The 144179-nt window shown below is 41.5% G+C and overlaps 1 long non-coding RNA gene and 1 pseudogene across 2 annotated transcripts; both read right to left on the minus strand.

Moving 5' to 3' along the window:
- Window positions 1-19186: 19186 nt before the first annotated feature.
- LOC105486905 (uncharacterized) lies at window positions 19187-92167 on the minus strand. Of its 2 annotated transcripts, XR_011610319.1 has the most exons (6): window positions 91928-92167; window positions 84072-84138; window positions 80952-81016; window positions 34746-34814; window positions 28630-28681; window positions 19187-19304 (listed from the first exon to the last, which is right to left on the minus strand). It is a non-coding gene; the product is annotated as an uncharacterized lncRNA (long non-coding RNA). The 2 variants fall into 2 exon arrangements; XR_011610318.1 differs by lacking the exon at window positions 84072-84138.
- LOC112427594 (5S ribosomal RNA) lies at window positions 35466-35584 on the minus strand (annotated as a pseudogene).
- Window positions 92168-144179: the final 52012 nt, after the last annotated feature.

Consider the following 144179-nt stretch of genomic DNA (forward strand, 5'->3'; position numbering starts at 1 on the left):
AGGATCATAGGTGTGAGACACTGCTTATGACCTGAGCTTCATTGAGTTTAATTTGCCACTCTTGTAACTATTTGAGATTAATTTTTTTTAATTTATTTATTATTATTATACTTTAAGTTCTAGGGTACATGTGTATAACGTGCAGGTTTGTTACATATGTATACTTGTGCCTTCTTGGTGTGCTGCACCCATCAACTTGTCATTTACATCAGGTATAACTCCCAATGCAATCCCTCCCCCCTCCCCCCTCCCCATGATAGGCCCCTGTGTGTGATGTTCCCCTTCCCGAGTCCAAGTGATCTCATTGTTCAGTTCCCACCTATGAGTGAGAACATGCGGTGTTTGGTTTTCTGTTCTTGTGATAGTTTGCTAAGAATGATGGTTTCCAGCTGCATCCATGTCCCTACAAAGGACACAAACTCATCCTTTTTGATGGCTGCATAGTATTCCATGGTGTATATGTGCCACATTTTCTTAATCCAATCTGTCACTGATGGACATTTGGGTTGATTCCAAGTCTTTGCTATTGTGAATAGTGCCGCAATAAACATACGTGTGCATGTGTCTTTATAGCAGCATAATTTACAATCCTTTGGGTATATACCCAGTAATGGGATGGCTGGGTCCTATGGTACATCTAGTTCTAGATCCTTGAGGAATCGCCATACTGTTTTCCATAATGGTTGAACTAGTTTACAATCCCACCAACAGTGTAAAAGTGTTCCTATTTCTCCACATCCTCTCCAGCACCTGTTGTTTCCTGACTTTTTAATGATCGCCATTCTAACTGGTGTGAGATGGTATCTCATTGTGGTTTTGATTTGCATTTCTCTGATGGCCAGTGATGATGAGCATTTTTTCATGTGTCTGTTGGCTGTATGAATGTCTTCTTTTGAGAAATGTCTGTTCATATCCTTTGCCCACTTTTTGATGGGGTTGTTTGTTTTTTTCTTGTAAATTTCTTTGAGTTCTTTGTAGGTTCTGGATATTAGCCCTTTGTCAGATGAGTAGATTGCAAACATTTTCTCCCATTCTGTAGGTTGCCTGTTCACTCTGATGGTAGTTTCTTTTGCTGTGCAGAAGCTCTTTAGTTTAATGAGATCCCATTTGTCAATTTTGGCTTTTGCTGCCGTTGCTTTTGGTGTTTTAGACATGAAGTCTTTGCCCATGCCTATGTCCTGAATGGTACTACCTAGGTTTTCCTGTAGGATTTTTATGGTATTAGGTCTAACATTTAAGTCTCTAATCCATCTTGAATTAATTTTCGTATAAGGAGTAAGGAAAGGATCCAGTTTCAGCTTTCTACTTATGGCTAGCCAATTTTCCCAGCACCATTTATTAAATAGGGAATCCTTTCCCCATTTCTTGTTTCTCTCAGGTTTGTCAAAGATCAGATGGCTGTAGATGTGTGGTATTATTTCTGAGGACTCTGTTCTGTTCCATTGGTCTATATCTCTGTTTTGGTACCAGTACCATGCTGTTTTGGTTACTGTAGCCTTGTAGTAGAGTTTGAAGTCAGGTAGCGTGATGCCTCCAGCTTTGTTCTTTTGACTTAGGATTGTCTTGGAGATGCGGGCTCTTTTTTGGTTCCATATGAACTTTAAAGCAGTTTTTTCCAATTCTGTGAAGAAACTCATTGGTAGCTTGATGGGGATGGCATTGAATCTATAAATTACCTTGGGCAGTATGGCCATTTTCACGATATTGATTCTTCCTATCCATGAGCATGGTATGTTCTTCCATTTGTTTGTGTCCTCTTTTATTTCACTGAGCAGTGGTTTGTAGTTCTCCTTGAAGAGGTCCTTTACATCCCTTGTAAGTTGGATTCCTAGGTATTTTATTCTCTTTGAAGCAATTGTGAATGGAAGTTCATTCCTGATTTGGCTCTCTGTTTGTCTGTTACTGATGTATAAGAATGCTTGTGATTTTTGCACATTAATTTTGTATCCTGAGACTTTGCTGAAGTTGCTTATCAGCTTAAGGAGATTTTGGGCTGAGACAATGGGGTTTTCTAAATATACAATCATGTCATCTGCAAACAGGGATAGTTTGACTTCTTCTTTTCCTAACTGAATACCCTTGATTTCTTTCTCTTGCCTAATTGCCCTAGCCAGAACTTCCAGCACTATGTTGAATAGGAGTGGCGAGAGAGGGCATCCCTGTCTTGTGCCAGTTTTCAAAGGGAATTTTTCCAGTTTTTGCCCATTCAGTATGATATTGGCTGTGGGTTTGTCATAAATAGCTCTTATTATTTTGAGGTACGTTCCATCAATACCGAATTTATTGAGCGCTTTTAGCATGAAGGGCTGTTGAATTTTGTCAAAAGCCTTTTCTGCATCTATTGAGATAATCATGTGGTTCTTGTCTTTGGTTCTGTTTATATGCTGGATTATGTTCATTGATTTGCGAATGTTGAACCAGCCTTGCATCCCAGGGATGAAGCCCACTTGATCATGGTGGATAAGCTTTTTGATGTGTTGCTGAATCCGGTTTGCCAGTATTTTATTGAGGATTTTTGCATCGATGTTCATCAGGGATATTGGTCTAAAATTCTCTTTTTTTGTTGTGTCTCTGCCAGGCTTTGGTATCAGGATGATGTTGGCCTCATAAAATGAGTTAGGGAGGATTCCCTCTTTTTCTATTGATTGGAATAGTTTCAGAAGGAATGGTACCAACTCCTCCTTGTACCTCTGGTAGAATTCAGCTGTGAATCCATCTGGTCCTGGACTTTTTTTGGTTGGTAGGCTATTAATTATTGCCTCAATTTCAGAGCCTGCTATTGGTCTATTCAGGGATTCAACTTCTTCCTGGTTTAGTGTTGGAAGAGTGTAAGTGTCCAGGAAATTATCCATTTCTTCTAGATTTTCCAGTTTATTTGCGTAGAGGTGTTTATAGTATTCTCTGATGGTAGTTTGTATTTCTGTGGGGTCGGTGGTGATATCCCCTTTATCATTTTTAATTGCGTCGATTTGATTCTTCTCTCTTTTCTTCTTTATTAGTCTTGCTAGCGGTCTGTCAATTTTGTTGATCTTTTCAAAAAACCAACTCCTGGATTCATTGATTTTTTGGAGGGTTTTTTGTGTCTCTATCTCCTTCAGTTCTGCTCTGATCTTAGTTATTTCTTGCCTTCTGCTAGCTTTCGAATGTGTTTGCTCTTGCTTCTCTAGTTCTTTTAATTGCGATGTTAGAGTGTCAATTTTAGATCTTTCCTGCTTTCTCTTGTGGGCATTTAGTGCTATAAATTTCCCTCTACACACTGCTTTAAATGTGTCCCAGAGATTCTGGTATGTTGTATCTTTGTTCTCATTGGTTTCAAAGAACATCTTTATTTCTGCCTTCATTTCGTTATGTACCCAGTAGTCATTCAGGAGCAGATTGTTCAGTTTCCATGTAGTTGAGTGGTTTTGATTGAGTTTCTTAGTCCTGAGTTCTAGTTTGATTGCACTGTGGTCTGAGAGACAGTTTGTTATAATTTCTGTTCTTGTACATTTGCTGAGGAGTGCTTTACTTCCAATTACGTGGTCGATTTTGGAGTAAGTACGATGTGGTGCTGAGAAGAATGTATATTCTGTTGATTTGGGGTGGAGAGTTCTATAGATGTCTATTAGGTCTGCTTGCTGCAGAGATGAGTTCAATTCCTGGATATCCTTGTTAACTTTCTGTCTCGTTGATCTGTCTAATGTTGACAGTGGAGTGTTGAAGTCTCCCATTATTATTGTATGGGAGTCTAAGTCTCTTTGTAAGTCTCTAAGGACTTGCTTTATGAATCTGGGTGCTCCTGTATTGAGTGCATATATATTTAGGATAGTTAGCTCTTCCTGTTGAATTGATCCCTTTACCATTATGTAATGGCCTTCTTTGTCTCTTTTGATCTTTGATGGTTTAAAGTCTGTTTTATCAGAGACTAGTATTGCAACCCCCGCTTTTTTTTGTTCTCCATTTGCTTGGTAAATCTTCCTCCATCCCTTTATTTTGAGCCTATGTATGTCTCTGCGTGTGAGATGGGTCTCCTGAATACAGCAGACTGATGGGTCTTGACTCTCTATCCAGTTTGCCAGTCTGTGTCTTTTAATTGGAGCATTTAGTCCATTTACATTTAAGGTTAAGATTGTTATGTGTGAACTTGAGCCTGCCGTTATGATATTAACTGGTTATTTTGCTCGTTAGTTGATGCAGTTTCTTCCTAGCCTCGATGGTCTTTACATTTTGGCATGTTTTTGCAATGGCTGGTACCGGTTGTTCCTTTCCATGTTTAGTGCTTCCTTCAGGGTCTCTTGTAAGGCAGGCCTAGTGGTGACAAAATCTCTAAGCATTTGCTTATCTGTAAAGGATTTTATTTCTCCTTCACTTATGAAACTTAGTTTGGCTGGATATGAAATTCTGGGTTTAAAATTCTTTTCTTTAAGAATGTTGAATATTGGCCCCCACTCTCTTCTGGCTTGTAGAGTTTCTGCCGAGAGATCTGCTGTTAGTCTGATGGGCTTCCCTTTGTGGGTAACCCGACCTTTCTCTCTGGCTGCCCTTAAGATTTTTTCCTTCATTTCAACTTTGGTGAATCTGGCAATTATGTGTCTTGGAGTTGCTCTTCTCGAGGAGTATCTTTGTGGCGTTCTCTGTATTTCCTGGATTTGAATGTTGGCCTGCCCTACTAGGTTGGGGAAGTTCTCCTGGATGATATCCTGAAGAGTGTTTTCCAACTTGGTTCCATTTTCCCCCTCACTTTCAGGCACCCCAATCAGACGTAGATTTGGTCTTTTTACATAATCCCATACTTCTTGCAGGCTTTGTTCATTTCTTTTTCTTCTTTTTTCTTTTGGTTTCTCTTCTCGCTTCATTTCATTCATTTGATCCTCAATCGCAGATACTCTTTCTTCCAGTTGATCGAGTCGGTTACTGAAGCTTGTGCATTTGTCACGTATTTCTCGTGTCATGGTTTTCATCTCTTTCATTTCATTTATGATCGTCTCTGCATTAATTACTCTAGCCATCAATTCTTCCACTTTTTTTTTCAAGATTTTTAGTTTCTTTGTGCTGGGTACGTAATTCCTCCTTTAGCTCTGAGAAATTTGATGGACTGAAGCCTTCTTCTCTCATCTCGTCAAAGTCATTCTCTGTCCAGCTTTGATCCGTTGCTGGCGATGAGCTGCGCTCCTTTGCCGGGGGAGATGCGCTCTTATTTTTGGAATTTCCAGCTTTTCTGCCCTGCTTCTTCCCCATCTTTGTGGTTTTATCTGCCTCTGGTCTTTGATGATGGTGATGTACTGATGGGGTTTTGGTGTAGGTGTCCTTCCTGTTTGATAGTTTTCCTTCTAACAGTCAGGACCCTCAGCTGTAGGTCTGTTGGAGATTGCTTGAGGTCCACTCCAGACCCTGTTTGCCTGGGTATCAGAAGCAGAGGCTGCAGAAGATAGAATATTTCTGAACAGCGAGTGTACCTGTCTGATTCTTGCTTTGGAAGCTTCCTCTCAGGGGTGTACTCCACCCTGTGAGGTGTGGGGTGTCAGACTGCCCCTAGTGGGGGATGTCTCCCAGTTAGGCTACTCAGGGGTCAGGGACCCACTTGAGCAGGGAGTCTGTCCCTTCTCAGATCTCAACCTCCGTGTTGGGAGATCCACTGCTCTCTTCAAAGCTGTCAGACAGAGTCCTTTGCGTCTGCAGAGGTTTCGGCTGTGTTTGTTATTGTCCTGTCCCCAGAGGTGGAGTCTACAGAGACAGGCAGGTTTCCTTGAGCTGCTGTGAGCTCCACCCAGTTCGAGCTTCCCAGCAGCTTTGTTTACCTACTTAAGCCTCAGCAATGGCGGGCGCCCCTCCCCCAGCCTGGCTGCTGCCTTGCCGGTAGATCACAGACTGCTGTGCTAGCAATGAGGGAGGCTCCGTGGGTGTGGGACCCTCCCGGCCAGGTGTGGGATATGATCTCCTGGTGTGCCTGTTTGCTTAAAGCGCAGTATTGGGGTGGGAGTTACCCGATTTTCCAGGTGTTGTGTGTCTCAGTTCCCCTGGCTAGGAAAAGGGATTCCGTTCCCCCTTGCACTTCCCAGGTGAGGCGATGCCTCGCCCTGCTTCAGCTCTCGCTGGTCGGGCTGCAGCAGCTGACCAGCACCGATCGTCCGGCACTCCCCAGTGAGATGAACCCAGTACCTCAGTTGAAAATGCAGAAATCAACGGTCTTCTGTGTCGCTCGCGCTGGGAGTTGGAGACTGGAGCTGTTCCTATTCGGCCATCTTGCTCCGCCCCCCAAGATTAATTTTTAAAATTTATTTAAAAGGGAAGCAGAGCATAAAAGTTTCGAAAATTTGCAGTGTGGCCCTGTGGTAGAGAAAGAATCCAAACAGGATATGGAGCAACCACATGAGAAAGCTTACCATGACTGAAAGAGAGCCAAGTGTTAATATCTGATGGGAAAAAGGTCTCAAACGCATTTCAGAGATCTTTGAGGCAGCCCCTCCCATCACAATCCCAGAGGCCTAGGAGGAAAGAATGCTTTTGTGGTCCAAGTCCAGGGGCCTTGCTACCCTGCACAGCTTCGGGACACTGTTCTCCACATCCTTGATGTTTCAGCTCCAGCCATTGCTCATTGTGGCCAAGGTATAACTTGGGCTGCTGCTCCAAAAAGTGCAAGCCATAAGTCTTGGTGGCTTATATGTGGTGTTAAGCCTGCAGGTGTGGTGAATGTAGCAGTGAAGAAGGCTTGGCAGCTTCCACCTAGATTTCAGACAATATATGGGAAAGACTGCTTCAGGGGTGGAGCCCCTACAGGGATACTCTACCAGGGCAATGCAGAGAAGAAAGGTGGGATTGGAGTCCCTACACAGAGTTCCTACTAGAGCACTACCTACTGGAACTGTGGAAAGGGGGCTGCTGCCCTCCAGATCTGAGAATGGTGTGACCACCAGCAGCTTGCAATCTTAGCATGGAAAAATTACAGGCACTAAACTTCAACCTGTAAAAGCAGCCACAGGCCTTCACCCTGCAAATCCACAGAGGCAAACCTGCCCAAGGCCTTGGGAGCCCACCTCTTGCACCAGTATGCCTAGGATGTGGGACATTGAATCAAAGGACATTATTTTGGAGCTTTAAGATTTAATGATTGCCCCACTGGGTTTCAGACTCGCAGGGGCCCTTTTACCCCTTTGGTTTGGCCTATTTTTTCCTTTTTGAATGGGAATGTTTACCCAATGCCTGTACCACCATTGTATCTGGGAAGTAAACAACTTGTTTTTGACCTTGTATGCTATTAGATGGAAGGAACATGCCTTGAGTTTCAAATGAGACTTTGAAATATTTGAGTTGATGCTTAAATGAGTTGAGACTTTCAGGAACTATTGGGAAGGGATGAGTGTATTTTGCAATATGAGGACATAAGATTTGGGGAGCAGGGATAGAATAATATGGTTTGGATGTTTGTCCCCTCCAAATCCCATGTTGAAATGTGATCTCCAATGTTGGAGGTGGGGGCCTGGTGGGAGTCGTTTTTGTCATGGGGGGTGGATCTCTCATGAAAGTCTTGGTGTCCTCACAGTAGCAAGCGAGCTCTCACTCTGAGTTCACATGTGATCTGGTTGTTTAAAAAAGTGTGGCACCTTCTCCTCTTTCTCCCTTGCTCCCTCTCTTACCATGTGACGTGCCTACTCTTGTTTTGTCTTCCACATGATTGTAAGCTTTCTGAGGCCTCACCAGAAGCTGAATGGATGCTGGTGCCATGCTTTCTTCACAGCTGGGAGCACAGTGAGCCAATTAAACCTCTTTCCTTTGTAAATTACTCAGTCTCAGGCATTCGTTTAAAGCAACACAAATAGACTAACACACCCACTTTAAGAAAGCCAGCTTCCCATCATAGTGTTTATGCTTCCATCCCTAGACCAAGGACCAAAACCTCACATTTGTGTGATTTTTTATTTAACAAACATTGCTTCCAAGTCTATTATGTGCCAGGAGATGTTCTAAATGCTGGGGACTCAACAGTGAACAAAACAAAGTCCCTGCCTTCATAGAACATTCTATAGAGAACACAAACAGACACATTTATAATATAATATCAGCTAGTTACACATGCTACAAAGAAAAATAAATCAGAATAAAGGATACAGAACAATGATTACGTTCTAGCCCTTCACTACAAGACCAGGCCAGTAATGTAAATGAGTGAAGTGAATAAGGAAAAAGACAAAAGGGATTTGTGAGGATGTGGCAAACCGGAAACTGCATGCTCTGTCTAAGGGAAAGAGCTACTATTCAGCACAGCTCCTTATGAGAAAGTGGAGCCAGAAGATGGCCGAATAGGAACAGCTCCAGTCTCCAACTCCCAGCGCGAGCGACACAGAAGACCGTTGATTTCTGCATTTTCAACTGAGGTACTGGGTTCATCTCACTGGGGAGTGCCGGATGATCGGTGCTGGTCAGCTGCTGCAGCCCGACCAGCGAGAGCTGAAGCAGGGCGAGGCATGCCTCACCTGGGAAGCGCAAGGGGGAACGGAATCCCTTTTCCTAGCTAGGGGAACTGAGACACACAACACCTGGAAAATCGGGTAACTCCCACCCCAATACTGCGCTTTAAGCAAACAGGCACACCAGGAGATCATATCCCACACCTGGCCGGGAGGGTCCCACACCCACGGAGCCTCCCTCATTGCTAGCACAGCAGTCTGTGATCTACCGGCAAGGCAGCAGCCAGGCTGGGGGAGGGGCGCCCGCCATTGCTGAGGCTTAAGTAGGTAAACAAAGCTGCTGGGAAGCTCGAACTGGGTGGAGCTCACAGCAGCTCAAGGAAACCTGCCTGTCTCTGTAGACTCCACCTCTGGGGACAGGACAATAACAAACACAGCCGAAACCTCTGCAGATGCAAAGGACTCTGTCTGACAGCTTTGAAGAGAGCAGTGGATCTCCCAACACGGAGGTTGAGATCTGAGAAGGGACAGACTCCCTGCTCAAGTGGGTCCCTGACCCCTGAGTAGCCTAACTGGGAGACATCCCCCACTAGGGGCAGTCTGACACCCCACACCTCACAGGGTAGAGTACACCCCTGAGAGGAAGCTTCCAAAGCAAGAATCAGACAGGTACACTCGCTGTTCAGAAATATTCTATCTTCTGCAGCCTCTGCTTCTGATACCCAGGCAAACAGGGTCTGGAGTGGACCTCAAGCAATCTCCAACAGACCTACAGCTGAGGGTCCTGACTGTTAGAAGGAAAACTATCAAACAGGAAGGACACCTACACCAAAACCCCATCAGTACATCACCATCATCAAAGACCAGAGGCAGATAAAACCACAAAGATGGGGAAGAAGCAGGGCAGAAAAGCTGGAAATTCCAAAAATAAGAGCGCATCTCCCCCGGCAAAGGAGCGCAGCTCATCGCCAGCAACAGATCAAAGCTGGACAGAGAATGACTTTGACGAGATGAGAGAAGAAGGCTTCAGTCCATCAAATTTCTCAGAGCTAAAGGAGGAATTACGTACCCAGCACAAAGAAACTAAAAATCTTGAAAAAAAAAGTGGAAGAATTGATGGCTAGAGTAATTAATGCAGAGACGGTCATAAATGAAATGAAAGAGATGAAAACCATGACACGAGAAATACGTGACAAATGCACAAGCTTCAGTAACCGACTCGATCAACTGGAAGAAAGAGTATCTGCGATTGAGGATCAAATGAATGAAATGAAGCGAGAAGAGAAACCAAAAGAAAAAAGAAGAAAAAGAAATGAACAAAGCCTGCAAGAAGTATGGGATTATGTAAAAAGACCAAATCTACGTCTGATTGGGGTGCCTGAAAGTGAGGGGGAAAATGGAACCAAGTTGGAAAACACTCTTCAGGATATCATCCAGGAGAACTTCCCCAACCTAGTAGGGCAGGCCAACATTCAAATCCAGGAAATACAGAGAACGCCACAAAGATACTCCTCGAGAAGAGCAACTCCAAGACACATAATTGCCAGATTCACCAAAGTTGAAATGAAGGAAAAAATCTTAAGGGCAGCCAGAGAGAAAGGTCGGGTTACCCACAAAGGGAAGCCCATCAGACTAACAGCAGATCTCTCGGCAGAAACTCTACAAGCCAGAAGAGAGTGGGGGCCAATATTCAACATTCTTAAAGAAAAGAATTTTAAACCCAGAATTTCATATCCAGCCAAACTAAGTTTCATAAGTGAAGGAGAAATAAAATCCTTTACAGATAAGCAAATGCTTAGAGATTTTGTCACCACTAGGCCTGCCTTACAAGAGACCCTGAAGGAAGCACTAAACATGGAAAGGAACAACCGGTACCAGCCATTGCAAAAACATGCCAAAATGTAAAGACCATCGAGGCTAGGAAGAAACTGCATCAACTAACGAGCAAAATAACCAGTTAATATCATAACGGCAGGCTCAAGTTCACACATAACAATCTTAACCTTAAATGTAAATGGACTAAATGCTCCAATTAAAAGACACAGACTGGCAAACTGGATAGAGAGTCAAGACCCATCAGTCTGCTGTATTCAGGAGACCCATCTCACACGCAGAGACATACATAGGCTCAAAATAAAGGGATGGAGGAAGATTTACCAAGCAAATGGAGAACAAAAAAAAGCGGGGGTTGCAATACTAGTCTCTGATAAAACAGACTTTAAACCATCAAAGATCAAAAGAGACAAAGAAGGCCATTACATAATGGTAAAGGGATCAATTCAACAGGAAGAGCTAACTATCCTAAATATATATGCACTCAATACAGGAGCACCCAGATTCATAAAGCAAGTCCTTAGAGACTTACAAAGAGACTTAGACTCCCATACAATAATAATGGGAGACTTCAACACTCCACTGTCAACATTAGACAGATCAACGAGACAGAAAGTTAACAAGGATATCCAGGAATTGAACTCATCTCTGCAGCAAGCAGACCTAATAGACATCTATAGAACTCTCCACCCCAAATCAACAGAATATACATTCTTCTCAGCACCACATCGTACTTACTCCAAAATCGACCACGTAATTGGAAGTAAAGCACTCCTCAGCAAATGTACAAGAACAGAAATTATAACAAACTGTCTCTCAGACCACAGTGCAATCAAACTAGAACTCAGGACTAAGAAACTCAATCAAAACCACTCAACTACATGGAAACTGAACAATCTGCTCCTGAATGACTACTGGGTACATAACGAAATGAAGGCAGAAATAAAGATGTTCTTTGAAACCAATGAGAACAAAGATACAACATACCAGAATCTCTGGGACACATTTAAAGCAGTGTGTAGAGGGAAATTTATAGCACTAAATGCCCACAAGAGAAAGCAGGAAAGATCTAAAATTGACACTCTAACATCGCAATTAAAAGAACTAGAGAAGCAAGAGCAAACACATTCGAAAGCTAGCAGAAGGCAAGAAATAACTAAGATCAGAGCAGAACTGAAGGAGATAGAGACACAAAAAACCCTCCAAAAAATCAATGAATCCAGGAGTTGGTTTTTTGAAAAGATCAACAAAATTGACAGACCGCTAGCAAGACTAATAAAGAAGAAAAGAGAGAAGAATCAAATCGACGCAATTAAAAATGATAAAGGGGATATCACCACCGACCCCACAGAAATACAAACTACCATCAGAGAATACTATAAACACCTCTACGCAAATAAACTGGAAAATCTAGAAGAAATGGATAATTTCCTGGACACTTACACTCTTCCAACACTAAACCAGGAAGAAGTTGAATCCCTGAATAGACCAATAGCAGGCTCTGAAATTGAGGCAATAATTAATAGCCTACCAACCAAAAAAAGTCCAGGACCAGATGGATTCACAGCTGAATTCTACCAGAGGTACAAGGAGGAGTTGGTACCATTCCTTCTGAAACTATTCCAATCAATAGAAAAAGAGGGAATCCTCCCTAACTCATTTTATGAGGCCAACATCATCCTGATACCAAAGCCTGGCAGAGACACAACAAAAAAAGAGAATTTTAGACCAATATCCCTGATGAACATCGATGCAAAAATCCTCAATAAAATACTGGCAAACCGGATTCAGCAACACATCAAAAAGCTTATCCACCATGATCAAGTGGGCTTCATCCCTGGGATGCAAGGCTGGTTCAACATTCGCAAATCAATAAACATAATCCAGCATATAAACAGAACCAAAGACAAGAACCACATGATTATCTCAATAGATGCAGAAAAGGCTTTTGACAAAATTCAACAGCCCTTCATGCTAAAAGCGCTCAATAAATTCGGTATTGATGGAACGTACCTCAAAATAATAAGAGCTATTTATGACAAACCCACAGCCAATATCATACTGAATGGGCAAAAACTGGAAAAATTCCCTTTGAAAACTGGCACAAGACAGGGATGCCCTCTCTCGCCACTCCTATTCAACATAGTGCTGGAAGTTCTGGCTAGGGCAATTAGGCAAGAGAAAGAAATCAAGGGTATTCAGTTAGGAAAAGAAGAAGTCAAACTATCCCTGTTTGCAGATGACATGATTGTATATTTAGAAAACCCCATTGTCTCAGCCCAAAATCTCCTTAAGCTGATAAGCAACTTCAGCAAAGTCTCAGGATACAAAATTAATGTGCAAAAATCACAAGCATTCTTATACATCAGTAACAGACAAACAGAGAGCCAAATCAGGAATGAACTTCCATTCACAATTGCTTCAAAGAGAATAAAATACCTAGGAATCCAACTTACAAGGGATGTAAAGGACCTCTTCAAGGAGAACTACAAACCACTGCTCAGTGAAATAAAAGAGGACACAAACAAATGGAAGAACATACCATGCTCATGGATAGGAAGAATCAATATCGTGAAAATGGCCATACTGCCCAAGGTAATTTATAGATTCAATGCCATCCCCATCAAGCTACCAATGAGTTTCTTCACAGAATTGGAAAAAACTGCTTTAAAGTTCATATGGAACCAAAAAAGAGTCCGCATCTCCAAGACAATCCTAAGTCAAAAGAACAAAGCTGGAGGCATCACGCTACCTGACTTCAAACTCTACTACAAGGCTACAGTAACCAAAACAGCATGGTACTGGTACCAAAACAGAGATATAGACCAATGGAACAGAACAGAGTCCTCAGAAATAATACCACACATCTACAGCCATCTGATCTTTGACAAACCTGAGAGAAACAAGAAATGGGGAAAGGATTCCCTATTTAATAAATGGTGCTGGGAAAATTGGCTAGCCATAAGTAGAAAGCTGAAACTGGATCCTTTCCTTACTCCTTATACGAAAATTAATTCAAGATGGATTAGAGACTTAAATGTTAGACCTAATACCATAAAAATCCTACAGGAAAACCTAGGTAGTACCATTCAGGACATAGGCATGGGCAAAGACTTCATGTCTAAAACACCAAAAGCAACGGCAGCAAAAGCCAAAATTGACAAATGGGATCTCATTAAACTAAAGAGCTTCTGCACAGCAAAAGAAACTACCATCAGAGTGAACAGGCAACCTACAGAATGGGAGAAAATGTTTGCAATCTACTCATCTGACAAAGGGCTAATATCCAGAACCTACAAAGAACTCAAAGAAATTTACAAGAAAAAAACAAACAACCCCATCAAAAAGTGGGCAAAGGATATGAACAGACATTTCTCAAAAGAAGACATTCATACAGCCAACAGACACATGAAAAAATGCTCATCATCACTGGCCATCAGAGAAATGCAAATCAAAACCACAATGAGATACCATCTCACACCAGTTAGAATGGCGATCATTAAAAAGTCAGGAAACAACAGGTGCTGGAGAGGATGTGGAGAAATAGGAACACTTTTACACTGTTGGTGGGATTGTAAACTAGTTCAACCATTATGGAAAACAGTATGGCGATTCCTCAAGGATCTAGAACTAGATGTACCATAGGACCCAGCCATCCCATTACTGGGTATATACCCAAAGGATTGTAAATTATGCTGCTATAAAGACACATGCACACGTATGTTTATTGCGGCACTATTCACAATAGCAAAGACTTGGAATCAACCCAAATGTCCATCAGTGACAGATTGGATTAAGAAAATGTGGCACATATACACCATGGAATACTATGCAGCCATCAAAAAGGATGAGTTTGTGTCCTTTGTAGGGACATGGATGCAGCTGGAAACCATCATTCTTAGCAAACTATCACAAGAACAGAAAACCAAACACCGCATGTTCTCACTCATAGGTGGGAACTGAACAATGAGATCACTTGGACTCGGGAAGGGGAACATCACACACAGGGGCCTATCATGGGGAGGGGGGAGGGGGGAGGGGGGAGGGATTGCATTGGGAGTTATACCTGATGTAAATGACGAGTTGATGGGTGCAGCACACCAAGAAGGCACAAGTATACATATGTAACAAACCTGCACGTTATACACATGTACCCTAGAACTTAAAGTATAATAATAATAAATTAAAAAAAAAAAAAAAGAAAGTGGAGCCAATGTTCCCAAAGCTTCTAGTTATAGTATATAAGAGAAACAAGCTATCTAGATTTTATGTAAAACCTTCCAGCTTTTAAATGTTGGAAAATAGTTTAAAATTTTTTTTAACCCTCTGTGGATCTAACATTCCTCTGTCTGAGAAGATATTTGGTCATGGCCATCAGTTTGTAATGTTTCTGGACCAGTGGTTCTCAATCTTGTTTGCACATTAGACTAGCTGGGGAGCCTTTTAAAAATATGAATGCTTGGGCTCCACTCCAGACCAACTAAGTCAGAATATATGGGCATGCGGCCCAAATATTTTTTAAAAATTTAATCTCCCCAGGTTACTTCTGCTTCTGATTATGACTCACCACTTGTATCGGAACTTATTTCCCAAAACAACTTAAGAACTGATTTTTAAAAAAATATCTATTTGAAGAAATCAGAGAGATAAGCTACAAAGGCAGCCAAGATTTTGGAGACTAAAATTTCTAAGTAAAGTGCTGTAAAGTGAGCTTGATATTTCCCACTTGAATAATTTGCTCATTTGGAAGCAGTGAATGATCACAATGCTGAGAAATCTGGGGTAAGGGTCTGAGAAGCTGAGTAGCGCTCTCAGATATCTGAGGATTCTGGAAAGATACACATTAGAGTTCAAAAGAAACCAACCAAAAAAAGAAAGAAAGAATGAATGAAAGCAAGCCTGGAAACACATCAAACATTTAGCTGAGATGCCAGAAGTTACCATAACTCAAGACTTATGGCTAATAGAAAACTGACAAGCCATGCGCCTACTCAAACTTACCTGCCAGAAGTAAAACTTCAATTCTCTCTGAAGAAAGTGAGGGTAATTGGGAGCCTGAAATTATCTCGAAGGCTTTTAATACATAATGTCTACCATTTAATCAGAAAATTTCAGGCATGTTAGAAAAGAATACCAAACTACTTCAAATCAAGAGAAAAATATAGACAACAGAAACAGACCCACAAGTGATATGGACACGTAAATTTTTAGACACAGACTTAAATGATTGTGATTAATAAGTTCAGTGAAATAAATGACAATATGGAGAATTTTACCAGAAAACTGGAATCTATTTTAAAAAATCAAATGAAGATTCGGTGACAGAAAGCTAGTGTAAAATCTCAGTAGATATTTGAATGGCATATTAGACACAACTGAAAGGAGAATACTCAATGGAAACTATCCAGACTGAAGGAAGTATGGGGAGAAGAAAAAGATAGAAAACACAGAAAAGAGCATAACAGACATACAGAACATGGTCAATAAATATAGAATATGTGTAACTGGAGTCCCATAAATGAGGAGATAATATATTAGAAGCAATATTTGAAGAGATATGGCCAAAAATTTTCAAAACACTGATGAAAAATACCAGTCTACAGAAGTATTACCAAAAAAGGTATGTAAAAACTGCTAAAAAAAATTTAAAGTACCCAGACCAATTAAAACATATTACCTTTAGAGAAGCAATGAGATCAACAGCAGACATAAAAAGAAATTATGAGAGCAAAAGAGACAATGAATGCAGTGATTCCTTTAAAGTACAGAAAGAAAATAATTGTCAACTTTTAATTATACACCCAGCAAAACTATTCTCTAAAAAGTATAGGTAAATTAAAACTTTATGGACGAAAAAAAGTTAAAACAGAAAAGAAAGAAATGAAAAACCAATGAAGAATTTATCACCAGCAGACTCACAATAAAAAATGTAAAAGAGAGTTGTTAGGTACATGAAAAACAATCCTCAAAATCTGTAATGCAGAAATAAAGAGCAATATAAAAGATAAATGTTTAATGAAGCTGAATGTATACTACCTAAGTTAAGAATTTCTTATAAAGTTAGAAAATTTGGTAGAATTAAAAATACATAACAATAGCAAAAGAGGATGTGAGAGAGTTAAAAATAAAGAAATATGTGTACCTAATAACATATACAAATAATATTAAGCAAAAATTGATAAAAACTAACTGTAAAACCAGAAAAATCTGTAATCATAATGGGATTGGTACTCAATAATTATTTTAATGAGGAGACAAAAAATATCAGTAAAGATATTGAAAGTTTGAGCAATAAAATGTACAACTTAACATAAGTAGCATCTGACTTAAGTGCAGTGGAATGCTGCATCCAACAACCACAGAATACATGTTTTCTTTTCAAATACACAAGGGGCAGTTATCAAAATTCACCATTTATTGGTCCATAAAGCAAATCTCAACAAATTTCTAAGGATTAAAATAACAGTGTATGTTTTCCAACCACAGTGGAAGTCAGTCAGAAATAAACAACAATAAAAGAAACTAGAAAATAACTCTGAAAAAAAATCCCTAAATGTTTAGAGATACTCTTCCAAATAAATAATTGCTTAAATAAGACATCATAATGAAAATTAGGAAATTTAAATTAGAAATTAAATCTGTTCCAACTTTAGGTCATTGTCTTGCTCCCACATCTCATCATAGGTTGTCGGAAGCAGCCAGGTCACATTTTGAACACTTCGCGGCTTAGAAATTTCTTCCACTAGATACCCGAAGTCATCTTAAGTTCAAACTTCCACAAATCCTTAGGACATGAACACAATGCAGCCAAGTTTTTTGCTATGATGTGACGTGGGCAATATTTACTCCAGCTACCAATAAGTTCCTCATTTCCATCTGAGACCTTGTCAGCCTGGACTTCACTGTCCATATCTCTATCAGCATTTTGGTCACAACCATTTAACCAGTCTCTAAGAAGTTCCAAACTTTCCCACATCTTCCTGTTTTCTTCTAAGCCCTCCAAAGTCTTCTAACCTCTACCTGTTACCCAGTTCCAAAGCTACTCCCACATTTTCAGTTATCTTTATAGTAACACTCTACTCCTCAGTACCAATTTTCTGTGTTGGTCCATTTGTGTTACTATAAAGGAATACCTGAGACTGGGTTACTTATAAAGAAAAGAGGTTTAATTGGTTCATGGTTCTGCAAGCTGTACAGAAAGCATGGTGCCAGCATCTGCTTGGCTTTTGTGAGGCCTTCAGGAGCTTACAATCATGGTGGAAGAAAAAGCAGTAGCAGGCATGTCACATGGCAAGAACAGGAGTGAGAGAGAGAAAGGGGAAGTTTACACTCCTTTAAACAACCAGATCTGTGAGGAAGACAGAACCTTAGGGTTCTCTAGAGGGACAGAACTAATGGAATATAATATGTGGTATATTATATATATAAACTATATATATATGTATGTTTATTAAGTATTAACTCACATTATCACAAGATCCCACAATAGGCAGTCTATAGGCTGAGGAGCAATGAAAGCCAGTTCGAGTCCCCAAACTGAAGAACTTGGAGTCCGACGTTTGAGGGCAGGAAACATCCAGCACAGGAGAAAGATGTAGGCTGGAAGGCTAGGCCAGTCTCTCTTTTCACATTTTTCTGCTTGATTATATTCTAGCTACTCTGGCAGCTGAATAGATTGTGCCTAACCAGATTAAGGGTGGGTCTGCCTTTCCCAGCCCACTGACTCAAATGTTAATCTCCTTTGGCAACACCCTCACAGACACACCCAGGATCAGTACTTTGTATCCTTCAATCCAATCAAGTTGACACTCAGTATTAACCATCACAGACCCTAAACAACCCAACCTATAGCCTTCTATAGGCTAGGTTTGGCTGGGCCTGGAGACTGGGCCAGATTTAAAACCAGAGGTAGAAAAGAAAGAGAGAGATCAGATAGTGGCCTAGACATGGAATTTGCTCTATTGAGGGCCATACTGTCAAAAGGCCTGGCCCATGGGTCCTCAGTGCCTGTTCTTAATCTCCCACCTGTCCCCTACTGCCCACCCTCCTGCTCCCATACTGCTGCCTCCACCCCAGGCCAAGGGAGCTCCAGCAGTGACTTGAAGCTGGAGAATTCCTCCTGTCCCTGCCCAGCAGATGTGTGTGAGTGAAGGGATTGGGGGTGGGGGAGGAGCCTATGACACTAAAGAATCTCCTGGTTCCTCAGGAGACTACATGCTCCTAAGGTCTAGGTTGGAATCTGGAGTGGGTTTTCCCCAGAAATATTTTTACATTTACTTCCATCATCACAACATGATTGTTTAGATAGATGAGTGAAGAATGGCATGAATTTTATGGATTGGCTGGACCTAACATTGTTTCTATGGTGAAATGTTTCAAATGCATAGCAACTAAGTCCCCAAGATGAGAAAATGTCTTCATTTACTAGGTGAAGAAAGACATACTTAACCCACGCCCCTGCTATTTGAACTGACGCCACATGGGAACTTCGGCATTCTTGAATCTTATAGAAGCTGCCCTTGCCCTTCTTTCACGTCCTCCATTTTGAGGAGACCAAACCCACTATCCTTTGGCAGCTAAGGGTGTTTGGAAGCGACTCATGTAGGGAACTCACTGGTTTCCCAGTAGCATGAGCGTATCAGTCAAACGATTAGTCCCCTGCCTCACATGTAGACCAATGACCCTGGAAATTGTTCTGTCACACTCCTCCAGTTCTCTGACAATCTGATAGGTGCTGGGAACACACTGCCTGGAGATGACTTGTTTGCTTGGTTTAAGTGGTTCAGCTGAAGATTTCAACAGAGCTTTGCTGAATTCCTATTGCAATACCAGTAGCCAGTGTTTAAACATTCATACCTCATGAAGCCAGACGATATCCAGAAATGGCACGGCTCTGAGATGCATCTTACCAAGATCACTGAGATGCTGTGGCCTGAATGCCCATTTAACTAGGAAGAATTCTATGCAAGAAAAAAGCACGTTTACAAAGTCTGAAGGCTTCCTTGAGTTAGTATATTTGAAGGGTTGTCTTTTCTTTCATATGTGTTCCGACAAATTTTATGTTTGACTTGATGTCTGTGTGGCTTTCTGAAATGATAATGGGTGTCAATAAATATATGGCTATGTCCACATTTTAAAGTGTCAGAATAGAAGCACATTGGAGCCAATGTGGCATAGAATAAAGACTATATGAGCTTTATCACTGGACAGAGCAGGTTACAATCCAGGAGCTTTGACTTATCAGCTGTGTGTCCTCGACACAGTTACTTAGCTTCCCTGAGCGTGTGTCCTTAGATGTGAAATAGGAATAAGGGCACTTTACTTGCCTCATGGAGCTGCAGTAAGTATTAAACTTGGAACAAACATGTATACATCTACTAGTTACCTGGCATATTGAAGGTGCCCGGTAAATTGTAGACAAAAATATTTAGGATCTCATGTCATCTGAAACATAGAATACATTGGTGGATGCTGGCTGCATTTACTATGAGGAACGATAGAGGGCAGACTTTACAAAGTTATGTATAAAACACATTGTCTTTCATTTTGACTTCCAAGAGGGTAGTAAGAATTGCATAAATGACTTTCTTAAATGTTTTGGCTGAAAGATGCCTCTATCACTACTTTTAATTTCTTCGCAGAAACTGGGGGTTTCCTGTTAGGCAAGAATTCCAGAGAAGGATATTGGGCAATGTTTAATTGACAACTTTCATCACCATGTACATGCCTGGTCCCCCAGATAATGGTGGAGCATTTTTGGCAGGTTTCTGACCACCTCTATACCTGTCATAGATTTTCTGATAGGTAGAGGAAATGAAAGATGCGGAGTTTTCCTGACATCGTTTCAAACTGCATCATTTCAAAACAGTATGAAGTGTGTGACTAGAAGCATTATGGAATACAGAAAATCAACTTGCAGCTAACTGGCAATCAGGTTACCTCTAAATTAGCGGTGGATCGGGCTGAGTGTGAATTCCATTCCACCATGAAAGAATGAATGGACATTTAACAAATATTTGTGGAACTCTGGAAACTTCCTGAAATGTAAACATTTGTTCCAGTTTACACTGCCACCTGCAGTCTTTGGGGGAACTAGCCTCACTGAATCTCCACAGCATTGTTATTTATCACTGCTTGACATTTTCGATAATTTAGAGATAAAAAATGGTCTAAGTTGCTTTACCTAGAATTTTTTGCTTACTGAAGATTACCTATCTGTGGACTTCAACATTTTTCTTTTTTAAATGTATGTATGGTTATATCTTTGGCTCACTTTTCTATTTGAATCCTGACAGTGTTTTTCTTAAGTTCTATAATGGGCTTTTTGAAAATCATTGGTATCATCCTTTGCAAAATGTAAGTGATACAGTTTTGTTAGTCTATGATTTCCTTGGTAGAGACCACAGAACATGGCAAACACTGAAAAATGTGTATTGAATTATGTTCTTTTAAATCATCTTATATTTAAAAATAGTTTTAAAAATATAAAAGAACTATGTACTCATTGTTTTTTAAAAAATAAATATGTAGGCAAAGTAGAAAGATCCCCACTCAAAGGCAATCACTGTAGTTGTTACCAGGTACTTTTAATTTATTTTAATACCTGAGTACTGTTCCTGCAAGTTATATTCTTATTTACCTATTTTCTAGTGCGTTCTCAGTTTTCAATTTTGCCCTATCATATACTGTTGTTACAAGAACAAAACACTAAATTATAAATATTTGTATTTACAATTCTATTGCAGTCTTCAAACCATGTGATCACCTCTCTCCCACAACACATACACACACATGCACACGTACACACTCAACCACCTCCCTCCCACGACACACACACACCCATGCACACACACACTCAACCACCTCCCTCCCACAACACACATGCACACACACAAACCACTTCCCTTGCACAACACACATACACATGCAGACACACACAACCACCTCCCTCCCACAACACACACACACACATGCACACACACAGCCATCTTCCTCCCACAACACACACACACGCACACACACACACACAACCACCTCCCTCCCACAGCACACACACATGCACACACACACTCAACCACCTCCCACTCACAACACACACACACATGCACACACACACAACCACCTCCCTCCCACAGCACACACACATGCACACACAAACTCAACCACCTCCCTCCCACAACACACACACACATGTACACATACACGTATATATACTCTAAAAACAGCAAGTCCAGGGGAAGAGATTTTTGCTCTGCTGACTTCGGGGGAGTAGAAGACGTTATGAATGGCTGAAGATAAAAGGAATAGTTTACTAAGCAGGTAGTTGGGTTTGCCCAGAAGGAACACATATCAGAGGAATAGGTTATGGGATAAAGAAGATGATGGAGTTGCACTTTTGGAAGAGAGATAGAGATGATTAAAGAGGATTTTAATGAAGTCTTGATGTATAAACCACTGCTACACATGTGGGATAATGAATTATTTATCTGTCTGTGATATGCTAAGTGAAAAAATTGTCAGCCAGGCTCAGTGGCTCATGTCTGTAATCCCAGCACTTTGGGAGGCCAAGGCAGGTGGATCACGAGGTCAGGAGTTCAAGACCAGTCTGGCCAATATGGTGAAACTCCATCTCTACTAAAAATACAAAAAATTAGCCAGATGTGGTAGCACCCGCCTGTAGTCCCAGCTACTCAGGAGGCTGAGGCAGAAGAATCGCTTGAACCCAGGAGGCAGAGGTTGCAGTGAGCCAATATCGTGCCACTGCACTCCAGCCTGGGCGACAGAGTGGGACTCCGTCTCAAAAAAAATTGTCAGTCAGCATTTAGAAACTTTTATAGCACTTTGGCATTGCTGCAAACCCAAGTGCATAATGCCCATCCGTGGACTGGTTTTGTAGAACAGGGAATGTGAGAAATCACATGACTAGTGTAATAGGACCACATTAATAACATGTGATATTTTAAGGTCTATCAACTATAACCCAAAAGTTTATAAAAATCTGAGAAAAATGTAAGGTTGTAAAAATAGTTTTATGACTTTTAATTTTTAATCAAGGCTGTTTTAAAACTTAAATTTTTACTTAAATTATGAAGCAAAAGTTGTTCTATTTATTGTTAACTTTAATTCACAGATGACAAAACAAGCTCTATTGGACCATTGCATCATGAAATGATACAACTTTTCTGAATGTGGCAGTAACAAACCAAATGGTAATAGTGAGAGTGGTTCTGAAAAACTGAAGATCAAACACATTCATACTAGTTTTACTCGGAAATATGATACGTCATATGCTGAGTACAGGTTTGTAGCCTGAATTGATGATGAAGTACTTAAAAACATGTTGTTTTCATTTATAGAAATGTACCATGTAATGAAGCAACAAATCCGTCAAAACTTAAGTGGGACTTACATATAAAACAAAAAAAGATTTATTTGAAGGAATACTGAAATTAAAATGTAATGATATAAAAGCTAACAGAAGCAGATGTTCAATATTTCACATATAATCATTACTACTTTACAGGCATCTTTTTTTTCCTTTTATTTATTTATTTATTTATTTTATTATACTTTAAGTTCTAGGGTGCACGGGCACAACGTGCAGGTTTGTTACATACGTATACATGTGCCGTGTTAGTTTGCTTCCCCCTTTAATTCATAATTTATATTAGGCATTTCTCCTAATGCTATCCCTCCCCCATCCCCCCTCCCCATGACAGGCCCTGATGTGTGATGTTCCCCGCCCTGTGTCCATGTGTTCTCATTGTTCGATTCCCACCTATGAGTGAGAACGTGCAGTGTTTGGTTTTCTGTCATTGCGATCATTTGCTCAGAATGACGGTTTCCACCTTCATCCGTGTCCCTACAAAGGACATGAATGCATCCTTTTTTATGGCTGCATAGTATTCCGTGGTGTATATGTGCCACATGTTCTTCATCCAGTCTATCATTGATGGGCATTTGGGTTGGTTCCAAGTCTTTGCTATTGTGAACAGTGCTGCAATAAACATACGTGTGCATGTGTCTTCATAGTAGCATGATTTATAATCCTTTGGGTATATACCCAGTAATGGGATTGCTAGGTCAGATGGTATTTCTAGTTCTAGATCCTTGAGGAATCACCACACTGTCTTCCACATGGTTGAACTAGCTTACACTCCCACCAACAGTGTAAAAGCATTCCTAATTCTCCACATCCTCTCCAGCACCTGTTGTTTCCTGACTTTTTAATGATCGCCATTGTAACTGGTGTGAGATGGTATCTCATTGTGGTTTTGACTTGCATTTCTCTGATGACCAGTGATGATGAGCATTTTTTCATGTGTTTGTTGGCTGCATAAATATCTTCTTTTGAAAAGTGCCTGTTCACATCCTTTGCCCACTTTTTGATGGGGTTTACAGGCATCTTATAAAGTAGCACCTCAAGTTGCTAAGTCTAAGACCCTTACAGTTGCTGAGACATTGCTGGGAGATTCCAGCAATGGAAACTCCATTATGTTGGAGCAATGGAATCTCTATTATAAGCCAAAGATGTTGGCTTATAAATGTTGGGTGAATCTGTGGCAAAATATATGCTTCATATGCTGTTTTAAAATGACACCATTGGTCAGGCATGGCAGCTCATGCCTATAATCCCAGCACTTTGGGAAGCCAAGGTGGGCAGATCACTTGAGGTCAGGTGTTGGAGATCAAACTGGCCAACATGGCAAAGCCCCATCTCTACTAAAAAATACAAAAATTAGCAAAGTGTAGTGCTGCACACCCATAATCCCAGCTGCTTGGGAGGCTGAGGCATGAGAATCGCTTGAACCAACAAGGCGGAGGTTGCGACGAGCCAAGATTGTGCCATTGCACTCCAGCCTCAGCAACAGAGAGAGACTCTGTCTCAAAAAAATAAAAAAATAAAAAAAAATAAGATAAGAAAAGCCAACTCATAGAACACAAAGAACTTGTAATGTTTACTTCACTGAAATTTGACAAATTCACAGACATTACTAACATGGTCAATTTTTTTTAGTATTTATACTGGTGTTTTATTTATTTTATTTGATTAATTTATTTTTTCGAGACAGAGTCTCGCTTTGTTGCCCAGGCTGAAGTGCACTGGCATGATCTCAGTTCACTACCATCTGCCCCTCTCTGGCTCAAGCGATTCTCTGCCTCAGCCTCCCGAGTAGCTGGGATTACAAGTGCCTGCCACCGCGCCCAGCTAATTTTTGTATTTTAGTAGACACAGGGTGTCATCATGTTTGCCAGGCTGGTCTCGAGCTCCTGACTTCAGGTGATCCACTTGCCTCGGCCTCCCAAAGTGCTGGGATTGCAGGTCCGAGCCACTGTGCCTGGCCTATACTGGTGTGTTATGAAGAACATGACCGTGATATGAAGAAATAATTCTTTTTTTTTTTTTCGCTTTCAAATTAGCCCTGAACTTTCTACAGTTACGAAGAATCCCATTATAAACAAATGTGATTTAGAGCTTAAGTTTTGGGTATGTGTATGTTCCCTGTAATGACATTATGGCATAGTTACTCAGATTAAGAAGTTTGTGCCAGAATGTAAATCAATGCCTGGCTTCCTTCATTGACAAAGTTTTGCTGTTAAAAAAGCAAGCTGAACTCGGGAGGCTGAGGCAGGAGAATGGCGTAGACCCGGGAGGCAGAGCTTGCAGTGAGCTGAGATCCGGCCACTGCACTCCAGCCTGGGCGACAGAGCGAGACCCCGTCTCCAAAAAAAAAAAAAAAAAAAAAAAAAAAAAAAAAAAAAGCAAGCTGAATTAAACATTCCATTAAATTATAGAGTAAAGATTGTGAATCATGTAAAAGCTAATATTTTAAATTTATTGTTCTTTTTATTACATAATAATATGGAAGCTGATTATAAATGACTGTTGCTGCATGCAGAGGTCAATGATTTTTGAGAAGAAAAACTCTATCAGGCATATTTGACTATGGAATAAACACTGTGTGTTTCTGCAAGAGAAGAAGCCATTTTGGTCAACTATTAAAAGATGTGAATTGGATAACCAGCCTTGTTTATTTGTCTGATATTTTGATAATTTTAATGATCATAATACTTCATGCAAAGTGGGAATGCAGCATTTTTTCCAATGGCAGATAAGATCTAAGGGGATAAAAAAAGTTAGAAACTTGGAAGAACTGAGTTTCTATAGATTGTTAGGACACGTTCTATAATGTAACAATTATTAATGAAGTGATGATCTTGTTACTGCGTGTCTGTGAAAAGTTATCTCTGAATACTTATCAAATTTGAAAGTATGTTTTGAAATTTTATTTTCCACCGAGTGAAGACCCAATTTAAATAATCCATTTCTTTTATAAAAGATTATTTAGAGCCAAGCATGGTGGCTTGTAATCCCAGAGGCTTGTGAGGCTGAGGCAGGAGGATCCCTTGAGGCAGGAGTTTGAGGCTGGAGTGAGCTGTAATGGTGTCAACTGCACTCCCCTAGGCTACAGTGCTAGACCCTGTCTCTAAAAAAGAAAATATAATTTAAATTTAATAAACTATACAGAATATGTTAAAATTGCAACTGTTGAAGGATTGAAGATGAATTTTGAAATACAGCATCATTTGCTTCATTTTGTGTAAAGGTTAAAAATAAATATCCTGTGCCTCCTGAAATTGCTTTAAATCTCTTCTTCCATCCTGTCAACAGGCCTCTGGGAGACTGATTTCTCTATTATGAATAATAGTAAGTCAAAATGTAGAAATAATTTAGATATGCATTATCCTCTGTGAGTATATTTCATCACTCTAACCTAGATTAAATATGTTAATAAGGAAGCAACAAACTCATTTTTTTGTGTTAAAAATGTCAAATATTTAAACTGTTACATTGTTTATTCAAAGTGTTGGTATAGGAGTTTATTATGGGTAATTGTTATTTTACTCATAAGTGTTTAGTTATAATCACAGAACAACAAAAGTTACAAATGTAATAATGATTTTATTACATATGCACAATGTCAGTGTATACAGTTTCTGCAATTTTTTCTGTTTCTTTTTTAAATTTAATTTTTAAAATTATACTTTAAGTTCTAGGGTACATGTGCACAACGTGCAAGTTTGTTACATATGTATACATGTGCCATGTTGGTGTGCTGCACCCATTAGCTCGTTATTTATATTAGGTATATCTCCTAATGCTATCGCTCCCCCCTCCCCCCACCCCACGACAGGCCCCAGTGTGTGATGTTCCCCTTCCTGTGTCCAAGTGTTCTCATTGTTCAATTCCTACCTGTGAGTGAGAACATGCGGTGTTTGATTTTTTGTCCCTGTGATAGTTTGCTGAGAATGATGGTTTCCAGCTTCATCCATATCCCTACAAAGGACATGAACTCATCCTTTTTATGGCTACATAGTATTCCATGGTATATATGTGCCACATTTTCTTAATCCAGTCTATCATTGATGGACATATGGGTTGGTTCCAAGTCTTCGCTATTGTGAATAGTGCCGCAATAAACACGCGTGTGCATGTGTCTTTATAGCAGCATGATTTATAATCCTTTGAGTTTCTGCAATTTTAAAATCCCCTATGCTACACTAGTTCTGATAATATTTACTGAAATTTAATTTTATATTTGTTGGCTCTAGCCATAAATATTGGACTCGTATTACATATTCATTTAGTTTTTTTTCAAATTATCCACTTTGATTGCATTTTACAAAAGCATCAGTCCGTGATGGATTGGAGATTTCGAAATCCTGCTCCTTCAGCACCAATGGTTTGAGAAGCGCCTGTGAAACCTTTCCTTGGGACCCTTTCAAGAGAACTCAGTAGAGGTTTTCAGTGAGAACCTAAGTACTTAGTCACCAAGGCTTTTGGGAGGCAGAGTTACATTTTATTAATATTTGTGACCCCTTGCTGGAGGAACCTTAGAGCACAAGCAGGTCCAGGTTAGTTGGATTATACATTTTGATGTTCTAACCTTGTGTCACAGTTAGTACTGTTTCTTCAGAATGCATCTGAGAAATGGGAGATTAACATATGAATTCATTTCAAAGCTGGAAATTATAGATTTCACAACATCTGTTTCAAATATTAGAAGCAAGAAATACAGCTTTGAAACGCAAGAATAATCAAGTCTTGGGCCGGAAACAGGAAGACCTGAAGTCTAATTTCAGTTATGGATCTTGTCTGAGCTATCATCCACAAAGACCAACAAGCAGGCTGGGTCTCTCATGTTCCTGCCTCTTCAACAGGCCACCATCTCACATCCCTTTTAGGCCTACCAGTCAGCTGTCTCAGCATTTCTCAAAAACAGAACCCAGCATTTACTGCCTTCCAGGCTCTGTTGGCGAAATCTTCTGTGTAGACAAATGCAGGCTGCTCTCTGCAGCCTTTGGTGTTATTGATTTCTTTCCTCTCTTGCCTTCCATGACTCTATTTTGGTTCTTCTTCCACTTCCCTGACTGCTCATATTTAATCTCTTCTCTTTCTGCTTTTTTTCCCCTCTCCATCCTCTAGGAGGGTTTCACAACGCTCTTCTTTTCTATCTGCTTGGGGATTTCATTCAAACTTAACGTCCCAGTGTTTATCTCTCACATTTGTGTAAGTCACATAGCTGTTGATGAAAGCTTTCCAAAATTCTCATTCTTATTTGACAGCTCAACTTTTGATATTGACAAATAAATAAGTAATTTGTTTTCCTTGAAGTGAAAAGCTCACTTAATTCATTTTTAAGAAAATGCCTGTCAAATACCCAAGTCCGAATGACTGTCAGTCCTTCAAGTAAAAGTCGTTTTCCATGAAGAATGCAGTTAGCTTAGCTCATAAGTTAAGCCATTGCATATGAGCTCTTCCTTGGTTGTGCAGCATCCTACATGCCTTTTCAGCAGTGTCATGGCTGAAAAATAACTTGCTTTCCTTTTACATCTAACATCAACTATTTCTAGTCTTTGGGCCTTAAACTGTAGTGACTTTATTTTCTGGATCTTAGAACACATTGTTTGAACAAGAATTTTTGTGCCATTTAGAGATATAAGAGACAGGCTGAAAGGTACATGCTTCAATGGCTCTGGTAGTTTGTGTGATTGACCAAGAGAACGTTTGAAGTTGGAACTATTTTAGGCATCCCTGACATAGCCACTACAGAAACTGGTGAGTGCCAGGTGCCTCCAAGAAGGTAGTGAGTGAGGAGAGAAGGCATCATGTCAGTGTCCCACTTGGAAATAGGCAAATCTTTGAATGTTAGACCTAGCATGGCCTGATTTAAGCTGACATCCATAATGGGGCTGCTTAGAACTGCCTTGTCAACTCTGTCAACAGACATCAGACACTGAAATACCAAGTCAAAGAACAGTCTGGTAAATTAATGACCACACCTGCCCTACCTGCTTGCATATACAGCTGATGAACATTTATACTAGAAATTCTGGATAGACTGTTTACCTGCTTGATTTTGAAGGTGGATCTGATATGGTCATGGGATCACAGGCACCACCTGTTGAGGAGACGAGGCTCATAATTAATCCATGATTGTTAGACAGGTGAAAAAATAGGGTATTGTTATGGGAGGGAACTGATTATGGTCTTTATGCCTCATCCATCTGGCTGCATAAAACACATGCACATCCTGACATATGGTCACCAGTTAAACAGCGGGGAGAGAATTACAAGGTACAAACGAGGAATGGACACCCCAGCTTCCCTTTGTGGCCAATATGAGATGTTTTGAAATGGGTCTTATGTTTAAATTTCCTTAAAAATAATCATGAACAAAAGGGGCTTTTAACTTCTGTCTCAGTACTGTCTTTGAGACATCTTAGTGCCCTACCAAACATGCTACTTCTCTATTCTCTCAAACGGAAACCTTAAATATTTCTACCCATTTGCCTCATAGCAATGTATGGATATTAACTGATGTTTAATGACAGTTGGAAGACTTACAGAAGACATGCTATGTATTTGTATGAACTATTAATTCTAGATTATTATAGTTCCCATTATGTTACTTATTTGGTGTAAGGGCAATATCTAATGTCAGGTGCAATTTTTTTTTAGCTGTTATTATGTGTTGGTTGCTATTTTAAGCATAATGCATGTATTAACATATTGAAATCTTGTAGAATTCTGTAAGATGGGAACCATTATTTCTATTCTATAGAGGAAGAAACTGAGGCCTAGAGCCATTGATGTACTTACCCAAGGGCAAACAGCTAAGAAATGATGGAACTGAGCCTATCTGAACTCCAAAGCCTGTATTCTTTACCGTTTTGCTTTAACATGTGTGAAATGGAGAGAATCTAAGACAGGGAGAAGACTCCAGTTCTACTGCTAGCCTCATGGTGAAGTAACTGTGTGACTTTGGACAAGTCACATACCTTTTGGTTCTCAGTTTCTTCAGTTACAAAACAAAAATGATAATACCCACCCTACTCACCTCAGGTAGTTAGTGAGAATAAAAAGACTGTGAGCAGCTTGAGAGAAAGAATTAGAGGATTTATAACCGTAATCTGAGCCTAAGCACTATGCTTGATAGATAATTTTTTAATGATTGCCTAAATTTGTTTAAATGACTCATGAATGAATGAATGAGTCAGTGGTTCTGCAAAATGATGAATGTGTAACCTCCTTTAAGACTATAAAGGTCATACAATTATAAGGGCTTATTATTAATTTGTCTATGAAGTCCTAAATGAAAGATATCAAAATTTCATTAAACTTTTAATTTTGAGATTATTATAGATTCACATGTAGTTGTAAGAAACAGTGCAGAAGGATTCCATGTACCCTCTACGCAGTTCCCGCCAGTGGTGACATTTTGAAAACCATAGTATAATGTGACAAGCAGGATATTAATATTCATATTAAAGATATAGAACATTTCCCATCACCACACGGATCTCTCCTGTTGCCTTTTTATAGTCATATCCCCATTCCAATCTGCCCCCATGCCCTCCTTGGCAATCACTAATATGTCCTCTGTCTGTAATTCTGTCACTTCCACAATTTTATGTAAATGGAATTGTACAATATGTCTAGCCTTTTGAGATTGGCTTTTTTTCTCCCAGCATAATTCTCTAGAGATTCATTCAGGTTCTGTGTATTATTGTTTCTTTTTATTGCTGAGTAATCTTCTGTGGTATGGATATACCACAGTTAGTTTAACCTTTTGCCCACTGAAGGACATCTGGACATCCAGTTTTTGGCAATTACAAATAAAGCTGCTATAAATATGTATATGCAGACTTTTGAGTGAATATAGCTTTCTTTCTCTGGGACAAATGTCCAGGAGTGCAATTGGTGAGTCATATGGTAGTTGGATATTTAGTTGTTTTTTAATGAAAGTGGCTGTTTTCCAGAGTGGCTATACCAGTTTACATTCCCAAAAGCAATGTTCTGGTTTCTCTGCATCCTTGCCAACGTTTGCTGTTGTCACTATTTTTTTCCGTTATTCATTCTGATGGGTATGTAGTGATATCTCTTTATGGTTTTAATTTGCATGCCATTAATGACTAATGATGTTGAATATCCTTTCATGTGCTTATTTACCATCTCTATGTCCTCTTCAATGAAATGTCTGTTTATGTCTTTTGCTCATTTTCCAACTGAATTTGTTTTTACTGTTTGATTTTGAAAGTTTAAAAAATACGTTCTAGATATTAGTCTTTTGTCAGGCAAGTAGTTAGCAAATATTTTTTCCTAGTCCATAGCTTGCCTTTTCGTCCTCTCCACAGGATCTTTCACGGAACAAAAGCTCATAATTTTAATGAATTTATCAGTTTTTCCTTTATGGCTTGTGCTTTTGGTGTCAAGTTTGAGAACCCTTTGTCTAGCCTTAGATCCTATAGATTTTCTCTTATTTTTTCTAATAGTTTTGTAATCGTACATTTTACATTTAAGTCCATTATTCATTAGGAGTTAACTTTTGTATAAGATGTGAGATTTTAGTTTTAGTTTCAGTTTTTTTGTATGTATGGGTGTTCAGTTTCTCCACAGCACCATTTGTTGAAAAGCCTGTCTTTTCTCTATTGAATTGCTTTTGCACCTTTGTAAAAATCAATTGGGCATATTTGTGTGAGTCTATTTCTAGATTTTCTGTTCTGTTTCATTTATCTATGTGTCTATCACTTTGCCAATTTTACAGTTTTTATTACTGTGGCTATACAGTAAGTCTTGAAATCTGGTAGACTGAGTTACCTCCTATTTAATTTTTCTTTTTCACATTGATTTGGCTCTTATAGTTTCTTTGTCTTTCCTTATAAATTTTAGAATAATACAGTCTACAAAATATCTTGCTGGGATTTTGACAGGAATTGCATTAAACCTATATATCAATTTGAGGACAATAGATAACTTTACTATGTTGAATCTTCTATTCATGAACGGAGCATGTCTTTCTCTCCATTATTTAGATCTTCTTTGATTTCATGAGTGTTGTGTAGTTTCCTGCATACCAGTCTTGTACATGTTTCTTAGATTTATACCTGCTTTTATAGCAATTATAAATAGTACTGCACTTTTGTGTCCACGTGTTCATTGCAAGTGTACAAAAGTACAATTGATTTGGCCAGGTGTGGTGGCTCACGCCTGTAATCCCAGCACTTTGGGAGGCCAAGGCAGGTGGATCACGAGGTCAAGAGATCGAGATCATCCTGGCTAACATGGTGAAACCCCATCTCTATTGAAAAATGGAAAAAAGTAGCCAGGCATAGTGGCAGGCACCTATAGTCCCAGTTACTCGGGAGGCTGAAGCAGGAGAATGACATGAACCTGGGAGGCGGAGCTTGCAGTGAGCTGAGATCATGCCACTGCACTCCAGACTGGATGACAGAGTGAGACTCTGTCTCAAAAAAAAAAAATACAATTGATTTATGTATTTTTTCTGTATCCTGCATCCTTGCTGAACTCACTTGTTCTAGAATTTTTTTTAACTTTTAAAAATAGATTTCTTGACATTTTCCACATACGCAAATAAAAGCCATTTTATTTCTTACCAATCTCTATGCTTTTTCTTTCTTGCCTTATTGCACTGGCTATAAGTTCCAGTACTATGGTGAATATGAGTAATGAGAAAGATAGCCATTAGTCATGCTTGTTGATATGTTGATAGATGTTGATAGTTCTCAACAAGATTAAGAATATTGTTCCCAATTGTTTGTTGTTGTTGTTGTTTCCTTTTTAGAGACAGGCCCTCACTCTGTCACCCAGGCTAGAACACAGTGGTGTGATCATTGCTTACTGCAGCCTTGAATTCCCAGGCTCAAGCAGTCTTCCCATATCAGCCTCCCAAGTAGCTAGAACTACAGTCATGTACCACCATGCCTGGTTAACTTTTTAAAAAAATTTGTAGAGACAGGAGCTTGCTATGTTGCCCAGGTTGATCTTGAACTCCTGGGCTCAAGTGATCCTTCTGCCCTGGCCTCCCAAAGCATTAGGATTACAGGTGTGAACCACCATACCCAGCCTTTTTTTTGTTTTTGTTTTTTTTTTTTTTTTTTGAGAAGGGGTCTCATTGTGTTGCCTAGGCTGGTCTCAAACTCTTGGGCTCAAGCAATCTTCCCACCTCAGCCTCTTGAGTAGCTGGGACGATAGGAGCTCACTGCTATTCCTGGCTTGTTCCCAGTCTTGGGGGCAAATTATTTTGTCTTTAGTATATTGTTAGCTGCAGATTTTTTATAGATGTTTTTTGTAAGTTGAGGACATTCCCTTCTATTCTTGCTTCTCTGACCATTTTTATCATCAATAGGTCCTAAATTTTGTCATTTTTTTCTTTATCAATTGATATAATCATGTAGTCTTTCTTTTTTAGCCTTTTAATAAGGTATATTACGTGAATTTTTACATACTGCACTAGTATTGTATCCCTGGAATAAATCCACTCACTCATGGTGTATATGTCTTTTTATATGTTGGTGAATTCTCATGAATATTTTGCTAAATATTTTTTTAATCTATAGTTAGGAACAATATTGGCCTGTAGTTTTCTGTCTTTTTGCAGTATCTCTAGCTGGCTTTGGTATTAGGGTAATACTAGCTTCACAAAATGTATTGGAAAGTTTTCTCTCCTTTTCCATTTTCCAGAAGAGACTATGTAGCGTTGGTAGTAATTTTTCTTTAAATGTTTGGTAGAATTCTCCAGGGAAACAATTTGGCCAGTACATTTCTTTTTGGTGAAGATTTTTAAGTTACAAATTCAATATCCTTGATAGTTATAGTGATATTTGAATTATCAATTTTATATTGGGTAAGTTGTGGTAGTTTGTCTTTTTTAAGGATTGGTCCATTTCACCTAAGTTGTCAAAGGTATTTGTTTTGAGTTGTTCATAGTATTCCTATTATCCTTTTGATGTCTGCCTGATATGTGGTTATACTCTCTACTCATTCTTGATGTTAACATGTGTCTTCTATTTTTGTCAGTCTTGCTAGAGATTTATCAATTTTATTAATCTTTTCAAAGAGAAAGCTCTATATATGTTGATTTTCTCTATGTTTTCTGTTTTCAATTTCACTGATTTTTGCTTTTATCTTTATCAAGTCCTCCTTCTATTTGCATTGGGTTTACTTTGCTCTTCTTTTTCTATATTCTTGAGGTATGAGTTTAGATTATTGATTTGAGACTTTTTCTCTTTTCTAATATGTTTATTTAAGGGCTATAATTTTCCTTCCAGTACTGCTGGAAATTTTGTGACACAAATTTGGATTTTGATATGTTTTTCTTATTTATTTACATGTTTTTTTGTATTTCTTTGAGGCTGCCTCTTGACCCATGGATTGTTTAGAAGTATATTGTTTAGCTTCCAAGGGTTTGGAGATTTTCCTATTATCTTTCTGTGCTGAATTTCAAGTTTGGCTCCATGCGGTCAGAGAATACACTCTGTATGATTCAATTTTTTAACAATTTGTTGAGGTTGTTTTATGACCCAGAATATGGTCTATCTTGGTATATGTTTCATGAGTATATACACACAAGAATATACAGGATGTATGTTCTGCTGTTGTTGGGTGGAGTGTTGTATAAATAGCAATTAGATCCTGTTGATTGATGATGCATTGAGTTCTTCTATGTTCTTTTTGGATTTCTGTCTACTATGGATTTGTCTCTTCTTCCACTACTATCAGTTTTTACTTCACATATTTTATAATTCTGTAGTTTGGTACATACACACTTAGGACTGTCTTTTTATTTTATTTTATTTTGGTAGATTGGCTCTTTTACCACTATGTAATATCCCTCTCTGTCTCTGGTAATAATTACTGCTCTGAAGTTTACTTTATCTCATATTAACATAACCACATCTGCTTTTTTAGATTAAAGTTTACATGATATACCTTTGTTGCAGGCAGAATAATGACTCTAAATATGTTCACGTCCTAATTTTCAGAACCTGTGAATGTTCTTATACAGCAAAAGAGACTTTGCAGGTGTGATTAAATTAAGAACTTTGAGATGAGGAGGGTATCCTGGGTTATCCAGGTGGACTCAATGTAATCACAAGATTCTTGAAAGTGGAAAAAGGAGGCAGAAGAGGAGGTCAGAGTGATGTGATCTAACAAGGACTCACCTTCCATTGCTGGCTTTGAAGATGGAGAAAGGGAGTCATGAGCCAAAGAATGTGGATGACGTCTAGAAGCTAGAAAGTTGGGAAAGACAAGAAGACAAATTATCTCCAGAGTTTCCAGAAGTAAATGCAGCCCTGCCAACACCTTGACTCTAGCCTTGTAAGACCTGTATCAGATTTCTGACCTACAAAACTGTAGGATAACACATTTGTGTTCTTTCAAGCCATGAAGTTTGTAGTAATTTGTCATAGTAGCAATAGGAAACGAATACAACCTTTTCCATCCTTTTACTTTCAACCTACCTATGTTATTGTCTTTGGAGTGAGTTTCTTATAGGTAGCACATAGTTGAGTCATGTTTTTTAATCCACTCTTTTAATTTTAATTTAATTTGTTTTTTCAATACACGATTCCAGTCTTGAAAAAACCTACTGACTGGGCATGGTGGCTCACGCTTGTAATTCAAAAGAGGTCAAGGCAGGTGGATAGCTTCAGCCCAGGAGTTTAAGACCAGCTTAGTGAGACCTAGTGTCTACAAAAAAAAAAAAAAAATCAGTCACGTGTGGTGGCAAGTGTCTGTAGTCCCAGCTACTTCTACTTGGAAGGCTGAGGTGGGAGAACTGCTTGAGCCTGGGGGACAGAGGTTGCAGTGAGCTACTGCACACCAGCCTATGTGACGGAGTAACACCCTGTCTAAAAAACAAAACAAATAAAGAAACAAAAAACCTACAGCACCTGGTATTCCCAGGTGGTTTCCCATCCAAGTACTAATCAGGGCTGACCCTGCTTATCTTCGAAGATTGGATGAGATCAGGTGCATTCAGGGTGGTATGGCCATAGACTCTGTGTTTCAGCTGGTGTATTTAGACTATTACATTTAGTGTCATTGATATGTTAGAGCTTAAGTCTACCATTTTATATTTCGTTTTCTGTTTGTTCACTCTTTTTTGTCTTTCTGTTTTCTTTTCCTTGCCCTTCCTGTGAGTTAGTTGGTCATTTCTTAGAATCCCATTTTGATTTACCATATTGTTTTTTAATGTGCCTCTTTGATAGCTCTTTAGTGTTTGGTCTAGGTATTACATTATATCTATGAAACTTATAACAGTCTATTGTTATTACTCACAATTTTTCCTGAAACTTTACACATTTTTTTTCTAGGTCCACTCTATGGCAGCCACTGTACCAGCTGCTAAGTTGTGAGGATGAATAAAGCATATTCACTGCATATAAAGAGCTTATAGTCTCATGGGAGGGTCAGATGCATTAAAAAAGTGTCCTTATAATATACATGCCAAAAGAGGAGTATTCATCTAAATCAGAGGTTGGCAAAGCTTTTTTTGTAAAGGGTCAGATAGTAAATAGTTTAGGCTTTGTGGGCCAAGTGATCTCTGTTACAACTATCCAACTCTGCCACTGTATTGTGAAAGCAGTCATAGACAATATGTAAATGAATGTTGTGACTGTGTTCCAATAAAACTTTATTTTCAAAAACAGGTGGTGGGCCAATTTGGTTCATTGGCTGCAGCTTGTTGACCACTGCTCTAGCTATTTTATTTATTTACTTATTTAGAGACAGAGTCTCACTCTGTTGCCCGGGCTGGAGTGCAGTGGTGCGATCTTGGCTCACCGCAACCTCTGCCTCCCGGATTCAATCAATTCTCCTGCCTCAGCCTCTGGAGTAGCTGGGACTACAGGCACCCGCCACCACACCTGGCTAATTTTTGTATTTTTAGTAGAGACAAGGTTTCACCATGTTGACGAGGCTAGTCTCGAACTCCTGACCCTGTGATTCACCTGCCTCGGCCTCCCGAAGTGCTGGGATTACAGGCATGAGCCACTGCACCCGGCCTCTAGCTATTACTTTTATTTCCTCTTTATGTTTTACTATGTAAAGTACGGTTGTTATGATAATTAAATGAGCTAATATTTGTAACATGCTCAGAACAAGTCCTGGCAGATATTAAGCGCTACATGAGGTTAGTCTTTAGCTGTTCCCTGTCTCGCCCTCTATTCCATACACATAAGATGCCTGAGGCTTGATGTGGGTTATTTGGAGGATATGCTCGAAGGCTAACAGTGGCCACGGTTGATGCGTTTGCTCATTACTTAGGTAGGTCGCTTCAACAGCATCCTTCATAAGTTTACCAAGTTTGTTTTGACCACGAGCTCCCGTGAATCTTTGAGCATCAACCTGCTTCCCTCCTCCCCAGAGAGTAATGAGGTACGGGAAGCTGAATTTCTTCTGGAGTTAGATGATCTGGCCTAATCCCTGCCTCTGCCCATTTAATTTCACCTCTGAACCTATAGTGTCCTCGTATGTAAAATGGGAATGATGCTCTACCCTCACAGGATAAGTGTAGAAATTAAACAAGATGATGCATATGAAAAGTACTTTGCGAACCATAAAGTACTTTGTAACTGCTGGTAATTGTTAACATTATTAGGATATAAGAACTCTAATTCATTCATTCCTGGGTTCTTTTCCTACAGGTTCTCAGCCTCTAGCAGGAAGGGTAGCACTTACACAGGCACTAAAGACCCAATGCCCAGTTATACCCAGGGAGAAAGGAGATTGTTATTTATATAATTAGTAGTTAAAAATCAGATTATTTGTGTATGCCTTTGTTTTACTAAATGATACCTCTGTGGTTTTCCAAACTTTACATGTGCCATGTAGTCAAAGGGGAAACAATTGACCTTTCTCTTGTTGAGGTGTGTTTATACAATTGCCTGCTAAGTAGGAGTTAGCAGTTGAAATAAAGCACATTGCAGTGAGGCTAAAAGGCTACACGTTAGCAGAGCTACTGATTCTTGTAGCCTGGGACCCAGAAAGGAATTCAATTCAATGCAATTTAACCTGATCCAATAAACTGAGGTTTGCTATTTGCTGGACATTGTACCAGGCACAATGGATACAGAAATGACTGTAACACAGTCTCTGCCCTCCTGGAGTGCATACCTCCATGAAGGAGACCGATAGAAACTCCAAGTTATGGTGTAGGAGGAGCTAGGCTGGAAGAAATCCTAAAGGGCAGAAAATAAACGTTTCTTCTTCATGAGCTTGTTCTCACTTCAGGCACAAGGGAGTGAGGTAGACAATGTGATTTCAGATAGAGTTAGGTGCTCTGAGGGGAAAAAAAGAGAATAAGGTAAGAGAATGCCTGGGGATAGAAGGAACGCCCCCATTTCCCTTTCCCTGGAGGGACCACTTTAAACCTGTTTAATTCTTTAGAAATGTACTTATCTCTAAATAACGTTTATAATGTTACTTCCTATTTTTTTGGTTTAGATGTTATATGTTTACTTCCCACTAGGGAAGATAAGGATTTAGCTCTGTTTTTAATTTTAGTTTTTGAGATCTTACTTTTACGTGTAGAATTAAAATCTAACGAAACCCATCGTTTTATGGTAACTTAGAGTAGCCCTTGCACCAGAGGCCACTGTCCACCTGTTCAGCCTCATCTGGTGCTGCATTTCCCACTGCTCTTTGGCCATGTTGGCCTCCTCTCGTTTTTTTTTTTTTATTTGTTTGTTTTTGTTTTTGAGACAGAGTCTCACTCTGTTGCCCAGGCTGGAGTGTGGTGGCGTGATCTCGGCTCACTGCAACTTCTGCCTCTAGGGTTCAAACGATTCTCGTGCCTTAGCCTCCCAAGTAGCTGGGACTACAGGTGCCTACCACCACGCCCAGCTAATTTTTGTATTTTTAATAGAGATGGGGTTTCTCCATGTTGGCCATGCTGCTCTTAAACTACTGAACTCAAGTTATCCCCCTGCCTCGGCCTCCCAAAATGCTGGGATTATAGGCGTGAGCCACCACGCCCAGCCAATGCTATTGTAATTAACTATTTTATTTTATTTTTCTTAAGTTTCACATTGATTGTTAAAAAGAAGAAAATTATAGAAATACCCATAATAGCTTAAGTTTGTAGAGTTTCCCTTCCCTGTTCCCAGCTATCTTATGTGAAATGGAGGCAGGAAGAGCCACATGTATTTTAGGCACACGCAACCTAGTCCTAGCACATAGGAAGCACACAGTGAAAATTTGTAACATTTAAAAATAAAAAGTTTTCTTATGGTGACCACAGAAATTATAGCCACAAATCCCAGGCAAAGATTGAGAAAAGAGAACAGACATCTAGGAGATTTTGGCTTTTGAGAACTAACCAAAGAAAGTCAAAGTTTCTCTTCTGCCAAGAGGGCAGACAATGTTTTGAAGTGTTTGTAGGTGGTTCAGGAACTCAGAGAAGTCAGCAATTCAGAGAGAGGCTGCAGTCCTACCCAGAATGAGAGAAGCCAGGCAACCGGCAGCTTGGAATCTCTCACTTGCTAGTTTGGGCTTTGTTCCAAAAAACTCCCAGTTCTTCTGAAGATCTGCTTGCACTGTCTTTGTCCCAGTGGCTGAGTCATAGCCTTGAGAAGGCCCTAGATATTCAGAAAGCCTCCAGAAGGCCCCAGTTCCATTTTACATTTATGGAGTGCTTCCTGCATGTAAAGCCTCATATCAGGCCACAAGAGAAATTGAGGTCAAGTAGAAAGATCAGTGGGCAGACTGAGCAAGGTTCTAGCCCTTACTTTATCCTTGTGTTCTTGCTCAAATTATTCTCTGAACCTTGGTTTCTAATGATGTAAATCAAGAATATTTCTACTGCTGGTACAGTAGATCACATTGTGTTCTGTATAGATGGTACTTCCTAAAATACATGACTTCAATGATCTTAGGTTTGTGCATGGACCCAGGTGGAATTTGGATTCCTTATGCTTATGACCAGAATTGGAAGGCCAAGATGTGCCCGTTTCAGAGAATAACACAATGATTGCTCAGATCATCCATTCCTCACAGAAGCTTCTTTTTCTTCTCCCTGTCCAGCTTTATTAAGGCTAATCGATAAATTAAAATTTTATATATATGTATGGTGTACAACTCGATGTTTTGGTATAGGTACACATTGTGAAATGATTAGATCGAGTGAATGAGTATGCCCTTGCCTCACATGCTTATCATTTTTTTGTGGTGAGAACATTTAAAATCTACTTTGTTAGCAATTTTCAAGTATACAGTAGCCCATTATTAATTGTAGTCACCACACTGCACAATAGATATCCAGAACTTATTCATCCTGCATAACTGACATTTTGTACCGTTGAACAAATGTCTCCCTAGAAACTTCTTAAGACTCAAGCCCATGACAATCACTGGCCTCCTTTGTAGATCTCTTGCTCTGGTAACCCTAAAGACGCCTACAGCTGGTGTTTTGTCAACCACAGGGCATGGTGAGCCGTCGTTGATCCCAAAACCTCGTGTAAAATTTCTTAGCACTGAGGTCCAGGGCTCTGGTGTCTCTGCACTATTTCTCTGATCTGCCCACTTCTTGCTTCGACTGACCTTTAAAAGAGGCTCTCCAAGGTGGACTTTCTTCTGCAGAGGCCACTGAAGCTCTTCCTTTTCAATCAGACCCTTCCTAGCACAGATGAAAACTCAGCTCCTCCAAGGAGCACGAGGAAAAGTCACCTAAAGTGACAGCCCTGCTCAGATGTGTAAGGTTTACATGTTAGTCATATCGAGTTTACAAAAGCAAGCATACCTACTCTGGAAGAAGGAAACTGGAGGACCTGCTGCACCTTTTACCTGAGATAAATAGCTGGGAGATGTTGCAACAACCCTGAACTCCTTCTGGGAAAGGGTGCGCTGTTTATCTTTGGAGTCCGCCAGCATGGTGGTGAATGCTAAGGCTGCAAGCTCCACACCCTTTTTGCATTGCTTCCGTCTAACATGCAGCCTCTCGCTGTCAGGTCCCAGCCTGCAGTGCCACAGTGGGCTGCTGGACAGGAGAAATGGTACTTTTCATGTGGTCGGCATGGGCTTCTGTCCAGCAGGACAACACTGTGCGTCCTTTGAGGCTTGATTTCTTTAGTTTTTGGTGCTAAGCCAAATGGCAGTGCCAGGAAGAAGGCAGTGCTCTATAATGTGTGGATGCTCTTGTCAGTCAAGGCTAAAAAGACTCCAGCTAGGACATTTCTGGTGAAAGGTGCTTTTCAGCCCTGGGGCATTTGCATTCTGAGTGAGGGCCCAGCCCGATAGAAGAGGACCTCCCTGTGCAGTAGGAGCAAAGTCTCACTCAGAATAAAATCTATGGGAGGTAGGGGGTAGAAAAAGGGGTGAGACAGAGGAAAATCCTAGTTGTGGCTATTCTGGCCCCATTCAGAAATGGCTCACTCATTGAGGGGGACACTTCCCTGGAATTCCTTCTTTTCAGACTTGAAGGTATGAAAAATTATGAAAGAAAAAGGAGGAAAAAGAAAAAATGAAACAAAGGAAAACAGTACTTTTAGGCATCCTCCTCTTTGGGAAGTTGGCACTAGTCACACACACTAACTAGAAATCTCTCTTTACATCGTGCAGACACAATGGGCTGAAAGTGAACCAAGCGACGAGGTGTCTGTGTATGTGTCTCTCTGTCTCTGTCTCTGTGTCCCTTACACTGTCTCTCTCTCTCTGTTTCTCTGTATCTCTTTCTGTGCTTCTCTATCTCTCTGTGTCTCTGTCACTGTTTCTCTTTCTTTTCTCTGTCTGTTTCCCTGTCTCTGTGTCTCTGTCCCCCTCCCTTTTCATATGTGTGTATGGGTTCCAGTGGACCAATAGCCAGTTCTCTTTTGTTTTGATTTTATTTTAGTAAAAAGAAAAGAAAGTCCCTGATAAATAAACCTGAATTAACGGGAATTGTCTTACCTATTCGTGAATGCAGTCTTCAGAACCAGACAGAAATGGATTCAAATTATGCTTGGCAGTTTCATGACTTTAGCTAATTCATATAATCTCCCTGAATACCAGGTGAGAATTCGTCACCTATAAAATGAGACTATCAAGCCTGGTTCATGGTTGGGTGGTGTGATTAGATGAGGTAACTGTGTAAAGCCCCTTAGCTCAGTGGGGTATGTGTGGAAGTGAGGCTGGAGGAAGAGACCAATATTGGCTGGGGCTGGCAGCTTTGGAAGCCATAGGAAGTGTCTTGTTTTTATCCCCAAAGCAAAGTGAAATCAGCAAAGGTTTTAAATAAGTTAGTGAGGGGTGGTTGTGATGTGGAGAAGGCATTGTTGAGGGTGGAAAGAGCCAAGACCAGAGGTGGGAGGACCCATTAGGAATTATTGCAGTGGTCCAAGTGACTTGACATTCTAGGGGCTTTCATTTTGATTTCCCGGCTTTTGGCACTGCACCTGCTCCTAACTCTGTGAAAAGCTTTGACCTTCAGGTTCCTAATCTTTGACCCGCCGTGTTACTAAGCTTACTCCCTGGATTAAATGAAGCTTTGGTTCAGTTTTGTTAATACAGTATTTATTAAGTACCTATCATGTGCTAAGAACTCTGCTGGCTGAATATAGAGTTTAATGTAGAAACAGTAAATAGGTTTCAACTACTCACTGGTAGAGTCTGTACTGAAAGGATTAAGAGGGCCAGGATTGATTAGCCATGTTTGCTGTGGGTGAGGAGAGTGATGGCAGCAGGTTTGTCACACATTTGCCATCTCTGATCCAGTGACTCCCACCTCCTATATTCCACCCTCGCTTGATCCTGGCTCTCCTCAGACCATCTTCTTATCTTCAAACAGTTCCCATGAGGCTGGACACAACAGCAAGCCTTGTCGTTGCTGCTTGCCTAGGAAATATTGGAAAAGAGGCATTCTTTCAGCATGGAGACTGCTAAACCAGCAGTGTGTTAGCTGACAAGGGCATCCACGTGGAGAGAACATGCCAGGCAATGAACAGAGAGGAAAACAGAGTTAAGAGATACAGAGGCTGAATAGGAGTGACCATCCAGGCCTGGAGCCAGTAACGCCAGAAGCTGTCATCATGGGAGAGGTATGGTTGTTTGCCCACAAATGGGTGAATTGTGTGTCCTGGAAAGGCTTGAAACTTCACTCGATGGATGCTCTCATCATGGGAGACACATGGATGTGTGCCCACAAATGGGATGAATTGTGTGTCCTGGAACGGCTTGAAACTTCACTCAGGAGCAGCCACATATAGAGAGTGGAGCAACGGCAGGGTAAGGTGGCAAGCTGAGTAAACAGATGGCAACTAAGGTGGACTTATGAACATGTGAATGTTTCTTGGCAGATTTTCAGAAGAAGTTAGGAAAGGGAAACCACATAGACTAAACTTTCTATCACACCAGAAGAATGCTTGAATTATTGCTTTTTGGAATAGGAAAGAGAAGGAATGAAATATAATTATAGTTTGGGACAGCTAAAAGTGGGTGTGCCTCCCCCATGCTCTTTCTTTTCCATTCATAGGGCTGGAAGTAAAGGGCTTTGGGAAGGCCAAATTACAAGGCAGAGAAGCCTTCTGGGTTCCTGAGCCAGCCTCTATGAGAAGGAGAGCTGCTTGGAAGAGTCACCCAACCCATATAATACTCTGATGAGAAAATAACTTAAGGTGCTGTACTACTGAGTGTTTGAGGTCACAGTCTCACAGGCTATTGCAGCCTATTCTACAATGGCCAGAAAGGGCTAAAATTTCCAGAACCGCAGGGTTTAGAATGGATTATTTATATACTGCCCATTAAAAACTCTCTACCACTTATTTGTTCACACAATGCTCCTTTTAGCAATAATGCAACTAAGCTAGGCCATGATTTGATGAGATGAAGACTTTCATTATTGCTTACATTATAAATTGCTGGAAGGTTTTGGAAAGCAATTTGGCAATATTTATCAATTGTCTTAAAATATTCGTACTCATTGTGCTAGTCATTCTACTTCTAGCAATCTAGCCTAAGGAAAGAATGAGAAATGTGAGAAATGTGTGTAAAGAATAATGTACACGGACATTTATGACCATCATTGAAATGAAATACATTTTTATCAATATCAGAATAGTAGGAAATTATGGTACCTGCAAAAAATACAATATTATGTGTCATTTCCATTTGTGTTTATGAAGACATTCTAATGGCATGAAGAAGCATTTAGATTATAATGTCAGTGAGATATCAGGAAACAGAACTATACAAAGCCCTACTTACTCTGTGTATAAGAAATTCCTATTTATAGGAAAAATAGAAGAAATACAATTTAACAATTAACAGTGGTTTTTTTTCTTACTGATAGGATTATATGAGATTTTTATTTTCTTCTATATGCATTACTGTATTTTCCAGTTTTAAAAAATGTTCATTTTTTATAGTGAAGGAAAAGATGACAAAAAGCTTTATTTTAAAGTGTTATGCCCAGGTTGAGGCTGTCATGGGGTTCTCAAAGCACTTTCTGCAATATATTCAAGAGATGATTTTTACCCAGTCTCTAAATGTAGCCCTTCTCTGAGGGTCAGTAAATGCTTAATCAGAAAAGCTTCCAGGCCTTTATTGCTGGTCAAGCGTCTGAACATGTAATAAAGGGAATAATCAGAGTATGATTTCTGCAAGGTGAGAGACTTTTGCAAATAGTGCTCACTTGCACCTAACCTCTGATCTTCCCTGTGAAAACAAGACACAGAGAGACGAGGGAATGCTCAGGTGAAAGTTGGCATGGGATGGGTTGAGATGGGCAAAGAATAAGAGCAAGAGGGGAAAAGCACAAGAAAGAGCATACAGGCAGCACATCTCGAAGGAGAAAAATATGTGTACTTCTAGCATTGCATAGGCGTCCTTAAGGAATTTGCAACAGGACAATCAGAGTTATTGAATTACAGATAAAAGATACCTGAAAAATTGCAGGCAACAAGACCGAGAGTTCCCCATAAGGAGTACAAAAGCCCTGATATCTAGAGGTATGTGTTCTAACGTAATGGACCCAGATTAGCATTACCTAATAACAATAATAATGGTAATCACAATAATAGTACAAAATGAGATGAGCATCCACATAGAACCAGACAACATATTTCCTCTATCCTAAAGAAGAGGAGTCAGATATTAATATCGCATCAGCGTTGTATTGCTTTTAGCATTTGTTTTCATGTTCCACTGTGGCCCAAGAAATATAAATGAGAATGTCTGATGGAGAAAAAAATTTGGTATGGGCCTTCCCTATAGTTAACATCCTTAGAACAACTTAGAACAGCGTAGTGCATTGGAGGAGTAGGCAAAGCGCATAGAGTCAACGGCTCCATCTATGCCTCATTAATTCATTAATTCATTCACCCACTCATTTGGCCCATGTGTGCTGAGAATCTCCTGAAATGTGCTAGGCACTGGAGACGCGGAGATGAATCCGTCCTGTTTTCAATGAGCAAAGGATCTAAAGGAGAAACAACCATGCAAATAAACTATTATACAGTGTGGGAAGTGCTGTAATTGTAAGTGCGCAAAGTGTAGAGTGCACACCCCAGAGTTTTCCAGGTCAAAGGAGGAGAAAGGGAGTTCCAGGCAGTGGCAGGAAGCATGCCATGCAAAGCTAGAGAGGTGAGGGGCAGAACATGTCTGGGAACCAAAAGATATTTGACGTGGTTGGAGTTTACATGTGGAGAATGACAGCCTGTGACTCTGAAGCTGGACTGAGAATGGCCTATATGCCACGGCAGTTCTTAACCTTGGTTGAGCATTGGTGGGACAGTTTTTAAAATATTTATGTTTGAGTCCTACCCAGAGATTCTGATTGAATTGATCTGGCAAGCGGCTGGGACAATGGGACCTTAAAAGCTCCCCAGGGGAATCTAAGGTGCAGCCAGCGCTGAGAACCATTGCTTAAGGAGATGGAAAAATCATTTAATTATTTAATCAATTTGTGTTTTCATAATATTACTTTGGCAGTACTATGGAGGTCAGAGACTGGTGGCAGGGAGGCAAGTGAAAGAGTAAGTACAAATGTCCAGATGAGAGAGGATGAAGGCTTTAAATAAGACATTGGCAATGAGGAAGGAAGGGAGGAACAAGATATAAGAGATCTGAGTGGATAGAATTGATACAATGGAATGGGAGGGAGGAAAAAGAACAAAAGCAGATATTCAGATTTCTTGAGTAAATACTGGTGTCATCACTGAAATGTGAAGCATAGGTGAAGAATAGGGTTGGTACATGATTAAGTGTTTGGAAAGCAGGGGCAGAGATAATAAGTTCGATTCATCTCTTGCTGAGTTGGAAGTGGCCACGTAATTCTTTCCATCTTTCAAGGTCTCGCTGTCACTTTATAGGCTTTTCCAGCTGCATGGATTGTTCAATATCCATGCCAATCTTCTCAGCGCTTTCTGACAATGCAGAGGCTGAAAGGGAAAGTCTGCATTTGCCAGACACAATACAGCTAGAGCTCTGCATGAGATTTAGGCTCTGCCAATCAGACATACCCACATGAGATGCAAAAGGCAGAAGTGAAACATGGCAAGATGGAAGCTACACTTCATCTGTTTCAGGTGGCAAGCATGCTCGTGCAGGCCTTTGGAACTGGACTTTTGTTTGTTTGGTTGGTTGGTTGGTTTTGTTTTCCTTTTTTTTTTTTTTTTTTTTTTGCATTTGAACAGAGGTTACACTGCCCTTCTCTTACTTTACAAAGGAAAGAGGGCACCTATCATCCATCCCAATTTTATTATAGGGTTTTGCCCCAGAATGAAAAATCCTCCTGGGTTCCAAAGAAGGGGACAATTTCAAATATTAGTATTTATGAAACTTCCTTTGATTTGTTACTGGGCTTTATATCTTCTCCTGCCTAGTACATATTTTCATTAAGATAAAAGTGTGGCTTTTAGGGAGGTGTGGCTTTATACATAGGGATGTTATAAATTCAGATGTATTATAGAGTGTTACAGGAGGGAGGAGTGACACTTTTCACTTAACCACCTCTCTGGAGCAATATTGTCAAGGAATGCCTTACTTCTGACAGCAAAGCCTGTTAGAATACAGCAGAAAGTGCAAGTGATAAGTAATAGAAGCAGCTGGGCCTGTCTCCTTTCTAACCGATACACACAGGGCAAGGCTCCAGTCTCTCTCTCTCTGTCTCCCTCCTGTAGATTTAGAATGCTCAACATTCATAAAAATCATGCTGAGAAATACTCGTTTCCTAGGAAGTGTGCTCTCTGCATTTTCTTTATTTTCTGCAAAGGGAAAGAGCTTGGAGATAACTCTCATTCATGTGGTCTTGGTCCATGTCTCATTTGCATGTTCTGTATTTCAAGGAAAAAGAGGTGATAAGTTTCATGTTTAACTTAAAAAACAGACCAATGTTACCTTTTTTAAAGTAAAAGTAACACATAAGAGGTGAGAAGTGTTTTATATTATTGTGAACACTTATCTAGACTCCTTTTTGTTTGCTTTTACCAAAAGATTATCAGATAAATTTAACATCTATTTCACTGGAAATAAAAATAAATAAAACCTTCAATGTATAGTCTTAGTTTTGCTGCAGAAAAGATATTGAGTAATGAGTTTCTTTAAAAGTAGGTTAAAATGATATATTAGGTTAAAATACAGTATGTGGAATGAAATGAAAGTCAAACTTTAAGAAGAGCAAGCAACAATGTTAAATGTTAGCTAATATAGATTTGCATACATACAGTACTTCATAAAACTATGGTGGGAATTGAGGTGTAGAATATTTATATCCCACTGGATACATTTACAATAACCACATGTCAGTTTAATTTTAAAAATTAATATGGACAATGTACCATAAATTACATGATTTGCAGCTACTTAATGATGAAATATTTTAGATGTCAACTTAAAAATGTGCATATACATATAGGCTTTCAAAATTGTTTTAGAAAGTATGACAGTAAAAGAAAAATGTGAAGACCACGTATACAAGGACAAGTCTACGGAACTTCTTGACAACTTCAACCCACTCCTCCTTCCACCCCACTGCCCCTGGAGAGTGGGATCAGAGAATGCAAATTAACTTTAACATTAGCCTGAGAAAAATGCCACTGGAAGCACCAGCCTGCTGCGAGGACCATTATTCTGATGCATCCCACACTAACACAAAAGGAGAGACTCCAGGTCCTTGGCTGTTTGCATGATTCATGCCTACAGTCCCCTCTCTCAGGCTAATCCAGACTTGACAAAAAATGAAAAGTGTGGGCATGTCTTGTGCTGGTATGTCTCACACACGTCACTACACCATTTACACACGGCTGATTTTACAGCCATTTACAACTATCAGGTACAAGCAGGAACATGCTAGTCTGTGTATTAATTGCTATTTGGATAAGTGTTATGGGTTTATGAATAGCTGCATATGATGGAGAAAGTGAAAAATGGGTCAATGGCATGCTTTTCTTCACCTTTCTTGTTTCTAGCTTTGTTTCTCAGCTCAAAGCTTCCCTACTTTACCTGCCCACATTGGGCCACATCTGGCTCTTGTGAATTAAAAGCTTTTAAAACCCAGGAGATTTCACTCACTAAGGCTTTTAGAGTGGTCTCCAGGCGATTGTGGACTCAAATTGTCTGCCTGTCCATGATTTAGAAACCCCACTGAGATTCTGCCATCTTCAAGTCTTTGTTAGAGAGCCAAAGCCCTCCAGGCAGCTTCCCAAGACGTCGGCACCTTGGCAACGCCCTGGTTTGAACACGATTTTAACAGCGACTAATTCCCTAGGCTGTGGCATTGCCGCAAATGGCTCATCATTTTACAGGCAAGTTTCAACAGTCGTGTAACCAGATGAGAATATTTTCCCAAACAATAGCGTTGTGACAGAAAACAACTAAGGCATGTCAGGGGGACAGCTGCAATGCGGGTCACAAATGGAAGTGGGATGAATTATCTACTTTCTGGAGTGATTACTTATTTAAATCCGTAATAGTTTCTAAGGGAAGGGAGTTGTTTGCAACTATGGGCAGATTTTTTGGAATATTTATAACATGCAAGAAGGAGTTTATATTCAAGGACAATAGCTGCCAGTGGGTGCACATTATTAGAAGAATTACTCTCCAGATCCAACCCAAGTTTTGAATGGAAGAAAAAGTCGCTGCCCAGAAACTCTGGCTAGACACACTGGCCTGAAACAACAAATTCATCCCTTGGTTTTGATGTGTTAGTATCTCATCCTCCCCACTGCACTGTCATCTGCCTGAAGGATCATTGAAAATCCTGATGCTGCCTTGGTGATTCTGATAATCCATTGGTTCAGGATTCCACCCCATGAATCCTTGTACCAAGGTACCAAGGACAGTGTGCCCAAGGATAGGATGTTTAATTTCTGCAAAATCAATCTCTAAAATACATGGTACTACTCAAACACCTGTCTTTTACCTTATAGCCCATTATAAACTAACTCCCAAGTTCATTTAAACCCACATAGACTCTAGTTGAAGGTTCAGCTCAGGTTGCCTCTAAAGATATGAAAGCACAGATGACATGTATGAAGGGATGCTCACAAAGAGGCCACCCTTTATTGCATTCATTTCTCATGATCACTACTTGAAAATGTGTTGGTGGCATGCTCTTTAAACAGAGCAAAGTGAATTCTCATTTTAGGGCTACTAAGCAAATATTCTTATCCCCATATCTCCATATGAAGATGATGATTAAATCAGAGATGCCAGAGATTTCCCCCAAGTGACTGGCTTCTATGAAGCAGAGCCCAGTTCGTCTGACTCTGAAGCCTGGGTCCTTTCCACCACATCCACTACATTTGCTGCCATTAACTCTTCTTTCCATGAACTTGGGTAATAAGTCCACAGTCCTAACCATGTGCCTTGTGATTTTGTAGACTTTGGCAACATCATCTCTGAGCATTTCCAACAATAGAGTCCTGTTTGTCTTAGAATTGATGGGCAGGTAGAGGCTCAGCTGCAACTTCTCTTAGTTGCGCTTCTCTGGAATTTCTCCAGCTCTGCCAACTTTTCCTTGAATTTTGATGGCCAGGCCTGCAACAAGTTCTCCAGGGGCTATACCTACCCCCCTTGTGGTGCAAGGATAGGAGCCATCTCTTGCTCGTTTTTTTTTTTTTTTTTTTTTTTTGAGATGGAGTTTCTCTTTTGTTGCTCAGGCTGGAGTGCAATGGCCTGGTCTTGGGTCACTGCAACATCTGCCTTCCGGGTTCAAGCAATTCTCCTGTCTCAGCCTCCCAAGTAGCTGGGATTACAGGCACCCACGACTACGCGTGGCTAATTTTTGTATTTTTAGTAGAGTCAGGGTTTCACCATGTTGGTCAGGCTGGTCTCAACTCCTGACCTCAGGCAATCACGACCCACCTCGGCCTCCCAAAGTGCTGGGATTACAGGTGTGAGACACCGCGCCCAGCCCCTTGCTTGCATTTTAATTTCCAACATTGACCACAAAATTCCACAATTCTGAGCCGGAAGAAAGCTTAGTTTTCGTCTATCCTGATGGTATTCACACTTAAGTATGCAACAGACTCATCTGGAGGGCTTGTTGTCTATTTGCTATCTATTGCTGTGTAACAAATTACTCCAAAAATTAGCAGCTTAAGATAACACTCATTCATTGTCTCACATAGTGTCTGTGGGCCGGGAATCCAGAAATGGCTTAGCAGAGTGGTTCTGGCTCAGGGTCTCTCTGAAACTGCAATCAAGGTGTTTGTTGGGCCTGCAGTCATCTGAAGGCTTGAATGGGGCTGAATGAACCATTTCCAAATGGGCTCACACACATGGCTCGAGGTGAGATCTCTGTTCCTCACCACGTGGGCCTCTCCATAAGGTTGCTAGACTATCCTAAAGATCTGGCAGCTGGCTTTCCTAAAGTCAGTAATCCAAGAAAGAGATCAAGAGAATGATCAAGCCATAGTGTATTTTGTAATCTAATCTTGGAAGAGATAGTCATAACTTCTGATGCATTTTAGTCATCAGACAGATCAATTCTGGTACCAGGTGAAACAGGACTACACAAGAGTATACATTCCAGGAGGTGGACGTCATTGGAGACCATCTTGGAGTCTGGCTATCACAGCTTGTTGAAACACAGATTTCTGGGCTCTGTCTGCAGAGTTTCTGATTTGAGATGGGGCTCAAGACTTTTATAAAAATGTTTCAGGTGATGCTGATGTTACTCATCTAGGACACATACTTTGAGAACCACTGATCCACCTCATATTCTGATTTTATAGATAAAACTGAGTCCCTCAAAGATGGGAAAAAATGGTGAGCAGGAAGCATACCAAAAATTATTGAATACTTACTATGTTTCAGGCACTAGGCAGGAGCCTTTACATATATTTTCTTCTTTAACACAACAAACCCTGTGTATTACTCACCATTTCATGAATGAGGAAACTAAAACGAAGGATTAAGTAGATCAAGTAGGCTTTATCCCTGGGATGCAAATTTGGTTCAACATACACAAATCAATAAATGTGATTCATCACATAAACAGAAAATGAAGACAAAAACCTAATGATTATCTCAATAGATGTAGAAAAGGCTTTGGATAAAACGCCCCTTCACGTTAAAAACTCTGAATAAACTAGGCATTTAAGGAACATACCATTAAAAAATAAGAGCCATCTGTGACAAACGCACAGTCAACATCGTACTGAATGGGCAAAAGCTGGAAGTATTCCTCTTGAAAACCAACAAAAGGCAAGGGTGCCCTCTCCCACCACTCCTATTTAACATAATATTGGACGCCCTGGCCAGAGCAATCAGGCAAGAAAAATAAAGGGCATCCAAATAGGAAGAGAGGAAGTCAAACTATTCCTGTTTGCAGTTGACATGATTCTATGTCTAGAAAACCCCATAATCTCAACCTGAAAGCTCCTTCAACTGATAAACAACTTCAGCAAAGTTTCAGAATACAAAATCAATGTCGAAAAATTACCAGCATTCCTATACACTAACAACAGCCAAGCTGAGAGCCAAGTCAGGAACGTAATCCCCTTCACAACTGCCACAAAAAGAATAAAATACTTAGGAATACAGATAACCAGGGAGGTGAAAGAGCTCTACAATGACAATTAGAAAATGCTGCTCAAAGAAATCAGAGATGACACAAACAAATGGAAAAACATTCTATGCTTATGGATAGAAAGAATCAATATCATTAAAATGGCCATACTGCCCAAAGCAATTTATAGACTCAATGCTATTCCTATTAAACTACCAATGACATTCTTCACAGAACTAGAAAAAAACTATTTTAAAATTCATATGGAACCAACAAAGTGTCCAAATAGCCAAGGCAATCCTAAGCAAAAGAATAAAGCCAGAAGCATTACATTATCTGACTTCAAACTATATTACAAGGCTACAGTAACCAAAACAGCATGGTATTGGTAGGAAAAGAGACACATAGCCCAGTGGAAAAGAATAGAGAGCCCAGAAATAAGACTGCACACCTACAACTATCTGGTCTTTGACAAAGCTGACAAAAAGAAGCAATGGGGAAAGGACTCTTTATTCAATAAGTGGTGCTGGGATAACTGGCTAGTCATATGCAAAAGATTGAAACTGGACTCCTTCCTTACACCATATACAAAAATTAACTTAAGATGGATTAAAGACTTAAAAACCCAAAACTATAAAAACACTGGAAGACAACATAGGTAATTCCATTCTGGATGTAAGAATGGGCAAAAATTTCATGACAATGGCAACAAAAGCAAAAATTGACAAATGCATTCCAATTAAACTAAAGAGCTTCTGCACAGCAAAATAAACTATTAGCAGAGTGAACAGACAACCTGCAGAATGAGAGAAATTTTTGGCAAACTATACATGTGACAAAGGCCTGATACCCAGCATCTATAAGGAACTTAAACAAATTTCCAAAAATGCCCAAACCACCCCATTAGAAAGTGGCCAAAAGACATGAACACTTTTCAAAAGAAGACATACATGTGGCCAACCACCATATGAAAAAAGGTTCAACATCACTCATCATTAGAGAAACGCAAATTAAAACAAGGAAGGCCCAGTGTGGTGGCTCATGCATATAGTCCCAGCACTTTGGGAGGCTAAGTTGAGTGGATTGCTTGAGCTCAGGAGTTCGAGACCAGCCTGTGCAACATCTCTACAAAAAAACCCCATCTCTACAAAACATACAAAAATTAGCCAGGTATAGTGGTGTGTTCCTGTACTTCCAGCGACTCAGGAGGCTGAGGCAGGAGGCTCACTTAAGCCTGGGAGGTGAAGGTTGCAGTGAACTGAGATTGCCCTCCAGCCTGGTGACAGAGTGAGACCGTCTATCTCAGGAAGAAAAAAAAAAAAAAAAAAAAGAAAATCACAGTGAGATACTGTCTCATGTCAGTCAGAATTACTGTTATTAAAAAATCTAAAAATAACAGAGGTTGGTGAGGTTGTGAAGAAAAAGAAACACTTATACACTGCTGATGGAGTGTAAATTAGTTCAACCAATGTGTAAAACAGTGTGGCAATTCCTTAGAGACCTGAAAACAGAAACACTATTCAACCCAACAGTCCCATTACTGGGTATATACCCAAATGAACATAAATAATTCTACCATAAAGATACATGCATGCATATGTTCATTGTAGCATTATTCACAATAGCAAAGACATGGAATCAACCTAAATGCCCATCAATGGTAGACTGGATGAAGAAAATGTGATACATATACACCATGGAATACTATGTAGCCACGAAAAAGAACAAGATCATATCCTTTGCAGAAACATGGATGGAACTGGAGGCCCTTACTTATAGCAAACTAATGCAGGAACAGAAAACCAAATACTGCCTGTTCTCACTTATAAATGGGAGCTAAATGATGAGAACATGCAGACACATAGAGGGAAACAACACACACTAGAGCCTATTGGAGGTTGGAGATTGGAAGGAGGGAGAGGATCAGGAAAAATAACTAATAGGTACTAGGCTTAATACCTGGGTGATGAAATAATCTGTACTACAAATCTCCATGACACAAGTTTACATGTATAGCAAACCTGCACATGTACCCCTGGACTTCAAATGAAAGTTAAAAAAAAAAAAAATGAAAGATTAAGTAACTTTCCCAAGTTCATATATAGTTACTGACAGGGACAAGACTAGAACCCGGATTTCCTGACTCCGAAGTCAAAGTGTTTTGTACCACCCAATAGCCCCAAATCTATTATTCCATTATTATATGTAGGTTATTTTCCTTGAAAATGCATTAGTTGTGTTATTATGGCCCTATCACACAAAACTGGAGAATCACCGTGTAAATTGTACCCATTGAATTGCAGCACATACACTAAAAATTGACCTTAGTTTCATTTAAAGACAGAGATTCAACATTCATGCTGCTTTCTAAGTCTTGTAGAACATATCTCAGAAACATTTGTTCCAGCAGGGATCCTCGCAGGACTCTGACAATTATGCCAATTACTCACAGGATGTAACCTCACCTTATTTAAGTGCAAGTCTCCTAAAAGGCCCATGACTTAGGCTCATCATTTGTAAAATAGGAAGAAAAATAACCTCTTCCTTGCTCCCCTCATAGGGTTATTGTAAGAATTCAATGAAACAATATATGCAAATTTCTTTGCAAACCGCTAAGTGTCTTGCTCATAGAAGATGCTATTGCTATTGCTGCATTTTTCAATCCAGTGTCTGCTTATTTCTATTCTTGTGTTTTTATCTCCTATTTTTACAAACAGGATGTTGGACGTAATCGAAAGCCATTTAGGCATTCATTGAGATGATTATCTGACTCTTCTTATATAACAGGTATTTTTCAGGTAGAATCAGCTCTAGGGTAAGAATTTTAAAAAATTAAAAAGAGGGAAAAAACAATCTCTTACCCTATGCAAAGCTCTCACCTAAGTGTTTAGCTTATACACTTTTCAAAACAAGTCTGTAAGGGTAAAATCTGTATCTCCTTGTTAGATGTAGGAGATAAGAAAAACGAACCTAAGTTCATTCCTCTACAATAGGATTTGACTTTAAGCTTCCTCGGTATAGTAAAATTACTCAGCAGAGTACATGGCTCAGAAAATGTTCAATGAATGAAAACTTTCAAATACTGCCCTGATGCATCTATTGGTGATTATCAGGACCACCCTACCACCATATTTGATGGGCCTTTGGAATCAGATATTTGGAAAGCAGCCATAGGAAGGAGGCTTACGAATCCTTTCTTCTCAGCATGGAGCATGGTGGAAAGATGTTCTCCAGTAGGGAGTCGGATTTCTATGAAGTCTGTTGTTGCTGACTTTTTCCTGTATTATGGATGATATTGGGAGCAGAATTTCCTGATGATGACCATTCGACATTTTATTAGAACATCCAGAAAATGCAATGGTCACTAGGAGGCAGCGTGGGTTAACTAAGAACCAAATTGCTTGGGGACAGGATTATCGGATGTGTAGACTAAGAAAATGTCAAAATGGCATTATAAATAATGTGTTTTTAAAAATTAATAACGTTTTAAAGAACATATTTTAATTTTAATTAATTTGTTTATTTTTGATGCCCCAACAGCTTTATTAAGTGCTTTTTTTCTTCGTTTCTTTTGAGACAGAGTCTCGCTCTGTCACTCAGGCTGGAGTGCAGTGGCACGATTTCAGCTAACTGCAACCTCTGCCTCCTGGGTTCAAGTGATTCTCATGCCTCAGCCTCACAAGTAGCTGGGATTACAGGCATGCGCCACCATGCCCAGCTAATTTTCTATTCTTTCTTTTTTTTAGGTAGAGATAGGGTTTCACCATGTTAGCGAGGCTGGTCTTGAACTCTTGACCTCAAATGATTCAGCTGCTTCGGCCTTCCAAAGAGCTGGGATTAGAGGTATGAGCCACTGCACCTGGCCTATTAAGTCCTTCTTTCTGTGGATGACAGGATCTCATAGCTGGAGAGCTGGAAGAGAAGAAGCCAGGAAGTTGTGCTCTCAGTACAACTAAAGGGGTACGGAGGTGCCCTGAATTTCTTAGGACCCTCACTCTGCCCATCCTAAGCATGGGCATGATATATTGCCAATTTTTGTTCATGGTATCTGGCTGCTTTATCTCGTCTGGGCTAAAGGTGAAGTCACAAAATATTTCACAAAATATTTTGAGCCAGATGGAGAAAATAGGTCTCGATATAGTTAGGAAATTTTGAACAACTGGTTGAAAGTTATACCCTCCCAAATATTGATCAAGTGACATCATCCTTCACCCTGTCCTATGTGGTGGTTTCATTCAAGCTTTTGTCAAAAGTTGATGACATGCTTATCAAATTTAGAGATGTTGTAAAGCTAGAAGGAATAGAGACCATGGTCTGTGATACAATAAACCAGCACATTGTATATTTCTCAGCACATAATAGATGCTCAATAAATGGCTGATGAGTTTTGATAATTGACTAATTGCTTAGAACCAATGAGTGGAAGTTACAGAGGCATGTATTTGAGCCCCAGTAAGGGCTAATATTAGCCTTGTTAAACACTGAAAAGTGATGAATCATAAAACAATAAGTTCTCCTTTTTGCAAAGCTGTGAAAGCAGGATATATTTAATATATGATCCTCCAGATCATAACTCCAAGATCAAGCAGAGAATCTTGGAGTAGAGGGCAGTGCCAAGGCTCTGGCCAGATCTCCCTGCATCCTCTTTACCATCTCAAATGTTACTTCCAGCTTCTGTGTTCTTGTGCCAATGATGCAGTTGTGGGGACCCCAGCTCCCTTACCTTGAGTTTGGATAAACTCTAAGATGTAATTTATCTCCCCTGAGGCTCCCCTGTGGCATCAAACTAACTCTGTGACTTGGTCTCAAGTCTCACCCTGGTCGAGCCTCTTTTCCTTCCCTTTTCTGTTTCTCTGGTTCTCTTACCGGTTTCTCCTGGAAGTGCTTCTTTAATATATCCCTTGCACACAAATGCTTGACTCAGGGTCTGTTTCTAAAGCAGCTGACCTGCTGGGCACGGTGGCTCACATCTATCCCAGCACTTTGGGAGGCTGAGGTGGGAGAATCACTTGAGCCCAGGTGTTCAAGACCAGCCTGGGCAATACAGGAAGACCCCATCTCTACAAAAAAAAAAAATGTAAGCCCGGTATGGTGGCATGTGCTTATGGTCTCAGTTACTCAGGAGGCTGAGCTAGGAAGATCACCTGATCCTGGGAGGTTGAGGCTGCAGTGAACTGGGATCACGCCATTGCGCTCCAGCCTTGGGCACAGAGTGAGACCCTGTCTCATTAAAAAAAGAGACAAAGAAAAAAAGAAGCTGATGCGAGGCAACTGATAAGGAAGGATCTGATTTGATCAATATTGACAGATGATAATTTCAGTCCAAACAGTATAAAAATACACTGATTTAGCAATCCCACAATAACTGTCTTTCAAAAACCTAGATGATGCACTATCCTATCTGTCTAAACTCAAAGTTCACTGTTAAAACTCAGAGCAGTTGAGTCACTGAGCATTGCTGGGGCTTCGGAGGCTGCTCAGTCTGTGGATAAGACAAAGAAGCTGGAACAAAATCGACTAAGAAAATGGTAATGTAGTAACTGACTTCCAAGTGGACGAGATAAACAGACTCCTACATTTATCTCAAAGAGAAACAGTCAAAGTCCATTGGAAATCGCAACACGGTTCACTGAGTTTAGATCAGGATCCATCTAGTGGCTGGTTGACATGATCCAAGGCAAACACCTATCCATGCTGGCTCGATATAAACATGTGGGGTAGGGAATTTTGTGACTCGAGGGACGTGAGGGTCCCTAGTTCTCAACAGAGGTACTCTGTACTGGACTTGTTAGTAAAACAAGTTGCACATTTTTCATGTTAATGGAGCATAGATTTCTAATAGACTCTATTCTCTGGTTAGGGTTGGATATAGGAGAAGAGACCAGAGAAATGCTTGTTAGGACTCCTATGTGCCAGGCACACTACCCGGTACTTTTCATACATTATCTTTAGTCTTCACAACAACTCTGTGAAGTATTATTAAATTCAGTTTTTAAACCTGGAGAATGAGGCTGAGAGGTTAAATTAAGTGCCTTAGGTCACTGGTTAGGGTGGAATTCACACACACCAAACAATAGCTAATTGAACGATGCCATCTGTGGTCTGTGCCAGGGGAGTGGTGCACATGCTACAGGGGTGTAAACAGACGAGGTAGAGGTTCCAAACCACCTTTGTAATAAATGAAAAAAATATCAGTCATCTTCGTGTGTTGTCCCTAATGCCAGTTTATTGCAAAACGGAGCATTACTTCTCTCAAAGCACTTTTCTGGACATATATATTCCAGAAGCTTTCCTTGATTGCTCATATAAACTCTCTGACTGGGCCGGGAGTGTTGGCTCATGCCTGTAATCCCAGCACTTTGGGAGGCCAAGATGGGTGGATCACCTGAGGTCAGGAGTTCAAGACCAGCCTGGCCAACACAGTGAAACCCTGTCTCTACTAAAAATACAAAAATTAGCTGGGTATCGTGACAGACACCTGTAATCCCAGCTACTCAGGAGGCTGAGGCAGGAGAATCGTTTGGACTCTGGAGGTGGAGGTTTCAGTGAGCTGAGATCACACCATTGCACTCCAGCCTGGGCAACAAGAGTGAAACTCCATCTCTAAATAAACAAACTCCCTGACTGGCATGGTGTAGAAGAAAAGAAAGCACACTTTTTAATCCTTTTATTGATGTTACCTTATTTAACCTTCTCAGTACCCATGAGGAAGGTATTAATCTTTCTATCTAAGAGATGGGAATACTGAGGGTCAGAGAATTTGAACTTTTCCAAAATCTTAACAACCTATAAATAGTTCTGGCTCGTGGCTCATGCCTATAATCCCAGCATTTAGGGAGACTGAGGCAAAAGGTTGCTTGAGCTGAGGAGTGCAACAGCAATCTGGACAATGCAGCAAGATCTCATCTTTACCAAAAATAAAAAATAAAATAACCCAAGTGTGGTCACGTGTCTGTAGTCCCATCTGCTCAGGAGGCTGAGACATGAGGATCGCTTGAGCCTGACAGAAGGAGACTGCCGTAAGCTATGACTGTGCCACTATACTCCAGCCTGGGCAACAGAATGAGACCCTGTCTCAAAATAGATAAATTAAATAAGTCTGTTTTCTCTGATGCTAAGTATGTCCATCATTTTCTACTCATGCCTCCCTCTTTGTGATGTTTTTGAAATTATTATAAAATTTATTTATTTTTCATTGGCCGAATTTATTTATTTGGCCTCTTTAAATGCTTGTCTGCTTGTTGGGGGATTTATTCCTTATTCTGGACTTTGTGAATGACTGATCTTTGCTATAAGTTTGCTATGCAGGCCACAGCACAGTGGATCTTTGGTAATCCTCTGAGTCCTTGGTCAGCGTAGAAAATCAAACGAAGAGACTTAAACTGAAAAGTTTGCTTTAGAAAGGAGGATATCCAGGTAAGTGGTTTATACTTAGGAAATGTAGATCTTTTCAAAGCCCCCTGTTGTAAGTGTATTCTCCAGTTCATCCAGTCTCCCTTCCTTTTCCAGGAATAGCCCCTTTGTTACCAAACATGGTGTCGGCTGCTTGCCACTTAGCGAGATAAAATAACAAGCATGAGGTAGTATAAAGAAAGTGACTTTATTCTAGAGCTTAGCAATGGGAAAGAGCCAGATTCATATCTAAGCCACTTTAGCTTTCTAGGCAGAAAGCAGGGTTTTAAGAAGCGAAATTTTGGTATGTGGGCGATGTAGAAGGGCATGGAGGTGTGGGGTCTACATGACTTGCTCCACAACTTATCTCTAGTAATGGGTCAGCCAATGGTCTGGCCAGCGCCATTATGGGCAGATTATGGATTAACTGCTGTCTTGAGACAATCTCCTGGTGGGAGAGAATTCTGGAAGGTGCCTGGCTTGGTTTGAAGAATTCGTCCCTTGAACTTCTAAGCAAACATATAGCTAACAATGCTTGCAGATGGTCTGGTCAGCAGAGAGAAAGGAGGGTAAAGGTTACATTTGCATTCATAAGAAGCTAAGTAAGAGGTGAAAACACAAGGAAAAAGAGAAAAGGTAAAGATAATTTTTAGGAAAATGGGGTAATGGTTACCACTTTGACCCCCCACTCCAGTGTAGTTTTAGGGTGCACTGATATCCTCCCCTTTAGCCACAGTGGCTGGTCCAGGGACTGGGCATATGACCCAAAGCAGACCAATCAGAACAATTGCTGGGAGTCTTTGAACTGGAGCTGAGAAGAGTTTTTCTCAGATGGTGATGCAGGGAAGATATGAGCTTGCAACTTTTGGGAACACTGACCCATCCTTGGAAAGGTTATAGTTTGGATATCGCCTCCAAATCTCATGTTAAAAAATAATCCTCAGTGATGAAAGTGGTCCTGTTGGGAGGTAACTGGATCACAGGATGGTGGATTTCTCATGAATGGTTTAGCACCATCCGTTGGTGCTGTCCTTGTGAAATACGACTATTTAAAAGTATCTGGCACCTTCCTCCTTCTCTCTCTTGCTCCTGCTCTGGCCATATGATATGCCTGCTCCTGCTTCACCTTCTGCCATGAGTAAAAGCTCCTTGAGGCCTCCCCAGAAGCTGAGCAGATGGTGGCATCATGGTGGTACAGCCTAAAAAACTGTGAGGCAATTAAACCTCTTTTCTTTATAAATTACCCAATCTCAGGTATTCCTTGATAGTAATGCAAGAACGGCCTAATACAGTCTGTTTGAGAGGATAAGGTTCACATGTTGATAGAAGCAGAGACAAGAAACAGAGAACAGCATATGAGTGATAGAGCACTGATGGAGTTTATGGCCTGGTTCTCTAATTCCAGAGCCCAAGTCACCCTATGGTTATGTGATCCAAAAAGGGCCCCTTGTTGCTCAAGCTAGTCTGGGTTGGGTTTCTGTCACTTGTAACCAAGGCTAGTGTAGTACATGTCATTTTCTTTCTATTGATTATTTTCAGCCTAAGGCCAAGACAGTACATGACCCTGAAATAAGTAATTTTAAGTTAGGCCTATGGGGCCGGCCGTGGTGGCTCATGCCTATAATCCTAACACTGTGGGAGGCCGAGGTGGGCGGTTTGCCTGGGCTTAGGAGGAGTCTGAGACCAGTCTGGGCAACATGGTGAAGCCCAGTCGCTACTAAAATACAAAAAAATTAGCTGGGCATGGTGGCATGGGCCTGTAATTTCAGCTACTTGGGAGGCTGAGGCACAAGAATTGCTTGAACCCAGGAGGCAGAGGTCACAGTGAGTCAAAATCGTGCCACTTCACTCCAGCCTGGGTGACAAAGCATGACTCTTTCTCAAAAAAAAAAAAAAAAAAAAAAATTAGATCTATGGGATTACTGCAAAACTGACAGACTTGATAGCTGCATCCTTTAAGGCTAGAGTGACTCCATATCCTGGTCTTTTCAGGACAGCTCTGGTTTACACCTGTCGCTCTAGTGTGATTATTAGCAGTCCCCCAGTCGGTCTCAGAGGGCCTGACTTGAATGATAAATCAGATATTTACTTTAGTTAAGGTTCATCTTAACCATTCCCTTTTGGATGGCTTTTCTGATCCCCCAACCTCCTTCTATAAGTGAAAGACCCTGAGAGACAGAGAGGAGACACAGCTTCCCCATTTGTGTAGCCCAGCGGACTTTTGTGCAGCACCTTGCACACTGTAAGAATTCAGCCAGTGTTGGCTGAATTGAGAATTGAATATTTGTGCTCCAAAATAACTATTATAGCTGGGGGCCGTGGCTCATGCCTATAATCCCAGCACTTTGGGAGGTCAAAGCAGGCAAATCACTTGAGCCCAGGACTTCGAGATCAGCTGGGGCAACATGGTAAAACTCCATCGCTACAAAAAATACAAAAATTAGCTGGGCATAGTGGTGTGTGCCTATAGGCCCAGCTACTCAAGGGGCTGAGGTGGGAGGATCACCTGAGCCCAGGAGGTTGAGGCTGCTATGAGTCGTAATCATGCCACTGCACTTTAGCCTGGGCAACAGAGTGAGGCTGTGTCTCAAAACAAAACAAAAACAAATATTAAACAAACTTCCCTAAAAGAAATCAATTTGACTGATTCACATTAGTCATGACCTGGATTTCTAGTTCAAGTTTAAAAGGAAACTGACATTTATGGGACTTATTATTATTATGAAAACTTTGAATATGTGCTTCATTTAATTCTACAAGGTAAGTTTTATCTCCATATTTAAGGAGTAAGGAATTGATGCTCAAAGAGGTGAAGCGTGTGCCTCCAAGCCCGTGCTCTCCTGCTACACCACGAGTGCCTGTGCTGGGTCGTAGTTGTGAATTGTCTCTCTCCTGAGTGCCATTCTGTACTGCAGAGGTTGATCACTAAACATTACACTTCCCGGACTCCTTCTAGCTAGAGTTCTGGGTTTGATTTAGGTACCCTCCATCTGACGCTCATGATACTGGTTGGAAACTGAATCCCTCTGGGAGAGAGGTGGCATTTCATTTGTTTCACAAAGCATTTTATTTTGCTGATGCAGGCCACGGCAGAAACATGATAGTTCTGGAGCCAGCAGGTGCGGACACAGTTTACCACTTCAGCAGAAATGGCCTCCTGATTGTGGCAGGAGCAGCAGGCCCCTTGAGATCTTGATCTGCAGTGTGGCTTTGGGTGTCATTCCTGGAAGCTCAACCGGGAGTCTGTTTCTTCAGTCCTGCCATTGTTTCTGTAAATTCAATACCCTTCCACCCAGATAGATGGAGAGCTCCTCTTTCTGCAATTGAACACTGGCAGTTGTATTATGTCTTCACATACCAGGAGGCAGCATAGTTAAGATTCAGGGGAGCAAGGTGGGTTGAGTTTACTTCTTTACCTATGCCTGTGCTTTAATTTTCTTGTTCTATTTGGTAGTGGAGACAGTCTGAGGACACCTATCTAGACTTGTAGCCCCATATTTAATAATATGGAATTCAATACCTGCTTACTTCCTACTGTTATTTGCCTGAGAAGATCATGGTCACCCACATCTAATCAGACAGAGTCACTTAAATGAAGAGCCAGCAGCATCATGACCCCATTGCTTTAGTAATGTAACCACGAGAAACTCATCTGGAGCTTTCCTTACCTTCATATAGATGTTAGGATAGCACTTTTTTTTTTCTCCTTTAGGTGGGGATGAAAAGAAGCCATCTGCCTTTTATTTATTTCTTTGAAATGATTCTCACATGATAATTTTCTTTAACATAATCACACCCTTGTTCAACATTCTCACAACTGAGCATTTTTCTTTTCTTTTTTGGGGAGTCAACTTGGAATCATAGAGAAATGTTAATCATTTGCTATGGCTTTCTTGATTAAAGGAATTGTAAGTGACTGAAAAACTCAAAAAAAGGCTTATTCTTGGATTAATGTCAGATAAAACTTGTGCCTATAATGCATCTTCGAGCAATAAGCCATTCTTTCAAAGTTCAAACACAGACAGCAAAATAAGGAAAATGAGAATAATCATGCCATTAAGCTTCAATTTGCAAAATGTTTCAGGAGATGGGGCTGTCCAACCATTAGGGTAAGAAAGACTTTTGTTACTAATCTCCATATAGTGTAATTTTGCTGGCCCCAAAATTTCCCAAAAATTCCATTCCCCTGAATTACAAATTAATCGAATTTCTTTATGGGGGTGTAATGGTTAATTTTATGTGCCAGCTTGACTAGGCCACAGGATTCCCAGATATTTGATCAAACATTATTTGTAAGGGTATTTTGGATAACATTAACATTTAGATTAGTAACTGAGGAGAGCAGCTTGCCCTCCCTAGCGTGAGTGTGTCTCATTCAGTCAGCTAAAGGCTTGAACAGAACAAGTAGGCTGACTCTCTTCCCAATGAGGGGGAATTTCTCCTGTCTGATGGCCTTCTAACTGGGACATTGTTTGTTTGTTTGTTTGTTTGTTTGTTTGTGTTTGGTTTTTTGGTTTTTTCCCCCTGCCTTTGAATTGCAGCATCACTTCTTTCCAGGTCTTGAGTCCGCCAGCCTTTAGACTGGAACTACACCATTGGTTCCCTCGGGTCTCCAGCTTGATGACTTACCCTGCAGATCACGAGACCTGTCAGCCTCCATGATTCTATAAGCCAATTCCTTATAATAAATCTCTCTTTCTCTCTCTCTCTACACACACACATACACACACACAAACACACATACACACACACCCCTCCTTTCTATTGGTTCTGTTTCTTTGGAGAACCCTGACTAATACACAGGGGACAAAAAACACTCATTTATGCCAGAGGCGAGGCACAACTTTTGCATGTCTGCACACTAAGGAGAGTATGACTTATCTCCCTGCCTCTCAACCACATATTTCTGAGAAAAGGATGGAGGAGGAACCAACTACATGACCCAAAAAGTTGAAGAAAATACCTGTGAAGGAAGTACTTAGTGTAACAAGAAGTTTCATTTGGTCATAAACTATATTTAGGGTTTTTCAGCAGAAACTTAGCCTCTAGTAGAGCAGTAAAGAGAACACTTCCATTTAGGGGATGTGGATTAGGAAGACTGGTTAAGAGATGGCCACAGCTCCCCAGTGCCAGCTCAGCTTGAAGGGTTTCACCCCGTTACTAAAGGAGTAAAATTTTCAACAGCGTCCACGACTTCCTGCACAAGAAGGAAGTGTAGGTTTTATGAGTTGGAAGTACAGATAAGCAGGCTTGGCTGCAAAGCAGGTTTCTCTGGCTTGCCTGGTCCCTGTGCCTTGGCAGGATTGCAGCCCACTCTGGGCAGGAGAAATGTGGCTAATCCACTTCCTCTCCACTCCAATGTCTGCATCTTCATTTCAGATTTCAGTTTTAGCCTCCGGCTTGCCAGGGTCAGGAGGGACCAGCCCTGTGAACCCAGCATCACAAGAATCCCAAGAATGGCAAGCAAATTGTGAAACAAGGAGACAAGTCCAGGTTGTCTGAGGCAAAGAGGAGTGAGCAGGCACCACACTCAGGGGTGCCTTGGCAGTCAGAGCTGGTTCCTTCAGAGTATTCTGGTCCCGTTCTCCCATTTTCCAGGTGGGGACTCTGATGTCCAGGGATGAGAAGGTGCTTGCCCATGTCCAGAAGAACAAGACCCTGGACTCTGCCACCAAGACCCCTTCATCATTCGGTTTCATCACAACACTTCTTAAAAGGAAACTTAACCCTGGGCTTCTACCCAATAGACCCAGCAGACCTGCCACTGTGGCCCTGAGAGTCAGGGCCCAGGCCACAATGGGGAAAAGCAGCTCTAGGGAAAGAGGTTGTGGACACAAGGCCTAGCTTGGGGGCTGCGTGCACTCTGCCCCTCCTATACTTCTCACTCCCATCCACACATTGGAGCTGGAAGAGCCTGCCCAGAACAGTGGAAGGGAAAGGGCACCAGGCCACTAAACACCATGTTTTAGATCTGTCCCTGTTGCCCCTAATAAACCACTTTCCCACATTGTGCCTTAGTTTCCCCATCTGGAAAATGCATTGATCTCACTTTACACTCTATAGTTGCACTGATATTTGGACATTCTACAGGTTAAAAAATTAAGTGGCCCTGTTCAAGGCAGAGATAGAAATATTAGATTTATGTTCCAGAGGCAGAACCATTCAGTGCGGCAGTCACCAAGGTGTGAAAGTATAGATTTCTGTTAACTTGAAAGGGGAGTTGAAAGAAGGCAAGAGAAATGTCTCCTCAGGCTAATTTGTCTTCACTTAGGAAATATTTTCCAAGGAAATTCTGAGGAGGTTTTTCTCCTCCCCCAACCAGGAGCCTCTTCTGTCTTCCCAGCACCGGAATTTGGGTGGAGTGGCCAATAAAGGAGCCGTTCGTCCTCTAAAGGGGTCACTTCCCTGGGATCCCAGGGCAGCCGGCTGCGGCAGGTGCTCACGGCCGATCGCCGGAGGCAGACATACTGCGGGAGTTTCAGCATCAAGGTCACCTGTAAAGGAGCTGGCCGTGACCTGCCACTGCCCACCAAGGTCTGGAGCAGACGTTATTCTCAACAGCACTCGATTATTTTTCAAAGAGAACTAGGTAGTATCGTATGTTTTTGTTTTGTTTTGTAAGAAAAAAATGTTAGATATCCTGAGGTTGTTATCTTGCTATTCACAAATGGGAAAGCAGCCGCCCAAGGTGGGGGAGGAGTCCTTTTGAACGAGGGGCCACAGTGCTCTGCTGAGCAGGCTTTTGCTCCTGGCTGCCCTTCCTCTTCTACTGTCTTCCCACCCAACCCTTCAGTCCTCTCAGTCTATCCTGGGTAACTCCCGCCTGGCTCCAGGGCTCGGTGTGACCGCCTCAGGAAGTCTATCTTCACCAGGAAGCTTGTATTGGCTGCTGCTATCAGGGATTTGGACGCTCCATCCAAATCCCCTGAGATCCCTTTACTGTTGCTCTCTATGCCTCTTTGGCTTCCCGTCTTCCTTCCATTTCCCCCGCCCTGTGAGACTGCTTTTGCTTCCTGCAGCTGGGACTTTTCTTCAGAGGCCCTGTCCAGTGATAGCGCTCATCACAATGAGCTGTAATTCCTTGTTTGCTAGTCGGCCCTCTCCACTGGCCTGGGACCCTGGGAGGCTAGGGATTGTACTTTGCTCCCATTGTATCTCAGGACCTGCCAATGGACTCAATGGGAACTTGTGAATGAATGAATGAGCGACTAACTGCTGTTTCAGAATCAATCCCAGTAGAAGCCGGAACTCGGGAGAATTTATCTGGGCTCCTCTAAGGAAGCACAGGTCCTAAATGGAAATTGAATGCTATGCTTTCCTGAAAATGGAGTGAGAGTGTTAGGGAACCCCGGTAGCTGTGCCTACGACCTAAATCACCACTTCTTTCTTGTGCCTTTCTTGTGAGCCTCCATTCACCAGCACAATCTTAGCCTTTGGCTGTCAATCTCATTTCCCAGCTGGCCTCACTCTGAAAAATGTGCGTCTATGTTCCATCGGTCGTCCTCTGCAGAGTCGGCATGTTAGACTCTACCACAGGGTCTACATTCATCCCATAGTTTCTAGCTCATTCCTGAAAACTGAAATGTCCTGGAATTCCACCCTCAGCCCTACATTCCCCATCTCAGACCTGCTAACTGTTGTCCCCAGGTGTCCCTAGTTTCCAAGTAATCCCCAGGGGCTGCCCTTTCCAGATGGCACAATCTGGGGCATTAGACTCTAATCACAACACCCCCAGCCCACTCCTCTGTCCCCATCCAGTGCCAGTATAGTGTAGGATGTGGATGGGACAGAGAAGCCCTGTCTGTTACCACAGCACAGTCCCCAGCATGACCAGGCAGGCCCAGGCAGGTGGCCAGGGGTTTTGTTGACGTGAAGGATAGCCCATAGCTTTCCCGGAAGAAACCGCAAGGATGGCTTAGAATTGACAGTTGGCCTAGAGGGAGACGTGGGCAGCTTGGAGGGCCTCACACTCTTAGTCATTTGTGGTTTGGGGACATGGTTGGCCATGGCTGAGTTATCCTGAGGGAGGATCCCAAAACCCACTTGTTCAATTTATTTGAGGGTAAGGGTGAGACACAGAAAGAACAAGTCACATAAAAAAATGAAAGAGCTGAAGAGAAACAGGCGCCTGTGGAAGAAGAGCCTGATGGCTCACAGAGAGGGCCCTCAAAGCAGGTCTGGGGAGAGAGTCATTGAAAGGGGCTATTTAGTAGCAGAGAAAAGGCACTTAAACCTCTTGGACTGAAAAAAAAAAAGGGTGCTTGAAAATGAACTATGTGAACTTAGGTTCCTTTCCCTTGCTCACGTGGCAAATGCCATCCTTCATCAAACATTCACTGGCAAGTTATGAGCACCTGGGGAGTCAGGCCGGGCAGGAAATGATAATGACCTTGGCTAGGCAGTCAAACAGAGGATAGGAGAGGTGTTAATGATTTACAGACAGGAGGCCTGGGGGATCCTTAGACGCTGACTCATGGCAGAGCACGGGCACAGGGGCCCACAGAAAGAACCACAAAGATGAAAAGGCCCAGTGCAGGATGGTCCCAGGGAATGGCCCAGGCTTTTGCATGTTTAGTTCCAGGTTTCCTCTTTCTCTCTCCACATTGCCCTTTCCAGATCCTCATCCTCCCCCATCATACGGTTGTCAGATACTCCAAACAGATCTCCTTGCCTCCTTTTCCTTCAGCACATATGTATTTAGTGTCTTCCTTGCACCAGGCACTAGGGAAACAGCAGTGAGTAAAATAGTTAAAAAGTTTCTGCCCTCACAGAGCTTATGTTCTAGAGGGAGGACACAGACACACTGTATCCTCTGCAGGAACTTGGATGGAACTGGAAGCCATCATCCTCAGCAAACCAACACAGGAACAGAAAACCAAACACCACATTCTAACTTATAAGTGGGAGCCAAACAATGAGAACATGTGGACACAGGGAAGGGAACAACACACACTGGGGCGTGTTGGGGCAGGGGGCAGAGGGAGAGCATCAGGATGAATAGCTTATACATGTGGGGCTTAATACTTGGCAATGGGTTGATAGATGCAGTAAACCACCATGGCGTATGTTTACCTATGTAACAAACTTGCTTGTCCTGTGCACGTAGCCCAGAACTTAAAGTAAAATTAAATTTTAAAATAATAAATAAATAAATAACCCAGTCTCAGCTGGTATCTATTTTTTTTTTTTTTTTTTTTTTTTGAGACAGAGTTTCACTCTTGTCACCCAGGCTGGAGTGCAATGGCACAATCTTAGCTCAGTGCAACCTCTGCCTCCCAGATTCATGCAATTCTCCTGCCTCAGCCTCCCAAGTAGCTGGGATTACAGGTGTACACCACCATGACCAGCTAATTTTTGTATTATTAGTAGAGACGGGGTTTCATCATGTTAGCCAAGCTGGTCTTGAACTCCTGACCTCAGGTGATCCACCCACCTTGGCCTCCAAAAGTGCTGGAATTACAGGCATGAGCCACCACACCTGGCCTCAGGTAGTGTCTTTATAGCAGTGTGAAAATGGACTAATATAGCTATCCTGGTAATGCTTCTCCAACACGGGGGCAATCACGTCACTACCCCGCTAAAACCCCTCCATGACATTTCAATGCCTTGAGGATCCTATTCTGATTCTTTAGCATGTTTAAGCCCTTCACATCCCCGTTCCACCCGTGTTCCAGTCTGATGTCCAGCTATGAACTTCCTCCTCTCTAACTAGGAAGACCCAAAGTCTAATTTGCTTGGGATAGTCTTGGTTCATGCTTGTCATCGTTAATAGCATGCTGCTTTGCTGTCAAAATCATCCAATTTGGACAACAAATTATACAGTCATGCTATTTGTTAACATACACCCAATGCTTTAACGATGCAAAATACTCATTGTTCAAAAATGCTTTCTACTTTCCAGCTTCTGCACTTTGCTCTTGCTGGTCCCTTAGTCTGGGTTAACCTCTCCTGCCTTACTTATCTGGTGACATTATCTTTTTCCTTAAACTCCACTCAGACATTACTTTCTCTTTATTCTCTGGGCTGTCTCCTCACCCTCACCCCTCTACTAGATCTCATTATCTTCTCCCTCCTCCATGCTCCTATAGCAGTCATCCCTTTCTCTAGCATAGTGTACAACACACCTTTGTCTTGGATCCTCTCCATCTCTGCACTGGGGGAAGAGCTTGCATTCTGTTTAACCCCATGTCCCCAGGGCCTTGCACAGTGTCTGAACCACAGAAGGTATTGAGTAAGTATTGATTGGGTTGAATTCAATGCAGTCGTGCTTTAGCTACAAATATAATGACTTGAAGGCTTAAAAGATTTCAAGGAAACTGCTGGAACTAGAACACTGGGTCCACTGCACCTTTATTTTTTTGTTTTTGTTTTTTCAGTCTGTCACATAATTTCCTAAACATATTATGAAGATGGTGCTCCAACCTCGGATCTCTTACTGATCTGTACCTTAATTTTCTGGCTCACAGGTGTCCGCTCACCTGTAGTACATAATGGCTTACCCTTCCAGCTTCCCTGCCTCTTGGGAGAGAGCTGTGTGACATGTGCCTTAGCTCTGACTCCTGATCAGAAAAGGAAGGGACATTTTCAGCCCATGAGGATTGGGAGAGAAGGAAAATGGGCTGTGGGATAAGAGTAGGGGGAAAAGAAAAAGCATTTATTTATTCAAAGTTGGCACGAGTTCCTAACAAGAGAAATATCCAAGAGGGACGTTTTGGTATCAGCAGCCTTTTTTTAGGCAGTTGGAAGAGATGAAAGTGACTCTGTGTATTTATTAGCATTAACTGAGGAAGGAGGTTAATCAAGGGAGGAATTTTGTTTGTTTGTTTCTGAGATGGATTCTTGGTCTGTCACCCAGGCTGGAGTGCAGTGGCACAATCTCAGCTCACTGCAATCTCCGCCTCCCAGGTTCAAGCAATTCTCCTGCCTCAGCCTCCTGAGTAGCTGGGATTACAGGCACCTGCCACTGTGCCCGGCTAATTTTTGTATTTTTTTGGTAGAGACAGGGTTTCACCATGTTGGCCAGGCTGATCTCGATCTCCTGACCTCATGATCCACCTGCCTCAGCCTCCCAAAGTGCTGGGATTACAGGCATGAGCCACTGCACCTGGCCGAGGGAGGAATTTAACCAATGGCTTTAAAGAAAGAAGGCTAATGTTTAGGAGATGAGTTGTGGTGATAAGATGAGCACAGACCATATTTAAATCCCGGCTTGTCATTCATTCACACATTCATTTATTCATTCATATGCAGTCATAAGGCGCTGTGCTAAATGCTCAAAATACAATTGGTGAGAAAGACAAAAGGCCCAGTGTAGTAGGAAAGTCAGAAGATAATCAAATGTTCATTAAAAATTGTGAAAAGTGCTGCAAAGGAAGCATAGCTAGGACTCCAAGGCATGACGAGGAAGTGATGTGGCAATTGTGAGCTTAAGGATGCACAGGGTTGAGGAAGGCTGGGATGGGGTAGGGAAGGTGGGCCTGTGCGTGGTTCCCCAGGCAGAAGTAATAGTTCATGGGAAGGTCTTGTGCCAGACAGGAGCATGGCACAGCAACGTGAGTTTGGAGCTCAGCGCGTTGAGAAAAAGCAGGACCACATGAAGCTGCAGAGAAAGGACCGAATCACACAGGGCTGCTCTGGCTACTGCAGGGCATCTGGTCTTTGTGCTAAAAGCATTGGATAACATGAGAGGCTTTTTAGCAGTGGGGGTGGGAGTGAAGAGTATGTAGGTGTCATCTGACCAGACATGTACTTTGAAAACTTCATCTTAGCTGTGTTGTGAAAAGATTTTGGAGTGGGGAGATCACTTGGAAAGCCATTGCAAAAATCCAGGCAAGAAGTGGGTGGAAGCTTGGGCTAGGGAAGGGGCTCTGCGGCTTCGGATAACCTATCTCATAGTGCACCCTGTAGAAGAGATCATAAGACTCAAAGTTTAAGGTAAGTAACGTGCAAAGTGTCTGGTTCACCATAAATGCTCACTATATATATATCCTTCCCTCCTGATGGGAGGCAGGAAACTGGCTCTCAGGCTGAGGTTCCTATGCCTGTTAGGCTTTGCTTTCTGAGGTGGTTTTTGTTTTATTCACAGAAGCAACCCTGTGTTTATGCAGGGAAATGGGAACAGGAAGCAGCCCGAGGCACATTGTAGAGAAGTTCCTTTCCAAAATATTTTTGAGGTATAAAAAGAGGATAAACTATATAGATCCTGGGAGTATCACATCCACATCCACATCCACATGCCCCCCACACACACACACATACACCACACACACACTAGTGTGAGCTTTGTTAGGTAAACTGGCATTGGTCTCTGTTCACAATAGGGAGGGCCAGTGCACCTAACTAAGAGGGCTTTGAATTCCTGGGAGTGCTGTCATATCTGTGACTTCCTTGGGAAACTCTTCCCTTCTCTTGCAGCCAATCAGGTAATGAAAATTGCATAGGACTGTGATCGAGTAACCAAGATAAAGGCCTCTTGTGTTAATCCCAGTGTGTGTGCAATATCGGGTGACATGCTCTTCCAATGGAAATCGAGAGCGGCCACCCTCCAACTCAGCAGAGAGGAAGAGAAAGCCTCCTCCTATTTCATATGGTCAGCTGGAACAAAGCCTTCACCATTGGTTAGTTTACAAAGCGCACAACTAAGACAGACCCACGCATTTGCATTCATCAGATGGTGTTACTGTAAGCACAGTCATAAATGTTTCTGGCTAGGAGGAAAACGTAATTTTGTTATTTTTCCCTTTCAAACAAAGAAGGGCTTACCCTGATGCACTAAAAGCAAACCACTCATTCCTAAAGATGAATTTGGGCAAGAACATTTTGCAAAACACTGTAGCATAAATGATTCCTGCCCTAAAAGCCTATAACCGCTAAAGAAGGTCACACTTCCTTTCAGTACCCAAATAATGATGGCATTAACCCCAGGTCCTTGATTATGAATAAATAGCTCCCTTCAAAGTGTCCCTTGGGGATTTCAGAGAGCTCCAAAGGGGCGACCCAATCCAGCCTCTCAGCTCTGGACACCAGGCAGAACAGCCATCTTCCTCTTCCGCTGGCTGGCTAAGGTTACTTTTCTATTATAGAAAGAAAAACGTTTTATAAATTCGTGTGGCCTAAGTGTCCAGTGTTTAATAAAGTCTACAGTAGTGTACAGTAATGTCCTAGGCCTTCACTTTCACCCACCACTCACTCACCAACTCACACAGAACGACTTCCGGTCCTGCAAGCTGCATTCATAGCAAGTGCCCTATACAGGTGCACCATTTTTAAACTTTTTATCCTGTGTCTTTAATGCACCTTTTCTATGTTTGGATATATGTATATACATTGCCTAACAATGCATTTCTGGGAACGTATCGTTGTTAAGCAAAGTGTGACTACATTGGAGGGTTCCTAGCAGAAAAGCAACACTCTCTGCCTCACCATTTAACAGAGTCACATTGTGGCTATGTGGAAAACACTGCAGGAGTGACTGTGACAGCAGACAGACCCCTTAGAGCCTACTGATGTGCCGGTGAGAGAAAATGGGGCTTGCACCTGGGTGGTGGCAGTGGAGGTGGTGATGTGTGGCAGACTTCTGGATTCTGTAGAACTGGTGGAATTACCTGACTGAGATGTAAGAAAATAAGAGGAGTCAAGGATGACTCCAAGCCCTTGGCTGAGAACTGACATAGATGGAGTCGCCATCAACTGACATCACATTCCTTTAGTAGCAAATTAGCTCTGTCCATTTTGTTCGCCTGACTGAGCCTGAGCCCCACAATTGTCACTTGCTAGCGATGAAGCCCAATCCTGGGAACAATGAAAGCTATTTTCCCACCTGATTCACTGAAGATCATGCTTATAGCAAACGGATTACAGTCACTTGTCAGGTTAATAAGATAGTTTTGAACGATTTTTTGAAGTAGCAATTTTATAGCCAACATTTTTATTATAATCTAATAACATTAAAAATAAATTACTAAAAGGTGAGGAGAAAACTATTTCAGAAATATGCACCAGATAATCTTTGGCTAAGGAAGAAATCAAAAGGGAGGTGTTTATTTGTTAACAGACAATAGAAAGGAGAAACATAAAAGTGAAAACTAACGATCCAGCAGTGGCTGGACGCAAAGGAAAACTTATGACCTATAATGTCCTTGCTATAGGAGAAGAAAATTAAAAGTTGCAGAACTAAGTACTTGTCTTAAGGAATTAGTGAAATAACAATAAAATAAGCCAGCTGAAGCTAGGAAAAGGAAATCTGCAAAAAATAAAAGCTAGAATTAATTAAACGAGTTAACTATAATTTAATGTATGTATTTATTAAAATAGCATTAAATAACTATAACATTTATTTAAAAACTGGTTCCTTGAAATAGCTAACTCCTTCAAAAATCTGAATATGTTTAAGAAAGAGAGAAAACAAAAAAGGAGACCCAATCCTGTGGCAACAAATTCAAGAATTTAGAGGAAAAAGATGACAGCCTGGTACAGTATGTGTTATTAATTACTGACCCAAGAGGAATAGGAAAACTTGAATGGGCCAATTAGCATGATTTTGACAAGCAATTGAAGACGTACAATTGAAAAAGTTCCTAGGATCAGACAGGTTCACAGGTTAGTAATAGAGGTTTCCATTTCCCTCTCTCATAACCTGATCACACCATTTGCTCCTACAGCAAAGAGTTACCTAGTTATAATATCTGGATTCTGTTTATTGGCTTTCTATTTCAGAAATCAATGCATAGGCCCAGCAAATTTAACTGTGCTTACTCTACAGGAAACAAATGTTATGAATTTCCTGACGTGTTAGCATATGGTTAGCTAACAAAAATAAGGAGGATGTAAGAAGATAAGTAGAAGGCAGTGGAGGTACATTTAACAGAGAGGGAATATATAAATTTGTATACTTTTTTTTTTTTTTTTTTTTTTTTGAGACGGAGTCTCGCTCTGTCGCCCAGGCTGGAGTGCAATGGCGCGATCTCGGCTCACTGCAAGCTCCGCCTCCCGGGTTCACGCCATTCTCCTGCCTCAGCCTCCCGAGTAGCTGGGACTACAGGCGCCCACAACCGCGCCCGGCTAATTTTTTGTATTTTTAGTAGAGACGGGGTTTCACCGTGGTCTCGATCTCCTGACCTTGTGATCCGCCCGCCTCGGCCTCCCAAAGTGCTGGGATTACAGGCGTGAGCCACCGCGCCCGGCCTAAATTTGTATACATTTAATGGAGCAAGATAAAGAGGTTTAAGTACATTATTTAATGATAACCATCAGAACTCAAATTAAGACTATCATTTACAAAGATCCAGAAAGAGGAGAGGGAATAGAAAAAAGAAGTGGAAAATGAAGCAAGTATGCTAATTTCACCATATTTCATATTAAGGAGTCAATAGATACCGTCTAAGATGGATAAAGTCAGAAGTTAAAGTTTCGATGGTTACCACCAGAAGAACTCAGAATAGAAACCATTCAAAGCAGTCATTTCTAGGGAGGAAAGGGGTACTTTTATTTTGTACCCTTATGCTCTGTTTGCACTTTTAAAATCAATTACTATAAATAGTAATACACACACACACACACACACACACACAAACACAGGGATCTTCCAAAAGTTCGTGGAAAATGCATGTTATGGAAAAACTATGCATAGAGTTCTTTTTTTTTCCACACCAAAATAAACCCTTACTAGCTTCTTATAACATGTCTGAATAGGATCTAGCTTGAAACACTAAGAAGGCTACGACATCATTTGAAAAGAGCCTCTTTCAGGCTCTTTGTTCTGCTAAAATTGAAGCAAGAACAAACATCACATTTATGGTGAAGTTGGGGAGGAAGAATGACGAAATCACTGATGCTCAATGAAAAGTTTATGGGGATGATGCCACAAAAAATCAGCAGTTTACAAATGAATACCTTATTTTAAGAGAGGAGGAGACAACGATAAAGTCTGCAGTAGCAGACCATTCACATAAATTTGTAAGGAAAAAAATTCATCTTGTTTGGGCTGTAATTGAAAAGGAGAAACAATTGACATCAGAAACAATAGCCAATGTTATAGACATTTCAGTTGGTTCGGCTTACACAATTCTGACTGAAAAATTAAAGTTGAGCAAACTTCCTACTTGGTGAGTGCCAAAACCATTGCACCCAGATTAGCTACAGACAACAACAGAGTTATCAATGGAAATTTTAAATAAGCAAGATCAAGATTCTGAAGAATTTCTTCAAAGAATTGTAACAGGAGATAAAATGTGACTTTTGTACTCATTAAGTACAATCCTAAAAGCAAAGCACAGTCAAAACAACGGCTACCAAGAGATGGAAATGGTCCAGCCAAAGTCAAAGCAGAACAGTCAAGAGCAAGAGTCACAGCAATAGTTTCTGGGGATGCTCAAGGTATTTTGCTCGTTGACTTTCTGGGGGGCCAAAGAATGATAGGGTCAGCTAATTATGAGAGTGTTTTGAGAAAGCCAAACCTTTTTTAAAAAAAAAAATTTTATTATACTTTAAGTTCTGGGATACATGTGTAGAACATGCAGGTTTATTACATAGGTATACATGTGCCATGGTGGTTTGCTACACTCATCAACCTGTCATCTACATTAGGTATTTCTCCTAATGTTATCCCTCCCCTAGACTCCCAACCCCCTACAGGCCCTGGTGTGTGATGTTTCCCTTCCTGTGTCCATGTGTTCTCATTGTTCAACTCTTACTTGTGAGTGAGAACATGTGGTGTTGGTTTTCTGTTCCTGTGTTAGTTTGCTGAGAATGATGGTTTCCAGCTTCATCTATGTCCCTACAAGGGACATGAACTAATCCTTTTTTATGGTTGCATAGAATTCCATGGTGTATATGTGCCACCTTTTCTTTATCCAGTCTATCATTGATGGACATTTGGATTGCTTCCAAGTCTTTGCTATTGTGAACAGTACTGCAATAAACATACGTGTGCATGTGTCTTTACAGTACAATGATTTATAATCCTTTGGGTATATCCCAGTAATGGGAATGCTGGGTCAAATGGCATTTCTGGTTCTTAATCCTTGAGGAATTGCCACACTGTCTTCCACAATGGTTGAACTAATTTACACTCCCACCAACAGTGCAAAAGCATACATATTTTCCCACATCCTCTCCAGCATCTTTTGTTTCCTGACTTTTTAATGATCACCATTCTAACTGGCATGAGATGGTATCTCACTGTAGTTTTGATTTGCGTTTCTCTAATTACCGGTGATGATGAGCTTTTTTTCATATGTTTGTTGGCCACACAAATGTCTTCTTTTGAGAAGTGCCTGTTCATATCCTTCTCCTACTTTTTGATGGGGTTGCTTGTTTTTTTTCTTGTAAATTTATTTAGGTTCTTTGTAGATTCTGGATATTAGCCCTTTGTCAGATGGATAGATTGCAAAAATTTTCTCCCATTCTGTAGGTTGCCTGTTCACTCTGATGCTAGTTTCTTTTCCTGTGCAGAAGCTCTTTAGTTTAATTAGATCCCATTTGTCGATTTTGGCTTTTGTTGCTGTTGCTTTTGATGTTTTAGTCGAGAAGTCTTTGCCCATGCCTATGTCCTGAATGGTATTACCTAGGTTTTCTTCTAGGATTTTTATGGTTTTAGGTCTTAGGTTTAAGTCTTTAATTCATCTTGAGTTAATTTTTGTATAAGGTGTAAGGAAGGGGTCCAGTTTCAGTTTTCTGCATATGGCTAGCCGGTTTTCCCAACACCATTTATTAAATAGGGAATCATTTCCCAATTGCTTGTTTTCATCAGGGTTGTCAAAGATCAGATGGTTGTAGATGTGTGGCACTTTTTCTGAGGCCACTGTTCCATTCCATTGATCTGTATATCTGTTTTGGTACCAATACCATGCTGTTTTGGTTACTGTAGCTTTGTAGTATAGTTTGAATTCAGGTAGCATGATGCCTCTGGCTTTGTTCTTTTTGCTTAGGATTGTCTTGGCTATACAGGCTCTTTTTTGGTTCCATATGCAATTTAAAGTAGTTTTTTTCTACATCCTGTGAAAAAAGTCAAATGGTAGTTTGATGGGGATAGCATTGAATCTATACATTACTTTCAGCAGTATGGCCATTTCCATGATATTAATTCTTCCTATCCATGAGCATAAGATGTTTTTCCATTTGTTTGTGTCCTCTCTTATTTCCTGGAGCAGTGGTTTGTGGTCTTCTTGAAGAGGTCCTTCACATCCCTTGTAAGTTGGATTCGTAGGTATTTTGTTCTCTTTGTAGCAATTGTGAATGGGAGTTCACTCATGATTTGGCTGTCTGTTTGTCTGTTATTGATGTATAGGAATACTTGTGAATTTTGCACATTGATTTTGTATCCTGAGACTTTGCTGAAGTTGCTTATCAGCTTAAGAAGATTTTGGACTGAGACAATGGGGTTTTCTAAATATACAATCATGTCATCTGCAAACAGAGACAATTTGACTTCCTCTCTTCCTTTTTGTATACCATGTATTTCTTTCTCTTGCCTGATTACCTTGACCAGAACTTCCAATACTAGTTGAATAGGAGTGGTGAGAGAGGGCATCCTTGTCTTGTGCTGGTTTTCAAAGGGAATGCTTCCAGTTTTTGCCCATTCAGTATGATATTGGCTATGGGCTTGTCATAAATAGCTCTTATTATTTTGAGATAAGTTCCATCAATACCCGGTTTATTGAGAGTTTTTAGCATAAAGGAGCGTTGAATTTTATCAAAGGCCTTTTCTGGATCTATTGCGATAATCATGTGGTTTTTGTCATTGGCTCTATTTATGTGATGAATTACGTTTATTGATTTGTGTATGTTGAATGAGCTTTGTATCCCAGGGATGAAGCCGACTTGATCATGGTGGATAAGCTCTTTGATATGCTGCTGGATTTGGTTTGCCAGTATTTTATTGAGGATTTTCGCATTGATGTTCAGCAGAAAAGTGCCTGGGAAAGCCTCACCAGAGAGGCCTTCACCGCCATCACAATGCTCTTGCTCATTTCTCTCATCAAACAAGGGGAATTTTATGAGAGTTTTGATAGGCAATCATTAGGCATCCGCCTTACAGTGCTGATTTGGGTTTTCCTGGTTTCTTTTTGTTTCCTAATCTTAAAAAAATCTTTAAAGGCGCCCATATTTCCTCAATTAGTAGTGTCAAAAAGGCTGCATTGACATGGCTAAATTTGCAGGATTCTCAGTTCTTTAGGGATGGACTAAAGGGTTATCATTGCTTACAAAAGTGTCTTGAACTTGATGGAGCTTATATTGAGAACTGTTAGGTGAGCATGGAATAGAAAACTGCTGGAAGAGTCAGAGAGGTCACTGTGGAGAAGGTGACCTCTGAGTTGAATGTTGAAGATTAAGGGAGTGCTAGCCAAGAGAGGGGAGAGAAAAGGCCTTCCTGGCAGAGGAAGAGGTAAAGGGTTAGAGAGAATAAGGCTTGCTCCTGAGGCGGTGGGAGGTAGCTGGACCAGAGGCTGTATGGAATGGGGAGATCCACTCCTTTAGAATAGGAGATTCTATTCTAAAACTAGAATAAGGTTGAGGCAGATCTTGAAGATGCTTGTATACAAGCAAAGGGCTTGGGCATTAGTTCATGGGTGTTGCAGCACCTACAAAGGCTTAAAGTGGGAAAATTCACAATCAACTTTGCATTTTAGAAAGATCACTCTGGCTGGAGGTTGCTCAGTTAAGATTATGGTCACAATGATGAGAGAACCAAGTCTGTGACTAGCGAGTTGTGAATCTCAGTACAGTCATGGGTCGCTTAAAGATGGGGATACATTCTGAGAAATGCATCGCTAGGTGATGTTGTCTTTGTGTGAACATCACAGAGTGTGCTTACATAAAGCTAGATGATACAGACTCCTACATACTTGGGCTGTGTGGTGTAGCCTAGTGCACCTAGGCTACCAACCTGGAGCATGTGACTGTACTGAATACTGTAGGCAATTGTAACACAATGATAAGTATTTGTGTATCTGAACACATCTAAACATGGAAAGTGTTCAGTGAAAATATGGTACTTAGGATGAAAAATGGAACACCTGTATAGGGCACTTACCATGAATGTGGCTTGCAGGTCTGGAGGTTGCTCTGGGTGAGTCTGTAAGTGAGTGATGAGTGAATGTAAAAGCCTCAGATGTGACTGTACACTACTGTAGGCTTAAAATTATGTAAAATATGTTTTCTTTCGTTAATAATAAATTAACCTTAGCTTACTGTGACTTTTGTAATTCATAAACTTTTTAATGTTTTTAACTTTTTGACTCTTCTGTAATAACTTAGTCTAAAATACAAACACATAGTACAGCTGTAAAAAAATTCTTTTTTATTATTCTTATTCTATAAACTTTTTTCTATTTTTACATTTATTTTCTTACTTTTTAAACTTTTTTGTTAAAAACAATGACAAACACACACAGGAGCCTAGGTCTACAGAGGGTGAGAATTATCAATATCACTGTCTTCCCTCCACATCTTGTCCCACTGCAAGGTCTTCGGGGGCAGTAACACATGGAGCAGTCATTCCCTGTGATATTATTCCTTCTTCTGGGTACCTCCTGAAGTTTTATAGCTACTTTTTTATAAGTACAAGTAGTATACTCTAAAATAATGACATAAATATATTATAGCAAATACATAAACCAGTAACATAGCAGTTTATTATTTTCAAGTATTATTTACTGTATGTAACTGTATGTGTTATACTTTTATATAACTGGCAGCACAGTAGGTTTATTTAAACCAGCATCCCCACAAACACGTGGGTAATGCCTTGTCCTATGACTATGTTACAATGGCTACAATGTCACTGGGGGACAGGAATTTTTCAGCCCCATTATAATTTTATAGGAGCACTGTCATATACATGGTCAGTAGTTCACTGAAATGTCATTATGCTAGGCATGACTGTAGTTCTCTGGCCACTCCAAGGGAAAGCGCCCTAGGTAGAGTAAAGGGCATTATCATGACAGGCAGGAAGCTCAGGGAAGCTTCAGGAAGAGTGGGCAGCCAACCAACAAGGAGAGGAAGAGGGGCCATGCTGCACAATGTCTGTGGCTGAGAGATTGGATTGGGGCATCCCTTTGGGAGCTCTCTTAAATCACCAAAGAGACAGTTTTTTGTTTTTTGTTTTCTGTGTGTGTTTTTTTGTTTTTTTTTTTTTGTTTGTTTTTTTTTGAGACGGGGTCTTGCTCTTTTGCCCAGGCTGGAATACTGGCTCAATCATAGCTCATTGCAGCCTTAAACTCCTGGGCTCAAGTGATCCTTCCACCTCAGCCTCCTGATCAAAGGGACACTCCCAATCAAGCTTTTGGGGTTAATGCCATAATTATTTAGATACTGAAAGGAAGTGTTATAGGCTTTAGGGTTATAGGCTTTTAGGGCAGGAATCATTTATGTTACAGTAAGTTTTGCAAAATGTTCTTGCCCAAATTCATCTTTAGGAATGAGTGGTTTGCTTTTAGTGCATCAAGGTGAGGTCTCTTTCATTTGTGGGCTGTTTCTTTGACAGTGGGAAGTAATAAAATTACATTTTCCCCCTAGCCAGAAGCATTTCTGACTGTGCTTACAATAACACCATGTGACGAATGCAAATATGCGTGTCTGTCTTAGTTGTGCCCTTTGTAAACTAACCAGTGGTGAAAGCTTTGTTCCGGCTGACCACATGAAATAGGGGGAGGCTTTCTCTTCCTCTCTGCTGAGTTGGACAGTAGCCACTCTCTATTTCCATTGGAAGTGCCCGTCATTTGATATTACACAAACGTTGTTATGTGGTGCCTGACTGTACTTGTCAGCGAAGCATAATTGGTTACCCAGAGAGACACAGGGAAGCAGGGCTTGACATTGAGGTTTGTTAATACAGTGCCACCTGGAGTGACCTAGCCAATGGTAAAGCACTTAAAAGTTCCTCTTTAGTTTTAAAACAAAGCATTGTTATATGATAAGCATGTAGTATTTTAGTTTAATTTAAATGTTTCTTTTGTTTCAATGATTTTTCTCTCATTCCAAGTTGGATAGCACTGGGTTACTTGCCACGGATTGAGGTAATTTATGATAACGTAGTTACACAAGTTCTTACCCAACCCTCTCCTGTCTCTGGGTTCGGAATAAACTTCTTTGGAACCTTTTTTCACGATTTGCTACCTGTATGACAAAAAAAAAAAAAAGTTACTTGACTGCCTAAGTTTCATTTTCCTAATCTAGAAGACAGCAGTATTGTCATCTAACTCTCAGGGTTGCTGTGAGGATCGACCAAGTTTATTGTTGAAAGTCCCAGGAACATAATAACTACTCAATAAATACTGGTTGCTCTGCCTTCCAGTAATAAGGTATAGGAGGGCTTCAAAAAGTTTGTGGGAAAGCAAAACTAAAAGATGAAAGTAAAAATTATAAATTTTATTTCTCAACGCAAGCACCATCAAGTTCAAGACACTTTTGTAATCAATGATAATCATTTAGTCCATCCCTAAAGAACTGGTCCTGGGAATTTCACCATGTCAATGGAGTCTTTTTGACACTATTAACTGAGGAAGAATGGGTGTCCTTTAAAGATTTTTTAATATTAGGAAGCAAAAAGAAATCAGAAAAAACAAAATCGTCACTGTAAGATGGATGCCTAATGATTTCCCAACTCTCACAAAATTGCCTTTGTTTGATGAGAGAAATGAGCAGGAGCATTGTGGTAAAGGAAGGCCTCTCTAGTGAAGCTTTCCAAGGCACTTTTCTGCTGAAGTTTTGGCTAAGTTTCTCAAAACACTCTCATAGTAAGCAGATGCTATCATTCTTTGGCCCCCAGGAAGCCAATGAGGAAAATGCTTTGAGCATTTCCCAAAACTGTGGCCATGATGTTCACTCTTGACCAGTCTGCTTTGGCTGGACCACTTGTACCCCTTGGTAGCCACTGCTTTGATTGTGCTTTGTCTTCAGGATTGCACTGGTAAAGGCATGTTTCATCTTCTGCTACAATTTTTTGGTGAAATGTTTCTGGATCTTGATCTCACTTATTTAAAATTCTCATTGAAAGCTCTGCTCTTTGTAGGTGATCTGGATGCAACAGTTTTGAGTTTCATCAAGTAGAAAGTTTGTTCAACTTTAATTTTTCAGTCAGAATTGTGTAAGCTGAACCAATTGAGATGTCTATGATGACAGCTATTGTTTCTAATGTTAATTGTTTGTCCTCTTCAATTAGGGCATAAACGAGATGAGTTTTTTCCTTATAAATTGATGTGGATGGTCTGCCGCTACAGACTTCATCTTTATCATTGTCTCATCCTCTCTTAAAATGAGTTATTCTTTTGTAACCTGCTGATTTCTTTATGACATAATACCCATAAACTTTATAAAGCATCAGTGATTTCATCATTCTTCCACCCAAACTTCACTGTAAATGTAATGTTTGTTCTTGCTTCAATTTTAACAAAATTAATGTTGCTCTCATAGAGGCTCTTTTCAAACTTACGTCTTATCCTCCTTAGTACATTAAACTAGATTCTGTTCACACATGTTATAACAAGTTAGTATAAGTTTACTTTGGTAGAAAAAATTAAACTCTATGCCTAGTTTTTCACAATATGCATTTTTCATGAACTTACTGAAGACCCTCATGTTAGATAAATGGTCATGGCCAATTGGATCTAACCAGTAAGACAACATCCCTCATTCCTGTCCTCTGGAAAACTAGGAAGAGTTAGGAAAATGTCGTTGGGGAGTAAATCATGCTGCACATATTAAAAGGTTACCATTTGATAAGCCTTAACATATGTACATACCTGTAAAACTATCACCACAATCAAGATAGCAAATACATAAATACATTATCATCGCCAAAGCTTTCTTGTGCTCCTTTGTAATTGCTCCTTTCTGCTTTTCTCTGCCACCCTCACCTTCCTGTTCCCAGATGATCGCTAGTATGCTTTCTGTAACTGTCAAAGTTTTTTTTTTCTTTCTGAGTTTTGAGAGGTCTTTATGTATTCTAGAAGCAAGTCCTTTATCAGCTATATAGTTTGCAAATGTTTTCTTCCAGTGTGTAGTTTCAGTTAGATTTTGTCAGATTTTTTAAATGATCAAACTAAGATTTAGGGGGTCATGGAGGAATATCACAGAGATGAGGTACCCTTCTCTTAATAACATATCGGAGAATACACGATACCGACATGACTTATCACAGTGATGTCAACATTTGTCTTAGATTGTTCAGGCTGCTATAGAAAAATACCACAGACTGGGTGGATTATATGCAAATAAATGTATTTCTTACTGTTCTGGGGGCTGAGAAGTCTAAGATCAAGGTAATGGCATGTTCAGTGTTTGGTGAGGTCTCATTTCTAGTTCATAGATGGTATCTTCTAGGTGTGTCCTCACATGGTTGAAAGGACTAACCAGCTCTCTGGAGTCTCTATTATAAGGGCATGAATGCCAAACATGAGGGCTTCACCTTTATGACCTAATCACCTCTCAAAATTTCCACCTGCCAATTTCAACACCTTAGAGGTTAAGATTTCAACTTCTGAATTTGAACGGAACACAAACATTTAGATCACAGTAATCTTGACCACTTGGTTATGGGGGTATCTTCCAGGTCTCTCCCCTATAAAGTCTTTTATACCCTTTCTAAACTCTGTTGGTTGGAAGTTCTATGAGTAGCCCATGCTCACGGGGAGAAGAATTAAATTCTACCTCCCAGAAGGAGAAATATCACCATGTATTATTTAAATTCTTCTGTAAGAAAGTTTTTCCTTCTCCCCCATTATTTATTTATTCATTCACTTATTTATATCAGTTTAGACTCATGAATATTTGTTTAATTTGTTAGGCTGTAATCTAACATTATTATTGTTTATTTTGTTGCTCAAATTGTTCCAGTTTTGGCCATGTGGAGTTTTTTCAGTTTAGATCTTCTATTCTTTTGATATGCTCCCATCTTTTTTTTCTTTTCTTTTTTTTTTTTTTTTTTTTTTTTTTTTTGCACTTCCTTACTTTCTGGCATTACAAGATGCTCCAAGCTCATCTTGCATTTTCTGTGTTCCAGCCCTAAAGTTAGCCATTTATTCCCTTGTATTGGAGAATAGTACTTTAGAAACCAAGTTCTGGATAATGAATGTGCTCCTTGCTAGTGGGTGTCATGGCTTCAAGGCATGAGGGGTATTTTTACTTCCCTAGGAAGGTGCTATGTATACCAGAGGGAAATCAAGCAACTTACAATTAGCGAATCATGTAAGAGAGTGCTACGAAAAGTATGATCCATGGACCATCAACATTGGCATCACCTGTAAGTTTATTAGAAATGCAAATATTGAGTCTTATTCAGACCTCCTGAATTGGAAACTGGGGGTTGGACCTAAGAATCTGTATTTTAATAGGTATTACAGGTGATTTTTTTTTTTTTGCACACTACAATCTGAGAACAACTGAGGTAAGAAGTAGTCTGTAGAAATCTGAGTTAACTGCTATTGTATTTTGTATTTGCTCCAGTATCTCTTATATACTGTGCTCCTGACAACTACCAACCTGCCTGGCTTCTTAACCCAGCTATGATCTCAGTCTTTGGATTCTTACTGTTCTGAAGAAGACATATCAGACAAAGAACACATAGGCCAGGCAGAAGAAGCAAAAACAAGAGCAAAAGAGCCAATCCTCAACAAAATACTAGCAAACCAAATCTAGCAACATATGAAAATAACTCTCCACCATGACTAAATGAAATTTATCCCAGGAAGGCAAAATTTAGCATCTGAAAGCCAATTAATGTAGTGTGATATCAATAGAATAAAGAACAAAAAACACATGATCATCTTAATAGATGCATAAAAAGCATCTGAAAAATTCATCCTGTCATGTTAATAAGAACGAATTAGGAATAGAAAGAAACTTTCTCACCTAATGAAGGCCACCCATGAAAACCTCACAACTAATATTATACTTTGTGGTGAAAGACTGAATGATTTCCCCTAAGATCAGGAACAAGATCAAGAACAGTGTTCTCATCACTTCTTTATAACAACAGTGCTTTCAGCCTGAGATAGCAAGAAAATGAAATAAAAGGCATTCATGTGGGGGAAAAAGTAGTAAAACTATCTCTATTTGCAGATGGCATGATCTTGTAGAAAATCCAGAGGAATTCACTAAGACTCTATCAGAACGAATAAACAAGTTCAGCAAGTTTTCAGGATACCAGATCAATGCACAACAATCAATTGTATTTTTGCACACTTAAAATAGACAATCTGAAAACAAAATAAAGAAAATAATTCTACTTATAATAACATTAAAATCAATAAAATATTTTGGGAAAAGTTTTGAAAAAGAAGTCTAAAACCTATACTCTGGGCTGGGCGCGGTGGCTCACACCTATAATCCCAGCACTTTGGGAGGCTGAGGCGGGTGGATCACCTGAGGGGAGTTCAAGATCAGCCTGGCCAACGTGGTGAAACCCTGTCTCTATTAAAAATACCAAAAAAATTTGCTAGGTGCCTGTGATCCCAGATACTCGGGAGGCTGAGGCAGGAGAATTGCTTGAGCCCTGGTGGCAGAAGTGGCAGTGAGCCGAGATCACATCACTGCACTCCAGCCTGGGCAACAAGAGTGAAACTCCATCTCAAAATAATAATAATAATAATAATAATAATAATAATAATAATAATAAATAAAATGTATACTCTGGAAACTTTAAAGACTATTGAAAGAAATTAAAGAGGACTGAAATAAATGAGAAGACATCTCATGTTCACGGATTGGAAGACTTAAAGTTGGAATGGCATTACTCCCCGAATTAATTTACAGATTGGACAAAATCTCTATCAAAATTCTAGCTGGCTTATTTATAGAAATTCATAAGCTAATCCCAAAATCCGTATGGAAATTCAAAGTTTCCAGAATAAACAAAGCAATCTTGAAAAAGAATAACAAAGTTGGAAGATTAATACTTCCCGATTTTAAACTTACTACAAACCTACAGCAATTGAGTTAGTGTGATTTTGGCATAAGGAGAGACACATAGACCAACGGAATAGAATTAAGAGTCCAGAAATATAATAAGTCCTCACATTTATGGCCAATTGATTTTTGGGAAGAGTACCAAGATAATGCAGTGGAGGAAAAAATAGTGTTTTCAACAAATAGTGCTTGAATGAATGGATATCCACATGCAAAAGAATGAAATTAAATTCCTATCTCATATAGTATATAAAACGTCCTATGGTGGGGGAAGCCTGGCAGGTTTGGGAAATTAAAAAGCCAATACAGCTAGAATGCAGATATCAGGGCAGAGGATGGTTCAAGACAGAGCTAAAAAAAATAGGCAGAGTTCAGAATATGTGATAAAATGAACGCAAAGACTAGGAAAATGTGGAATAGTGTTAAGGGCCCTACAAAACATGTTCTACTGTGGGGGTTCAAATCCTGGTTCCACTACTCACTAGCTATATGTCCTAAGTAATCACTTAACCTCTTTGTGACTCAGAGTCTTCATCAAAAAAATAGGAATAACAATGGAATTAGCTTACAGGCTGAATGTAAAGATTGAATGAGTAATAATGGTGTAATGCACTGCCAAAAGAACTAGGCACATACTGAGTAAGTTATAATTACAGAAATATTTAGTATAGCTTCTTGGCATAGTTTCGACTTACTATAGTTTCTGATACTTATTGAGGGCGTGATTAATGTTAGCTGTTACTATTAATATTATTTCCAGGGAATCTTACTATCTTTGTGTGAGGGAGTTGACACACAGACCTTTCTACATGTAAAAAGAAGCCTGGAGGAACATGGCAGGGACTATCCAGCTTTAGAACTGTTTGGAATTTTGATATAAAAGTAGAGTTTATCATTGTCCAAAGTCCTGCTAAGGGGGAATACTTTATGGCTAGCTTGTCCTGAGGTCTGCCTGCAGGCACTACTAAACCGGGTGGGCACAGCCACAGCAGGAATCCTATAACCCTACAACTCAGAGAAGCTGACTTCATAGAGTAAGGCATTAGCTTCCCCACAAAACCAGCTATAGGGTCTGATATCCACCCCAGCCTGACACCAGCCTTGGGCTTTCAATCTCGTTTTCCCAACACAGCTGGTAGCAGCTGCCTTCATATTTACTGCATCTCCTCTCCAATGACACTCTCCTCCCAAAAACCACTCTCAGCTGAGAGTCACCATCTGTGAGATAGGCCGGTTCAATACGCTTTTTAACAGATCAGAGGCCACATTTTGCTTTGCTTTGTTAATTGCATATCAAGCTGTCACCTAGAGCTTAATGAAGGGTATGAACATACCCATAAATTATCCAGTTTTCAAAAGCAATTTTGATATTCCTCTTGGGAGCCTCTTTATGCTCAAATGAGCATGCAGTATTTTGCAAAAGAAAGCATTCCAAAGGAGCTGTTAATTATTTGAACCTAGAGATTTTGAGTAACTGCAAACAGCAATTGATAGATCCCAGGAGTGGCTCAACATGGGTCATGAATTTACTATTGCTGGTTGGAGGACCCACTTGGGAACCATTTTATTTATTTATTTTTATTTTTTAAATTTAATTAATTTATTTATTTAAACGGAGTCTCACTCTTTAGCCCAGGTTGGAGTGCAGTGGCGTGATCTTGGCTCACTGCAACTTCTGCCTTCCAGGTTCAAGCAAGTCTCCTGCCTCAGCCTCCCAAGTAGCTGGGATTACAGGTGTCCACCACCACTCCTGGCTTGGGAACCATTTTAAAAAGCAAGAGTGACACACTGGATTGTTCCACAGTTCATCAGTGACTTGCTGTGACAGCGATGGGGTGCAATGGGAAACATAGGAGCTTTTGTGTCCTGATGAGAGGCAGAGTTGCCCCTGGGCGATGCTGTTGTTATTGAGAAAATAGGGTGGTGGCAGGAGGGCAACACTGAGTCACAACCACTGAGGGAGTGAAACCTGTGATCAGATGTTTCTGGGGTGTATAAGAAGGGGATATTTATTCTCAGATCTGCCTCCTCTTTCTACTTTTTCTACCTTTTGCAGCTTGTTCTGCTGATAGTTCTAACCACAGGGTCAATCAAGCCTGTCCCAAATTCTGAGCCAATCTCAATAGGCAAAGTCAGGGCTTTTCAGGCATTTATCTTTTTATGCTTTCATTTATCAGCATGCACATGGTGACAGGCATTGTTAAGATATGAAGGGATAAGAGAAGACATAAAGCATGGTCTCTCCCTTGATAGCTCACAGCGTAGGGCAGGAAATAGACAAGTAAATAACCCTAATCTTCAATTTATTCTTCCAAGTCCTGCCCCACCCCAGAGTTAGTCTCTCCCTGATTCTGGTCTGCTCAACAGATTCTGGCCCATATGATCTCCCTCCCAGCCCTTTGCTACTGGGAAGTGAGACTGCCTTGTACCTAGGTTCCAAGTTATGGTTCAACTATGGAAGAACTCCCCGTTCCTCCACCCCTGGTCACCACAAACACACATTAGAGACACTTTCTCAAAATGTTCTAAGTGCCTCTCTGGTGCTTGGAACAGACAAAGCTTGCAGTGCTACCTAGGTGGGGACCTCTGATCCCAGATGGGACTTGTGTGGGCCTTGTCCTTGCTTCGTCCCTCAGGGTCACTCTCTGACCCACTACCCCATGCATGGAGTCAACCAGATGCCCCCTTTCCCCTTTCCAGGAAAGTGACCTGGCAATCTGATTGCTCCTGCTGGCTGGCACATTTCTTTTGTGTGAGCTTGAGCTGCAAGAACAGTACCAACATGCTGATTTTGAGTGAACCTCACTAGTATACTACAAAGGGTGAGTTCGTGGCTCTGGGCTACTGCTGGCCCTCAGGCTTAAGTTGCATGTGTGCCTGTGCTTAGGCTCCTGCCCACCCATGTTCTGACCACAAAACCACCTCCTGACTACAGATGCAAGGGTGGTGTGTGGTGCAGGCTTTTCTTAGCAGTGCACCCTCCTTAGGCTTCACACCACATGAGTTGGCAGTCCTGTAGGAGTGGCTATGCCTATCTCCTCTGAGGGCTTTTGAGACTAACTGTTGCTCTGCAAGATCGATGAGCTGTCTGATCAATGATGTTCTCTCCTGCCTCCAACCAATGTGGTGACTTCTGCGCCCCTGGATTGGTCTTGAGGTATGCTGGACCTTGGCAGACATTCCTATGGGATAGATCACTCTTCCTGCTCTGCCCATGGGTCCTCCTCACCAACCTTAGGAAAGACTCACTTGCTTTTATGTTTCCTCTTCTGTTCTGGCTCATGCAATTGTACCACAGGGTTCAGGGTGAGAGAGAGAGAGACAGAGAGAGAGAGAGAGGTTAAAATGATCTCAGGGAATTAAGTTTTCAGAGTGAGGGAATGGATTTGGTAAGAACACAGTTAAGGAATCAAATTTGTTTCCTTCAGAAAGAGAAAGCAAATGAGTGGTTTAATTCTTGGCTTCAAGGATAAGCAATGATTTTATGCAGGGGATATAGACAAATTATTCTTATGTCTTAAAAGACTAACAACCACAGAGCAATGCTTCTAGTCAGTGTGTATCTTCACTCTCCTGACTATAAAAGGGAATCACTGACTTGCTTTATGCTGCTCATGTTGAGGGAAAGTAATTGAGGTTTTTATGAAAAAAAAAAATCCTTGGAAGATTCACATTCCAATCACAGGTTACATAAGCTCAATTCTGCAGATCATACTCTAGGCACACAAAATATTCTCACCATTTCCCAAACATACCTGTTTGTTTATCCACAGCATCTTCTTTGCGTAAAATGGGCTTCTCCACCCTGCTCCCTTTCTATTCTGGCCAATTCCTATTCACCTGAAACTGTACTCACAGGATGAACAAGAACTGGACAGAATATAGTTATAATTAAGCATTAATCATGCTGCACTTTGACGCACTTCCTTGTAGCTGAAAACCAGGTGACACTACATACTCACCATTTGCATTCCCGTTGTTCTTAAAAATAGGGTTTCTGACATTGGAATCTTAAGGCTTTTGTTTAGGAATTGCTTAAGATATTTTTCACATCCCGAATTCCAGCAAAACAGCTGATGTCATCCAGTTTAAAGACCCCCACAGAGGAACCAAAACAGCCTGAGAATATGGTTTCTTTATCTCCTTGTTCCATGATTTCAGCCTGCAATCTTTCACAGATCAACAATCACCACATTTTGGCCAATTCCAAAACTCTTAAAAACCCTAGCCTCAAACTCCTCAAGGAGACAGATTTGAGGTTTCTTCCCATCATCTTGTCCACCGGCCTCACGAGAAACCTCTTTTTCTGCTGCAACCCAGGGTCTTGGTGTATTGACTTGCCATGCACATTGGGCAATGAACCTATTACTGTTACACATTTTTAAGGCCCAACTTGAAGGCTCATCACCTCTGTGAAATGTTCTCCTCAAGCTGAGTCTGAGTCCTATTTCTGCGTTGTTGAACTACTTTGCCACACTATTGTCTCCTCTCTGGGCTGAACCCATTGGGTGCAGGAGTCATATTTCAGTCCGTCGGTCGATCAGTCAGTTCATCATCAAATGATTCTCGGGTACCTAGTCTATCCCAGGCACTGTGCTGGGCACTGCAAATACATCTGTGAGCAAGATAGACAGGACTTCTCCCTGCTAGGAGCTGGGATCTGGGGTGGGATGCCAACAGATCAAGAGGCAATTGCAATGCAATGTGAGAAGTAGGAGTTCTGAAGATGAAGAGGGCAGGGAAATGTGCCCCAGGCAGAAGGAACGGCATATGGGAATGCTGGTGGCAAGAGAAAACATTCCTCACATATCAGTGCATTTAGGAGAGAGAGATGCTCAGTATTACCAGAGAATAATACTGTCAAGAGTCTGGCAAGAGATGAGGGCAGACAGGAGACCAGGGACTGCATTATTCTGCATCATTTGAGCCTTGTGGGAAGACCAAACTTCCTCCTAGGAGCAATGAGGAGCCTCTGAAAGGTTTTAAGTAGGGAAATGGCATCTCAGATTTGCACATTGAAAGATAATTCTGGCTGCAACTCAAAGAACAGACAAGCAGCAGATACTATTGGAGGCAGAGACAGCCGTTAGGAAAGACTGATGAGAACAGATGGTGGTCTGCTCCACAGTGGTACAGCAGGAATGAAGGTAAGTGGGTACTGGCAGCGGTATCCCGCAGGTGAAATGGATGGGTTTGGTGGCTTATTGATTATGGCTGCAGGCAAAAGGTAGAAGTGGCAATGGAGGGGAACACTGGGTGGAGGCTCTCAGGCTCCTTTCTTGAACAATGTTTAGTGGGAGTGTGTTAGTTTCCAAGGGCTGTCATAACAAAGTACCCCACACTGGTGGCTTAGACCAACAGTCATTTATTGTCTCACAGTTCTGGAGACCAGAAGTTTAAAATCAAGTTGTCAGCAGAGTCATGCGCCTTCTGAAGGCACTAAGGAAGGATCTGTTTCAGGCCTCTCTCCTAGCTTTCAATTCAACACACAAATGGGGAAAGGTACTGTTATTCCCTAATACCCCCACAGAGGAAAGCTCATGCAGTGTAACAGGTTTGCCTATAGAGAGATGAATCCTTGAGCTTGGGGCATGTTGAGTTTGGGGAGCCTGTGGAAACCCATAAGAAGATATCTAGAAAAGCATTTGATATGTTGGGTTGATGTTTTGGAAAAGGAGGGTATGGAACGGGCTGGGAAGATAAACTTGAGAGTCTTTGACTTATAGGGTGGATAAGACGGTGAACCTTTGGGGAAGGCCAGACTTCCTGAGGGGAAAGGGAGCAATTCATCTCTGCAGCCCCAGCACCTAGCCCAGCCCCTGCCATTGCTGTAAAGGTTCAGTGAAAAACTGCCTGATGGAATGAAAGGATTTCTTCAACTTTTCATTAGTTTGAGATAAGGCTTTGCATGGGCGATTGCTTACCCTCCTCTGGCTCTGTGACCTGAAGGGAGTGTACTTTGTAGCAATGAGAAACAAGCATCGTTGGGTTTCACTTTACAGTCTCCTTCAGTGTAATTTAGTAAATTTGCCCAGAGTTTCTCACTTAGCATCCAGGGAAAGCCACCAGGTTTTGCCCATCTCTTGACTTATAACAACATGAACAGAAGAAAGATATATGCACCTTGCTTTAGTTTGCAGCAACACTTCCTTTTTACTTGCAAATCTTCACTTTTGCAGTCAGCCCAGCCTTTTCAATAAACTGTAGTAAAGTTTCCAAATAAAGCCTTTTCTGTACCACCTGCTTTCCCCCCACAGCCCGAGACTGATGATCATTTCATCTTGGGAGTATCTGGAGCGGGTGGTTCTCCCACGTGGCTGTGCTGAAGCAGGAGCTGCTGGGGGGACAGTCGGTAGAGCTGTGGAGCGGTGTCATCGTCTGCTGGGTAGTTGATCCAGGCTCCTTTGTGCCTGTTGCCTGGTGACACCCAGAGGTCCCTCTCTCAGAGCCACACCCTGGCTTGCTATTGGTCTGGTGGTGACATTTGTTGACAATAGACACTTCTCTGGCTCTAGATTCTGAAAGAGGCCTGGGAGCTTGGGTTTCAAGCTACATTGCTCATCTAAGTGCATTTCCTTAACTCTTTGTGTCTCCTGCCAGGAAAGTTCAGCAAGAGTGTGCACCCTGACCCTCCGGCAAGGTTCTCCCCTTCACCTTCTAGTGCAGCTGGACTCGGATGGTTTCTTCTCTGCTGTGCTGCTGTGGCAGGACCGTTTTCTTCTCACCTCTTCCTGGGGTTTTTTGTAGCTACTTAAACAAACAGGCTTTGTCAGCATGATAGTCATCTGAGTTGAGCTAGGAAGCTCAACTTAGCAAGAGAAATGTTTGTTTTTAGGATGTCATATTCTGAAGACTATGAAAGACCAGAGCCTCTTCTTGGAGGTCCTAGGAACTATAGATACAATCTATGCCTTCCTGAAACAGAGCTGGGGCCAGGCACAAGAAAGGGGGAGAAGAAGACTGAGGTGACTCTGGGGGAGGTGATGAGGATGGGAAACAAAAGAGAGAAGGGCTTCTGAGTGTCCCCAAGGTGGATCCTGTTTGATCAGTGAGTGAATTTATGGCCCAAAGGGGTGGCATCATTTAAGGAACTCAGTCCCCAACTTGGTAAGTGCCTGGCTTCTGGGATCCTCAGGCAGCTCCCCAGACACTCCCCATCTGCTGCTTCTTCCCTACCTTCTGGGTACCCTTTAGAGAATGTGTCAGCTGAGGGTCAGAGTATGGATAAGTTGGGTCGAGGCAGCTGCAGTGTGGACGAGAAGCTGCTCAATTTTGGCTGGTTCCTCGAAGAACCCACTTGAATCTTTTAAAACTGGTACTTGTAGGAATATACAGGCCCAGACTCCTGGCAAACTGCCCTTCCTATACTCCACACCCTCGTGCCCTCTCTTTCCTCCCACCTAGAACAAAACCACTTTTAGGCAGGGAAGGTAGAGGCTCTTGCAAAGACCAAGCAAGGGATGATGGAAACCTGACGAATGCTTTCCTTCCCTTCTGTTGAGCCTTGCAGCCAGGTGCCTAAGCCCTAGCCTACACTGCGAGAGGAGGCCCCAAGAGGACCTCAAAACAGGAGAAGACATTCTGAGGCTTCTGAGCTGTGTCATCAAGATTAAGTGACCTATGTCTATAGTAGCCAGTACTCCAGAGGTGGGGCAGAAGTTCCAGGACCCTGTGACTGGGAGACTTGTGCACCAGGTCCCAGTGACCTGTGGGTCACAGAGATTTCTGCTAAGCCCCCCTGGAGCCCAGTGTCCCAGTTGTCTCTGTCTGAAGTGCGCTGTTGTGTTAGATTCATCAAGAGGGTCCCTCCCTCCAACAGAGCTGTGGGTCCTATTTACACAGCTTCTTTTGTTTTGTTTTGTTTTGTTTTGTTTTTAGATAGTGTTTTGCTCTTACTGCCCAGGCTGGAGTGCAATGGAACGACCTCAGCTCACTGCAACCTCTGCCTCCCAGGTTCAAGCAGTTCTTCTGCCTCAGCCTCCTGAGTAGCTGGGATTACAGGCATGTGCCACCACACCCAGCTAATTTTTGTATTTTTAGTAGAGACGGGGTTTCACCATGTTGGCCAGGCTGGTCTCAAACCCCTGACCTCAAGTAATCTCCCCGCCTCGGCCTCCCAAAGTGCTGGGATTACAGGTGTGAGCCACCACACCTGGGCCTAACTTCTTTCATTTTCTCAGGTCCTCTTTCTGCCACAGTTGTTCTGCAGTGTTTCCAGCGTGACTTTCCCTTGTCCATGTACCCGAGTTCGGAGGAAAAGAAGCCATTTATCCCCAATTCAGGTGCAGTGTGTCTGCTGAAAACATGGTAACATTTTGCCACCATCAATTTACTCATCCATTTGAACTAAGAACCAGTCAGAAATGGTGGATGCAGCCAGGCTTTAGTTCTGTTTTGTTTTTGCTTTTGTGTTTCAGAAAGAGGAAATTGGCATTAATTTGAGCACAATTGCTTGCAAACATTTTACCGATTTTTTGTTGTTTTGATTTTGCTAATAGGAATTATTGAGAAAGGAAAAATATTGGGATAATAAATATGGTAAGATCCATTTAATGTTAAAAATGAAAAGGAGGTGGGTTTCACAGAGAGTAGACCAGTGATCTTGCAATCAATTCTGAGAAAGATTCTGAAACAAAAATTTTAAGATATTGTATTAAGTTCCCTCAGCTACCCTAACAAAGTACCAAGCTGGGTGGTTTCAACAACAGAAGTTTATTGTCCCACAGTTCTGGAGTCAAGAAGTCTGAGATCAAGGTGTCAGCAGGGTTGCCCCTCTCCTAGCTTCTGGTGGCTTACTGGCAGTCTTTGACACTCTTTGGCTTGTAGAAGCTTCACCCTGCACTCAGCCTTCATCTTCACATAACACTGTCCGTTTGTGCGTGTGTGTGTGTGTTTGTATCCAAATTCCCTCTTTTTATAAAGATACTAGTCGTATTGGATTGGGGTCCACCCTACTCCAGTACGACTTCATCTTAAGTGCTTACATCTGCACTGACCCTATTTCCAAATAAGGTCACATTCTAAGACACTGGGGTTTAGGGCTTCAACTATGAATTTTGGGGGAACACAACCATAACTGTGAGCTTTTGAGCATTTAGTAAAACAACCAGTCATTTCTAGAAACCAATCTGAGCACACTAAGAACAAACTGTCAATCTAAGCAGATTGCCTACTATCGGGGCTCAGAACATGATACCCCAAAGTATGGTGCCTTTGGATCTTCATTTCTGAATCCTCCTGTGTCACATAAAACTTTGATTAAGTAAATCTGTCACGCTTTTCTCTTGTTAACCTGTCTTTTGTTATAGGAGCATCAGCCATGGCCCTTATGATGGGAAGGAGAGGTATCACACTTCTGTCCCCACACCACTGTCCCAGGGTTAAAGATGAGTAACTAGATTTACTTGACAGAAGTAAAGGGGCCAAAGACCAAGACCACACCAAAGGGTGATGTATGTTTGCCTACTTAACTGTGAGGTCTAATTTCTCATATGTTTCAGGATCTCTAAAATCCAGAAGTGAAATATCTTCGCAAGAAAATTAAGCCCCAAGTGGCTTCAACATTTGGCCTGGTGGTCAAGGAACTGTCATAGTTACTGGGATAGCAACCATTATACATCCCGGGAGGCCGTTCTCAGAATCTTTCATAATTAAATCACTAAAGCTGGGAAAACAATGTCCTATCACTTTCTTTGTCATCGTACCACTTCCTTTTAATTTCCAAGCCTCATTTGCACCTCTTCCCACAGTGTCTCTATGAGCGACAGCAAATCTCTGCATCAGCCAGGAATAACAGTGCAAAGCAGTGTGGGTGGCAGGGCCCTAACACCCAAGCTTGAGCCTCCATTTCCCGCCATTGTTCCCTCAGTCAGGCTAGGGCTGTCCTGGGGAGAGTTTTTCCAGATAAAACTATCCTGGTTGGCTGCCAGTGATTCAGACAGGTTCACAGCCTCAAACCTCCCGATGGGTAAGCAGTGATTCAGACTCCAATCCTGCTTCATCTCTCAGGCTTATCGCTTATCTCCAGCTGCCAGGAGACAGACAATGGGGGCAGAGAGGCATTTTGGCTGAGCCAGGCCTCAGGTAGCCCCAAGGGATTTGAGAGGCCTCCAGACAAGCAGACTCAGGCAGTCTCACCAGGTCACTCTCTATTTAAAAAGCACAAATTCTATCAGTTCCCTTGAGAATATAGCATTTCCTGTGGCCTATAACAGCAAAAAAATGGACATTTCTATATCTGTTGATTCATTCCTTCTTCAGAGCTGCTGTTTCAAGTAACCCAGGACTTTGGGTGAAAGTATTCAGGGGAGTCAGGACTCCAAAGGACCTTGCAAAAGGTAAATTCTTGTCCCGCCCCTTCCCAATTTCATTTGACTTTTAAAGTAGCCCTAATACTCTCATAGTCAAACTGGCGAAATCTAAATAAACTCTGGATTGTACCAATGTCAGTTCCCTAGTTTTGATGTTGTGCTGTAGTTATGCAATATATTACCACTGGGGATATTGAATGAAGGCTACCTTTTTTTTTTTTTTTTTTTTTTTTTTGCAACTTGCTGTGAATTCATAATAATTTTAAAGTAAAGGTTTTTTTTTTTTTTTAAAGTAATTCCAACGGCTCCCCCAAACCCAGTCACTATGTCTTGTCTTTGAAAAAGCCACATAGCAGAATTGCTGAAAGCATAGGCTTTAGGCCAGCCAGATCTCAATGCAAATGCAGCTTTCACCTCTTGAGCAAATTACTTAATCTCTTTGAGCTTCAGTTTTCTTATCTAGAAGATGAATCTGATTGCTTCCCTGATGAGTGAGTATGAGGTGGGTATGAGGACTAATGAAGTAACTCATGGAAAGCACCTGACAGAGTGGATGATAAGCACTCCCTTTAAAACTGTAATCTATTTATTTATTTTGTTTTTTGAGACAGAGTCTTGTTCTGTTGCCCAGGCTAGAGTGCAATAGCATGATCTCAGCTCACTGCAGCCTCTGCCTCCCAGGTTCAAGCGATTCTCCTGTCTCAGCCTCCCAAGTAGCTGGAATTACTGGTGTGTGCCACCATGCCCAGCTAATTTTTGTATTTTTAGTAGATATGGGGTTGCACTATGTTGGCCACGCTGGTCTCGAACTCCTGACCTCAAGTGATCTACCTGCCTCAGCCTCCCAAAGTGCTAGGATTATAGGTGTGAGCCACCACGCCTGGCTAAAACTATAATCTATTGAAGAGAGGAGCCCTATATGTGTTTCCAACAGAGGGTCACAGGCTCAGAAAGTCATGTGTGTAGCTGAAAGAATTTTTTTTAGTGGCCTCAATGAGTCAAGAGGGTCCACACCTGGACATGATTCAAGCATGAGTCCAATGCCTGTGGAGGAATTATTTGAATTCTGTCCTAATTTCTTTTTCCCTATAAATTGTCCACATTCTCAAGTTTTCTAATGTGGAACTAGATTAAACCATTGACATGACAGAAGCAGCAGCATTCCATTTCCAGTCCTAATAGGAATGACTCAAGCCTTCCAGCCAGGTGCCTGTGGCAGGGGTGGGACAGGAGGCAGAAGAGTTGAAAAGTATTGGTTGTATTGTCCCCTAACTCATGGGTGGGAGCTTATTAAAGGAAATATATGTTTGTGAAATATACCAGGTACCTGCACTCCAGGAAGAGAAGAGTCACCTTGTTCAGGGAAGCCTCTTGGCCACCTATCACTGATGCAGGACTTTTTTTTTTTTTTTTTTTTGGTGCCACTTCACCAGAAAGAGACCTCTGCAGACTGCATTGTCTCTGTCTGGGCACCACTCGGATCCGGGCTCACTGCAGGAGGTACCCCATGGCTCCAGCCCTCCTGCTGCTTCCCATTGCTGGGAGTGGCTGCCTAGTGTTCCTGGAGGGCAACAGTGTTACAACAGCTCTTTTGACACCTGCTGTTCAGCAGGTCCCAAGTTCTTGTCCTGTATCCAAGAAGAATGAAGTTATTTGGACAATCAGAGAGTAAGAAGGGTGGAAAAGAGTTCTATTGAGTGACGGAACAGCTCTCAGCAGAAAGGGGACTCTAGGTGGGTAGTCTCCCCAACCCAAAGGTGAATAGTCCCCCTGAAGTGTGGCTGAGTCCAGGGCTTTTATGGGCTCAGAATGCAGATGTACATGCTGATTGGTTTGTGAGTATGCAAAAAAAGGCTAAAACTAAGGCACCACCCAAAGATGGGTACAACAGTGTAAAAAACCAATTAGGGGAGGATAGGTACTTGTAAAATAGGTGATGTGTGGGAATCAATCAGAGAAAAGTGTGCCAAATGGGAAGAGAGGTTCTTTTCTGGTCTGTGGATTTATCTGAGACTAGTAGCTTGGTTTTCAAGCTTTAAACTGTCTTTGGTTTGAAGGTTAGGTTTCACTGGGAAACCACCCATATCTGCCTAGGGATTTGTCTGCTTCCTCCTGCTATCATCACCTTCTGGAGATTCAAGAATAGGTCAAAAAGCTACTTTTTGTAAGGCCCTTTCTGGCTCTCTTCCTTCCACAAGTCCTGTATTCCAGACACCCCAGTTACTCATCATTTATCAGACACCACCTGGCTTTCTCCTGCCAGGTTGTCCAGCTACCTGGAAAAGCCCTCCTTCCACCCACTCCTTCAGCACCACTCCCCTCTGCCTTTTTCATTCCACCCAGTTTTCAAATCTTCCACCAAATGCTTTATCTTCCTTGAAGCCTTGCCTGAACCACCATTCAGAGTTGGTTCAACTCCTCCTTTGAACTCTCCCAGCCCCTGTTTGTCTCTTCTCACAACCTTGAACATATTAATTCCACAAAGACCTACTGTGTTCTATGGACCAAGCTCTATGCTAGGCTCTGGAGATGCAATGGTAAACAACAGAGTTGGGTGTGTATGTGTGTGCACATGTTGGGGTAAGAATGAGGGCAGAGATGCTAAACAAAATAGTTGCACAAAAAAGTATACATATACAAATTTTGATAAGTACAATAAAGGAACAAGGGATAAAAAAATGGAATGTGTACTTTAAAGAAGGATCTAGTTTAGAAAGGGAGACCAGGAAAGGCCTTCCAGAGGAATGAACATTTCAACTGAGGCTTAATGGATCAGTGAGTTGTCAGTTACCTAAGAGGAGAAATGGGCCAAGGGCCTTCTCTGAAAAACAGGAGATGCAAACCCCACAAGGCCAGAGGAGGATGGGGTGTTTGAAGAACTGCAAGGAGGCTAGCATGGCTGAAACAGTGAAGAAGCAGAGTGGAGTGAGAGGAGGCAAGAGAGTGGCAAGAAGTCCAATCACATAGGGACAGCAGATTGTGGTAAGCATTTTGAATCTCTTCCCAAGTGTAATATAAATCATTAAAGGCTTTTAAATAAGTACTGTGGTCTGAATCATGGTTTTAAATACTTCTATGGCTACTATCTAAAAAGAGAAGCAAGAATAAAAATGAGGCTACCAAGAGGAGGTCGTATGATCTCCACAAGAGAGATGGTGGTGGCAGTGGGAGTTGGGAGAAGAGGAGGGAACCTAGATCTAGATCTACTTTGGGAGCCTGGAATTTTATTGATGTAGACATAAGGGAGAGGTAGGTGTTAAAGATTATTCCTAGATGAATGGCTTGGACCATTGATCTGGTGAATGAACGTGCCTCCCAGTGAAAGAAGTCATGCTGGAGGAGTAGCAGGTCTAGGTGGAAATGTCCAAGGTGCAATTTAAGACATTAGATTGCAAGTAGATAATGTCAATCTATTTGAAATGTCAAGTAGTCAGCTGGATATATTGATCTAGAGTTCAGAGAGAGGTCACTGTGGGAGACATACATTGGAAAGCCATCAACTATAGATTTAAGTCTTTGTGAATGAATGAGATAACCACAGTGTGGAAAGGGAAGAGAAGAGATGAGGTGGGCAGAGAAGAACATACAGGACAGCATCTTGGAGAACCTAAAGTTTTTCTTTGATTTAAATTATCTCTGCCCCCTTGAGGGCAGGAACAATGTCTTTATCAAATTTGTTTCCTTTCTGTGCTATCTCAGAGGTAGGCAGTGAATCTGAAATTAAGGAATTTTACTGGGCTCTGAAGTAACATTGTAAGTGCTCATATGAACATCATTCAACAAACATTGATTAAGCAGCTGCTGTGCGGCAAGTACTACGGCAGAAAATGAGGTTAAAATATGAGTAAGATGTAGTCTCTGCTGCACTCAGGGATCTCCCAGGTTAGTGAGGGGAAGAGATAAGAAAAGAGATGCCAACATCAGTGATACCTACATCTATAACAAAGAGTACTCCAGAGGTACTAGCTACATGCCTAGTGGTTTCCACTTATTTTTCATATAATACTGAAATTGACTCAGTGAGAGGGTACTCATTTTATAAACAAAGGAGCTGAGACTATGAGAGTTTAAGTTATTTGCCCAAGGTCACATAGCTGGCTGACAGTGGAGCAGAAATGTGAACTTAGCCTAGCCTGGCTCCAATTCTGTGCTCTGGGCATCACCCTCATGGCCTGTTCATAGCATGTCTTGATGCTTTTTCCTTGCCCTGCCCTTGCTGCAGAAACTCCTGACCTGCCTGCTACAAACATAGTTCCCTAGGACACCCCTACCCACAATGTGGAGAGCAGAGGCCTTGCTTGTGACAAAAGCTGATGTCCTTTAGCTTTTCCATGTCCCCTACCTTTAGTGAGTCTAAAATCTAGGAGAAGAGATCTGACACATGTGCCAAGTTACAGGAACGACAAGTCCATGACATGGTCCACATTTCTTAGACAATGTCATCTGCCATCTCTCCTGTGCTCTGGCGGCACTTTTTAAATCCATGACAGGTTCCATACATTGCATTGTACTTATGCACACTTTTCGGCTGTGAGGGCCTCCAGAGCTGTGACTGGGGTGATTTTAGACATCCTGTATATTTCTCAAATTGAGTCTCTTCATTTCTCAGGCAGAGGTTACCACGTTCATGTCTCTTGCTTTAGGTTATTGCCACAACCTCCTAATAATTTCCTGCCTCAAATCTCTCCCTGGTTTTTTCCACGCTTCACAGTGTAGCCAGAGTGATCTTAAACCACAAAGCTTGAGTCAGTCCCTTGCTTAAAACCCTCAATGGCACAATATGCCTCTCAGAATGAAGCCAAGCTCTAAGCCTGGAACTCCAGGTCCTCCAGTGATATCTTGCACATTCTATACTTTGGCAACATTCTTTGGTCCAGCAGCAAGTGCTGCTTGTAGCCCCCTTCCAGTGCTCCTCAGCTCTGGGCACCTGCTCTTCCTCTAGCTCCTGAAAATGTGCTTTCTCTCCACCTTCACAGAGCCACTTTTTACTCATTCATCATGGAGCCGACTGCTGGACTTCTAAAGTGTGACCTATACTCATCATTTTATGACAAGCATCTTCTGATGTGCCAATTTTGACCACTAGAGTGAGTTTCTAGGGACAACCAGGGTGTCTTCCTCATCTGCATCTCTCCAGCATCTACCACAGTGTCTGCAAAATAATAATCACTCAGTAAATCTTGTTAAGTGGATGAATGAGCAAGTGAATAATTAATTGTAAAGTACTAGGATGTATTAAGCATCAAATGAGCAGTACAGACAACAAGCATGAGAGAAAGGAGGAAATAGTCACTTCCAGTTGGGGTAGCCCCAGAAAACTTCCCAGATAAGAATAAATGTAAGCTAGGCCTTGCAGGATGAGATAACGTGTGCTGGCCCTGTGCCGACTAACACTTGGTGTTGAATGAGGTTGAAATGAATCTGATCTGGCTGGATGGAAAAAAGTGGGAAGGACATTTTATGGGGACAGGTGGTGGGGACAAAGGCTTTTAGGTGGAAAAACACAAGGCAAGTTCAGGGAATAATCCAGAGACCAGTTGGATTGGAGTAAAGGATTAATAGTGGGGAAGACAAACAGGGAGGAAGAGGAAGTGGGAGACAAATGGTGGACAGTGCAAAGATGTGTGTGCATGGTGTGGGCTTTTGCACAGAGTGGTCAATAACTGAGAGCCACAGAGCTGCCTGCACCTGTCTTTTTCATTAAGAAGGTTTAAATTTGAACTTGATTAAGAGAACTTCTGAACAATGCAAACACAGCACTCAAACAATGCCTTCCAGGGTCGTGGGATAGGGGCAGAGTGGGAGAGGTACAGGATCAGGTCATTATCTAATGTCTCTGTAGTGTGGAAAAATAGGCCAAAATAACCCCAATCGGTTCTCATTTTTCTCTGTATCTCTAGTTTTGCCCAAATTAGAGAGCAGCTGAGTTGACCTAGGAAAAAAATCTACTTTGAACAGGAAATGCAGTAGGGAGGAGAATGGGAAATCCTAAAATCATGCCAGGAGAGGAAATGGCCAGTGCTGGTTGGGCTGAGAAGAATGGGGCCCCTTGCCCCACTTCACTCCTGGTCTGCTCTTGGGAACAGCCTATATACAAGGTGCTTGACAGCACAGGATAGGGACAGAGGTGTATGTGTCATATTGGCCACTCCTGGCTGTTTGGAGCCAACACTGATATTACACTGTGTCTAGAGAAAGAAAGCAGGCAATGAGGCTGGGCAACACACAGGAGAGCTCTGTCCCCTCACCAGCTCCACTTGCCTCCCATATCCATCTCAAAGGAGGCAGCATGCTGCAGCGAAGAAGAAACTGGGGAGGGAGTTTAGAGTCAGGAGCTTTAGTCTCCATCTCTGCCGTTTACTTGCCTTTTGGTATTGACCAGCCATTGACACTCTCCAAGACACTGGTCTTCTTTCTCTTCTATTGCTCTAATGAAGAAGGTGGGTTAGGGATCCTCCCAAATCTCAAGTTCTAAGACTCTCCCACCAGTTGGCTCTAATTTGGTTATCCAGCCTTAGCTTCCTATACTGGATTTCCATTCACGCTTTGCTCCAGTCACAGCAGAACATCCCCGGAACCTGCACTGTATTTTCTTTCCTCTATTCCTTTGCTCACATGACTTCCATCCCAAACATCTCTCAGTTTCTCTTCCTTCCTTCCTGCCTTTCGTTCTTTCTCTTTCTTTCTTTCTCCCCAGTTTACTTTTTCTCTTTCTATCTTTCTATCTTTCTTTCTTTCTTTCATTCATTCATTCTTTCTTTCTTTCTTTTTCTTCCTTTCTCCTTTCTTTCTCTTTCTTTCTTCTTTCTTCTCTCTCTTTATTTTCCTTCCTTCCTTTCCTCCTTCTTTTCTTTCTTTCTTTTCTCTCTTTCTTTCTTTTTCCTTTCTCCTTTCTTTCCTTTCTTTCTTTCTTTCTTTTCATTTCTTTCTGTCTTCTTTCTTCTCTCTCTTTTCCTTCCTTCCTTCCTTTCCTCCTTCTTCTTTTTCCTTCCTTCCTTCCTTCATTCTTTTCTTTCTTCTTTCTCTTTTTCTCTTTCTTTTCTTTCTTTCTCAGGTCTCACTCTGTTGCCCAGGCTGGAGTGCTCTCTCTCTCTTTCTTTCTCTTTTTCTCTTTCTTTCTTTTTTTTCAGAGTCCTGCTCTGTTGCCCAGGCTGGAGTGCAGTGGTGCAATCTCAGCTCACTGCAACCTCCATCTTCTGGGTTCAAGCGATTCTCATGTCTCAGCCTCCTGTGTAGCTGGGACCACAGGCACACACCACCACACCTGGCTAATTTTTGTATATTTTGTAGAGATGAGTTTCTCCATGTTGCCCAGGCTGGTCTCAATAACTCCTGAGTTCAAGCAGTCCACCCACCTCAACCTCCCAAAATGCTGGGATTACAGGAATGAGCCACCACACCTGGTCCTCTCAGTTTCATTTATTGAAATCCTGCATTTCTTTCACAAGTAACCCATTCACCTTTTCAGGATAAAAACTTTCTTTTAAATCCACATGCATGTGGGAGCATTGATAGCCGAGCAGTGAGGAATAAAGGTTTATATACCAACTTCATAGGGGAAAGGGAGTGGGGAGAAAGGGCTTCTATGAGAGGATAAATTAGCTTTCAGTGGAGACAAATGGAGGGCATGATAATTGGTGATAATGTGTATTTATGCAATTTCTCTCCCTTGTGCTAATGACCAGTCTCCTTGGCTGTCAGCTCTCCTGGAGAGGGGATTTATGGCAATTTCATTTTCAAGAAGTTCTGCCTTTAGTCAGATAAGGGAAGCTCTGAAAAGGCTTCTTTCTGCATCTTCTGTATTTCAAATATCTTCATTTTAAAATAGTCTTGGCCGGGCGCGGTGGCTCACGCCTGTAATCCCAGCACTTTGGGAGGCCGAGGCGGGCGGATCACAAGGTCAGGAGATCGAGACCACAGTGAAACCCCGTCTCTACTAAAAATACAAAAAATTAGCCCGGCGCGGTGGCGGGCGCCTGTAGTCCCAGCTACCCAGGAGGCTGAGGCAGGAGAATGGCGGGAACCCAGGAGGCGGAGCTTGCAGTGAGCCGAGATCGCGCCACTGCACTCCAGCCTGGGCAACAGCGTGAGACTCCGTCTCAAAAAAAAAAATAAATAAATAAAAATAAAAAAATAAAAATAAAAATAAAATAAAATAGTCTTTATGCCATTCCTGTGGGATGTTAGTCCTGTCAGCCACCCACTCCTGAACACGGTCTCACTGAATATTCTAGTGAGAAACCTCAGATAATTTCCACCAGCTCTGTATGCCTCAGTTTACTCTTCTGTAAAATAGGGATAATGTTTCCCATTGTAGTAAAGATTGCATGAGCTAATATAAGGCAGTTAGAACAGCGCCTGCTGTTATGAGCATTGCCTGCTGTTATTATTTTCTGCCCAGTCTCCATTCCCTACTAAGGATGTGTGAAGAATAAGAATAACTATGGCTAGGGATTTAGGAGTTATCTCAGAGGCAATATACTTTGAATGCAGATATCTTTCAGTAGACTTTAGTTTTGTTCCTTTTAAAAATTTTTTTATTTATTATTATATATACATATTTTTTCCTTATCACTCGGCTCAATGGTCTTACACTTCCAATGGCCATAAGAATTACTGTCCAGGGTTGTAAATGCACAATGTCTTCTCTATTTGCAGTCTGTAAATGATGCTGAGGGATAATTTTGACCACATGTGATTTTTGTCTCATGCACGCACTCTATTCAGAATGTAAACAGTGACTCCTCTTTGTGGATTTGGTTTTAACTAGCAGAGCCTTTCTCCCTGAGTTATTGAGGAAGCCCTGAGTGGGAAGTAGAGAAGGGTCTGCAGTAGTCAAAGCTGAGTTCCTCTCAGTTTTCTTGCTCTGCTTCTACTTTGAATGATAGTCCACAGCGTCAATGCGAAGGGTTTAGAGCTCTCAGAAATGCCCCAAATCCAAACCTTAAAAGGCTGGCTTTCTGGCTGAATTATTCACTGTTTAGCAACTGTATTTGAACAGCCTGTAAGACATTCACTATTGTGGGGAAATGTAAATGAGGGACTCTGATCTCACATTGGGCAAATGCCTAATCAAGTGGGTGTCACCCAGGCAAGAAGGCCGCAGAGATGCAAATGGACACTTTTAGACAAAGGTAAACTGTCACTGTGCCAGGATGGCGCCTTCAAGCTGGGCAGTGAGACCACAATGGAAAGAAACAACCCACAGGACCCTTGATATAGACAGAGTCAGAAAGGAAAAGAAGGAAGCTGAACCCCATCCTTGGAATAAGAGTGGAGCTTAAAAGCCCTACAGAGTCTTTTCACTGCATTCTGGGAGGTGTCAGAAGTCTGGCCCAGTAGAGAATAAAAACCTTACATAGTTTTACTTACAGAGTCCAGCATCTGTGCTATGTCCCCGTATTTGTAACTCTTTTTCTCTCTGCCTGTGCTTCTATTGGGAGCAGCAGTTAGACTTGTGAATCTGTCCTTATGGAGAGCCAGGAGAGATTGCTCCCTCCCTCCTCATCAGGCACAGGTGGGGAAGAAAAGGGCCCTAAGGTATCCAATACGTGGAAGCAACCACTGAAAAGGCCAAGTCTGAGTCCCTGGGACCCTGCTGTAAGTCAGCAAATAGAGCCTAGAAAGCAAGCCAGGGCCCAAGAAAGTATGAAATCCTGTGTGAGGCCAAACAACCACTGCAATATTAAACTTAAAACACCTATCCCATCCCATGCTACAGTTATTTTTATATATGTGCCTGATGTCTCCCTTGAGATTCTAAGCATACTGAGGGCAGGAAGCATTCTTGGTTATGTTGTCACTCCCAGGGTCTGTCTATCACAGGGTTTTGCACGCAGAAAGCACGCTTTAATTGCTGTGCAACAAACCGCCCTGAAACTGAGTGGCTTTGAAACAATTTATTGTTTCTCATGGTTCTACCTTTTGGCTGTGTTTGGCACAGTAGTTTGTCTGTTCTACGTGACATCTGCCAAGTCGCTGGTTAGGCTGTGTTGCTGGCCACTTTGGCTGTGCTGGAAGGGTCTCGAAGGCTTCACTCATATGTCTAGCATTTAAGCACTCCTCTACCTGGCCTTTCTTTCCATTCAGGAGTCTAGCCAAAGCTTCTTTCCAGTATGAAGATTATCCAAGAGCAAAAGTAGGAGCTACCAGGCCTCTTAAAAGCTACACTCAAATCTGGCATAACCATTACCTCCATCACATTCTATTGGTCACAGCAGGTTACAAGGCCAGGCCAGATTCGAGAGAAGGGGAAATAGGCTGTGATTCTTGATGGGAGGAGGGACATGCTTATATTGGGAGAGGAAGAATTATGGCCACCATCTTTGGAGACTAGCACAATCTACTTGCTCAATATTTATGGAATTTGTTTTCCAATATGAGGACTGGTGGTGAATATGGCCTAATCAAGGGAAGCTTACACTTTTCTTCCTGTTGTGTGTCACCGTTTTGGTTTCATAAAACAACAAGCTAGACCAACACTGTCCAGAAGAAACATAATGTGAGTCACAAATATCACCCACATATGTAATTTTTAATTTTCTTATAGCTACATTCACTAAGTAAACAGAAACAGGTGAAATTAATTTTAATATTTATTTTATTCAACCCACTATATCCAACATACATCATTTCAACATGTTACCAACTGAAAATTATTAATGAGATATTTTACATTCTTTTTTATTTTTGTACTCTATTTTAAAAGTTGGTGTGTTATACACTTGCAGCACATCTCAATTCGCACTAGCTACATTTTAAGTGCTTAATAGCCACATGTGACTAGTGGTTACCATTTGGACAGGTGCTAGACAGTCCATTAATTTTTCTTACCTCTACAGTAAGGAAAAGTAGATGACAAAGTACAACAGGCAGACACTATAATGCATATTTTTAGTGCTATTGTGAGCAAAAACGATAGAGAATACATGAAATGCTCCTCAAGCATCTTGCATACAATAAAGGCTCATTAAATATTGGTCCCATTTCATTGTTGATAGGTATTTCATTGCCCTCTTAAGCTTGCTCAAGTAAGGTTACGTGTTCCTTGAGCTGAAGAGCATTCATAACCTGCATTTACCTGATGTTGTTAACTGGGTTTCTTTCTTTTCTTTCTTTCTTTCTTTTGTTTATTTATTTATTTTTTCTGTTTGGAGACAAGGTCTCACTCTGTTGCCCAGGCTACAGTGCAATGGTGTGATCTCGACTCACTGCAGCCTTGACTTTCCGAGCTCGAGCAGTCCTCTCACCTCAGCCTCCCAAGTAGCTGGGACCATAGATGCATGCCACCATGCATGGCTAATTTTATTTTTATTTTTTTGTGGAGACAAAGTCTCACTATATTGCCCGGGTTGGTACTGAACTCCTCGGTTCAAGAGATCCTCCGGTGTCGGCCTCCCAAAGTGCTGCTATTATGGGAGCGAGCCACAGTGCCCATTCCATCTTTCTTATTTCTCAAAATTTCTTGACTTTCTATTTCTCTCTGAGTTTTGCTCCACTTTCTTCTTCCCGCTGACCAGAATCCTCTTCGCATACATACTTCACTATGGCTTCCCCAGCCTCTTTTGTTATGATAAACTCTGTTTTTGATAAACTCTGTTTTGAAACAGAGTTTTTGATAAACTCTGACCTACTGATGACTGGCTTGGATTCTCCGCATTTCCCAGTTCCCAACAGTGGTAATCTGATTACCTAATTACCTAATTAATGTCTTTTCATGCCAGTTCACATCCTATAATTGATAATTGGCTGCCTTGGGTTCAACCCACCCTTGGTCTAATCAGCTGTGGTTAGGGAAGCACCTTCTTATGGTACTCAATATGGCCACCTGGAAATGAGGGGCTGCCCGTGCCGTAGTCTCCTAGAGGGGTGTGGCCAGACATACTGCTTGATATGGAAATGCTCTAGTTCACTCTCCATTGCTGGGATTTCCCAACTGAGCTCATCAGTCTGGCCCCAACAGAAAGAAGGTTTCCTCCCTTTACTTGCTACCATCCTTGACCTCTAGGATAGCTTCACCTAACTACAGGAATGCATATGATTAAAGACTATCAGAAGCCTGGTTGCTGAGGAAGTCTGCTTAGGTACAAGTCAGTGCTCAACCAGTGTAAGTTGCTGATAGTCATCCTCCTGTAATTCCTGAGGAACCCATTCTTGGCCCAGATGCTTATCATAACAGATTGATTTAAGTACTTACTTTGCCAACACCTTCATAAATCAGTGTTTTTCTAAGCGGAGTTTGTTATGTGACCTTGTTGCATTAGAATCAGTTTGGAATGCTCATAAAAATGTGGATTACTAATCCCAACTCCAGGACCTATGAATTAGAATCCCAGGGAATGTCTCAGGAATCTGCATGTTTATCGGCTCCATAGATAAGTCTAATGGGCAAGAAGCCTGAGAAGTATTGCATGAAGCCCCCTGTGAACCTCATGTATTTCAGACTGTTCTGCCTCATTCCCTAGACTTTGTGAGAACTCCTCTGACACTTGACTTGTGGAATTTAGAATTTTTTCTAGAAGTTTCCAGGCAGTCTGAGGTCCATCTAAGTATCCTAAGAGGCAGATGGTAAGAATGAAAGTTCCCACCACCATCTGTTCTGACCCAAATTCTTGGATTCAAACACAGTGCACCCACACTTTGCCCCTAATTTGACATTTCCCATGGGATGGCAAAGGGATTTACCTGGCAGCCATTGTGCAATCAGCACAAATCCCCAGGCACCACCCTACATAGAGGCTCTTCTGGCTGACTGCCTGAGTCACAGCTCAATGGGATAAGCTCAAGAAGCCCCAGGCGGGTAGAAAGCAGTGCATGTGGGGCTGTGCCCTGCACAATCACAATGGAGCCAGTGTTTGCATTAGAGCCAGACAATGACTGTGATTCAAGGACGGGATGCCAAAGCTAAAGGGTACTCTGGGTAAAGGAGAGGACCTGGGCCCCTTTCTTGGCTCAGTCTCTGCCTGGAAATGATTCCACTTTTGTTTTCAATCCTTTCTGCCTGTTTTTCAAATTTCTAGGAGCATGAATAAGTGGTTATATATTGCTTCCAGGGTAATCACGTATTTTTCACATTTGACCCAAGAATTTAGACACTATACTACCCCAGCCCATCCTTGCTATATGTGAGTAAGATTTGTGCATTCTCAAGATTCTGAGGAAAATGAAGTAATGTCCTTAACAATGGGTCAGAACGGACATCTAGCCTCTTGACAGACGGCAGTCGGCATTGAGTTTTTTCATAATTTCTCACTGCAGTATACGGTGGATTTCTAGCTCTAGTCATTCAATCTGTTTTAATTTCTACTCAAGGACAGAACTCACCATTCAATTTGTGGGCATTTAATGGATTAGGTGCTTCATGGAGAGTCTTTCTTTGAAGCATCCATCTTTAACAGAGTCCAAGAGTCTCCAAAGTAAGTCAAATGTATAAATATAGATCTTACAATATGGAGCCTGGTCATTCAGCGAACGGAAAATCTACTGTCCTCTCCCTTTCCAAACTGGAACTGAGTGAATTACATTCATGTCTCCAGCCCTGGCCTGAATATAACTCATCTAAAAAGATGCCCAAAGAGAAAATAATTAACACGCGCCTATGAAAATAAGCTTTAATTCAAGAGAAGGAGAAAAAGGGGAGAATATTCTGGAGTAAAATGTAGATTTTTTTCTCCCTCTGAAGTAGTTTTTTTTTGTATAAAATAAAAATGTTTTGGGAAACTATTTGCCTTGGGTTTTCAGTAAGCTATTACTGAAATTATCCTATTAACTAGGCACAAGGCTTATTAAAAATACAACTGGCTAAATTAGTGTATTATTAGAAGTGATTTTAAAAGATTTAAAATGCAGTGCACATTGGCAGCCATTTGGGGTATAGAAAATTAACAAATATAACACTGTAGAAAAAGTATATTAATAATAAGATTAAAAACATTTTTTTAGAGACAGAGTTTTACTCTATTACCTAGGCTGGAGTGCAGTGGAGTGATCATAGTTCACTGTATCCTCAGACTCCTGGGCTTCAGTGATCCATCTGCCTCAGCCTCCAGAGTAGTTGGAAATACAGGCACATACCACCGCACTTGGCTATTTTTATTTATTTATTTATTTTCATAGAGGCAGGGTCTTGCTATGTTGCCTAGGCAGTCTCAAACTCCAAGCCTCAAGCAATCTTCCCACCTTGGTCTCCCAAAGTACTGGGATTATAGACATGAGCCACCGTGCCCAGTCCTAATGAAAGAATAAATTGGAAAAATTATAACAGAAACAGAATAAAAATATAAATAAAAGATTAGAAATAGCTAATATGGAAAAGAGAGCCCAGGATCTATCTTATTAATGCTACTGAGGAAGGGAAGCTAAAATAATAAATGAAACTAATCTTGACCTTACAAGCAAAATCAACCTAATTGAGTATGTATTCAATGCATTTTATCCAAAATAATCAACAGCTTCAAAAGTCCTTCTCAACATAAAGAATTATCTAATCTTAAAAAAATAAAGAGGCAATTGACAAAACAAAAACAAAAAGTTGGCATTTTTTAGACCTTCCTTTCACAATAATGAGTGTTAAAAGGTAATAAGAAAGGTCCACAGAGATCTATAGACGTGAGGTCCTTACCTATAAAATCAGGAAAATTATTTAAGTGACATAAAAATGGAAAGCTATTCTCAAAAAAGCAAGAACTAAGAAAATGTATGTCTCATTTACTCTTCATGATGCTTACCAGCACATCATGGAATGAGCCCAAGGTAAAATGTTAGGACAAGTAGAATAAAAGAACTGAAAACTAACACTAAAACCAGTTATTCACACAGACAATTATTATCAATGTGTTTATAGGGACTTGATATAAAAATAGACTGAGGCCAGTGTGCCTATAATCCCAGCACTTTGGAAGGCTGAGGAATGTGGATCACTTGAGCCCAGGAATTCGAGACCGGCTTTGGTAACATGGTGAAACCCCATCTCTGCAAAACATACCAAAATTAGCCAGGTGTGGTGGAACATGCCTATAGTCTCAGCTGCCCTGCAGGCTGAGATGGGAGGATCACCTGAGACCAGGACGTTGAGGCTGCAGTGAGCCTTAATCGTGCCATTGCACTTTAGCCTGGGAAACAGAGACCCTGTCTCTAAAAATAAAATAAAAAATAAACTGAAAAGGATAATTATACTTTAATTTGTTCAGTTAAAAAATTACTAGAAATAGTGATAGCTGAGGAAGAAGAACATTTGATTCCTCATTCCATGTAAAGAGAAGAAAAATTAGCATTTATTTTTAAATAAAATGTTAAGTATGCTCTTCTATTTTTCTCTTGTCAACTTGCTAACATTTGGCATTGCTGAAAAGTAGCCTGGGACTACCTTTCCTAGAATTGCCTTCCCTATATGGTGCTGCGGTAGCTTCTGCCCTGGGGAGACACTCTTGAGAAGTCTGGAGGGAGAAGTCGTTTTCCTCCTGAGAACAGTGGGCAGTCTGCAGTTTCACACTGGCTTCGCGGTGAGTCCCGAGAACCACGTGCTTCAGACCTTCTGGCCCAGATCTTGATGGTGGATTTGCTGACCTTAGCATACCTGATTGTCCAAAGTGTGTGCCAGATCCTAGTTTCTGTATTAAACCTTTCATTCCTGGAATACCTGGACCATCATTTTCCTGACTGAATCCTGGCTGATATATGTTGAAAGAATTAGTTTATAATTTAGTCACTACTCATAGAATTTAAGCAGGAAGTCTAGTTTCCAAATAACTGTAGAAGATAAAAGCAAACAAATACCATACATATAGCAAGAGACAAAATAGCAAACAAAGAAAATGTAAGGCATAAAATAAGATGACTAAAGCAACACCAGGCGTAACAGTTTTATCAACAAATGTCGACACTTTCAAACTCCCTTTCATAACGGGCAGACTCTCAGTTGGAGTAAAAACAACAAAGTAATCCGATGACTGTGTACTAAGAATAACTTAAAATGATGCTGAAAGGTTGAAAATAGAAGGATGGGACAGTGATATGTCAGGCAAATATTTAAAACAAGAAAGCAAGCAGGATTTAAGGAAATAAAGATTAAATAGAGTAATTACAATTTTAAAAATGTTGACACAACTAGTTAATGAATACATTCTCATTGTAAAAAGTTCAAGCGATGTAGAATTACATAGTAGTAAAGGCAAGCACTGCTAACATTTTGGTGTTTATCTTTTTAGTCTCCTATCATTTATAGATCAGCAGGTGCAGAATTCATATTCAGACTTCACAGCAAATTCAGAGGAAAAAAAGCACTGTATTTTCCTCTACCTCCTTCTTAGAAACAAGGAAATCTTTTTCCAAAGCTCCAAGAAATTTCTCTTGTCTTTGCCCAATTCTTTCCCTGGGAAATGTGATTACCCTGATTGCCTTAGATTAATCCTCTGGGATGAATTGATGTCAGAGGAAGGAGGGAGAATAAAACACGGTGATCAGTTGGTTGTAGTGACTCATGTCTTTAATTCCAGCACACTGGGAGGCTGAGGCAGGAGGATCACTTGAGCCCAGGAATTCAAGACCAGCCTGAAAAACATAATAAGACCTCACCTCTACCAAAAAACAAAAACAAAAAAATTAGCTGGGTGGGATGGCACACACCTGTAGTACCAGTTATGTGGGAGGCTTCCGGAGGATCACTTGAGCCTGGGAGGTTTAGGCTTCAGTGAGCCATGACTGTAACGGAGCAAGACCCTGTCTCAAACAAAACAAAACAAAACAAAACAAAAAACAGTGATCACTGCAAATACTTTGTTAAATTTTTAATATATTTGCCTGAAATTATTTATTTGTGTATGGTGCTAGGTAAGGATCTAACTTTATTTGTTTGATGAATGTCTCATTATTTAAATACCATTTATTGACCATGCCATTGTTATGTCATTGATTTGAAATACCATCTTCAATATACATACACACATGCACATATACACATAGGCACACAGGGTCAGGGTCAGGGTCAGGGTCAGGGTCAGAGTTAGGATTAGAGTTAGCCCACCCACATTTGTATTTTTTTTTCTTTTCTTGTCCAAAAAATGTTTGTTATTCCAACATAATTTCTCTTGAGAAATTATTGAATTATTGAATTATTGAATCAGCTGGTAAAGGAACACTCCTTGTAACTCCTTTGTAACTTTAAGTAGGATTCTATTAAATATCTATTATTTTGGGAGGGAATCCCCATATTCACAATACCGAACCTCCCAATCCAGGGTTATTTGGGTCATTTTTATCTCTCTCTGAAAAATTCATCATTTTCTTCATATTAGGCCATACATAATTTTTATTAGATATATTGGTCTGCTTTGGCTGCCATGACAAAATATCACAAACTAGTTGTCTTACACAATAAAAATTTATTTCTCCCAGTTCTGGAGGCTGGCAAGTCCAAGATCAAGGCTCTGGTAGATCTAGTGTTTGGCAAGGGCTCACTTTCTGGGTCATAGATGGCTGTCTTCTCACTGTTCCTCAAATAGCAGAAAGGGCAAAAAGGCTCTCTGAGTCCTCTTTTAGAAGGGCACTAATCCCATCCATGAGGGTTCCACCTTTCAAAGGCCTCACCTGCAAATGCCATCACCCTGAGAATTAGGTTTTGACATATGAATTTTGGGGGAACACATTTCAGCCAACAGCATTGGGTTTAGTATTGGTATTCCATTGTGTTTGAAGCTTCTGTTAGCAGAAAAATGACTGTTTGGTGAAGCAGATTCAACAGGAGCCATGGAGAAGAATAAAAGATAATCTCCACTTGCACCTTCTTGAGTCTAGCTTATTCAATAAAGATTTCATTATAGATTTACTCTCCAAAATGGCTATACCAATGTACATTCCCACCAGCAGAGTTCCTGTTTCACCACACCCTTGTCATCTCTTTCATTGCTAAAATCTTTGCCATAAAAATGGGTAAAACCTCACAGCTTATTTATATTTGCATTGGCCACTGGTATTTAAGTTTAGGTTCTTTTATAATAGTCTCACTATATTACATCCTTGACTATGTAAGGTCTTGACTATGAAAGGTCAGCCCAAGTAACCTGATAAATGAATGATAGGGATCTTCCTTGATCCTAAATAAGAAAAATAAATCTACATCTGGGACAAAGATGACACGAGAGTTTCATGATAGCCTCTGGTTGAGCTCGACCTAGTGAGGAGGCAAGATACAGGAATGGGGCAATGCACACCAGGCCACCATGGCTTGGGTTCTTTCTGCGGTGACTATCTAACTGCAATGCCTAGCAGTGGCAGCTCTTTATCATTTACATTCCAATGTCTAAGGTAGCGTTTGGAGACTGAGGCTAGCTGTAGGCCTGTGGCTTTAGGGACTCCACTCTCCTGCCAGAGACCCATTTTCAAATGCAAATCTGATAAAGGATATTGGTGGGATTCATCTAGTGAAGAAACTGTGATCAGTCAATGGTCAATGCCTGGCATATCTGTGTGAAGATGAGTCCTGAGTCAGAGTTTGGGCTCAGTGTCACTCATTTGAGAGAGATGCATGGGCATGAAAGGAAAAAGTGGTATCAAAATGCCAGGCATTTAATGTAGTTGGCTGTAGGGGAGTGTTAACTTTTCTATCATTTCCAACTTCTCCAGTTTCCTTCTAATGCAAATTTACCAAAGCCTACTTCAAAGCGAACTCAACCTTAATCATTCCGGTCATGCTTTTTCTCACTTATACAGGCTTCCAGTTCTGTATTTCATTAGCACCAAATATTTATTGCAACAACTCCACACTGATGTAATTGTTTTGCTTTTCCAGTTCACCTACAAAACTGCAAGCTTTAAGAGAAGGTATGTAAACTCTGTGTCCCCAGCACAATTCTTGGCATGTGAAAGTCACTGAAAAAGGTTTTGCTTTCTGCCCAAACTCTCTTCTCAGGCAAATGGTAGCTGTGGGCTTCACTTGGGGCAGGGATCAAAGCAAGGAAAACTTCACAGAAAAGCTGCTACTCTGGCTGAGTTTTGAAGGACACGAGAATTTGTTAGGTAAAATAGGAGAATGAGCTTGCTGGGAGGAGAAAGCAGTATTTGTAAATGCAATAAGGCATGAAACAGCATGATGTGTCCAGGAAACCACAAGGAGCCTCATCAAGGTGGAGCAAAGGCTGCAGAAGCAGGAATAGGCAGGAGAGGCTGGTCTGGGCAGATTATACAGAGTCACATGAGCTAACCGAAGACTCCAAATTCAACTTAATGCCAAAGAGAACCATTGCAAATTTATAAGCAGGAAAGTAGCTTGATGATACCTGAATTCAAGGAAGGTGACTCTGGTTGCAGAATAGATGATGACTTGGTAGAGGACAGGATCTTCTAGCATCCATTGTTGCTGATGGGAAGTCTTATGTTGGCCTGACTTTTATTCCTTTGTCTATGACTGTTTCATTTCTTTAGATGTTTTGTTTTAATATATATAATATTTCTAGGTGTGGGTTTTTAGTTTTTGTCTTGTTCAGAGCTTCCAGGGCCTTCAAATTCTAAGTCTTGTGTCTTCCTTTTACTATGGACAATTTCCTTGTTCTGTTTCCTTATTAATTCCCTCTTCCTTTTTTTTTTTTTTTTTTTTTTCCTGTTCTCTTCTGAGGACTCCCATTGGTTGGGCACTGGACCATTTGTGTAAATTCTTTATATTTCTTCAGTTTTCATTCCTATTTGCTATAATTTTAATATCTCTCACATTTAAAAATATTTTCTGGACTTTATCATCTAACTTTAATTTTTTTTGTTTTGGCAATTAATTTTGTTTTCATCTCCAAAATCTTTCTTTCTGGTTGTTTTTTTCATAATGTTACTCTTAAAATAATTATTTTATGGCTATAACATTGCCTCAATATTTTTTGAAGATACTAATTAGAATTAGAATTTTCTTTTTATAGCGAGTTTTCTTCTGTTCTAAAGTACATGTTTCCTTTGAAGTAAGTTTATTAGTCAATCTTGCCCACTCTTTTTAATGTCAGGTTATTTACTGTCTGTCAGGCTGTGTCATTCATGGTCCTCACAGGAAACTGATGATGAATTTCAACTGAGTAGTCAAGGAGTGTTTAATAAAGGGATTATGTACAAAGGTGTGAGGAAAGTGTAGAGAAACCAATGAGGGATAGATAATGCAGAATCTTGGGGCTAGCAATTGGTAGAAGACTCCTTACCTTCCTTAGGCCAGAAAGGGCAAAAGGAGGGAGTTACAGGAAGCCACAGCAGGTAGCTGCATAGGGAGAGTTATGTGACAGGAGCTGTGGCCTCTTTTAGAGGGACATAGCCAACCCATAGCAACTCAGAAGGGGGGACCCAGGGAAATCAATATTCTGACCTCACTTTTCCTGCTTCCTTCCATCTCCCACCAGTACTTTCCACTGACATTACCCAACAGGAAACTGGGGTGCAAGCAAGGCCATTGATGCAGTCCACAATTGCCAGTTTCCTGGTTACAGAGCAGGGAGAAGGGCAGAGAGTAGATCTGGAGGGACAGGAAGAAGGTAGCTGGCACAGCAGTGGTCGTTGGTTATCTGTTACATTGCAAGTTGAAACAGTAGAAGACCGGGAGTTCTGGGGTACACTCAGTGTTGATAGAGGTGACACTCAGTGTTGGTGGAAGTGTGAGAATCTTGTGTACTACTGGTGCAAATGGAAATCGGTAAAACGTTTGTAGAAAGCAATTTGGCAGCATTAAGAGCTTTAAGGCTTATAACTTTGATAATCCTAATAAATCAATTCCATCCCAAGAAGTGTATACTAATGAAATCATAAAATATGCACAGATATAAATACAAGAATCTTCACTGCATTATTATTTATAATGGCAAAATTTTGTAAAAATGGTAAGTTCTAGCAATGGGGTAGTTGATTAAATAAATTACAGTACAGCTATAGGACTTGAAAAGCATGTTTTAGATTTGTGTCGTTCTGTAAGGTAGGCTCTAGTCACATCTGGCTACTGAGCACTTTCCATGTGGATAGTCTGAACTGAGATGTGGTATTAATATAAAATATACACTGGCTTTTTGAAGAATTAGAACAAAAAAAGAAATGTCCTATTAACATTTTTTATATTGATTACATGTTGAAATGATAATATTTTGAATATATGGGTTAAATATTATTAAAATTGTTTTGATCTTCTTTTCCTTATTTTGTAAATGTAGTGATTGGAAAAATTAAAACACATATGACTTATAGTATATATCTTTAAAAAAATTTTTTATTATACTTTAAGTTCTAGGGTACATGTGCACACCGTGCAGGTTTGTTGCATAGGTATACATGTGCCATGTTGGTTTGCTGCACCCACCAACTCTTCATTTACATTAGGCATTTCTCCTAATGCTATCCCTCCCCTAGACTCCCAACCCACTGACAGGCCCCCGTGTGTGATGTTCCCCTCCCTGTGTCCATGTGTTCTCATTGTTCAACTCCCACTTATGAGTGAGAGCATGTGGTGTTTGGTTTTCTGTTCCTGTGTTAGTTTGCTGAGAATGATGGTTTCCAGCTTCATTCATGTCCCTGCAAAGGACATGAGCTCATCTTTTTTATGGCTGCATAGTATTCCATGGTGTATATGTGACACATTTTCTTTATCCAGTCTATCACTGATGGACATTTGGGTTGGTTCCAAGTCTTTGCAATTGTGAACAGTGCTGCAATAAACATACATGTGCATGTATCTTTAGAGTAGAATGATTTATAAGCCTTTGGGTATATACCCAGTAATGGGAATGCTGGGTCAAATGTTATTTCTAGTTCTAGATCCTTGAGGATTCGCCACACTGTCTTCCACAATAGTTGAACTTCCTATTTCTCCACATCCTCTCCAGCATCTATTGTTTCCTAACTTTTTAATGATCACCACTCTAACTGGCATGAGATGGTATCTCATTGTGGTTTTGATTTGCATTTCTCTAATGACCAGTGATGATGAGCTTTTTTTCGTATGTCTGTTGGCCACATAAATGTCTTCTTTTGAGAATTACCTGTTCATATCCTTCTCCTACTTTTTGATGGGGTTTCTTGTTTTTGTGTTGTTTTTTTTTTTTTTCTTGTAAATGTGTTTAAGTTCTTTGTAGATTCTGGATATTAGCCCTTTGTCAGATGGACAGATTACAAAAATTTTCTCCCATTCTGTAGGTTGCCTGTTCACTCTGATGATAGTTTCTTTTGCTATGCAGAAGCTCTTCAGTTTAATTAGATCCCATTTATCAATTTTGACTTTTGTTGCCATTGCTTTTTGTGTTTTAGTCATGAAGTCCTTGCCCATGTCTATGTCCTGAATGGTATTACCTAGATTTTCTTCTAGGGTTTTTATGGTTTTAGGTCTAAACATTTAAATCTTTAATCCATCTTGAGTTAATTTTTGTATAAAGTGTAAGGAAGGGATCCAGTTTCAGTTTTCTGCATATGGATAGCCAGTTTTCCCAGCACCATTTATTAAATAGGGAATGCTTTCCCCCTTTCTTGTTTTTGTCAGGTTTGTCAAAGATCAGATGGTTGTAGATGTGTGGTGTTATTTCTGAGGCCTCTGTTCTGTTCAAATGGTCTATATATCTGTTTTAGTATCAGTACCATACTGTTTTGGTTACTTTTGCCTTGTAGTATAGTTTGAAGTCAGGTAGCATGATGCCTCCAGCTTTGTCCTTTTTGCTTAGGATTGTCTTGACAATGCAGGCTCTTTTTTGGTTCCATATGAACTTTAGTTTTTTCCAATTCTGTGAAGAAAGTCATTGGTAGCTTGATGGGGATGGCATTGAATCTATAAATTACCTTGGGCAGTATGGCCATTTTCATGATATTGATTCTTCCTATCCATGAGCATGGAATGTTCCTCCATTTGTTTGTGTCCTCTTTTATTTCGTTGAGCTGTGGTTTGTAATTCTACTTGAAGAGATCTTTCACATCCCTTGTAAGTTGGATTCCTAGGTATTTTATTCTCTTTGTAGCAATTGTGAATGGGAGTTCACTAGTGATTTGGCTCTCTGTTTGTCTGTTATTGGTATATAGGAATGTTTGTGATTTTTGCACATTGATTTTGTATCCTGGGACTTTACTGAAATTGCTTATCAGCTTAAGAAAATTTTGGGCTGAGAAAATGGGGTTTTCTAAATATACAATCATGTCATCTGCAAACAGGGAAAATTTGACTTCCTCTTTTCCCAGTTGAGTATCCTGTATTTCTTTCTCTTGCCTGATTGCCCTGGCCAGAACTTCCAACACTATGTTGAATAGGAGTGGTGAGAGAGGGAATCCTTGTCTTGTGCCGGTTTTCAAAGGGAATGCCTCCAGTTTTTGCCTATTCAGTATGATATTGGCTGTGGGTTTGTCATAAATAGCTCTTATTATTTTGAGATACATTCCATCAATACCTAGTTTATTCAGAGTTTTTAGCGTGAAGGCTGTTGAATTTTGTCGAAGGCCTTTTCTGCATCTATTGAAATAATCATGTGGTTTTTGTCATTGGTTCTGTTTCTGTGATGGATTGCATTTATCGATTTGCATATGTTGAACGAGCCTTGCATTCCAGGGATGAAGCCGACTTGATCATGGTGGATAAGCTTTTTGATGTGTTGCTGGATTTGATTTGCCAGTATTTTATTGCGGATTTTTGCATCGATATTCATCAGGGATATTGTTCTAAAATTCTCCTTTTTTGTTGTGTCTCTGCCAGGCTTTGCTGTCAGGATGATGCTGGCCTTATAAAATGAGTTAAGGAGGATTCCCTCTTTTTTTATTGATTGTAATAGTTTCAAAAGGAATGGTACCAGCTCCTTTTTTTACTTCTGATAGAATTTGGCTGTGAATCCATCTGGTCCTGGACTTTTTTTTGGCTAGTAGGCTACTAATTATTGCCTCAATTTCAGAGCCTGTTATTGGTCTATTCAGAGATTCAACTTCTTCCTGGTTTAGTCTTGGGAGGGTGTATGTGTCCAGGAATTTATCCATTTCTTCTAGATTTTCTAGTTTATTTGTGTAGAGGTGTTTATAGTATTCTCTGATGGTAGTTTGTATTTCTGTGGGATTGGTAGTGATATCCCCTTTATCATTTTTTTATGGTGTCTATTTGATTCTTCTCTCTTTTCTTCTTTATTAGTCTTGCTAGCAGTCTATCAATTTTGTTGATCTTTTCAAAAAACCAGCTCCTGGATTCACTGATTTTTTTGAAGGAGTTTTTTGTGTGTCTATCTCCTTCAGTTCTGCTCTGATCTTAGTTATTTCTTGCCTTCTGCTAGCTTTTGAGTTTGTTTGCCCTTGCTTCTCTAGTTCTTTTAATTGTGATGTTAGGGTGTTGATTCCAGATCTTTCCTGCTTTCTCTTGTAGGCATTTAGTGCTATAAATTTCCCTCTATACACTGCTTTAAATGTATACCAGAGATTCCGGTTTGTTGTATCTTTGATCTCACTGGTTTCAAAGAACATCTTTATTTCTGCTTTCATTTCATTATGTACCCTGTAGTCATTTAGGAGCAGGTGTGCAGTTTCCATGTAGTTGTGTGGTTTTGAGTGAGTTTCTTAATCCTCAGTTCTAATTTGATCGCACTGTGGTCTGAGAGACAGTTTGTGGTGATTTCTGTTCTTTTACATTTGCTGTTTTACTTCCAATTATTTGGTCAATTTTAGAATAAGTGTGATGCGCTGCTGAGAAGAATGTATATTCTGTTGATTTGGGGTAGAGAGTTCTGTAGATGTCTATTAGGTCGGCTTGGTGCAGAGCTGAGTTCAAATCCTGGATATCCTTGTTGACCTTCTGTCTCACTGATCTTTCTAATATTGACAGTGGGGTGTTAAGCTCTCCCATTATTATTGTGTGGGAGTTTAAGTCTCTTTGTAGTTCTCTTAGCACTTGCTATATTAATCTGGGTGCTCCTGTATTGGGTGGAAAAATATATCACTTTTAGTATATATCTTTAAAAAAAATTTTACAGCTCTTTTTAATGCATGAGGCTTGCAGTATATATCTATTGGACAACACTATTCTTGATAAATGTTACAAAATGGGGAAAAGCATGTTTTCAAGCAATATTACATAACAGGATTTTTTATGGTTTAATATCACATGCAAATCAGCACATAGACCGATAATGGGGTAAACTGACATCATTCAGGAAGCATTCTCACCTCAAATATATGACCTGAATCTGATCAGTAGGAAACATCAGACAAACCCAAATTGAAGAACATTTTACAAAACACTAGCCTGCACTCTTCAAATATATCAACTCATAAAAGACAAAGAAAGATGAGAAATAGCTGTGAATTAAAGGAGTTTACGGAGACACAACAACCAAATGCCATGTTTTTTTAAAATGCTGTAAAGGATATTATTGTGATACTTGGCAAAATCTCAGTATGAACTGTGTAATAGATAATCACATCCTCTTAATGTCAGACTTCCTGATAATAATTATTGTGCTATGGTTAAGTAAAAGAATGTTCTTATTCATAGAAAATATACACTAGAAGATTTGGAGGTAAAAGGTCACAATGCCTGCAACTTACTCAAATGGCTCAGCGAAAGTTACTGTAGGTTCAGATGAGTAGAAGGATAAAATAAAATATAATAAAAAAACAGAAAATGAAAAACAAACAAAAAAAGTTGCTGTAGGCATATACATGTATACGTATCCAGGTGGAATACCCATCATGTGGAATATCCGTCATCTGAAATGCTTAGGATAGGAGTGTTTCAGGTATTATTTTTTTCTGATTTTGAAATATTTGCATTATACTTACTGGTAGAGCACCTGTTATCTGAACATATGAGATCTGAAATATTCCAGTTTGCATTTTCCTTGAGCATCATGTCGGTGCTCAAAAACTTTCTGATTTTGGAGCAAATTCGGGTTTTGGATTGTTTTAGATTTGGAGTACTCAACCTGTATATGTAAAGAGAGAAAGCACGTGGGAATTCATTGAGCTATTTTTGCATCTTTTCTATAAATTTGAAAATTTTTGAAAGTAAAATGTTAAAAAAAAGTTAAATATAAAGCATTTAAAAGAACATGAGATGCAGCATTGTTGAAAATGCTAAATAGGTCTTATTCGTAAACAGTAGCACCCTTAGCTCCAGGCAAAAGGGGTCCCCTGTCCTAAGCCTTGCAATTTAGAGGGTCCCATTTTACCTTTCTCCAGTTGTTCCTACCTGTCTCCCCACCTTTCTGGCCCCTCACACAGTGAGAGGAATCTACGGGACCAAAGGGATGTACCCACTCAGAACTCACCAACCCTGTCCTAGTGCATACCCCGAATCCCCAGAACTTTGGAATCCTCCACCACATGACCCAGAGTCCACTTTTAGACTTGTGCATGTCCATTGCTTGGGTCCATCCTCCTGAGAGAGGAACATACGGATGGTGTGCACATTCCCAGGCCTGAGGGACAGATGTTTGGAGAGGGAACATTGCATGAAGCTGGACATGCAGGCAAGAGTGTCCACATGCATTCACAGGACACCCCTTGCTGTGCAGTATGGAGCTGGGAGTGGGACAAGAAGGGAGCAGGCTGCAGGCTGGGAGCTAGAGGCCAGCTCTCCCATACCACCTGTTCTGATGTGGAACTCCAAGGAGTCTGAGAAGTCTAAATTCAGACTTGACCTTGTAGGTCATTGTGAAGATGTTGTTTAAGTCAGAGGCTGAAACTCATTTCACATACAGTTTGCTAGCCTGACATATAACTTTTAAGTATTTGGACATATCGTATATAGGCTTTCATTTGTGCTCTTTCCCTAATCCCAGGCTTGGGGGTGGAAGCAGGAGTGGGAAGCCTAGAGAAGCTGCTTGCATGGGTCTGGCACTGCCATCTTCTCCTCCTTCTCATTCAAAATGGGGGGCGGGAGGGTCTTCCTAAACATTGGAAAAGCCTGTAATGACCTGGGAAGATGGGCAGTGGGAAGGAAACTGCACTGGCCACATGGGGAGGTGAGACAACCCAGAAGGCCCCCTAGGGCCTTGAGCAGCAGGCCCCGAGGGAAGGCCAACACTCCAAGAAAAGCTCTCCCAGGTGAGGACAGGTCATAGAGGGAACAGAGAACCTTCTGCCCTGCAGGGATCTAATCTTCAAAGCCAGAACAGTGACGATTATCAGGAAAACTCTTTTGAGGTGGCCCTCCAGTCCTTCAAGGCTCACCTAATAGCCCCAAAGGGCAATGGGAATGGAACTCGGAGCTCAGAGCCCTGGGATGGGATCAGGCAGCCTCTGGAGACTCACCAGTGCTGGGTGCTGAACTCACCCATGGCCCCTAGGAAGACCTCAAAGGGGCACCTTGGGGTGCTGGAAGGGCCTGCCTGGGGGCTCCTGCTGGCTCAATTCCTGGAGCTGGCACATGCTAGCAGTACCCACTTCAGGCAGGTTTACAACTCTAGGGATCTGTCATCCCTCATTCTTTGCATGACTGGCTCCTTGTTGTTTGGGTCTCAGTTCAAATGCTACCCTCTGGAAGCCTCCCTGTCCACCACAGCAAACCCCAAAACCTGCAACCTTAACCCCTCCCCAGGCATGTCTTCACTTCACCCTCTTTTATCATCTTCACAGCTCTTAACACTCCTGAAATTACCTCATGTATTTATTCCCTTACTTAGGATTAGTCTCCTGTCTTCTAAAATACAGCTTTTATTATAGCAGGAAATTTTACCTGAATTATTTATTGCTATAGCCCTCAGTTCAGTGCCTGATGGATGACAGACATTCAAGAAATAATTGTCAATTGAATAAAATGCATAGCAATAATCCAGTCCTTCTCAAGCTTTCCTCCTGAAGTTTCTCGCTGCAGGAGGTGTATACTGAAAACAACCCCACAGGGTCATGAAATATGGGCCCAGATAGCCCATAGCAAGCCAGACTTTAATATATTTTTTATTCTAAAAAGTTAATGTTTTATTTTTCTATTGCTGTGTAACAAATTACCAGAAACTTAGCAGCTTTAAACAACACAAATATGTACCTCACAGTTTCTAACAGTTTCCATGGGTCAGGAGCTTGGCATATTTTATTCGAGTCTTCTGCTCAGGGTCCCACAAGGGTGAAATGGAGGTGTCAGCTGGTTGTGTCCTCATCTGGAGACTCAACTAGGGAAAGATATGTTTCCAAGCTCCCTAGGGTTATTGAAAGAATATGGTTCCTTATGGTTGTAGGATGCAGGTCCCTGCTGTCTTGCTAGCTGTTAACTGGTGACTGCTCTCACCTCCGAGAGGCCACTCCCAAGTAGTTACTATGAGGCCCTCTCCTCCTCTTCAATGAAGAACCTTCTGCACATAGAATCCCTCTCATACTTTGAATCTTTCTGATTTTGCCTTCTGCAATTAGCTTTACTTTTAAAGGGCTCAGGTAAATACACAAGCAACCTAGATGATTTCCCAATCTTAAGGTCAACTGTGCCCTGTAATATAATTTAAACCCAGGAATAAAATCTATCCTATTCACAGTTCTAGGGATTATTCAGAACACATACACCAGGGCCAGGAAATCTTGGGGGACATCCTAGAATTTTGCCTACCACACTCAAGTTCATTTTTCTGTCTACTTCATTGCATATTTATTTGGTTTGATAAAGGTATATATTTATATTTGTACATAAATACAAATACATAGTATAATATACATATTTGCATATATAATGCAATATACAAATATGTATACAGATACATATTTTTATATAATTTATATAAAACAACATTTAAATAAAATTGACAGGCTAAGAAAATTGTAGGATGGTTCTCCTCTGGCATCACATACGCTCTACTCACCATTGCATACCTTGCTTGAAAGACCGGGGTAGAATAAGTCCGTTCGGGGAAGCTGTGAGCATCAAATGAAGCAAAGCGTGAGAAACAACTGAGACAGCCACGTAGTGGGTGCTCCATCTACTTTTGCTGAAGTTGAACCAAAGCCTTAGGCCTCCCTTCTTTGAGAGTGCCTTAGACTTAGGCAGAGCTGGTGGCAGAAGTCCAGGGCATAGCACAGTCTCAGAAAGAAAGCCAATGCTGCTTTGTGGGATCAGGGGAAGCAATCTGAACTGCCGAAAATTTTGAGTTTTGATTTCTCCTTTTTAAAGTGAGCACAATTAAGCTTACCTGATAGGTTTGCTGTGAGCATGAAGTGAAATAATCTTTGAGAAAGATCTCAGTCCAGGAATCAGATTAAAGTAGGCACTTTATAAATCCTTGCAGATTCCAAATCTGGAATATTTCCCACTGAACTAAACCTTTAGGTTATGGCATCGTGTCTCCATGGGGCTTCTAGCACAAGGCAGATATGTTTCCTACAAGGGATAAGACCTTAACGTTTGTTACTAGTGGAGGTTGTTCAAGTTCTTGGCATCTTGGACAAATACTTGGAAAAAACACACAAAAAAAGCAAGGAAAGAATAAAGCAACAAAAGCAGAGATTTACTGAAAATGAAAGTACACGCCACAGGATGGGAGCTGCCAGAGCATAGGGGCTCTAGAGCCTGGTTACATAATTTTCTGGGGTTTAAATACCTTCTAGAGGTTTCCCATTGGTTACTTAATGTACATCCTATGTAAATGAAGTAGTGGTCCTCAATCAGTTTGATTGGTTGCAGACGGTGACCCATCAGAGGCTGAAGTGAAGTTACAAAGTTATACTCCTATGTAAATAAAGACTTGGCTCATGACCAGCCTGATTGGTGTGGGAGGGCCTCTGGTCCTTTGTTTAGCTTATGTGTGGAAAGTGGAGTTTTCTTTTTGATTTAGTTCTAGGAAGTCAGTGTCAATCGGCCTTAGGTTCCCTGCCTCCAGACCCTACTCTGCTGCCTTACCTTGACTTTGTGCTTGGCACCTGATGATATTGATAGATGTCTGTGAGACAAAGGAAAACTCTTGGGTCCTGAGCAGTCCACCCTGGTGAGGGGACAGAGGTCCCTGTGGAGAGCTGATGACAGAGGAGAGGGCCTCCAGGGCCAGGAAGCCTGGGAACGGCAAGAATGAGTTAGAAAATTCAGGTCAGGGAAGCTGCTCCAGGGGCTCAAGACTTGATGGGCAAATCCAGGAGGCCCTGGGAGTCCTCTCCCAAGACAGAGTAGGGTCAAAGTTCCCCCAGGCCAGAAGCACACTCCCCACTCCCAACTGTCCAGAGCCATTCCAATTCATCAATCCTCCCTCCTCTTCACTAATTCATCCCCCACCTACTCTAACTCTATCTGCCATTCTAGTAGATTACCACTCTGCCTACAAATTCAGTTCCCTCTTTTTAGGAACTCTCACAACACATATACACATATAATTGTGACTAAAAGTGATCCACATGTCCATAGGTACACACGCAAAGTGCTTTCCTAGCAGCAACAAAAGGAACCTCAGCCTGGGACAGGAGGTAAGGAGGGAGGGCAGGTGTTGTCTGCAAGGATCCTCCAGTGGTTCTTGAAGGCTTCATAGCCCTGGATAGCCATGGGAAAGGGGAGGGTTTTCTAGGTATAGGGAACATGGCCTGTCTACCAACAGTCTGGCTCTCCTTCTGAGCCACATGGTATAATTGCATTTCCTCTGCTAGTGCTTTAGACTGGGAGGTGGGAGAGAGAAAACAGGGATGAGGGAGAGAGAAGAGAAAAATACCTAGGATGTTTTTTCTGAGTCTCTTCTGTGAAGAAAGAAAATATCTGTGATGAGTATGGTGCTAATGTGAGGAGGTAGCTCTGTGTGTGTGTGTGTGTGTGTGTGTGTGTGTGTGTGTGTGTGTGTGTGTGTGTGTGTGACAGAGAGAGAGAGAGAGAGAGACAGAGAGAGAGAGAGAGAATGGTGGTGGGGGGTGAGGAACAACAGTGAATGCAGTCAGGGAGCCTTTAAAAGTGGGTCAGAAAAAGAACCCGGCTAACTAGGAGACAGCCAGGAGTCTCTTCCATGCTGCAATACTAAGATAAAATCAAGACGCCTGTCCTGCCCAGGCCATTGAGACCAACCAGGCATTATTTCCCATGTTGTATGTTCTTTAACCCACAACTTCCCTGGTGAGAGTTCCCACTACCCACTACAGAGAGATTCTCACTAAGATTAAGGCTTGTGGAGTTATGGAGCCAATGGGGTTAAGACACCCCAGAGTCTTAGACTGTGGGGAGAAGACTTAGTAGACTTAGTCTCTTTCTGACTGGCTCAGAGAGAGAGACAACCCCACCCCCACCAGCCCCAAGACCATACAGGGTATCTGTAACCCAATCAGATTCAGTGGAACTAACCGTAGGATTGACTGGAATCAGGAACAGGTCTCAGAGCAATTGCCCCAGTGCCTTGACTACCTGTATGTGTTCTGACCTGAATACTGTAGTCTGTAATTAACTGTGCTGATTGTATTGGAATTAGCAAATTGGCTAATCAAGTTATATGATGATTTGTTGTAAGACAAAACAAAACAGAAATCTAGGCTTGTAAATTCTTTAGCTCCTTTATGGTAGCTTTCGGTCCTACAGCTGTCTGCCCTGGGCATTTGACCTGTGATCCCCACCATCCAACCTGAGAGGAGACTCTTGTGTGGGTGCTCAGGAAACCAGGAGGAGGAAAGGAAAGGGGAGGTAGAAGAGGAAAAGAATGGGAGGAAAAGGTAGAACCAGATATTGTTTCTGAACAAATAATCTGGATATTCTGTAAACTGTGAGGCATTGTGGGATGGGAAACGGAAGGTCTCCAAGTAGCATAAAGGAAAGGAAGAAGAGAAGGAAGGAAGATCCTTAAAGATCTGGCACTGGGGCACTTGGAGGGTCTTTTGTTTTCTCTGATATTTACCATCCTGCACAGAACTTGAAGTGTCTGGGTTTTTGACAACAGGTGGAAGAGGGAAAGAGAGTAAGTCCAGACTCGCTGGGAAAGAATGCAAAGCAGAGAGGACAACAAAAAAGCAACCTGTCCTCTGAAGCAGCCCAGAGGAAAGCAAGTGGGCAGTGCAGGCATGACCCATGCAGCCCTGGATGGAAAGCTGGCAATCAGGGAGGTGCTGGGCTGTGAGCTCCAGGCATTGAGGAATTGCCTAGAGCCTGCACAGAAATGTAAGAGGCCATGTTCTATGTCCTGGGGGAAGCTGTTCTCAGAACCAACTTCAAAAAGGAAGTGATCCTTCCCAATGAAAGAGGAGTAAAACCTTCTTCCTATTGTCATTATGTGTCCCACATCACAGAGTCCACAGAGAGAATGGAGACCCAAAAGCCAACAGACAGCTAGCAAGAGGAAAAATCTCACACCAGCACTGAGCATAACAAGCAACAATCAAGAATATTCTTTCAGTAGGACTAAGTTTCTGAAGCAAGAACTGACTGTGCCACACCCTGCAAACTAATTGAGTCAAGAGTGGTGAGGAGCACACAAGAGAAGGTGACCCCCTTCTCCACCCATCCAGCCTCAAGATACCCCAGGCAGTTGGTCCAAGCCATGGAATAATCCTCACCTAGACAAGACTCTGGTCATTGGCTTTGGCTTTGGCTTCCTTGTCCATAACCCTGTGGCTCAGTGCAATTGGACCCCATCTGGACTACCACTCTTCTCTTCCAAGCATTATGCATATCTGCCCCAGAGCACTCCACTCTCTTTGGGGCTGCCATGCGGTCTGAGCTTCATCTGCTTCCTTCCTAAAGTCCTAGATCATTTACGCTGCCTGGTGGTCCATCCTCCATACTAAATCCCAGACCCTGCATGTGCACCCCCATCCTCTTCTCAGAGCTGGGTCCTGATTTTCAGTCTTCCTGGGATTCAGCCTCTACTCGAATCCCCAGAGTGCTTAATCTTCCATGGACTTCTGAGTGCTGATCATTTCTGAATTGCTACGTCTGTGCAAAGAATTACACATTTAGAGAGAGAAAGGCTTCTTCAGGCTTAAGTTTATCCAGGGGGTTGTTCCCTGATTCGCCCATTCTGGAACCAGAAGTTTGCTTCTAAAACTCCGGTAGGGGCTCCCAGTTTAAGCATTTACATTTAACAATATAGAACAATGAAGACAAGAGTTGAAACATCATGAAGATAACATTGATGTTTTTGAGAATGACCAGGACAATGTTCTCTATGGAGAATCATACTGAAGAAACATCAAGGGCATAGAGTAGCTGGGCTTCCTCCTTTCTTTTGCAGTTGATGGGCTTGTGGCCTTTGACTTCATTTTGGGACATGTTGCAGTGAATTTTGATGTGACCAAGCGGGGGCTCAACACTCAGTTTTCATGTTTAACCTCATTGTCCCCTGGACCTGTTTGGGCTGCTCAGCATATGCATAATATTCTTTGGGAAAGTGCACGTATCTATTTATTCATTGATTCATCTGTCCAATATACAACTTTAGTGACCTACTATATTATGAGACCCTGGCCTGTGGCTTGCAGCTTCTGCAGAATGGTAGCACTACACAATGACCATGAGCATAGACTTATGTCTGAATTCAAGTCCTGAGACACCTACTTATGAGCTGTGTGGTCTTGACCTAGTCACTAACTTTCTGAGCTTCAGTTTTCTTATGAGTAAAAATGATCATAGTACCTAACTCATGGGGTTTTGTTATGCTTGGCATATAGTAACCATGCAATTCTATTAGCTATTATTTTGTTTTATGCTGTTTCCGCTTGAGTTACCAGTCATTCTCCACCTTGAAATAAGGAGGTCTCAGCCAATAAAGCCACAATTTTTAAATATCTTGGACTTTTCTGTGTCAACTTAGATGATCTAGATGTGTTTCAGTTTTTTATCTTGCTTTCTATTCTACCATCAACAGAGGGCCTTCATCAATTAGGTAGAAATGAGATAGACTTTAGGAGGAAGTTTCCTTTGGGATCTCAGCAGGCATAAGCCTCTTAATTGCCTCATACCCTGCCCTTCCCAGCTTCCCAACCTGGGCATCTCCATGCTACCCCAGTACATGAGCTCATCCAAAATGAGGCAGGACATTTCCCAATGGCCTCTAGCTTAAGGGGCTTAGGATGGAGCTTCTAACTCAGCTTTGGTTCTGGTGTCCAGCTCCATGTATGGAGTCTGCTGTGCCCCCTACTCCAGGTCTCCCTTTATGCCAGTTAGACCCAGGAACCACTGGACTGGAGATAGCTCTAGGAATCTGTGTATCCTCCATACCATATGACACAACACTTTACCTACTCCTGTGTTGGCCTCACTGCAAAGCCTGGGCTTCTGTGTAGATTTCTTCTCTTTCATCCTCATGTGGAGCCCCACCTCCTCCCTAGCCAGGGGCCCTGCCCTGCATCTCAGCCAGTGGCCAAGGCCCCAGTTCCTGACCTAGATTCTGCTGCATTCTCCTCTTTAAGGCTGAAGCCTCTTTCCCATCTCTGCCCACCAGTCTACTTGCCTACCCTTGATCTGAACATGTGGTTACATTTGCCCTTGCCCACTGCCCAGGGAGGAATTTGGAAGTTGCCTGTGGGCCACCATATTCCTTCCCTTGGGGTTGGCTACTGACTGAACCACTTGGGTTTGGGTTCCTGAGTCTTCATATCGGGACAGTTTTTTCAACCCCCGGCCCATCCAGTCCAGATATATGGGCTTTAGAGAATCCAGCAACTGCCAGTGGTATGACCTTGGAAAATTACTTACAATTTCTATTCTCCTGTTTTCTCAAGTGTCAAATGGGAAAATAAGACCTACCTCATGGGTCTGCTGTGAGGACTAAATGAAGTAATACATACAAACTAGCACAACTCCAGACACATAGTAAGCTGTGTCAACCATCAAAGGGTTTAAAGCAATGGGAGAAAAGCATTTTCTTTTCTTTTCAGGGCACTTTAGTTCTGTGTTCACATATTTCTCTTTGCTCCCCTGAGGGCTGTCATGATGCCTTTTCTCCACCCAGCTCTCACTGTCTCCCACCGGCATTCAGAACCCAGAAGGGAGAATCTAAAGCACTCAAAGGTGGGTAGGACAGAGTCTGTACTCCCAGATACCAGGAAGAGTGTCCTGAAGGTTCAGTCACCTCTTGGTCACTAAAAGTGCAGATGCTGCTCAGTACCCCAGCCTAAAGTCTCTAGGCATGAGCACAACCCATGGAAAAGAAGGCAGGAAAAGGAATGGCGGTGGAGGGGAGTGCCCAGGAAATGAGAATGGGAACACTCAGCAAATAAGGCAGAAGGGTCAAACCAAAAGGCTCCTCTGTCCTAGGACAAAGTGGACATGGCCAGCACTTCAAAGCACTTGAAACTCCTCCACCCTCTCTGTTCCATCCTTCTGAGCCCGGTAGGCAGGGTTGAGCTGGGAAGACATTTACTGCTCCACATTGATGCTATCTGCTCAGCACTTAGCCCAGCTTTCATCAGCCCTCCAAGGCACCACAAGACTCTAATTATACTTCTCACCAGAAACACACTTCTGTCCATTTCACTGATGGACAAGCACAGCACTCACCCTCATCCTGAGGAAAGCAAATAGAAGAGATTTGCCAGGTCAGTAAGCCTGGGGTAAACAAAGACACAGGCAAGTTCCTAGGACCTTCTTCTTCTGGTCTCAAGAAGGTCAGTTTCTGTTGAATTAATCTGGGAATTTTCCTACTACTGTTGTAATTAGAGGCAGCAGAGGACCCTGCCTGGATGCATAATTGGAACTTGAGGTCAAGGATTGACGCTACTTCAGACTTGTGATCTGAAAAATAAAGGAGATGCTAATTATCACCAATATCATCCACATCATCATCATCCCCATCACCATCCCCATCATCATCTCTAACGCCATCACCATCACCATCCCCATCATCATCTCTAACGCCATCACCATCCCCATCATCATCTATAACGCCATCACCATCCCTATCATCATCTCTAACGCCATCACCATCCCCATCATCATCTCTAACATTACCACCATCCCCATCATCATCTCTAACATTATCACCATCCCCATCATCATCATCTCTAACATTATCACCATCCCCATCATCATCTCTAACACCATCACCATCCCCATCATCATCTCTAACATTATCACCATCCCCATCATCATCTCTAACACCATCACCATCCCCATCATCATCATCTCTAACATTATCACCATCCCCATCATCATCTCTAACACCATCACCATCCCCATCATCATGTCTAACATTATCACCATCCACATCATCATCTCTAACATTATCACCATCCCCATCATCATCTCTAACATTATCACCATCCCCATCATCATCTCTAGCGCCATCACCATCCCCATCATCTTCTCTAAAGCCATCCCCATCCCCATCATCATCTCTAACGCCACCACCACCCCCATCATCATCTCTAAGGCCATCACCATCCCCATCATCATCTCTAAGGCCATCACCATCCCCATCATCATCTCTAACATTATCACCATCCCCATCATCATATCTAACGCCATCACCATCCCCGTCATCATCTCTAACATTATCACCATCCCCATCATCATCTCTAACATTATCACCATCCCCATCATCATCATCCAACTGTGGGATCATCCCAATGCACACGCATGTTGGTACCTGTTTCACACGTCTTCTCTATGATGCACTGGTTCAATAAGCCTTTGTGAATGGAAGCTGGAAGAGAACATACCAAGGTTGAATGCCACATCACAGGCTCCCCTACCACTCAGTGCCTCTGGGACTCTTATCAGCCTGGACATGAGATGCTCACCAGCCTTACGTGGAGCAGCTGTGTGAGGATACAGTCAGCTGCGAGGGTGTTTTACAAACCCGGGCAGCCTGTTAATACTCTTATGTGTGATCCCCAGACATCACTCACCTAGGAGCCAGGGAAGGGGTTTTCTCAGGCCTCACCCATGTTTCCCAACCAGGAACAACCTCTCTAGAGCTTGAATGGAAGCTCCGTGAGGGCATGGAGTTTTGTCTGTTTTGTTCATTTCTGTATCCTCAGTACAAAGCACATAGTAGATGGTCAATAAGCATCTGGTGAAGGAATTAATGTATGCATACATGAATGAATGAATTTCTGCATTTCATATGGCCAGACCCAGAAGTGGCAGCCTGGAGCCATGCTTCACAGAACTTTGCTTCCCTGTGTATTATAATTGGACACAGCCTCTGCTACTATTCTCTTCAATCTTTTAGACCTAACCTATACATAGGAATCACCAGAGGAGCTTCTTTAAAAATACTGATGCCCAGACCCCACTTCCAGAGACTCAGTGGGGGTAAGACCTTGGCATTGGTATACTTTTGAAATACCAATTTAAAAATACCAGTTCCCCAGGTGATTCTAAGATGCAGCCAAGTCTGAAAACCACTGCTCTAGACAGGCAGAAAGGACAGTTCTTCAGGGGCAAAATGGAAATCAGACAGGGAGACTGGATGAGGCAGGGGCTGACTGGGGAGTAAGTTCACTTAGATTAGTGCAGAATCAAAGTTTTTTCAGTCTATTAATCAAGATGTCACAGCAAAGGTATGGGCTTTTTGTTTCCAATTAAGAACTCAGGCCCCTTTGCCATTCCTTCTATAGGCACCAAAAAGACATAATTTTCCCACGCACCTGCTAGTAGTTCATTTGGAACTGCTCTTCACCTGCTCTGCCCACCGGAGCCTCCCAAATAGGGATTTTCATATTGATTGGGTTCACCTGGCTGAGGTCCTGCTCCTTAGTGACACCTAGAGGGATTCTTTATTGAGGACCATAAATTAAAGACAACAAAATGATTTGTTGCTAAGAGATAAACCCACATAAGAGGATGAACTGTGTATAATGTATATAAATACATGCACACCCACAGACACACATGCACCAGTAATAAAGCAAAACTATGGCACAGCTCTGGCATCAACTTCTGTAAACCAGCTTATTAAATGGGCTAAATTCAACAGTTGTAGAAACAGGAAACACATTCATTTTTCTCTCATTACTGCCTTCAACCACACTGTCTTCTCTTCATGGCTTCCTGGGCACTTTTGTGGATTTAAAGGGTGCAGTCTGACTTAAAGCTTAAAACATTCAATCATACATCCAATTCAAAGTGTCTCCTCTCTACGTTTCCTCCTCAAAGCTCAGGCCTACCCTGGGGCATGGGGATCTGCAATGGGGAGGAGACGGGTGCTGCACTCTTTCCCTGTTTCTTAACTTCTTCCCCACTTCCTGCCATTGACTCCTCATGGTGGGCAGGGGAAGAGAGCATCTTCATTCTTGCCTGTCCAAAGGTGCTTTACTCCTGAGCATTGACACCCTTTGGGAGCTACATGTGCTCAAAGTCTGGCTCCACTGTGGGTTCTCAGAAGTGGGGTGCACTTTCTGGCCAACATCTGGCAACTCCTTCAGCATCTTCCTGCAACAAGAGTTCCTGCCACCTTTCCCTGTCACCCTCTCTAGCAGTGCCCTAGCACATTTCGAGTCTAGTTATTTTCCCCAGTGTAAGTTTATCCCAAAGGAAGATCATACTTGCTTTTCACATGAACAGTGGTCTACCTCTGCTCACTATCTACCCTGCCTTCATGAATAACTTCAGTCACTGTCTTGCCTTCCAAATTTAACAAGGGACAAGGCTGGTAGGAGGCACCAGTCTTTATGTTGAAACATTCCTCCAAACTCCAGGAAACAAACATCGCTTTCTCCCAACAACTCACTCAAGATGGACCCACAATTTCTGTAGTTCCTCAGGACTGTGGGATACCAGCCCTCCTTTTTTTCAATATCAGTTTCTATCTGTGCCCTTCACTTGGTTTGGAGGTGATGGGAAATACAGGAGAAACATTGCAACATTCCCTGCTAAGCTAACAACTCTTCGCCCCACTCACTCTCCTAAACATCTTTCTTCAGTTTTCTTTTCTGTTTGTTTTATATAAGCCTGGATGGGCTAATAGTTACTGGACCTATTTTTACTAACCTTTGGTAAGGCATGCATGGGTATGTTTAGCACCTCTCTTTGGAGTATGTGGGGACTTCTCACATATACCTTTAACTTTTAGACTTCTTTGCCAAAATTTGGGGTCATAAGAAGGAGTTCTATTTCACATCATTTTACATGACCAAATCCAATGCTCTGGGGCTCTCAAATGAGGAAGAGCTAGTGGAACAATAGTGCTGACCCACTGAGACCCTCTTCCTTGGCTGACACGCTGGTCAAGCTACCTGTGGAGACACATTCAGAACTCATGGTGATCCGGATGCTGGCAGCCATTGCTGGTTTGTGTCACACTGGGCACCACTCTGACCAAAAATGCTGCTGGCCAGACTTCTCAACCACGTAGGCTATTGTGATTCTATTGCTCTAGCAATTTCTATTCTGGATTGCTAATTGTCCCATCATAGATACATTAGAGGTGCAGCTCTCTCTTTATGATAGACCTTAATACACCTTCTTGGATTTAGCCTCCCCAAAAAGAGAGAGAAGCATCCTGGTCTAAATGCTGCCTAGAATTCTTTCACCAACTGCTCTGGAATCTCTCTCCAGGCTTGTTTCTTATTTCACCTTCCTGCACCTGCCACATCTGTGTGACCCACTTCATGCTTCTTTGGAGTTCTGCTGGCTTTTCTGGTTTTTTGGTCAGAGTGGTGCCCAGTGTGACACAAACCAGCAATGGCTGCCAGCATCCGGATCACCATGAGTTCTGAATGTGTCTCCACAGGCAGCTTGACCAGCGTGTCAGCCAGGGAAGAGGGTCTCAGTGGGTCAGCACTATTGTTCCACTAGCTCTTCCTCATTTGAGAGCCCCAGGACACTGGATTTGGTCATGTAAACATCTTTTTTTTGCTTTTCTTTGTCTCTTTGTGCTCCCCATTTTCTTCTAGTTTGATCATCTTTTTCTGTTGTTTTTTTTTTTTTTCCTTCCTTTTTGAAACCTGTGCCTCAGTGATGCTGGAGACCCTGAAGACCAAAGATGTTTCTGAGCCCTGACTCATAGCTCAAAATAGTTACATGAGTGAGTCCAAAATACAATGTGGTCTTGCTTCTTCTGGCTGGACTGGGGACCCTCTGCCCAGCGTCGGGCTTCCTTATTTGCCGTAGTCATTTTGGCAAGGGCTGCAGACGTTCCCCCTTCCCATCTCCATGCATGCCAGCTTACTTCCCACCTCAGCACCTGGTCCCTGTGTCTTCAGGCTTTCTCCTACTGCTAGAACACACCGGGAGCAGACAGACCAGGTGCTGGGAATCAAAACCTCCCCTTTCCCCAGGAGCAGCTCTCAACGACTGATGGGAGCTAGCATCTAAGGAACATGTCCCTTCTCCTTGGATAGGATAAAACTGAAGCGAGTATTCTAAGCTGGGTCCCAGAGCCACTTGGAGGGAGGAAGATCCATTGGCCTTGTTGGCTACCTTCCCTCCCCTGTTTCACTTTACAGCTCCCCTGACACTCACTATGCAGTCTCAGGAAGTGCTTCTAAGGGAACCCAAACTAAAAAAGTTTCCAAGCCAGAAATGAAAATTTCATGGACAGATTGACTGAACCAACAAACTCTGACCCAGGACTGGGCAGCCTTCCTGGGTGGCATGTCAAGCTGGCATCACATCTCTCAGCATATGGCTTTGTATGGACAGGAAATCATGAAAAGAGAGATCCCAGAAGCAGACACCCAGGGAAGGATTAGGAGAATTTACATCTCTCTCCATTCCTCTTCCTCCTCCTTTCTTTCTCTTACCTGCTTTCCCTCTTCTCCCACATGTAGAGCACAGCCTCAGGCTCTGTCACTTAGCTGTCCTCCCTTCATGGCTCCCAGCCAGGAGCTGACCTGGATAGGGGTGTCTGCCTCCCTTCCCCAGCCCTGCAAGTCACCCTCAGGAGTAGCCGGCATGCCCTATTCTGTGGGCACACCTTAAGGTGCTAACCATTGTCTCAGGTCTTAGAAGACAGCAAAATGACTCACAGGCGAAAGAATCTGGTCCTGGGAAATAAATCCAAGGTAAAACTTAAAGATTTTTGTTTCTTCTATTGGATAACAAGTAACCTCTTAACTCTCTGTCAGCTGTATCAAAAAAATGACTATCTTGTTATTTAATATTGGCAAAAGTGGTTTAAGGGCTTCAGATGAGGCAAGTAAAAATGCATCCCATAGCAGTGATGGGGAGAGAGAAGGTATTGCCTCATTCCTCCCTCCAAACATATCTGGATCCCACAGTATTGTACTTTTGTTCTATGCATGAGGCTATGCAAAAGCTCTGAAGGCTTCTAATGTGTCCTCTGACTGGGGTAGGGGTGGCTTGAAGGGCCTTGTCCCTGCAGCAAAATCGCAGCCATCAAGAGCCACTGCATGGCATCATCACCTTCAGGGTACAGTGATGAGAGAGTAGGTAGTGAAGGAAAGGTTGAGGCATTGCTATGACAGCACCACTTGGTGCAACTCCCCCACAAGGAGGTGGTGTCTGATGCCCACCTGTTGAGTGTGTGCTTCTGGGAATGGGGGAGTTGTAGAGCCACTTCCCTTTCTCCTCTAAGACTGAGGTTGGGGCTCCGGGGGCTGCATAGGGTGGGCTCTGCCACTCCTGGCCCGTTCTGCCTTAGGTAGGTCATAGCAGAGCTGTTCTCAGAGATCAGCAGCTGGAAAGACACTTTGCCTGCACGTTTTGCTAACACACTTGAATTTTTCTGCCAAGCAGAATGATTTACTTGTATGTCTTCATCGAGAGCAATTATTTTTTAGCACCCTGCTGGGCAAGTTGGGTGATCTCATCACAGAGAAGAGCCTATAAGAGCCTGTCTCACTTGGAACAAAAGTAAAAAAAGTGACCTCCCTTCTCCTGTCTCCATCCAGAAATTCTCTTCTCTCTCTGGCACTTCACACAGAGATGAGAGGCCTGCCATTTTTCCCTTGAGAGCCACTGGTTCACCCATGAAACTCATCAAGGATGATACTTTAAAAGAACCTCCCTTTTGGAGAGAAACAGTTTTTCTTTGTGAGAGAGAAAAGAAGAGCATTTCAGATCTCCTGCCTTTTAAATTAAAAAACAAGTAGTGTAAAACGTCATTCGGTGAGCAAACCTGACACCAAACGTGTCTTAGATTTCCAGGTGTAGATAGCTGGGTGGAGAAAAAAGAGAAGAATGGAAAAGAGGCAGGACCAGTGAAGGACCCTGGCAAGAAAAGAATCCATGGAAAAGAGGGAGAGGTGGAAACACAGAGATGGAGGCCACTGGTGCTGAGGGAAAAGGAGAGGAAGAGACAGGGCAGAAGACAGACGGGGAGAGATGCCAGGCAGAGAGGGAGCAGGAGGGGAGATGTGGGCAGAGAGCCTCCCATCTCAAACACATGGAATCTAAACACCATGGAGGCATACAAGCAGCCAAGCCTAAGGGGCAGCTCTAGAAAGCATGGGGCTAGAGATGGGGTTTAGGGCACGTCTGCCGTGGGTGACGGTTGGGTCAGCAGGAGAAGAGACAGCAAGTAAAGCAGAGGCCAGGAATTGAAGTGGCCTCCCGATTCTGCCTTTGCTCACCAGTTTCTCTAAGAAGGCATCCATTCCAGCTTTTTTCACCTCCTCGCTGCCCTCCTGCCTCCCACTCCTACTGCCCCTCCGTTTGGATCCTCACTCCCACTGACCCTGCCCCTACAAGGCTGCTGTGGGCCAGATGTGTGGCTTTTTCTCAGGAAGATTTCCTCTTCAATCAATGCCAGATTAGGCAGTGAAGCTCCCTCCCCCTTCCTCTCCTTCTGTGGCATCCATCACCATGGAGGCGGTTTCATGGGACACCTCGATTCTGATAGCATTTGTACTACTTATTCGTTGTTACACCTGGAGCATGTCACCTGCCCTCTTTGAGTTTTCCCGTCTGTAAATTGGTGCAAACAATAGATAGCACTTAGCCTACTGCCAGCACTGGATCCTGAGGGTTTTGATGGATGTGTGTGTTTATGTGTGGTAAGAGTAAAGGAACATGATGAAGCGCTGTGAACTGTGAACTGACCTACAAATAAGACTTCTTACTCTGGTTCTTCTGCTCTCACTATCCCCATCCTCCAACTCCCAAACCAACCGCTGCTCTTTCTTCTTTAACTCATCACCTATGAAAAACCTTCCCCAAGACTTGTCTTATACTCTCTTCAATTCCTAATCTCTCCTTTGCTTGCTATCTCTTCTCCTGCAGACTCAACCGTCACCCAGGGTGGACAACTCCCTAACCTCCATCTCCAGCTCCATGCTCTCAAGAGCTACCCTCAAGGTGTGGCTGCTTGCGTGCCTCAGTGATGCTTTAGATACCACATGTCTTAGATGGGATGGATAGAATGCCTCACTTTGCCCTCAAACCAGATCTTTCTTCTAGAGGAGTGGAAAAGACACCAGTTCTATGGATAGACAGACTTGGTTTCAAACCCCAGCAATGCTGTGGATTGCCTTGCAGCAATCTTCCTGAGTTTCAGTTTGCTCACCCACAAAATGGGAACAATAAAGGCTTACCGAGAAATAGTATGAGGACTCACAGTGATGAAATACTAAATAACAGCACATGCAAGGCGAGGTCAAGAGGGCATATCTGGGGTTCTCTAAACCCACACTCTAGCCGCACACTGCAGAATCTCTATTCTGCAGACACTTCTCAATCACCATAAGTGTGGGGCTGCAGGAAGACACTCCTTTTGGCAGGATGGCAGTCCTGACTCTAGCAAATTGTCAAAATAGCATAGAGGTCAAGAGCACAGACTCAAGAGCCAAATCTTGGCTTGACCACTTACTAACTGTGTTGCTTTAGGCAGGTGAGTTAACCTCTCTTGTGCCTTAGTCTTCTTTTCTGTAAAATGGGAATCATAACTAGTAACTTTACCCATAGGATTATATGAGGATTAAATCAGATAAAGTCATGTGAGTTACTTACAACAATGAAGCAGTACCATATAAGTGAAGAGAGTACCATATAAGTATTTTGTTTAACAAGTGTTATATTTGTTATTAGTGACATTATTTATCAAAGGTTGCATGTTCATTTCTTACTCAAGAGGTTTTGAGGGCCTAGTGGCAACTAGAAAATGAGAGGCCTGAGAACCCCATTGTGCCCTGTGCCAAGCATTAGTTCACCTTCTGTTGCACCACAATCATCTCTCTGAAGTGAGACCAGGAGGACGTCCATCCCCATCCACTTTCCCTCCTATGCCACCTTGGAGCCCTGATGTGAGCCAATTTCTTCGGCCGCACATGCACCCAGGCCAGTGACATCACCAGGCGAGAGGAACGTGCTGGTGCGGGCAGGGGGATGACGTGCAGGGAGGGATGGAAAGTCCCTCTAGAGCCCTGCTTTGCCTGTCCTTTGATATGTGCAGCAGCTCCAGATGACTCAGGCACGCAGCATCATGGGTCACTCTCGGCACTGTGGCCAGAAAGGGGGTGGGTGAAGTGTTGGGGCCTGGGGAGAGAAAGAGAAGCTAGGGACCAAGGAAATGAGAATTGGATTGCAGAGGGGCCCATTCCCTGTGGACAAGGCTGGACTTGCCCCTAACGGCAGGGAGGAGAGACCTAGACAAATTTCGATTTCAGAAAGATCTCTCTGGCTACTGCATGGAAAATGGGGCTTAGTGCCAGGCAGGATGAGAAGTGAGGAGAAAAGTCACAGAGATGTTGTGGAAAGAAGATAAAGAGACCTGGACGTAGAGGGTGGCGGCGGGGAAGGACCAGATGAGTCCAACTTTAAGGGTAGAATTGGCTGGATTTGGTCACCCATTAGGTGTCAGCAGTGACTGGGAGTGGAGAGTCTAGTGTGGCACTGAGGCCTCCAGAACACTGGATGGGAAAGTGCTTTGTCAACTGTAACATGCTCTACACACATCACAGTGCTCACCTTAGAAAGACTCCCCAAGGAAAAGAGCAACATTGTATTAATAGTGTTCATCACTTTCGTTGACAAACACAGATTGGGTCTGTGCTAGGAGCCGCACTGGTGGATCCAGAGAGCAGGCAGATGTGGCCCTGCCTTTGAGGTGCTCATGCCTGAGCCGGGGAGGCAGGCATTCTGGTTGAGGAGGCCTGTACCTCCTGCCTCAACCGGATTCAGTCAAGAACCAGGAAAAAATGCCAGCTTCTCTCATGGGAGGGATCTCCAGGACAGGACAGCTCCAAATTCCACATTTTCACTCCTCACACCTGTCTCTAGAACACTGGAGGGACACGTACGTTCAAATCTGTTACTGGCACATCAAGAAATTTATCAGCCAGTTGCTTCATCTGTAATATGAGGATGATGATAGGAGGAGAGATATGTTTACATATAAGTAACATATGTAGCTCCTACAGCAGGGTCTGGCACGTAGTAAGTGTTCAATTAAATGAGGCATCATGATTATCACTATTACTATTGTTATATTTACTCTCACACTCCCAGCTGGCTCTTTCCTTACCTTGTCTTTAATTCCCGCAACACTTCCCAGTCCTCCTTCTCCCTCTAAGACTCATCCAAGACATAGTTAAATCCTCCCCATATATGACAAAGAACTCAGGTTCTGAACAGACCACCTTGGGTTCACAGTGTTTGAAGTTGGCTTCCTTCTTTGAGTGGATTGACTCTACCATCAAGAAAGAAGTCAGAGCGAAAACATACAAATGGGATTGCATCAAACTAAAAAGGTTCTGCACAGCCCAAGAAACAATCAACAGAGTGAACAGGCAACCTACAGAATTGGAGAAAATATTTGCAAATGATACATCTGATAATGGGGTTAACATCCAAAATAATAGGGTACTCAAACAACTCAGGTGCAAAAACAACCCCAATAACCCAATTTAAAAGTGGGTAAAACATGCGAATAGACATTTCTCAAAAGAAGACATACAAATGGCCAGTAGGTATATGAAAAAGTGCTCAACATCACTAATCATTAGAGAAATGCAAATTAAAACCACCATGAGATATCATCTCACACCTGTGAGGATGGCAATCATGAGAAAGATGAAAGATAAGTATTGGTGAGGCTGTGGAGAAAAGGGAGCCCTTGTGCACTATTGGTGGGAATGTAAGTTGGTATAGCTATTATGGGAAATAGCACAGAGATTCCTTTAAAAATTAAAAATATGATCCAGCAATCCCACTTCTGGATATTTAAAAAAGGAAATGAAATCAATATCTCAAAAGACATATCTGCAATCCTGTATTCATTGCAGCGTTTTTCATAATAGCAAAGACATAGAACCAACCCAAGTGTTCATCAATGGATGAATGGATAAAGAAAATGTGAGATATATGGATATCTATAGATACATATGCAGTGAAATATCATTTCGTCTTTAAAAAGAAGGAAATCTCGCCATTTGCAACAACATGGATAGACCTGAAGGACATTGTGCTTCAGCATAAGCCAGGCATATAATGACAAATACCCAATGAGCTCACTTATACAGGCATACCTCAGAGCCGGTGCAGGTTTGATTCCAGAACACCATGATAAGTGATTATCACAACAAAGCAAGTACAATTCTTTTTATTTTCTAGTACATATAAAATTACACTTACATTATGCCATATTCTATTAAGTGTGCAATAGCATTATGTCTAAAAAATGTACATACTGTAATTTTTAAATACTTTATTGCTAAAAAATGCTAAGGATCATCTGAGCCTCTAGCAAGTTGTAATCTTTTTGCTGATGGAGGGTCTTGCCTTAATGTTGATGACTGCTCATTGATCAGGGTGGTAGTTGCTGAAGATTGGAGTTGCTGTGGGAATTGCTTGAAATAAGGCAACAATGAATGAAGTTTGCTGCATCAGTTGACTCTTTCTTTTAGGGAAGATTTCTCTGTAGCATGCTGTGTTGTTTGATAACATTTTACCTGCAGTAGGACTTATTTCAAAATTAGAGTCAATCCTCTCAAAACCTGCCACTGCTTTATCAACTAAGTTTATGGAATATTCTAAATCGATTGCTGTCATTTCAACAGTGTTCACAGCATCTTCACCAGGAGTAGATTTTATCTCTAGAAGCAACTTTCTTTGCTCATCCATAAAAAGCAACTCCTCATCTGTTCAAGTTTAATAATGAGATTGCAGCAATTCAGTCCCATCTTCAGGTTCCACTTCTAATTCTAGTTGATGCTATTTCCAGCACATCTGCAGTTACTTTGTTTGTTGAAGTCTTGACTCCCTCAAAGTCGACCATGAGGGTTGGAATCAACTTCTTCCAAATTCCTGTTAATTGATATTTTGATCTCCCCACGTGAATCATCAATGTTCTTGATGGCATCTAGAATGGGAAATCCTTTTGAGAAGGTTTTCAATTTATTTGGTCAGATTCATCAGCGGAATCACTATCTATGACAGCTATAGCCTTATGAAATGTATTTCTTCAATAATAAGACTTGAAAGTTGAAATTTCTCTTTGATCCGTGGGCTACAGAATGGATGTTTTGTCAGCAGGCATGAAAATTACATTAATCTCCCTGTACATCTTGAGCAGAGCTCTTGTGTGACCAGGTGCACTGTCAATCAGAAGTAATATTTGGAAAGGAATCTTTTTTTTCTGAGCAGTGTGTCTTAAAGCTGGGCTTAAAATATTTAGTAAACCATGCTATAAACAGATGTGCTGTCATTCAGGCTTTGTTGTTCCATTTATAGAGCACAGGTAGAGTAGATTCCGCATAATTCTTAAGGGCCCTAGGATTGTCAAAATGGTGAAAGAGCATTGGCTTCAATTTACAGTCACCAGCTTCATTAGCCTCAATAAGAGAGTCAGCCTGTCCTTTGAAGCTTTGAAGCCAGGCATTGACTTCTCTTCTCTCACTATGAAGTCCTAGATGGCATCTTGTTCCAATTGTAGACTGTTTCATCTGTATTGAAAATCTGCTGTTTAGTATAGCCACTTTCATCAGTGATCTTAACTAGATCTTCTGGATAACTCACTGTGGCTTCTACATCAGCACTTGCTGCTTCACCTTGGACTTTTTGTTATGGAGATGGCTTCTCTCCCTAAACCGCATGAACCAATCTCTACTAGCTTCAAACTCTTCTTCTGCAGATTTCTTAACTCTCTCAGCCTTCATAGACTTGAAGAGAGTTAGAACTTTGCTCTGTGTTAGGCTTTAGTTTAGGGGAATATTGTGGCTGGTTCCTTGGTAAACAGCCCAGAGAAGGAAAGTAAGACATTCAGTTCCATGTGGCCTTCCAAACAGAATCGCCAAAGGAACAAAGTGTGATTTAGATATAAAGAATCCAGATGGACCATGTTGGGGGAACTGGGTCACTGTTTGCTTCCCATCCCTTCTTGTTATGGCTC

Source organism: Macaca nemestrina, chromosome 12, assembly GCF_043159975.1.
Source record: "Macaca nemestrina isolate mMacNem1 chromosome 12, mMacNem.hap1, whole genome shotgun sequence".
In the NCBI taxonomy this organism is placed as follows: Eukaryota; Metazoa; Chordata; class Mammalia; order Primates; family Cercopithecidae; genus Macaca; species Macaca nemestrina.